Here is a 129,651-nt window from a genome sequence, read left to right on the forward strand (position 1 = left end):
GTTGACAAATGGGGCATCCCTTCGAAACGTCAGAGAGGAAAGATGGATCAAGAAAAACTGGAATATGAGAGATACTTCCACGGAATCCTATAGTTGGGGGAGTGTAATCGTTTGTGAGAGACTTGTGGTGCATCAGCCTTGGAGAGTTGTGGAGGCCTCACTTCAAAATCTGCTGGGAAAGAAAATTTGGCTTTCACCGTTCCAATGCAATAAGGCCTTGTTTGTTTGTCAGAACGAAGAGGAAGCAACAAAAATTGCACAACTTGGAGTTCTAGCCATGAATAAGTTACCAGATGTGGTGCTGTCTGGATGGTGGGACAGTATCAAATCAAACGACAGAAAGGTGGTTAGTTATGGTGGATGGGTTGCTCTGGAAGGTTTACCACCGCATCTTTGGACCAATGATTTTTTCCAAAAGATTGGCGATGCATGCGGTGGTCTGGTAGAAGTTGATCGTAGAACAGCTAACTTTGGTTTTTTGATTGAAGCAAAGTTAAAAATCAAACCCAACAACATTGGCTTTATTCCAGAGTTTGTAAATGTGGTAGATGGAGAATCAGTTTTCAGGGTAAAAATCCGTCAACTTTCGCCTGCAAAGAGACCTAATCTTTCGGCTGCAGATTGTGGAGTAACCACAATAACAAGGGGCTCTTTGAAGACTGAATCGAAGTTACAAAGGATCACCGGAATTATCCCTCCGGCGAAAGCAGATTTTCAACAGACTAACCCTATATCAGGGACACGTGTCTGTTTTCAGATTGGAGATTTTGAATGCCCTGTCACTGTTGGATCTGAAAGAAAGCAAGGAGAAAGCATGCATGTGACAGAGAGTGTGCGGGTTGAGAAGCCTGTAATTAATGACTCTATTTTTTCTGTAAGAAAGCAAGGTGAACAGCAGAGAGTAGGAAAACTGACAGGAGCGGTGGAAATGACAGAAGCGGTGGTTTTCTCAGAAGGAGCAGAAAAGGCAGTTGCAGGGGATTATTTTAATAATTCATTAGAGAAAGGAAGTCAGAAAGAAGTGGTCTTTTCGGATATAGGCAATGGCTTGGAGGTATGTGGGACAGTTGGTGGCGGTGGTATTCCCACCGAAGGAGCACAAAAATCAACGAAGGGGTTTTATTTTAATAGGACAAAAAGGGAGGTTAATCTCAAAAGTGGTCTATTTTGGAATAAAGAAATGGTAGTGGAGGCATGTGGGCCTTCCATTAATAAGGAGAATTCTTTATTTCACTCTGCAAGGATGGTGGGTCTTGACCCACATAATCTTTTTGCGGGGTCATGTGCAGGCCCAATTAATCTAAAATTCAATGGGCCGAGATTTCAACTACAAGAAGGAATGGTTTTGTCAACCATGGATAATATGCAGTCATCCTTGCTGGAGTATTCAACAGTGAACAATTCTCAATGTTCTTCGGCTATGAAAGCTCATCACAAGGGTGCTTCAAGTAAAACTCCAATGTGTTTCAATTTGAATTTCCTTGGGAGATTTGGCGATTCTGATATTTGTGGAAAAAGACTGAAGCTTGTTCTTCCAGATGAGTTCGGATCTTATCTGACTCCTTTCGAGAGGCCTAAACTGAAGGAAATTCAATCTCCCAATCTCACCTTCTTAAATAATGTTTGTGAACAGATGGATGAAAAGGAAAGTGATGTCGATGATGTTCCAATTAGGCCATCGGGCAGGTTGATTGAAGAGGAATCATCTGAACAAAGGATGAGGTTGACAGAGGATCTTGGTCTGGATTATTCACAATTATCAGATTTTGGTGAAGACGAATACATGTCACAATCATCAGTTTCAGAGGAGGAGTTTGGTGATTCTTCACAAGACGAAAAAGAAACCTTCGATGTTTTTGATCGCTGTAACGATGTGTTTCACAATCTCTTCACTGATACAACAATGGAAACAAGGACGACGTTGGATGAGGTACCTTCTCAAACGCATCATATAGCAAATTTAGACAATGTGGAACAAGTTGAATACAAAGATACTGGAAAAAACAAGAAACTGTTAAAGTACAGCAGAAGGAAAAGGTCGGCTAGCGTATCAGTCAAACGTGAAGCACAAACTCGAACTACCAAATTCATGTCAAATATGAAAGTTTCTTTGGTGCCACTGAAAAGGTCTTTATTTCTTGAGAGGAATACTGGGAAAGGCATTGCTAGCAAGCTTGTGGGTGGAAACAAGGCAGAAAAGAAAATTCAAGGGGGCATTGTCAGATTTAATGAAGATAATTAGCTGGAATGTTAGAGGATTGGGAAGTAGGCAGAAGAGGTTGATTTTGAAACAGCAATTCAGGCGATTAAAGCCCGATATTATTATCTTACAAGAAACAAAGAAAGAATCAATTGACAGACCGCTTGTGGCTAGTGTTTGGGGAAGCAGATTTAAAGAGTGGATTTACGCCCCTGCTCAAGGAAGATCTGGGGGTATAGCTGTGATTTGGAACACCAAACACATCTCGGTTATTGAATCTTTGGTTGGAGGTTTCTCTGTCTCCATAAAAATTAAAGCCCTCAATGGGTTGGACTGGTGGTTATCTGGTGTCTATGGTCCCTGCAAAAATAGAGAGCGAAAGGAGTTCTGGGAAGAAATGGCTGGCCTTTACGGTCTTTGCGGACCAAGATGGTGTGTAGGAGGAGATTTTAACGTGGTGAGATTTGTAAATGAGAAATCAAATGGGGGAAGAATGACTACAAGCATGAGGAACTTTAATGATTTCATCCAAGATGCAGAACTCAAGGATTTGGAGTTGCTCAATGCTCAATTTACTTGGTCAAACTTCAGAGAAGAACCTGTGTGTCGGAGGTTAGACAGATTCTTGATCTCGGTAGGTTGTGAAGAGATTTTTCCAGAGGTAAGACAAATGGCTTTGGCAAGGGTCACTTCTGACCATTGTCCAATCCAACTAGATACTAACAAGGTGAAATGGGGGCCAAGTCCTTTCAGATTTGAAAACATGTGGCTACAGCACCCAGATTTCAGGAACAAGTTCAAACAATGGTGGCAATCTGAGCAGGTGGAGGGTTGGGAAGGTTATAAATTTTTGTACAAGTTAAAAGCTATCAAAAGAAAGTTGCAAAGATGGAGTAAGGAAAGTTTTGGTGATGTCGAGAAACAAATTAAAGATGCTGAGGCTAGCATAGAGGATTTAGATAGGAGAGAAGGGTTGGAAGGGCTAGATGTTGCTGCTAAAAGAAAGAAGGAAGAGTTACTTTTCCTTGTGGAAGATCTAGCTTATAAGGAAGAAGTGAAGTGGAGACAGAGAGGTAAAGTGGAATGGGCTAAAGAAGGGGACGGTAATACTAAATTTTTCCATAGAATAACAAGTGGAAGAAGGAAGAGAAACTATATAGAAAGGTTGGAAGTGGATGATAGGGGAGTGGTAGAGGATGCAAAAGAGATAGAAAAACATATCGTTAACTTCTTCAAGTCCCTGTTTAGTAGTAACGAAGAGGTATGTTGGGGCTTGGAAGGCATCAATTGGGCCTCAATAAGTGAATCTGAGGCAGCTTGGCTTGAGAGGCCTTTTGAGGAATCGGAAGTACAAAGAGCAGTCTTTGATTGTGGAAGGGATAAATCGCCAGGACCAGATGGTTATTCCTTGCAAATGTTTCAACACTGTTGGGAATTCCTGAAAGTGGATATTTTGAAGGTCATGGAGGAGTTCTTTGAGGCCGGAATAATAAATGCGGTGACAAATGAAACATTTATTTGTCTAATTCCGAAAAAGTCAGATTCTTTGAAAGTGACGGACTACAGGCCTATAAGCCTAGTTACTGGATTATACAAAATTGTGGCGAAAACCCTAGCTTCAAGATTAAGGGAGGTTATGGGCAGCACAATCTCTCCACATCAAGGAGCTTTTGTTAAAGGCCGACAAATTTTGGATGCTGTCCTTATTGCAAATGAGGTGGTAGAAGAGGTGAGGTAGAAGAAAGAGGAGGGATTGGTGTTTAAAATCGATTTTGAAAAGGCTTATGATCATGTCGAGTGGAGATTTTTAGACGAAGTTTTACAAAGAAAAGGCTTTGGCATTAGATGGAGAAAATGGGTGCAGGGATGTCTAAATTCTGCAAATTTCTCCGTTTTGATCAATGGGAGGCCTAGGGGAAAATTTCATGCTTCAAGAGGTTTGAGACAAGGCGACCCACTGTCACCTTTTCTTTTTACCTTAGTAGTGGACGTCTTGAGTAGATTAATGGAGAAGGCTCAAGAAAATCAGCTGATCAAAGGTTTAGGCATTGGGCAAGAAAGGGTGGAGATCTCTCATCTTCAATTTGCTGATGATAATATTTTCTTCTTGGCGGATGATGAGGAAGTTTGGAACAATTTATTAGAGGTGCTCAATTTATTTTGTACTGTTTCAGGGTTGAAAATCAACAAAGCAAAGTGTTCTTTGGCTGGAATAAACTCAGATTGTGAGAAATTAAAAAGGTTGGCAGATTCTTGGGGTTGTGAGGTGGGTAGTTGGCCAATAAAGTATTTGGGTCTCCCTCTTGGGGGTAGGCCAAGAGCACTTACGTTTTGGGATCCAGTGGTAGAAAAAATGGAAAAAAGACTTCAAAATTGGAAGAAGGCCTTCTTATCCAGAGGAGGCAGATTAACTTTGATTCAATCTGTTTTGGGAAGCTTGCCAATCTACTACATGTCCTTGTTCAAAATTCCTTGCGGGGTGATTGGACGCCTAGAAAAACTAATGAAAGGATTTCTTTGGGAGGGGGTGGAGGAAGGAAAGAAAAATCACCTGGTGAAATGGGAGATAGTTATTAAAAGTAAGGAGGAAGGGGGTTTAGGAGTAGGGAATTTGAGGAATCAGAATGAAGCGTTATTGGCTAAGTGGTTGTGGAGGTTCCCAAAGGAACCAAATTCTCTCTGGCACAAGGTGATAAGAAGCAAGTATGGGCTGCAGGATAATGGGTGGAATGCAAATCCTCCATTGCGGGGTTCAAGTCGAAGCCCCTGGAAAGATATTTCATGTGGTCTCCAATCATTTCTACAATGTTGCAAGTTTGAGGTGGGCAATGGGGAGAGGGTGAGGTGTTGGGAGGATGGTTGGTTGGAAGGGGGACCATTGAAAGAACAATTTCCTAGATTATTCTTGTTATCGAGAATGCACAACTAGAACATTGCAAGTTTTGTGGATCTTTCTATCAATTCTTTGAGCTGGAATTTTGATTTCAGGAGAAATTTGAATGAGGTGGAGATAGAAGAGGCGGCTAGATTATTACAGAAAGTGGAAAATGTTCGATTGTCTCAATCAAGAGCGGATGATAGAAGGTGGAAACTGGAATTATCAGGATTGTTCACTTGCAAATCCTATCGCTCTTTCTTGAGCAACAATGGGATTGTGCAACATTTTCCACCCTCTTCTCAGATTTGGAAATCAAAAGTTCCTCCGAAGGTCAAAGTTCTTGTGTGGCTAGTGGCTATTGGGAGGCTCAACACTTGTGATCAAATTCAAAGGAGAAGTCCTTTTATTTGCATCTCTCCCCATTGGTGCAGTTTGTGTAAAGCAAAGGAGGAAAGTGTTAACCACATTTTTCTTCATTGTTCTTACACGATTCAACTGTGGTGGAAATTGTTTCAGGAGGTTAGAGTAAGTTGGGTCATCCCAAAGGGTTGTTTCGAGCTTCTAACCACTAATTTTGAGGCTCTAGGAATTGGGAGGAAAGCTAAAGCTTTGTGGGGTTGTCTGGTGTCGGCAGTTTTTTGGAACATTTGGTTGGAGCGTAACAAAAGAATTTTTGAGGATTATACTGGTGTGGGGGTAGCAGATCTATGGGGAAGAGTAAGATATTGGGCAGCCTTCTGGGCTTCAGTTTCAAATGAATTTAAGAATTACTCTCTTTCTCACATACTGTGGGATATGTTAGCAGTAGTAAAATGATTTTGGTTGAGGTTGTCCTACTTGTAATCTGATCCTCTGGAGAGTTTTTCTTGTTCTGTTCTTGGTGGATTTCTTATCCACTTCTGTGTATTACACTTTTCTTTTTTAATAAACTGTTATAGTTTCTTCTCAAAAAAAAATATGTTTCGATGTCTCTCTGTAGTAAGATAGGTAGAGCTGGGAAATCAAACTCAAGTTTTAACGCGCATTGACCAGCAACAATTACTATAAAATTGACAATAAAAGTTTATTAAACTATCCGTTCTGCTAGACGTACTGAACCTTATTTTGAAGAATTGTTTGGTTTACTATTAGCAGCGATGCAATTCACAAAGGTTGTCAAACCAAACTATAGTGAACAAGTAAATTAGATAATTTATAGTAATGTCACTCACCAATCTCACTGTTGACTTTCTACCATCTGGAAGTGTTATGCTATGAGGTCCAATCCCATGGCAGCACTCATGGCAAATTGTGTGAGTGAAGAAAGATTCAAAATCTACAAGTTCCTGTTGTTCCTTTGTCATACAAACATCGGCTATAGGCAGAAGAATGTGCTTGAACCTGATTTAGCATAGGTAGTTCTGACATTACCATTCCAACACAACAGATCAAAATTTGGAAAAGCAATAATGGATACTGATATGAGGGAAGGAAATTTTTACTTGGCCTCTGAGATATTCTTAAGCATGACCATTGATGTTCCTCGATCTTTTACAATATGCTCATCATTTGGTAGATTAAAAGCAGCAGTTTGAGGACCCTTGACATCCTGGGGTAAATTTTGAAGTTGTCAATGTCACTTCACCAACCAGATCAATTTGCATATGTATAATATATTATTAAACACAGGTCAAGAAGACTCTGACCTCCATGGACTGACTTTACAACTAAGAAGAAAACTATTTTATTAAAACCCGAGCCACTACTAACTTTACTTGTGATTGGTAGATATATGTGAAACTCAAACCTAAATATGAGACGTATATATTTTCATTTTCTACCCTCCAAACACTTTTTCATTGACTATTTGGCTCAACAGTATAGGGTTAGAAGCAGGGAAAACCATAATCCCAGTCATTGTGCCTCTGTTACAAAAACTTGCATGTTGCCATAGATTAGAACATCTTGAAAGATTTACTAGAGTTCCAAAACTTTGAAAGATTTACTAGAGTTCCAAAACTTACTCCAGCATTGTAAATAAGATCGATGACTCGAATAGGAGCAGATATCACATCTTTGGACTTGTAGACACTGTCCAGTGGCAGATTTTGTTCCAAAACCTTATAAAAATAGTAATAATGGATGGTTAGAAGGAATAACAAAGTTGTCAGGATCTTTATTATTTTGGTAAGATATTGCATCTCTGGTAGAAAATGCTTGTACAACAGTACCTGCAAATTGTCACCGAAAAGCTTTACTTGAGCAGTTGCCTTGTCATCCCGAACTCCAATAAATGCTTCAAAAGTAGCCTGAAATAAAAGGCAGTTCAATAACATCTAAAGGCCGAAAATTACTACCATGCTATATCACTTAAATTCCCATATATGTCCTTTCAGAAAATAAATGCCCAAATGCAAGAAAATGAATAGTATAAAAATCTTAATGAAAAAAAAAATAGAAATCTGAGATCAATATCATTGTATTTGCAGTAAGTCAGTTTGATCACATTTAAAAATACAAAGTGATAAATGCCGAAGCTCAAAACACACGGGTGCTCCACATAAAAAATACCTTGTATCCAAAAAGAGCATCTTCATATGTTTCATATGGACCAATAGTAACATCCAGCTTAGAGTCCTACAACAGAACAGTAGACAAAAACAAAGGCTGGTTCAACAGTTTATGCTCTTAAGAATTTACAGACAATAAGCAAATAACAAGAGGAAAACAAGAAAGCTTCCATGCTTTCACTGTCTCATCTTCATGAGACTATGGTACAGGTTGTTCCGAGAAACAAGGTTGAGTTTGGTGACTTCACAGTTCACCCAGTCTTGTGTATAACTATTTAGTGAGAAACACTGTGCTTGTCGTGGTGGGAAAAAGCTAAAGTTTTATAAAGTTGTAGTCTGTTGGCAATTTTTTGGGTCATTTAAGCAGGAAAGAATGGTCAAATATTTGAAGGCAAGTGCATGGTGAAAATGTATTTCTAGTGGATAGAGCCAAGATATGCTGTTAGCACCTCCACTGGGCCACTGGTTTCGAATTTATTTTATTGCTGTTTAAGTTATACATTAAGAAAGAAAATTGTGATCATTACTGAAAAAATGGTTGTCAGCAGGCAACATAATAGGGGATTCCTTATTACAAGATATAACCCCATTGTTCAGCACAGGAATAGGCACGGGTTGGGCCAGACAATGCAACTGTAGAAAACTAGATATTCTTGTTAAATTAAATAGAAAATAATTAACAATAAGCAATCATATGACCGTCTTCATGTACGCTATAAAACCAATAATAAGACCATATAAACTGCGCGCTAGCAACTTCGACCTATTAATAAAGTAGCTCATGGAAAAATTGTTTATAGGAAGGAACGAATAACCAACAACATATAACTGAATTATAATTCATGATTGTATATCGTATATTAAATACTCTACTAACCAACTCCATCCAGGCTATATCTGAGTCATAGTAGTCATTTGAAAGGAAAGCATCGGCCTTGCTGTGAAAAAATCTCTTCAAACTTCATAGCGAACAAAAGATTAAGTTAATATTTGTACAAAGATAATATTTAGCACGACCACTGTCAAGTTTTGTAGTTGTAATTTTTTCTAACATCAGTATTTAGCACTCTCATTTCCCCTCCCATGTGGACCTCCTCCCATCACTGGAGAGGTCAACATGCAGAATTCACTATAAATTGGGAGATTGCAATTGCAAAGAGTCAAACTTAATCTCTCTCACTCTAACTCACTCTAATTTAACATTAAGAACTTATGGATGATGAGTTAATGTGTTTAAATACAGAGTTTCACTGATAAAAAAGAAAAAGAAAGAACTGTGCTTTATAAGGTACAACAACAGATACAAATGACAGATTCCTTTACATATAGAGGGCAAGTTTTTGTCCCATGATATTTCATTGTGATATACCACTGGATACCAGTCACAAAACAAGCCATACATACAGCCAAATATTAAGGGATAGCTGACATCAAGGGACATAAAAGCCATATATCACAGTAAAATATCAAGGGATTTTTGTTGGACTCTTGTCTGATTTACTTATACATTGTAAAGCTTGAAACCTCTGTAAATTAAACCCACACTGAACCAGTGGAAATTTCATATACAATTATTAACCTCATAATCAGTAATGAAACAACTTAAGAAATGAAAGTCTTCAGACTCATACCTAGGGGAACTGGCCAATTCACCAGCTTTATGCAAGAACTCAGCTGCTTGTGTGAGGAAAGCATTATACTCTTGGGAGAAAGGAACACTATATAGATCATGAGTGGATGTCACTGAATGACTTGTGCTTTCATCTGTACTGCCATACAAGGATGAATCCAGACTTAATTCGCTTTGTCTTTTAATAACTGTGAAAAAGCTTGTTGCAGCTTGTTTTTGGTCCTCTGTTAGACTTTTCTTCCACAATTCAAATTCCTACACCAAAAGAAACTCTTTTGTCTTCACAAACGTAAAAAAATCTTTCCTATAATACAATGAGCTCATTCAATATACCACTTTGTCCATGTCTGGCGGATAGAAGTTTGCACCAGGAGGTTTCAGCATAGGAAACGCAGCTTTGTATTCAAGTCCCTTCCACCCAGTAACCCGTTTTGTTGCTTCAGGAAGCAACTTTATAGCCGAATCTGCAGTTGTCAAAAATGCTTCATTTTCATCAAGGGACGACCTGTTCATAGAAAATGAACTTAATATTTTTATTTTCATTGTTAAAAGGAAACAGGGATTTTACAGAGGGAGAAGCAAAGAAAAAAGGGGGTGAACAAGAAGTCCATCCATTCAAAACAAAGAAACTAAACAAGCAAGCCACATGCAGTACACAACTTCGGTTCTGCCAAGATGAATCACATCACACTAAAGGAGAAATTTCAAAATTTAGTTTTAACAAGCAAGCCACATTCAGTACAAAATGAAAGTAAAGCAACCCAATTTTTCACATAACCAGAAAATTTAACAAACCCTGCAGAATTTTTCCACTGAATCAATTGTACCAAAGCCCAAAGCCAATTTGTGGACATTTACTCAAGTAGTAACTTCCCAAATTACACAAGCATACCCACACCAAAGACACACACAACATGGTATATATCTACGTAAAAATGGCATGTGCATACACCTGAAAGAGCACTGAGTTAAAATATACATACCATGGACTCTTATCAATAACATAGTACATCCATTTCAACTTGCCTAACTGTGATGCATCCGCATGCTTCTTCAACCAATCCCTTAGAACCGGATTACAGCACCAAACCTAAATGAAAATTTAGAAAAATGGAGTGGAAAAAATCAGAAATGGTCAGTTCAACATTGTTTAAGGATTAAAAAAAAAAAAAGGAAAAGAAAAAAATGTGCGTGACAAACTAGCTGCAACACAAGAAAATTACAAGATATTTCATACAGCCTAGCTCATTCGTGCATTTTTACTTTCGTGTGAAAATAGCAAATTATAGTGCAAAATATGTTCCAAACATATGAGTGTGCAGATGCACACGACTGGTGATAGTCAGATGTACCATGAAACAGCATCACACATCATGGTTTTCTTGCATATCAATGATCATTATGCATCAGAGATTCAGAATAGCCTAACAGCACAAATACACAGATCGGAGTGTCTGCTTAGTTATTTAACAATGCATGTATTTCTGTACGAGTCTATACAACCTGAAGGTAAAAGATTTGATCTATAATTGCTGCAGCCTTAATTAGTAACACCAGGGCCTCCCTGTCTGCCTCTGTAAGACCTGTTAACTGCAACAAAGAAACAAAATACGCTGAACTTAACTTCAAGGACCCAACCAACTAAAAGAAGACGGAAGCACACCAACAAATTACAAAATATGGGAAAGTGGGGGAAAGGAACTTCAACATCAAAAGTGTATAATATCCTATATTCTGGACACGAAGTTTAAATAGAAATACGACAAAACAAATTACACCATTTGCTTAAATATCTGTAATAATACTGTTCAGTGTTCACCTTTTAGACAAGAAAGCTTCTTGTACTTTTACTCAACTTTAAAATTGGTTTGCACAGTTTGCATGTACTGGTTGTACAAATTACAGAAAGTGGAAAGAACAGTATGCAGCCCATAAATACTCGCCAAGAAATCATTTGTATCCCCAGAATATTGGATGGAATGAACAAATTCAACAACAGTAAGGTTTACGAAAGGAGCTCAATGCATTTGAAAGTGCTTGCATACCTTTTCTGCAGTATGCACATGAAATAATACCTATAGAATTCATATTTCACATCACCTTGACACAGTGCAACCAAAAAAGTCAAATGCAGATTTTGGCGTAAGCAAATTAATCCCAATCACTAAAACAAAAGATGAAGCTTCTTGGCAACTCAGGATGAAGCAAAAACTTATGATCATTTTGCCCTTCCAACTTCAGACAAAAACTTAAAATCATTGCACCATGACAGAATAGTCTAAATCAAATGAAGTAGAGAAGCAAAAGGAATAAACTAAAGAAATAATTTACAAAAAGAATAACAGATGCAAGAATTGACTACAGGGAACTAACCTCGGCACTGAGGGAAACAGGAGCATAACGTTGGAGCTGCTTTTGTAGTGCTAAACTTCGACCTATAGTGTTCTCCTTGTACCTTTATTAAATTTAATATGAAATAACAGACATAAGAAAGTAGTGAATATCCAAGAAATTTGAACTTGATAGGGAGATATGGCATGTCTTTCTGATTTCACATTTATGAACATACTGATCTACTATTAAGATTTTTCCTGCCAACCAAAGCATAGAATAAAATTGTATTGCCATGGCACAAGGTGAGGAACAATAAAAAGAAAAAAAATCAATATAAATTTTTTGCATCCTTTTTGTCCAAGGAAAAAGTTAGATCTTGACTTTCAAATTGTTAAAGTAAAAAAAAAAAAAAAAAATAGTTCAAAAAAGAAAATTTATTGGAGATGCAACTAATCCAGCCTTACATGCATCAAGACTCGCTACACACAAGTACATTTGTTCCTTGACCAGCTTAACTCTTAAAGAAAGAACCTTTATATAGGCTAGGCATTGGATGGATCATTCCATCTCACAGATAAGAAATCAATTAAAAAAAAATTAACAGCATACCTCCGTGCAATTATGTCAAAAAACTGACCATATTGCCCATTTACGTCATAGGGGACGCAATCAGGGTCTTCTTTAGCAAGTAAGTTTCTATAGTCCTCATAAGAAATATATTTAACAGCAGAGACTTCTGTTTCCTGTCATTAAACAGAAATGCAAATATGTTCAGATACTCGTGAAAATTTCTATGGCTACATAGGCACATAGCAACAAATATCAAAACATCATCATCATAGTTTACTACTTTTCACCCCTAGTCTTTGAACTATTTCTAAGAATGATCAATAATTCTTATGGCCATACTTCCTGCCTTATAGAGAATGCAACTGACAGATCTTCTCACCTGAAGAGTAAATGCTTCGAGAGGGATTGGATTCACAGTTGTTACTAAATATACATCATCGAATTCATTGTTAATGAATTTTCCATCATTTGTCACACTGCATTCAAAATGTAACACAACGTAAGTTAACATATTGATATACAATGTCTTCTATCAATTTGATTTCCATATATACTTTTGTGACACTTGTACCTCCTGTCAATTTTGTCCGGCTTCTCTTATTTATACCTTTACTTTAATATGTCTTTTTTAGATATAAATTTATATATGCATCTAGTGGCGTATGTTGTGTATGCCCATACCACCTAAGCCAGCTTCATGGATCAAATCACCCAGTCCACATTTTGTTGTCAACACTCAACAGTCAAAACAGTTGGCCTATGAGATACATTAAACTGCTTAAGACCTCCACAACTCCAACAACTTCACAAGTATAACATCTCACCCTCCAGAACTAGTTCTTGATTATAATAACAATGAAGATGTCTAGCTACGCACATCAGATTCCAACTTAACACAAAATGGAAAAATTAAACGTGCAGACCTAGTAACAAGTAATAGCAATATTTTAAAGAAAAACTAGTTTATGATAAAATATGTAAGACAAAGAAATATATATATATATATATCCAACAACAGAATAAAGGAATTGACCTACTAACCACTCTTCAAGATAAACGAATAGCATTTCAAATGCATCCCTTGGAAGTACTATGCCCAGCTCTTCTTGAAGCTCCCTCCTGAAACATACATTATTGTGTTTGTGTTTTAGTGACCACGTTCAGAAAGCTCCAAGTTTTAACCCAAAAAAAAACCAACTAAAAAAAACCGTTCGGTTGTATTTGCACCTTTAATAATGCAAATATATTATCAAGCAAAAGTTCATATATAGCAACGGGTGTAAGTACAAGCTATAAGTATGTTACAGGTAGGGGCAATGAAACTTTGTACCGAGCTGTTATAAGTGACGAATCACCCGCGGATATGTGTCCAGCACTTGAGATATCCCACCGTCCCGCCCACGAATCCTTGCAGTCGGAACGCTTTTGGATAAGCAGCTCTTGTGTACTCTCAGCAAAAATCCACACATGAACAGCTCGATGGTAATCCCCGTCTCGATGAACATCTCCCCTACATGAGCATCAATAACATTCATTATACCACAAAACATATACAGTTGAATCTAAAGATTCAGAACTAATGGGTTATCAGCACAAATTTCTTAAAAATCAGAAACACAACATTTACATACATGCACATTAAGAAAACAGAAAACTATTGGTTGGAGTTTATCGAAATTAGTCAATTGAGTTGCTCAATTCACTTGATAATTGTAATTGATTCACTTACTTTGCTTAATCCATATCATTTCCTTCCACAATATATTCCGTTTGTTTTTCCGGAAATTACAAGAAAATAATTAAATCAATTAAAAAAATACTTGCCTGGGCTTGGAAATGCCGGTCTTCTGGCCCGTTTTGGTGAGGACGTCAAAGTACTCTTCTTGTGTATGAACATCACCTTCTGTTACCGCCATTGCGCTAATCGCAACTGTCAGTCAGTCGAATCGCCGCCCCCCCCCCAAGAGACTATTCGGTTCTGATTTCTCAATTGATTGGTCTCGACTGTCTTACTCTGTTTCTCTGCAAAGTGTAGAGTTTGCGTGCTTCCACCGCACTAAAAGCACCTCGAGTATTCTACGTGCTTTCGCGGCACTTAATTTACTAATAATGAATTGAATTGAGGTGGAATTGGTTTGAAGAGAATTAGAATGAGGTTGAACTATAATCAAATTTTTGTTAGAGTTGTTTACTAAAATTATTTGGAATCGGAATAAAAAAATATTGATTTATATAAATTGTTTACTAATTTTTATGAATCGGAATGAAAACTAATATGATTACTAAAATACACTTAGTTGAACTAATTTATTTTTTATGCTAATTATTTTTAACAAAACTTTTAATCTTTCATTTTTTTTTTGATGAAAAACAGGCCAAAACCCATCATTTTTTTATTTTTAGTAGAGAGAACAAATTTCTTTTTTATGTTTTAGTAAAACCTCTCTATTATTCTTCATTTCTCTTTTTCTTTTTTTTTCTTTTTTTGTGTGACCCTCTCTCTCCCTCTCCTCCCCATTTTTCTCCCGACCAACCCCCTTTCTAAAATTTATCCCATCTTTCTCTGCTGCTTACCTACTGCCCGCCCACCCCATTCTAAAATTTCCCCTTTTTTCTCTGCTGCAGATCCACCCTACCTTTGCAAAGAACCTTTCATGCTCCCTCGCTCCATATCCCAGCCTTGATTTTTTTACCCATTTTTCTCAGCCGCAAATCCACCCCACCTTTGTGGTTAAAGAAAACGACAACATACCAACGAGAAAGGAGTCATTTCCAAAAAAATTTCACGAATGCGCAATGCCACATGGGCAAGCTGTTCAGCTTCTTCATCCCGTTCCAAATGGTAGAGTGTAACAGTGAGGTGCAGAGGAAACAAAGTTGCAAGGGTGTTTTGGGATATCAAAAGAAGTACAAGGGCAGTTTGAGAAGAAAAAATTGATTGCTGATGCTCCCTTTCTCCCGGAATTCAATTACCATCTATTTCTTAGTAATCGAATTTCGGGTATATTCAGAATTGAATTCCTCATTTTGGGTGGATCCCATCTTTATTTTGATTCCCCAAATACTAGTAAACACATGAATCCTTTAGAAGGAGTGCAATTCCGTTTCCACTCACCCCATTCATGTTACGTAAACGCGCCATTAAAGCATCTCGAGTATTCCACTTGGAATGAAAAGTGTTAGGTTCCATTATTCTCATCAAATGGGAATGGAACTATATTACACTCTTTCATCTTTAATATAAATCATATAGTTTGTTCAACAAAAATAACAATAATAATTTAGCAGCGTCAAATGTATCGCATATCGAACATGTGTTGTAAAATTATTGGAGTGAATGCCCACATCAGTTTATCATTATATGAAGATTTTAAAAAGGCTACAGGAATAGCTTGTTGTTATCTAAAGATTTCAAAATGGCTACAGCAATAGCTTGTTATTATGTGAAGTTATTTCAAAAGAAGCAATCACTTCACATTTTGTTTTGTCATGAATGTGTCTCTATATAAAGAGCACTCCGTATGTAATTACAACACACAACAGAAAAGAAAGAAGTGAAAGCAATATTATCAGTATCCCTCATTTCCTATTTCCTGCAATCTTTTATGTTATAGTCACAAAAGTAAATAATGTGACATCTAGCACATGCTTCTCTTCTTTACTTAGTAAAGGTTATCTTTCTAACTTTTCTTATTTATAACACGTTATAAGCATGACTCTCTAACCTTCATGTTTCAGAAAAAGAAAATGTCCTTGATGAGACACATGTCCTTGATGAGACATATGTCCCTGAAGAGACAGAAGTACATGAAAGCAAAGAAATCTCCATAAATTATGCATATACTAATGAATTATGGGATCAAAATGATATAATCATGTAGCCACTGAAATCATATTAAGCGATGATATTGAGTCCCGCTCTGTTGATGAATGCAAACAGAGACAAGATTGGCCTAAGTGGAAATATGCAATCCAGGCAGAATTAAATTTCTTAGAAAGGCAAAGTGTTTTTGGACCGGTAGTCCAAACCCCGTTTGGCGTAAACCCCGTGGGTTACAAATGGATATTCATAAGAAAACGTAATGAGAAAAACAAGATTGCAAGATATAAAGCACGACTCGTTGCACAAGGTTTTTCATAAAGACTTGGAATTGATTATGAGGAGACATACTCTCCTGTAATGGACACAATTACGTTCCATTACTTAATAAGTTTGGTGGTTTTAGAAAAACTTGACATGCGACTTAGGCATGTTGTCACCGCATATCTATATGGAAAATTAGATACTGATATATATATATATATATATATATATATATATATATATATATATATATGAAGGTCCCAGAAGGACTTAAGTTGCTTGAAACGACTAACAAACCACAAAGTATGCTCTTAATCAAATTAAGGCGATCATTATATGGGCTGAAATAATTCGGACAAATGTGGTATAATCGTCTCAGTAAGTATTTGATCAAAGAAAGATATACCAACAATGTCATTTGTCCTTGTGTGTTCATCAAGAAATCGCATTATAGATTTGTTATGGTGGCAGTATATGTCGATGATATGAACTTTGTTGGAACCCCTGAATAGCTCAATAAAACTGTTGAATATCTGAAAAGCGAATTTGAAATGAAAGACCTTGAAAAAAATAAAATATTATCTCGGCATACAGATCGAGCACCGTGCTAATGGAATTTTGGTCCGTTAATCAGCTTAAATTGAAAAAATCCTGAAACGATTTAGATGGACAAGGCTTATCTACTCAGCATACCAATGGTCGTTCATTCTCTAGACATCAAGAAAGATCCATTATGTCCAAAAGAAGATGATGAAATGGTCATTGGTCCAGAAGTACCATATCTGAGTGCAATAAGTGCTTTATTGTATTTAGCACAATGTACTAGACCAGATATAACTTTTTCAGTCAACTTATTAACAAGGTATAGCTCTGCTCCAGCAATCCGTCATTGGAAGGGAGTCAAAGATATTTTACCATACCTTTGTAGGACAATAGACATGGGTTTCTTCTACTAAGAGAAATCAATAAATGACCAGATCTTTGTTGGATATGCATATGTCGATTTTCTCTCTCATCCGCATAAAGCCTGCTAACAAACTGGATATGTGTTCACTAATGGAGATATATCAGTCTTATGGGGCTCAACAAAGCAAACATTAGTTGCTACATCTTCCAATCATTCAGAAATACTTCCTTTACATGAAGCAAGTCATGAATGTTCTTGGTTAAGATTAATGATCCATCATATCCGGAATTCATGTGGTCTACCTACAAAGACAGACATTCCAATTGTCATTCATGAAAATAATGCAGCATGTGTTGCCCAAATGAATGAATGATTCATCAAAGGTGATAAGACTAAACATATATCTCCAAAGTTTTTCAATGCAAATAAGCTTCAGAAGGCTAAAGTTATTGAAGTCAGACAAATTCGTTTCAATGAAAATCTAGCAGACCTATTCACCAAATCTCTACCAAAGTGTATGTTTCAGAAGCTAGTGCATTGTATTAGATTACGTCGACTTACCAATCAGTTAAACTTGAAGAATGCGGAATCAGGGGGAAAAACATATCAGGTGGAGCATCCATGATACATATATGTTGTACTTTTTTTCCTTTGACTAGGATTTTTCTCATTGAATTTTTCCTATCAAGGTTTTAACGAGGCAACATAAGCATACTTAACACTATATCAACAATCCAAGCTAAGTTGTACTATTTTTCCTTTGCTACGGTTTTTTTTCCCATTGGGTTTTTTTGAGCAAGGTTTTAACAAGGCAACTAATGTTGACATGTGGGCATCCAAGGGGGAGTGTTGTAAAATTCTTGGAGTGAATGCCCGCAGCAGTTTGTCATTATATGAAGATTTCAAAAAGGCTGCAGGAATTGCTTGTTATTATCTGAAGATTTCAAAAAGGCTACATTAATAGCTTGTTATTATGTGAAGTTTTTTCAAAAGAAGCAATCACTTCACATTTTGTTTTGTCACGGATGTGACTCTATATAAAGAGCATTTTGTGTATAATTACAACACACAACAGAAAAGAAAGAAGTGAAAGCAATATTTATCATTATCCCTCATTTCCTATTTCTTGCAATATTTTATGTTACAGTCACAAAACTAAATAGTGTGATATCTAGCACCCGCTTCTCTCCTGTACCTAGTAAAGGTTATCTCTCTAGTTTTTCTTATTTATAACAACATGAATTTTTTTTCCCGATTTCATGTCTAAAATATCTAAAACCCCATTCAAGCCCACCATATATACTTAATTAAAAATTGTTACAATCAATCGTTAACATATGAGCACACATAAGGAAAAAAAAAACCACGTTTGGACCAAATTCTGTTTAAACATTTGAAAAAAATACTAATACTGCAAAAAAAAAAAAAAAAAAAAAACAAAAAAAAGTTGGTAGAGAAGGGACGGATGAGGTTTTTTTAGTATAATGGTCATCACTTCTTGAGGGAAAGGTAAGTGTCTTGCACGTAACCATTACGTAAGAGCTAATCTCGCTTAATCTTTCTCCATTTAAATAAATAAAAATCAACTTCTATGTTTCCCCATTACAATTTTACCAATATGTATATATGATTCGTAACATTATCTACATACGTACTATTGATCGATCGATCAATCACTAATTTTGTATGTAAACACGATGAGGCAAAAATATATTCCAAATTAATGTTCAGTTCATTATTTTCCTCTTCCAGTAGTAGTAAAGTAGTTGACAAATCTCAGCACCACATTATAACAAGTCTCAACATATCAAGAATTACATGGTAAAAACCGACTAGAACACATCGACTAGTTTTCTCCCATATGGGCAAATGGTGGTGTTATTCCTCACAGTTTTCTTATGCGCCTTGTACAGTAAGAGTGCAGTCTTTTTGTCTTCTTCGCCAGAACTCATCTCCCCTCATGACTGTTATTAGCAAGTTCGGTTCCAACTTGACATGTACATGAACGAAGATAACGCATATTTCATATGTGTCTGTCAACCACAAGCAAACATCATTACGATACTTGTATTCACAACTACATCATGAACTTAACCGCAACAACAAATAGATTCAGTTGTTCATTTATACAATGCAAGGAATATACGATAAATTGGTGATGATGATAGCAAATTATATAGACTAGTATTGAATCTAATATCTATCTACTCTCATAATGTAAAACCGTACTAGAACTCATCCTTAATCGTGCTTGGTTTTGGACAACTTACTATGAATGCAAATTTCTACCATCTTCTCCTTTGACGAAAATGCACCTGCAAAATAATAATGTCTATGATTAAGGCCAAAAGCCTTACGCGCCCATGATAAATTTGGGGGGGGGGGGGTTTGGTTAAGGAATCTCTGATTCCAAAGTTAAAATTCTGAAAAGAATGTGCTTAGGAATTTGTGGGTAGCAAATGACTTACTTTTTTAGTGGAAGAATAGGGGCTATTTATAGGGGAGTGACCGACCCTATTTGGAGAATAGTGGCCAGCCATATATGGTGAATTTGTGTGAATAATTGCAAGATATTATGTGAAATAATATCTTGCAATTAACATGGAAATTAATCCTAATTTAAATAGGAAAATTGGGAGTTACCTTTTGAATAAGGATTTGATGAGGAGTGGTGAGAGGGATTTGAATAAATACCATTTTGATCACATTTGACTCTTTCTTGATTGAGCCGTTATTATATATTGCATGCGAGTGGGAATCCCAGTGTGTCTCAAGGGTAATTTTGTCATTTTAACCCAAAAGTCCACGTGTCACCTCCATAATTTTCTTGATTATTTTTTGCTCCACAAATGCCCCCATACCTGTTGGGCTGCTCGCAAGAAAGGGCGGCAATTGCAAATAATTTCCCTTGCTTTAGGAAACATAAGATTGTTTCCTATTTTGATGTAGATTCTCACATTAATTGGAAATTAGATCCTTCTAGGAAAGGGAAATAAATCACTTCCAAAGTTTATTTAAGTTTACCTTAAGTAGATGATTAGATCAACTTCACAGAGCAATTTATTATACCCTACAAGAGAGAGAAAGCTAAAAGATATTTGTTCCCCTTCCCTTAGCAATCTTCTACCATTGTCTGTGCAAAGGACCATCTTTCGTTGCTTTCTTCATCTTCATGCCGCACCAAGGTAATAAAAACTTAATTTTTTCTTGTCTTCATAATTTTTTGGAGCCTCAGGGCTTGAAATTTGGCTCGACGAGGGTCAAAGATGTGTGAAAAAGTGGCTAGAAAGGTCACAACATTGTTATTGTGGGTGGCTTGCTGCTGTCAGTTTGGTGCAGCAACGGTTGGCTAGGCCAGGTGCGGCTCGGCTTGGGCCGAGCTAATTTGAGCATTAGGGTGCTGGGCTAAACCTGGCACAGGCTAGGCATGTGAGTAACGGGCTAGGCTTTAGGCTTGTCCTGTTCAGGAGGTGTTAAGAATGCGTAGGCCTCCTAATTTGCTGGGCTCGGGCCTGCTTGCAGAGAGAAAGTGTAGGAGGCGAGGGGGCGTCTGCCCCTTTCTAGCTGAATTGGGCCAAGGAAGAAGGGACCAGGTCGTGAGGCCTGGCGTGACTGCTGGGTTCCTGCGGTCTTTAGCCCATAGCTTGTTGGTCATTGGGTCGTGGGGCCTAATGCGTTTGTTGTTGTTGTTATTGTTGTTTTTTTGTTTTTGTTTTTGCAGCCGTTTAATGACTCTTCCTTGCGTCTTTGTAGAATTTCTTCGAGCATGTCTTCTTCAAGCCACAAAAGTGATGATGATGTGCTGTCGTTGTATTGTTAAGGCAGGTTTTTGAGTAAAGTGGGCTATTTCAAGGCTGCTCATTTCAAAATTAGCTCCAACGGCTCATCGCCATTTCGTCTGGGGTGCGTGTGAAGCTTGTCAAGGAGGGTAACAGTTGTGAGCCATGTAGTGGGGCTCGGAAAGCCATCAAGTTTCACCCTTACTACTTCTTGTTGGGATTTACTTTTCCCATGTCACGTTTCTTCCAAAAAGTGCTTTGCTCCATAAAGTGTGCCTCCGTTCAATGTTCTCCAAATGCAATCCGTGTGATGGTGGGATTCCTCAACCTAAGCCAATTCTTTGACTTAGATTTGACCATTAACGAATTCTGGTACTTCTTTGACATATACTATATTGATGGAGTTGGGTAGCTGCGATTCCCTCATAGGCTCTTCGATCATTTGAGAAAGGGAAATCATGACCGGGCCAATGAGACTTTGGAGATAAGTGGAAAGTAGGAGTCTTACTCTTCCCCTGATCTAAGCGTTTTGACAATTTTCATCACCAGTAAGTAGACTGCCTAGTTTCTAGGCTGCTTTGTGCTTTTGCTGAGCTACTCTCTGATTTGTTGATTGTTTTCCCTGCTTATGTAGATTCGGAATTCGGCTCAACTCCCAAGACTTCTCCAAATATGAAGAAGGTGCATGTTGCTTTAGGTATCTTTGTTGAGTACCGTGAATAGCATTGGCTAATTAGCCCTCTTCATCGAGAGAAATGTGGGTTGCCCCCGAGAGGAGGGATAAAGCAGATCAAGACGGAGGCATTAACTTGTCCGATCGCTATATTGGAGCTCGCTGTGAATGAAGGTGGAAAGAATAAATCATCCCCGCTTTCTTAAGAGATGTCGGTTGAGAAGAAGTCGAAGACTTCCTCCGCTGCTCGTGAGAGTTTGCCTGCTATCGATAGGCTTGTGATTAACTTAACTGTTTCCAAGAGGAAGAAAGATGAGGCCATTATATCTGAGTCGATGACGTTTGCCATGTCGAAGGTAACTAGTATTATTGTTGATAGGATTGCTCAACGTAAAGGTTCTGTTATGCCCTTAGTACTGAAATTTGTGCCAAGACATTCGTTGAGAGCTAAGTTTGGTTCACCTTCAGATATGATTGCTACTATAAAGAGCGATAAAGTGGACTCCGCTACTAAAGTGGCACCAAGGCTTGTTCCTCTTGCTACTGAGATTGGTTCGCCTGCTGAGAAAGAGGAGAATGATCACGTGGGCAGTTGTGAAAAATCCACCAAGCCTGTTTCTCGATAGGCTGCTGAGATTTATATGATTTTGAAGCCATATCTGCTTGAAGACATGGACGCATGTGCCAACCAAGTTCCTTTGCGAAACGTATGACCCAATATAGAATGACTGCTTTGCTTACTATGATACAGAAAACGACAATTCTGGCATCCAAGTCTATGCTCCTTGACCAAGAGGATACTAAGGTTACCAAGGAAATGACAAAGACTATGGCAGCTGAAGCTTATTCTTCCACCGAGAAGATCAAGACGTTGGAGTCTGAACTCGTCATTTTGAAAGGGTCAAATATCTCTATCCCCACCTTTCTGCAACTTGAAACCGCTCGTCAGAAGATCGTTAACTTGAAGACTAGCATTGACTCGATCCAAGTTAAATGTGAAAGTGCAATGAAGAAGATTGGATGTTACATACCTTATATTCAAAATCTTGAGCGTGCCATTTCTGAGCTTCGTTATGCTGCTTATGTAAAAGATGAAGAGTTGATTGCTGCTTATAATCAAGTGATCCACTTCAAGAATGTCGTCGATAGGCTTGAACCCCTAGTGTTGGAACTCCAATGTGCACTGAAGATCAATGAAAATATGAAGAAAGAAGTGGATGTGTTGCAATGCGTCCGTGTTGGTCTGCTCGAGAAGAACAAGCAACTGAAGGGTGAGAAGGCTGGGCTCGAGGCTTTGCTTGTTCAGAGTTAGGCCGATTTCTACAAGCTGGGTTATGTAGATCATCTTTTTGGTAAGGCGTCTGACTTTGAGTTTATTAGGAAATACTTCGAGACCTTATCTATTTCTCTAGAATACTTGTTTGCCTTTACTTTCAAGGCTTCCATTGGTGAAGTAGTCGAAGAAGTTGGTGCCCAGACTAGGGCAGCCGGGGGTGAAGCGCTGAATGATGCTGCTGCCGAGAGCGGAGCAGCCGCTAAAAATATGGCGATAGAGTAGTCATGGGATGTCCAAGCTACTGAATAGTAGTCTTCTAGGCAACCTTTAAGATTTTTCGTGTTTTCCTTGTTGCTTTTTACTTTGCTTGAACTCCTTCGGCCTTTGTTATTTGTTTATTAATTTGGCTAGAAAATTTAATAAACTTGCTTCCTTCGCTTTTCTTCATCTTGGCTTCTTTGTTACGCGCAACCTTTAACCTCTAAACCAGCAGCAAGCGTGCTGTTTTTCTATAAGAAAATAGGCCCACGTAGCCTATGCAGCCATAGGTGCTGGAAAAGAGTTACTGTTGGTAAGTTGCGATCCGGGTGATGACCTTCTCGCATCTCTTCTCTACCAAATCTAAGTTTGTGGCCATCTCCTTTTTGTTCTGCTCAATGTTTGGCAGTAGAGTGCTGATACTTGGCATGATGACATTGGGAGGAATGATTGTTTCTAAACCAAATGCCAAAGAGAAATGAGTTTTACCGATTGCTCATCGTTTGCTTGTGCGATACACCCATAGACATCCGGAACGTTCGTCTGACCATTTTCCCTTCTTGTTGGATAGGGATTTCTTGAGGTAGTCGAGAATCATCTTGTTGCATGCTTTGGCATGCCCATTGCCTTGGGGATACCTCGATGTAGACATGTGCTGCTTGATGCCATATTTCTGGAAGAACTTCGCCAAATCTTTGCCTACGAATTATGGGTCGTTGTTTGTGACGATGAATTAAAGGATGGAAAATTGGTAAATGATGTTCCTCCATATGAATCATTTTATGTCCACCTTAGTTGTGGTTGTCATGGGCTCTGCTTCCACCCACTTGGTGAAGTAGTCAGTTGCCACGATCAGCATGTCTTTGCCCCTAGTAACGGGTGGCATTGGCTTTCCCAAGTCGATTACCCACTGCATAAACGTTCAATGACTCGTTTACGGGTGTAGTTGGCAGTGCTGGTATCGACTTGTAGCGTTGGCAGCAGTCGTAGGTCAGTAGTAGTCTGCATTAAGAACCTTCTGTGCTAAGGATCGGCCTCCGAAGTATAAGTTACTCTTGTTACGATACCCGCATTTTTTTTTCCAATGATGCTTCCTCACGTCAAAACCCTTATCTCTAGCATAGTTGCAGTAATAATCGTATGTGCTCTCTTTAGAACTAAACTCCATTCCAAGATCTAGATCTCCCATTATTTCTTTGCTTTTATTCAGATGAGGAGGTCCCAAAGAACCATCATGGCTTTGAGATTGACAAGTAGGTGAAGACTTTGCACCTTGTAAATCATCTTCGTCACTAGGTAATGACTTACTATCTAATCTTGTAGGTTCTTTGTCCTTCATAACCTGCAACATAACATTAATATTGGAGACATGAAATATGTTCTCCATTATTCATTTGCTTTTACTTTGTTGTATCTCAAATATGCTCTCCATTATTCATTTGCTTTTATTCTGTTGCATCTCAATATGGGATGAAACAAAGCCCACTCAATACAAATATTGCAATTTTCAAATTCAAAGCCACAAACTTTGTCAAGAAAAACAACCATCCAAAATTTCAAACGCAAATTCAAATTATACAAAACTGAAAAGCATACCATCAAATACAGCAGAGAATGGATACTCTGGATAGGTGCCTGGGTGGATGGCCGTCGTTGTTGTTGCTCGGAGTTCGCCGTCACTACTCTGGGTGGATGGTGATCTAAGTGAGAAGGAGATGTAGTCTGAGAGAGAAGAGAGGGAGAGGTAGTGTGAGCGGGAGGGAGAAGGACAATTGGAGTCTTACATCATTCGGAGAAGACGCCGTTAACCTTTGGGCTTCTGAGTGTGAACGATGTTTGGTTTTCTTTTTTTGAAAAAAAATTACACGTGTTATATTCTTATTGATCCATGTCATTTGGTCAGTAATTTGGGTACTCAAGTATATGTTGATTTCTGGTGTCACTTTTCAATGACCGTATGTCATCCGTTTAGGTACACTAGTTTCAAGTACATATATGCAATCAACTTTGTCATGTTTCCCAATTGCAATGTTTCCGAATAAGTATTTGTGCTTCGTAACATTGTTTATTTATGTAGTATTGATTGATCGATCGATCTTTAATTTTACTATTTGTGCTTTGTAACATTGTTTACAAAATAAGAAGACAACCACTCCCACTCTCGAGACTCTCGAGTACAGTTCCCTTCCGGAACCGGAAAAATGAAGAGTTTGACTTCTATCTGTGTAAGTTGCAAGTTGGCTTTTCAGCAACTAACGAGTTTATGAGACCATGTCAAGTTCACCAAATCCATCAGCATTACTATATGGACTGTGCACCTGATAAAAAGAGAGACATCACATTTAGATGAGGACCTAGTGAGAAATTTTAACTGGTTGCCTGCTGAGTCTTTGTTTGAAGACTACAATTTCATTGCTAAGTGTAGAAGATATGGATCAGGCCAGTCCTTTGACTTTCTCATCTGTCAGAACTTAACGATTTTATGATTCGAATCATATCAAAATTCTCAACGGAGTAGGTAATTTCTTACAGTTCGAGTCAGAATATATATTAAGATCAAGTTGATCAACTAACTTTTTCGGTATGGAGATTAGAATATTTTACCTTTGGCCGATTTCAATATCTTGAGCCTTAGCTAGGTCGGGCTTTCCAATACCATCACCATCATCATTTTCATTGTTGAAAATAGGTGCAAGTGAGCGAAGACACAACCCTTTTTTGGAATAAGATTCTATATGAAAAACACATAAACGAAATTGTCCAAGAAGTTATGATTCATGTATATAATTCTTAGCCCCTTCAAAAATTGGCACTTGACCGGTGTTTTTCAAAAATTGGGATGAAAAACACATCATACTTCTTCTGAAGCTCCAGCCAGGCACCGAAATATGCATATATATGTATGTATGTATGTATGTATGTATGTATGTATGTATGTATGTATGTATGTATGAATGATATCATATATACATCTGTTTGTGTTTATGTGTGTGTGTGTGTGTGTATCATACACATAGTAACACGAACTCAACGGCGGCAACAAAACCATTTAGTCTGTCAGTTATGTAGCGCAAGGAACATGACATTGGTAGTGATTAGAGTGCGGATAGGAACAGACCGAATCTCTGCAGTTTCATAAGCGCAAACGGATACTACATCTTTTCCTTTTTCGTGTTTGGTTGTGGACAGCATACCATCATGAATTCCTTGCAAACAAAGCCAATACATAAGCTCCACTTTGTCATGCAGCCCCCAACAATAATGAAAACACATCATTCAGTAGTAATCCGGATTAAAGTCGTATTCGCGTCGACACTCATTACTAATACAACTCATAGAATAAAAATCTATTGAATCAATATATATCAATATATATATATATATGCTAGCATAGCAAGCACAAACATAACTTTCCCTGTATTTTTCCCCTTCTTAAACTCACATGTGTCAATGAGCTGTACATTCCTAATTAGTCTAAGTCAACTATTTGATTTTGCAAGATTATAGGCTCATAATTACTTAACTAGAATAGTTTCCTATGCTCTGTATATATAACCTTCCTATTGTTATACATCGTGACATATAAAAAAAAAAAAAGTATAATTTTTTACCCAATTTGAGATGGTATTAGAGCAGTCAGTCATGACTGTCTCTTGACCTAACCCTAGTAATCGCTTCCACAAACAGCAGCCATCAACAAACCTAACACCAGCAAATCACTCAAAGTTCAAACGTTTCCCTTAGTCAAATCAGTTTGTCCACCTTCATCAAATCAGTTTGTCAAACCAACCTATAATCAACAACCATCACGTGTAAGCCAATATCATGGCCAACAATGATGGGTCAGCAAACACCAATCAATCATTGGTGTCAGGAGACTCCAAAACTACCACACAAATCATCATTTTGCAGAGTGACACCTCTAGCTTCTCCGCAGGAATCAAACTGGATGAGAATAATTATTTTCTATGGCATCAAATCATAGAGATGAAGATAGCTGGGCGAGAAAAACATGGCCACTTGACCGGTGATATTGCCCAGCCTGCAAACTCAGATCCCACATTTAATAAATGACGTGCATCGAATTGCCAAGTCAAGAGTTGGTTATTCGACGCCATGCAACCTAATCAGATTAAACGATTTATTCGTTATGACACAACAAAACAGGTTTGGGCTGCAATCAAGCAAACCTATTCAAATAATGCTGATGAAGCCAAGATTTATGACCTTCACAGACGATCATTCATAATGAAGCAGGTTGGTGCATCAGTTACCAAATATTACAGTGAGTTCATTGAGATTTTTCAAGAGCTTGATCAATTAAGTCCAAGCACCATGGAACATCCGACAGACATTGAGACTAGACGCAAGAAGGTTGATCGTCTCCGAGTTTATATATTTCTTGCTGGTTTGGACAATAATTTTGATCAAATCTGAGGATAGATTTTGAGGATGGAGTCGAAGCCCGAACTTGAGGCAGCATATGCACATATTAAAAAAAAGAGTAATCGACAGGGAACTATGTCTGAAGTTGGTGGAACCTCCGAAGCCTTAGCCTTGGCTGCTGCCAGGTCCAAACAATCTCGGTCGAACAACTACAACGTCGACCCAACTCGTAACCGGCCTCCAATGAAGTGTACCAAATGTGGTTTAGATAACCACACAATTAAGGGCTGTTATGAGATCATTGGTTATCTAGACGGATGGGTCCACAAAGGGCGAAAAAAAGGATTCGACCAGAGCCTCATTTGCATCTGCTCAGTCGTCCGAGGAGACTGCATCAGAACCTTCATCAGGTACATCTGGCTCCAAGGCCTTGGCCACCTCAGGTACCTTTTGCACATCTTCACTGACTTGTAATAGATCATGGATTATTGACACTGGCGCTACTGATCATATGACATCTAGTTTTACTACGTTGCACTCTACCAAACCATCAAGCCAAACGCATATTACCAGTGCCAATAGAACCACCTCCCAAGTTATGGGAGAAGGGTCTTTATCTCTTGCATCATCTTTAAGTCTTGATCATGTCTTAGTTGTCCCTTCACTCGACTATGACTTGTTATCTGTTCCTCAAATCATTGATTCCTTTAATTGTACCGTGTGTTTTTAGCCATTGTATTGTCTCTTTCAGGATCTTCTCACCAGAGCCGTGATTGGATGTGGTACTAGGAGGGGAAAGTTGTATTATCTGGACTTGACAGACGACAACAGTAAGAGATTGAGTCACGCACATCATGTGAAAGGAGATGAGTCTATCAGGATGAAGAAAATTTGGCTATGGCATAGACGATTAAGGCTTGCTTCTTTCGGTTATCTGAAACTGTTATTTCCATATTTGTTTTCCCAGTTTGCTGAATCAGACTTTCATTGTGAAACTTGCATTTTGGCAAAAAGTCATTGTATTTCTTATCCATTAAGATTGAATAAAAGTTCTCTGCCCTTCATGATTGTCCATTCTGATGTGTGGGGACCATCACGAGTTCCCACTATTAGTGGTTTTAAGTGGTTTGTGACGTTTATTGATGATTGCACCCTGATGACCTGGGTTTTTCCCTTAAAGCAGAAAAGTGAATTCACCGCCAAATTCAAGTTATTTTATCAATATGTTGCTACTCAGTTTGACAAGAAAATCACTACACTTCGGTCTGATAATGGAGGAACCATGACCTACATAATTTTTTAAGTCAACATGGTATTGTTCATCAAACCATATGTGCCTACACACCACAACAGAATGGTGTCGTAGAGCGTAAGAATTGACATCTCTTGGAAGTTGTTCGTGCCTCTTTATTTGAGGCTCGTATGCCTCATCATTTTTGGGGGGAGGCTCTTTGTTCTGTTGCTTACCTCATTAATAGAACACCATCCAGCACTCTTCAGTATCAAACTCCATTTCAGACATTGACCACTCTCCTCACCATGCCATCCACACCAAATCTCGAACCACGTCTATTTGGCTGTGTTGCTTATTTTTAAGTGTATCCACATCAGCGTGGCAAACTTGATCCATATGCACTACGTTGTGTCTTTGTGGGATATGTTGACACTTAGAAGGGCTATAAATGTTTCCATCCTCCTACTCAGACCATGCATGTTACTGCAAATGTGAGTTTCCACGAGAGTGAGTTCTATTACTCAAGGAGAGTTTCTGAGCATCCTCTGCAGGGGGAGAGCTCTATCTTTGCAATAAATACTCAAATCATCCAAATTCAACAAAATGTTTTAGAGCAGTCAATGTCCAAGCAACCAGCTACAGTGGTGCCACAAGATCAAAAGTTACTGGAAACTCCAGATAATGGTTCAGATAATTTCCTTACTAGGTCCTGAAGATTCCCCGCAGGTAACAGAACATTTAAACTCCAACTTAAGCACTTTACCTGAGTCGAGTCATACAGGAAACATAGGTTATCAGTTACCTCCTCGTACCACTAGAGGGATTCCTAGACAACAATATGACCCGGACCCAAAAACAAACCTATTGCTAATCATGTGTCCCTACATAGGTTGTCTCTATCATGTGCATCATTCGTATGTCAATTATCCACTATTTCTATTCCAAGTAATGTGCATGAAGCTTTGAAAGATCCCAAGTGGACTCAAGCGATGAGTGATGAAATGGAGGCCCTCCAGAAGAATTCCACTTGGGAGATGACTATCCTTCCTAAAGAGAAGAGAACTGTGGGTTGTAGATGGATATATACAGTAAAGTTCAAGGCAGATGGCACTATTGAACGATACAAAGCAAGATTGTTGGCAAAAGGTTATACTCAGACTTATGGGATTGACTATGGGGAGACCTTTGCCCCTGTAGCCAAGATAAACACAATTTGGATACTTCTTTCTCTGGCAGCAAACCTAAATTGGCCATTACACTAGTTTAATGTCAAAATGCCTTCCTGCATGGCGACCTAGAAGAAGAAGTCTATATGGATTCTCCTTCAGGATGCAAGATGGGGCCCAATTCTGGCAACATGGTGTGTAAACTGAGAAAGTCTTTTATAGATTGAAGCAATCACCCAGAGTATGGTTTGGAAAGTTTAGCAAATCAATAAAGGAGTTTGGATACAAGCAAAGTAACTCAGATCATACTCTTTTCTTGAAACATAAGAAAGGTAAAGTCACTGCCCTTATTGTATATGTTGATGACATGGTAGTTACCGGGAATGACCCAGAGGAAAAGGCAGCATTGCAGCACCATTTGGCAAGTGAGTTTGAATTGAAAGATCTTGGTGCTCTAAAGTATTTCTTAGGCATCGAAGTGGCTCGTTCAGAACAAGGAATATTTCTTTCACAACGGAAATATATCCTTGACATTTTGACTGACACTGGAATGTTAACCAGCAAACCAGCAGATACGCCAATGGAGTTGAATCATCAACTTGGTGAATATCCTGATCAGGTACCCACCAACAAAGAAAGATATCAACGCCTCGTGGGTAAGTTAATCTATCTAGGACACACTAGACCTGATATAGCGTATGCCGTAAGTGTGGTGAGTCAGTTCATGCATGCACCAAGTGAAGCCCACATGGATGCGGTAAACCGAATTCTGAGATACTTTAAGTCATTTCCTGGAAGAGGATTGATGTTTGCACGACATGGTCATCTAGATGTTGAGGGTCACACTGATGTAGACTGGGCGGGCTCTGTTACTGACAGGCAATCTACATCTGGATACTTTACCTTTGTGGGAGGCAATCTAGTATCTTGGCGAAGTAAAAAACAGGAAGTAGTGTCAAGATCAAGTGCTGAAGCAGAATATCGAGGTATGGCACACGGAGTATGTGAGCTACTTTGGATAAGGAATTTGTTGGGGGAATTGGGGTTCAAACCCAAACATGCCATGCAACTAAATTGTGACAACAAAGCCGCAATAGACATTGCACATAATCCAGTGCAACATGATAGAACCAAGCATGTTGAAGTTGACAGACATTTCATCAAGGAGAAGCTCGAGGCAAAGATCATTGAGGTATCATTTGTTAAATCCGAAGATCAACTTGCAGATGTCCTCACCAAAGCAGTCACAGCAGAGTATTTCACAGCTCACTTAGCAAGTTGGGCATTGACGACATATATGCTCCAACTTGAGGGGGAGTGTCAATGAGTTGTACATTCCTAATTAGTCTAAGTCAACTATTTGATTCTGCAAGATTATAGGCTCATAATTACTTACCTAGAATAGTTTCCTAGGCTCTGTTTATATAACCTTCCTATTGTTATACATCGTGACATATATAAAAAAAAAAAGTATAATTTTTTACCCAATTTGAGAACATGGACAGATAGAAACTCTACCAACCATAATAGAGCAGAAAATCTCATCATCGAGAGACAAGCACATATAGGGATATTCTAATTCAAAGAGGATTTATACAGTGTAATATATCACGAAATGAAAACTGGAAACTAAAGCACCTAGCTACTTTTCAAAGGTTCTTCGTTTTCTTCCTCCTTCATGGAATGTGCATCAACTCGCTTTATCGAGTAAAACTAGGCTCTCCATGTAATATTCAATACATGAATACCCTGGATTTGTATGAATTCCTAGAAATTCATTTATGTTGTTCTTAGGATCATGAGAGACCAACTTTCCAGTATTCCCTCCATGGCCATACATTTCTAATAGAAACTCGCCATTCTTCCTGCACCCCATAATCTGTATAACTAGGAAATTCGGGGTGATATTTCTATCAACAGAGAATTTCTTTGTCCATGAATCCACCACCCCATACTCTCTCATAATCCAAATACCAAGTATATTTTCCTCATAGTGCTTCACAGCAATAGACTTTCCAGCAGCTGAAATATTGTGAAAGATCGTTATTTGATTTCCTCAGGAAATTTGTGCTTCAGAGCAACTTCAGCCTGAGGAAGGCCCCTACTGCAACTTCCTATTCAATCCCCTCTAATGAACAGTTAATGGACAGTAATTATCTTTTGCATCTTCACTCATAAACTTAATAGTCATGACAATAGGCAATAAAATATTAGTATTTTTTATTTTATAAAAAATAAAAAATAATTTTATTTGTAATTTCGGATAGGATTTTTAATCGGTCTCGTTGTACCACGTGTCATTAAATAAGAAATTACAATTCAAAGTCTTTGAGAAAATATAAAATTGTGGTGTAAGTTGGAAGATAAGGATAGAGAATTGTTATTAGCACTCCAAAAATCTCATTCTACACTCCAAACTTTCTATATTAGGAAAGAAAAATACACTTATGAGGAGTGTATAATGAGATTTTTGGAGTGCCAATAACACTTCCCTAAGCATAACATATTTATAGAAAAAATAAATCAATTTTTTTCTGATTTTTATTAATTTTTTACATTTTTAATTACTATTTTATTTTTATTTTTATTAATTTTAAAACGTGGCTAACGTCATCCTGATGTCTGCCAAGCATCACACAGTCTTGGGCTCTTGGGCCACCAATTTGAACCAGACCTCTCACTCAAATTCCTTCTCAATTCACACGCCCGCATGGGCTGGAGTTTGCAGCTCTGGCTATTGGGTTGGACAAAAGGCCAATTCATCGAGCTACTTCCCCCGCTGGAGTTGCCCTCGTAGTCAACGATGCCTAAACTCCTAGATCTTAAATAATTGTTCAGCAGCTCCTCGGTCAAAGGTGTTTAGTCAGGGCATCATTTTCTTGCCAGTTAATAGAAAGCCTATACAAACTTGGATGCTGATATTGATGTTTATAGTCAGTCTACTCTCTAAGTCAAGTTAATTGGAAATTTCCTTGCAATAACCAACACAAGGGAAGCGCAAAGAAAACAAGTGAAGCACTTTGCTCCCTTTAATGATTTTTTTTTTTTTTTCAATTCTAAAATTATTCCAATTTTTTAATTTGCAAAGTCTAAAATGCCATTACATTTTATAAAATCATCAAAACTGTCATCATCAATTTTTTCTAAGGTTGCACGTTGAAAACCCAAAAGTTTTTTATTTTCTGATTATTTTGGAGGCTTGAGCAGTCCACTTGGTCTTCATCTCTTCCTCTCCATCTTCTCAAATCTCTCTGCATCTTCATAACCTGAAATTTTTGTGGAGGTATGTATGCTATTTCTTATCTTAAATTTGTATATAGTGTGAGAATTTTACTGGTTATATATTATTTTTGACGAAATTGTTGTGAATGGACTCGAAAGCAATAAAATATGGCCTCATAATTGAAACAAAAAGGAGAAAACATAAACCAAACATTCGGCCTCCTGTTGATAGAGAATAAGTGTCCCCTGCATATATGGATCTTTAAAACATCACCCTATTTAAAAGAAAAGAAAGCCATCTTCTTATTATCTATAGCATTATATGAATCTTTAAAATAGTAACGCAATAGACAAAGTCATTCAAACAAGAAGGTTTCATATCCTTTGAGTCGAACATGCATATAGATTATTATTATTATTAGCCCACAGGTCATAACTAATTATTAATTGAACATGCATATAGATTATTACAGCTTCCATGATAATATGAAGATCCCCATCAGGAATCTTGCCCTTGTTAATATCCATGAGCTTAAATCCCTCATGTATGCCAATAACTTCCTCCATCGACAAATGCTCAATATTACCTGTTAATTTAAAATCCCAAAAGAACCAAAAAAAAAAAAAACATTAGTAACCGAGGGCATATACAAATCGAACGTACAATTAAAACAACCTAAAAATCAGTTGCTTGTTAAGGTTACAAATACTACAAGCAGTGGTGTACTGCATTATATAGCAAGTATTAGATTACAAAACATGCATCATTATTTTTAACTTACTTTTGTGTTGTTAGTTAGGATTACGTGCTATGATTTTTTTTTTTTCTTTCTCTTTATAAATATGTCAAAAAAAATATAGTTAAGGATGTACAAGATCCATGTAGGGAAGGTAATGGAAGAAAAGAAAAAAAAAAAAAGCAAGGCAATGCGGGATGATGCAGGTGTTGAGACATTTATAAGCATTTGTGTAGCTGAGATATTAGCCGGAAATCAAATAGGTGGTCATCTTAATAGGATTGGATGGAAAATGTTATTGAGAAATTTAATGACCTTACTCAAGGGTCAAATGTTCATAAACAACTCAAGAACAAATGGACAGCACTATTGAAAGAATGGCAATTGTGGACATCTTTAGTTGATAAAGAGACTGGCTTAGGATGGGATCCTGTGAAGCAAAATATTTTTGCAAGTGATGAGTGGCGGGAGAAAAAAGTGAAGGTGAGAAATTATTATCTCAAATCAATGGAGAATCCAACTGCATATTTATGTTTTTTTTATCACAATTGGTTAATTGTAGTTGGTAATATTTCAGGAGAATCCTGAAGTTGCAAAATATCGAAATAGTGGACTGAAAATGTTGACCAACTGGACATTTTGTTTGAACGATAAGCTGTTACAGGTGTAGGTGCGTGGGCAACCTCACAAGAGTTGATGAGTAATAATGTCTAGAAAGATTCAATAGGTGAACAAAAAGACAGTCAAGATGATTTGGAGAATGAAATAGATAATAATGATGGACTTGATGACATAGCTGATGCTGAGACACCTTCCCCTACTTAACCTTCAACATAAGGAAAGGGAGCAAAAAGAACAAGAGATTCTAAAAGAGTTGGAATTGAGGCCAAGATGACAGAACAATTAGATGGTATTTTAGAAGCTATAAACAACTGTTCTAAAAGCAAAGATAAGCCTGGTTGTAGCATTGAGGAAGTGATGGAAGTTTTGGAAGGAATGCCTGAAGTCGTGAATGATGATGAGCTCTTTATGAAAGCTGCTGATATCCTCACTGAAACAAAAAAATAGAGAAATGTTTGTTGCATTGAAGCAAGATTAATCCTACGATCAATCAATCATGCTTACACAGTTTTATGACAGCTTAGGACACTATTATTCAGACGAGGAAAATGACTTGAGTCGCTCGACTTTATTGCATACCAGACTCGACTCAATCTTCCATTTGGTGCGACATGCGACTTGTCATCCATTTAACCATCTTACATCCATAATGTACCACAAGTAACCAACCAAATAACAAAGTAATCATGTACGCGTCTGTACTCACCCTCATGTTGTGTGTAGGTCAAGTCCGTATATTATCCATGCGTCCCCAAACTCAGAGGAGTTCATAGAGCATAGCAATGAGAATTATCGCACCACTCAACAAGATTACTGCGAGATAAAAAGTCATCGAAGCCTTGTCTGTCTCATGATCTGCAAGTTCACGGTACAAAAATGAGGAGATTGGTTGATACCTGATATATTCAATAGGTAGAGGAAGAATAACAAGATGGGGGATCAAGATATAAAATATTGCATTCTGTCATTAGCTCAGGAATTATGTTGTCATTTACTAGCATCCTTGAAAGATGGTAATGAGACTCACCCATTTGTTGTCTTTGCTCCAATATTTTATCAATTACCGGGAATGTGGGAACTATATCCACGGGGACCTATGCAAATAAGAAAACGTTAGTGACTGCATGACGTTGCCATATGATTCACAGGAACTTAAGGCATCTTTTTGGATTACAGATTTCAGTTTTGAATTTTCCTTTATATGGGATTTCCAAACATTTAAAAAGAACAGAAGGGAGCCGAAAACAAACTACATAATTCAAATCACCGAATATTTCTCAATGCGAAAAGTGCAGCTTGATAAATACGATCACAAACTGTCAACTTGATCAAATGAAAACTGGGAAAATGTCTTCTAGAAATTTCTGTCTAATAAAGCCAGTGATTTTCAAATATCAGCTTAATAATATGCATATAATTGCCATAATTCTTCATATTTGGATCAAGCTTATCAAAGTAGCCTTTCGTACCTGAATTTTCTCTAATTTCTGCAGAGCAACTTTTATTGGGTTCGTCATTATGCAGTATTTCTGAAGCAGTGCATTTGCAGCCTCCTTGTCACCTTTTGCTTGTATGGTGAGTATTGCCCTACTCAGTTTCTCAACTGCACCTTCAACCTTTTACCAAAACAAAGGAGTAGTTATATATATGGCCTTGATGTGTCATCTCAGGGGGCATAAGGAGGAAATTTGGAACTTGAGAAGTAATACCTTGGTAAAGTCAACAGAAAATGTTTCATCAGGATTCAAAATAAAGGCTCCTTCCTCATACAACCAGTTAAATTGCAACGCTTGTCCTTTTCTGCAAATATAAAATATAAGATACTTTGGTGGCCAAACATGCTAGATGCTTACTATAGTATAATTTGCTTGCTGACAAGTGACACAAGTGGACTAGAGGAGGGTGAGTTACTAGCTTACCCATGAGCTTCTTCAAGACCAAACCGTACGGAGCGGAAGCATCCAGCAAGAAAAGAAACATACATAGACTTCAATAAACTCTTTGAGAGCATGTCCTGGAACCAGCAAGACAGAGAAATTTGGAACTTCAAATAGCATAAGCACTAGAACACAGCTTGTATGCCACCACACGATGAAATTATGAATACCAGTGACAATAACACAACTTCTTATGAGAAAGAAAATTTTCATTAATAATTATTAAAATGAAAGGTAAAATGACTCAATCAACAAGAGGTCCAGCATCATCTTGATGATAAAAGAATTTTTTTTGTCAAACGATAGATTTGTTAGATTAGAGAGCCGATGTAAGGGCAACACTCCTCTCCACCAATGTGGTAGAGGGCCACTTGTCTTGATGATAACATAATTAAAACCAATGAAAGATGCAAATGTGTCAACAAAAAAAAAAAAAAAAATTGTAAACCAAACTATCCCACTAATGAGATAAAATGAAGCGAAGCAATCTCAACCAAATTAATCGCCACTCACCTTGTGGATTAGGAACTTCAATGCCCAAAGGCCAACTATATCAGCTTTTGCTTCTTCCAGAGCTGAGTAGAGTTCTTGCAGTTCCTTTATCAAGAGATGAAAGGGACACAGGGCAAATCAGATTTGGCATTAAGAAAACAGTGCACACTTGATATACTTAACCTTCCGAAATTTCCTTCTTTTTTTATTGATTTTTCTTAAAACTGTTTAATATGACAATAGAAACACAATAAGAAGCAAAAGAACTTTGAATATAATAGTAAAAAATTGGTAAAAATTATGAGAATATCTTTTTTTTACCATAAATAATACAACTGATCTAAAAAATGCTTCATAACTAATGAACTCCTCCATCAGTTAAAGAAATTCATTGACGTCTAAAATCCCAAATCAAAAATAAATAAATAAATATGCAACTGGGTTCCTGGGGTCATATAAAAAAGTTGACCAATAGTCATCTATAGGGACTTTCTATACTGACAATGTCAAGAATCACTGATTGGGATCCATTTTCACAAAAACTCGAAACAAAACTTCTAATTTTGATGCAACTAGGCATCATGCTCGTACACCTCAACAACATAGTCATCACATGCCTCGACAATATGAAGACACTGTTTTTACGAAAAGTCAACTAAGGTGGGCATCACTTGCGCCGCCGCCACCACGATTGACTGTAAAAAGCAAACTAAACTTAAGCAACCGAATAGGGTTTTGCAAGGAAACACAAGATTTCAAGGAATTTGCAAGGAAACTGGACTTTAACAAAGTGTTCTTGCTGCAACACTTTAATTCTCAAATATGTTTCAATGTCTCTCTGTAGTAAGACAGGTAGAGCTAGGAAATCAACCTCAAGTTTTAACGTGCATTGACCAGCAACAATTACTATAAAATTGACAATAAAAGTTTATTAAACCATCTGTTCTGCTAGACATACTGAGCCTTATTTTGAAGAATTGTTTGGTTTACTATTAGCAGCGATGCAATTCACAATGGTTGTCAAACCAAACTATAGTGAACAAGTAAATTAGATAATTTATAGTGATGTCCCTCACCAATCTCACTGTTGACTTTCTACCATCTGGAAGTGTTATGCTATGAGGTCCAATCCCATGGCAGCACTCATGGCAAATTGTGTGAGTGAAGAAAGATTCAAAATCTACAAGTTCCCGTTGTTCCTTTGTAATACAAACATCGGCTATAGGCAGAAGAATGTGCTTGAACCTGACATTACCATTCCAACACAACAGATCAAAATTTGGAAAAGCAATAATGGATACTCATCTGAGGGAAGGAAAATTTTACTTGGCCTCTGAGATATTCTTGAGCATGACCAATGATGTTCCTCGATCTTTTACAATACGCTCGTCATTTGGTAGATTAAAAGCAGTAGTTTGAGGACCCTTGACATCCTGGGGTAAATTTTGAAGTTGTCAATGTCACTTCACCAACCAGATCAATTTGCATATATATAATATATTATTAAACAGAGGTCAAGAAGACTCTGACCTCCATGGACTGACCTTACAACTAAGAAGAAAACTATTAATTAAAACCCGAGCCACTACTAACTTTACTTGTGATTGGTAGATTTATGAGAAACTCAAACCTAAATATGACACGTATGTATTTTCATTTTCTACCCTCCAAACATTTTTTTATTGCCTATTTGGCTCAACAGTATAGGGTTAGAAGCAGGGAAAACCATAATCCCAGTCATTGTTCCTCTGTGATGAAAAACTTGCATGTTGCCATAGATTAGAACATCTTGAATGATTTACCAGAGTTCCAAAACTTACTCCGGCATTGTAAATAAGATCGATGACTCGAATAGAAGCACATATCACATCTTTGGACTTGTAGACACTGTCCAGTGGCAGATTTTGTTCCAAAACCTTATAAAAATAATAATAATGGATGGTTAAAAGGAATAACAAAGTTGTCAGGATCTTTATTATTTTGGTAAGATATTGCATCTCTGGTAGAAAATGTTTGTACAACAGTACCTGCAAATTGTCACCAAAAAGCTGTACTTGAGCAGTTGCCTTGTCATCCCGAACTCCAATAAATGCTTCAAAAGTAGCCTGAAATAAAAGGCAGTTCAATAACATCTAAGGGCCGAAAATTACTACCATGCTACATCGCTTGAATTCCCAAATATGTCCTTTCAGAAAATAAATGCCCAAATGCAAGAAAATGAATAGTATAAAAAACTTAATGAAAAAAAAAATAGAAATCTGAGATCAATATCATTGTATTTGCAGTACGTCAGTCTGATCACATTTAAAAATACAAAGTGATAAATGCCGAAGCTCAAAACACAAGGGTGCTCCACATAAAAAATACCTTGTATCCAAAAAGAGCATCTTCATATGTTTCATACGGACCAATAGTAACATCCAGCTTAGAGTCCTACAACAGAACAGTAGCCAAAAACAAAGGCTGGTTCAACAGTTTATGCTCTTAAGCATTTACAGACAATAAGCAAATAACAAGAGGAAAACATGGTTGAGTTTGGTGACTTCACAGTTCACCCAGTCTTGTGTATAACTATTTAGTGAGAAACACTGTGCTTATCGTGGTGGGCAAAAGCTTAAGTTTTGTAAAGTTGTAGTCTGTTGGCAATTTTTTGGGTCATTTAAGCAGGCAAGAATGATCAAATATTTGAAGGCAAGTGCGGGGTGAAAATGTATTTCTAGTGGATAGGGCCAAGATATGCTGTTAGTACCTCCACTGGGCCGCTGGTTTCGAATTTATTTTATTGCTGTTTAGGTTATACATTAAGAAAGAAAATTAGATAATAGGGGATTTTATTACAAGATATAACCCCATTGTTCAGCACAGGAATAGGCACGGATTAGGCTGGGCAATGCAACTAGAAAACTAGATATTCTTGTTAAATTAAATAGAAAATAATTAACAATAAGCAATTATATGACCGTCTTCATGTACGCTGTAAAACCAATAATAAGACCATATAAACTGCGCGCTAGCAACTTCGACATATTAGAAAAATAGCTCATGGAAAAATTGTTTATAGGAAGGAATGAACAACCAACACCATATAACTGAATTATAATTCATGATTGTAAATCGTATATTAAATACTCTACTAACCAACTCCATCCAGGCTACATCTGAGTCATAGTAGTCATTTGAAAGGAAAGCATCGGCCTTGCTGTGAAAAAATCTCTTCAAACTTCATAGCGAACAAAAGATTAAGTTAATATTTGTACAAAGATAATATTTAGCACGACCACTGTCAAGTTTTGTAGTTGTAATTTTTTCTAACATCAGTATTTAGTACTCTCATTTCCCCTCCCATGTGGACCTCCTCCCATCACTGGAGAGGCCAACATGCAGAATTCACTATAAATTGGGAGATTGCAATTGCAAAGAATCAAACTTAATCGCTCTCACTCTAACTCACTCTAATTTAACGTTAAGAACTTATGGATGATGAGTTAATGTGTTTAAATGACAGATTCCTTTACATATAGAGGGCAAGTTTTTGTCCCTTGATATTTCATTGTGATATACCACTGGATACCAGTCATAAAACATACAGCCAAATATTAAGGGATAGCTGACATCGAGGGACATAAAAGCCATATATCACAGTAAAATATCAAGGGATTTTTGTTGGACTCTTGTCTGATTTACTTATACATTGTAAAGCTTGAAACCTCTGTAAATTAAACCCACACTGAACCAGTGAAAATTTCATAAACAATTCTTAACCTCATAATCAGTAATGAAACAACTTACGAAATGAAAGTCTTCAGACTCATACCTAGGGGAACTGGCCAATTCACCAGCTTTATGCAATAACTCAGCTGCTTGTGTGAGGAAAGCATTATACTCTTGGGAGAAAGGAACACTATATAGATCATGAGTGGATGTCACTGAATGACTTGTGCTTTCATCTGTACTGCCATACAAGTATGAATCCAGACTTAATTCGCTTTGTCTTTTAATAACTGTGAAAAAGCTTGTTGCAGCTTGTTTTTGGTCCTCTGTTAGACTTTTCTTCCACAATTCAAATTCCTACACCGAAAGAAACTCTTTTGTCTTCACAAACGTAAAAAAATCATTCCTATAATACAATGAGCTCATTCAATATACCACTTTGTCCATGTCTGGCGGATAGAAGTTTGCACCAGGAGGCTTCAGCATAGGAAACGCAGCTTTGTATTCAAGTCCCTTCCACCCAGTAACCCGTTTTGTTGCTTCAGGAAGCAACTTTATAGCCGAATCTGCAGTTGTCAAAAATGCCTCATTTTCATCAAGGGACGACCTGTTCATAGAAAACGAACTTAATATTTTTATTTTCATTGTTAAAAGGTAACAGGGATTTTACAGAGGGAGAAGCAAAGAAAAAAGGGGGTGAACAAGAAGTCCATCCATTCAAAACAAAGAAACTAAACAAGCAAGCCACATTCAGTACACAACTTTGGTTCTGCCGATATGAATCACATCACACTAAAGGAGAAATTTCAAAATTTAGTTTTAACAAGCAAGCCACATTCAGTACAAAATGAAAGTAAAGCAACCCAATTTTTCACATAACCATAAAATTTAACAAACCCTGCAGAATTTTTCCATTGAATCAATTGTACCAAAGCCCAAAGCCGGACATTTACTCAAGTAGTAACTTCCCAAATTACACAAGCATACCCACACCAAAGACACACACAACATGGTATATATGTACGTAAAACTGGCATGTGCATACACCTGAAAGAGCACTGAGTTAAAAAATACATACCATGGACCCTTATTAATAACATAGTACATCCATTTCAACTTGTCTAACTGTGATGCATCCGCATGCTTCTTCAGCCAATCCCTTAGAACCGGATTACAGCACCAAACCTAAATGTAAATTTAGAAAAATGGAATGGAAAAAATCAGAAATTGTCAGTTCAACATTGTTTAAGGATTTAACAAAAAAAAAAAAAAGGAAAAGAAAAATATGCGCATGACAAACTAGCTGCAACACATGAAAATTACAAGATATTTCATACAGTCTAGCTCATTAGTGCATTTTTACTTTCATGTGAAAATAGCAAATTATAGTGCAAAATATGTTCCAACATATGAGTGTGCAGATGCACACGACTGATGATAGTCAGATGTACCATGAAACAGCATCACACATCATGGTTTTCATGCATATCAATGATCATTATGCATCAGAGATTCAGAATAGCCTAACAGCACAAATACACAGATCGGAGTGTCTGCTTAGTTATTTAACTATGCATGTATTTCTGTACAAGTCTATACAACCTGAAGGTAAAAGATTTGATCTATAATTGCTGCAGCCTTAGTTAGTAACACCAGGGCCTCCCTGTCTGCCTCTGTAAGACCTGTTAACTGCAACAAAGAAACAAAATACGCTGAACTTAACTTCAAGCACCCAACCAACTAAAAGAAGACGGAAGGACACCAACAAATTACAAAATATGGGAAAGTGGGGGAAAGGAACTTCAACATCAAAAGTGTATAATATCCTATATTCTGGACACGAAGTTTAAATAGAAATACGACAAAACAAATTACACCATTCGCTTAAATATCTGTAATAATACTGTTCCGTGTTCACCTTTTAGACAAGAAAGCTTCTTGTACTTTTACTCAACTTTAAAATTTGTTTGCACAGTTTGCATGTACTGGTTGTACAAATTACAGAAAGTGGAAAGAACAGTATGCAGCCCATAAATACTCGCCAAGAAATCATTTGTATCCCCAGAATATTGGATGGAATGAACAAATTCAATAACCACAAGGTTTACAAAAGGAGCTCAATGCCTTTGAAAGCCCTTGCATGCCTTTTCTGCAGTATGCACATGAAATAATACCTATAGAATTCATATTTCACATACCCAGACACAGTGCAACCAAAAAAGTCAAATGCAGATTTTGGCGTAAGCAAATTAATCCCAATCGCTAAAACAAAAGATGAAGCTTCTTGGCAACTCAGGATGAAGCAAAATCTTATGATCATTTTGCCTTTCCAACTTCAGACAAAAACTTATAATCATTGCACCATGACAGAATAGTCTAAATCAAATGAAGTAGAGAAGAAAAAGGAATAAACTAAAGAAATAATTTGCAAAAAGACTAACAGATGCAAGAATTGACTACAGGGAACTAACCTCGGCACTGAGGGTAACAGGAGCATAACGTTGGAGTTGCTTTTGTAGTGTTAAACTTCGACCTATAGTGTTCTCCTTGTACCTTAATATGAAATAACAGACATAAGAAAGTAGTGAATATCCGAGAAATTTGAACTTGATAGGGAGATATGGCATGTCTTTCTGTTTTCACATTTATGAACATATTGATCTACTATTAACAGCATACCTCCGTGCAATTATGTCAAAAAGCTGACCATATTGCCCATTTACGTCGTAGGGGACGAAATCAGGGTCTTCTTTAGCAAGTAAGTTTCTATAGTCCTCATAAGAAATATATTTAACAGCAGAGACTTCCGTTTCCTATCATTAAACAGAAATGCAAAGATGTTCAGATACTCGTGAGCATTTCTATGGCTACATAGGCACATAGCAACGAATATCAAAAAATCATCATCATAGTTTACTACTTTTCACCCCTAGTCTTTGAACTATTTCTAAGAATGATCAATAATTCTTATGGCCATACTTCCTGCCTTAAAGAGAATGTAACTGACAGATCTTCTTCTCACCTGAAGAGTAAATGCTTCGAGAGGGATCGGATTCACAGTGGTTACCAAATATACATCATTGAATTCATTGTTAATGAATTTTCCATCATTTATCACACTGCATTCAAAATGTAACATATTAATATACAATGTCTTCTATCAATTTGATTTCCATATATACTTTTGTGACACTTCTACCTCCTGTCAATTCCAGAACTTGTTCTTGATTACAATAACAACGAAGATGTCTAGCTACGCACATCAGATTCCAACTTAACACAAAATGGAAAAATTAAACGTGCAGACCTAGTAACAAGTAAAGAAATATATATATCCAACAACAGAATAAAGGAATTGACCTACTGACCACTCTTCAAGATAAACGAATAGCATTTCAAATGCATCCTTTGGAAGTACTATACCCAGCTCTTCTTGAAGCTCCCTCCTGAAACATACATTTTTGTGTTTTAGTGTTTTAGCGACCACCGTTCAGAAAGCTCCAAGTTTTAACCCAAAAAAAAAACAACTAAAAAAAACTATTCGGTTGTAAATGCACCTTTAACAATGCGAATATATTATCAAACAACAGTTCATAGATAGCAACGGGTGTAAGTACAAGCTATAAGTATGTTACAGGTAGGGGCAATGAAACTTTGTACCGAGCTGTTGCAAGTGACGAATCACCAGCGTATATGTGTCCAGCACTTGAGATGTCCCACCGTCCCGCCCACGAATCCTTGCAGTAGTAACGGTTTTGGATAAGCAGCTCTTGTGTACTCTCAGCAAAAATCCACACATGAACAGCTCGATGATAATCCCCGTCTCGATGAACATCTCCCCTACATGAGCATCAATAACATTCATTATACCACAAACATATACAGTTGAATCTAAACATTCAGAACTAGTGGGTTATCAGCACAAATTTCTTAAAAATCAGAAACACAACATTTACATACATACACATTAAGAAAACAGAAAACTATTGGTTGGAGTTTATCTAAATTCGTCAATGGAGTTGCTCAATTTATTTGATAATTGTAATTGATTCACTTACTTTTCTTAATCCATATCATTCCCTTCCACAATATTTTCCTTTTGTTTTCCAGAAATTACAAGAAAATAATTAAATCAATTAAAAAAATACTAGCTCTGCTTGCCTGGGCTTGGAAATGCCGGTCTTCTGGCCGGTTTTGGTGAGCACGTCAAAGTACTCTTCTTGTGTATGAACATCACCTTCTGTCACCGCCATTGCGCTAATCGCAACTTTCAGTCGGTCGAATCACCGCCGCCCCCAGAGATTATTCGGTTCTGATTTCTCACTCTACTGTCTTCCTCTGTTTCTCTGCAAAAGGTGGAGTATGCGTGCTTCCACAGCACTTAAAGAACCTCGAGTATTCTGCATGCTTCCGCAGCACTTAAAGCACCTCGAGTATTCTGCATGCTTCCACAGCACTTCAAGCACCTCCAGTATTCTGTCCGCACTTCAAGCACCTCCAGTATTCTGCATGCTTCCACAGCACTTCAAGCACCTCCAGTATGAAAAGACAAGAAAGATACATTTGAAAACAAAGTTAGAGTTTTAAGAAAAACTAAAATAAATTAAATCATGCAAGCCACCATCACTGTTACCATTGCCACCACAACATTCTCAACTGCCATTGCCCATGCAACCATGGCGACCACCACCTCCACCATATCTCACCACCGCTGCCACCATCACATCCATCAATCCCATGGCCACCACTTTTTCACCTCCAATGTCTCACCACTACCACAAGCACCTCCGCCACTACCACCACCACCAGGTCCACCACTAACATCACCAACTCCACCATACCATGGCCACCAGCACCACCACATTTTCCACTACCATCACCCTCAAAACCATTGTTAACACAACCAACGCCTCTGCCACCATCTCCGCCATCATCAAAGAAAAACAGGTGATTGATTGTAAGAATAAGAACGTTAGCAAGGTTGAAACCAAGGCCGAAATTGCCAAGTTCAAAGCTGATGAGATGGCCAAGGGGAATGAGTTCATAAGCTCCACTTTGTCATGCAGCCCCCAACAATAATGAAAACACATCATTCAGTATCCGGATTAAAGTCGTATTCGCGTCGACACTCATTACTAATACAACTCATAGAATAAAAATCTACTGAATCAATATATGTGTATAATATATATAGAATAGCAAGCACAAACATAACTTTCCCCGTGTTTTCCCCCTTCTTAAACTCACATACGGACAGATAGAAACTCTACCAACCATAGTAGAGCAGAAAATCTCATCATCGAGAGACAAGCACATATAGGGATATTCTAATTCAATAAGGATTTATACAGTATAATATAGCACGAAATGAAAACTGAAAACTAAAGCACCTAGCTACTTTTCAACGATTCTTCGTTTTCTTCCTCCTTCGTGGAATGTGCATCAACTCGCTCGATCGAGTAAAATTAGGCTCTCCGTGTAATATTCAATACATGAATAACCTGGATCTGTATGAATTCCTAGAAATTCATTTCTGTTGTTCTTAGGATCATGAGAGACCAACTTTCCAGTCTTCCCTCCATGGTCATACATTTCTAACAGAAACTCGCCATTCTTCCTGCACCCCATAATCTGTATAACTAGGAAATTTGGGGTGACATTTCTATCAATAGAGAATTTCTTTGTCCATGAATCCACCACCCCATACTCTCTCATAATCCAAATACTATGTGTATTTTCCTCATAGTGCTTCACAGCAATAGACTTTCCAGCAGCTGAAATATTGTGAAACTGACGTGGTGAATCTTCTGGCAACTGAATCTCTTTAAAAGTTTCACCACTCACATCAAATGACAAAATCACATTGCGGAGTCCATTTTCTTTTCGATGAGACGCAATCCAATGCACGGCTCCTTTGACAAAAACTTGAGACCAAAATGTCTGAGCGATGACATAATTAGGAGCAGTTGCTGTAATGGTTTTCCAAGACCCTGAATTTAGTGAATAAAGCGAAACTTCAGGGCAAGCTTGGCCTTGATCATGTTGGCGGAGATACACCAGTCTCACTACCTTGTAATCATTTTTCTTCGAATCGAAGCCGAACCCATAAACAGAATTATATGGGGAGGTTGGTTCATGAGGCTTTGGAAGTGAGACGAACTTTCTTATTGAGGGGTTCCATAGAATCAAAGTGTTGGTTACTGCATGGTAATCGTCGGAGAGGAGAAGTAATCCGTTGCACGAGCCCACAATCCGGAAACACTCGATGAAGCTCTGAACTGGAAGCTGTGGCTTTGAGTGTTCTAGGAAGGAGTCATTGTCAAAGTGTAGAGAATAGCGCTCAACTGTGGGGTCCTTGGGGCAGTGCCTGAGAAGAATGGAAGGGGTGTTATTGCTGGTTTTGTTTTGGTTAAGGTTGAGGTGTGCGTTGATGAAGCTAGTGTGTTTAATGATGGAGTTCCAAGATCTGCAGACGGAGGTGAACTGAATCAAAGGTTTGACGGGAAGCCTAAGAAGAATTTGGACTATAATTTCTTCGGGAAGGTATTCTGACATCGTTGTTCGATTTACTCGGGATAATTGTGCTCCATAGTCCACGATGCCTAAACTCCCAGACCTTAAATAATTGTTCAGCAGCTCCTCGGTCAAAGATATTTGGTCAGGGCATCATTTTCTTGCCAGTTAACAGAAAGCCTCTTCAAACTTGGCTGCTGATATTGATGTTTAAAGTCAGTCTACTCTCTAAAGTCATGTTAATCGGAAATTTCCTTGCAATGATAGATTTTTCAATGTGATCAGCACTAGGGGTGGGCACAGGCCCAAAATTGAAGGAACCGGACCAGACCCGTTCGTAAATACAACGGGGCGGGGTGTGGCGAGTTTTGGATTTTTCAAAACAGGATCGGTACCTAACCCAGCCCTTTTGAAACTTGCCGGTTCTTACGGGTCCCCACGGGTCCAAATCTTTCACTCACGCCTCAAGTCTGGTGGTCTTTCCTCTTTGTTCTCCTCATTCGAAGATTCGCTTCTTCGAACAACATCGTTATCGGCAGTTCCATCAAAACAACCACCGCAAGATGTGCACTCTCAAGGCAAATTAGGGATTAAATTAGGGTTTTCACAAAACTCTTTCATACAAACCCACGAATCCAATTTGCCTTCTCATCATAAAAGAAAGGGAATACCTTAGGGTTTCTGAATCTAAGCAATTTCAATCAATTCCCTTGTGATTTCCACTTCCTACTCATCGACCAAAAGGTTCTGCAAATAGGGAAAAAAAAGAAGCATTGATCTATAATTTCAAGTCCTAGATAAAACATAAAATTTCAAGTTCACAAAACCTAAATAATTTCACCTTGTGATTGGGTTGCAAATGCTCTCCAATTCCGTCTTGTCTTCGAACTCATCGGCATCCGATAACTGGTTGTTGTCCAACCACTGGACGGCAGTCTCTTGATTGAGTCCTCAATCTTCTTGTCCTTAATGGAGTTTAGGGATTGTGGGTCTCTTGGGATGGAGAAAAAGAGGGTCTGAGTGGGGGAAAAAAAAGTGAAATGAGTGAAAAAAATAAAACAAAAATAAAGAAAGAAAGAGTGAAAAAAAAAAAAAAAAAAGAGGGGTGAAATGAGTGAAAGAAATAAGTGAAATGTTGTACAAGTACTAGTGTACTGCACAAAACCAACGCAATACTTGGACTTTTGGACCAGAAAATTGAGTGGGCTTGGGAGAAACGGGTCCGGTCAGGGCCCTGTTTCTTAGGCCTTTTGGACCCGCCTCGCCCCGTTCATTTCTTGAACCCGCCCCGGCCCGTCCTGTTTGTGTTTTACAATTTTAAGACCCGCCATGTACCCGCCCTAAGGCTGAACCCCATGTACCTAACTCGCCCTGCAAGTCTAGTACCCGTTTGCCCACCCCTAATCGGCACACGAGGTGGTACATCATATATCATTATACAAATAGTGAGATATGTGTGTTACAAAGTTAATAACTTAAAAAGTAAAATTTCCTACCAGTTACATCAAAACACGTGATGTATCATCCGTGTTCTCGTCATAATAAAAAATTTCTCCCTTGCAATAACCAACAGAAGACGACATGTTTATTAACTAATTTTTTTTAATAAAAAATAATAATTTGGGGAGGTGGGAGTTTCGAACGGAATGCATGCGTAAAAACCCAACAACTTGTCCATTAAGATATTGGACCACGTGCGTTTATTAACTAAAATTCAAACTTACAAATATTCCATCATGTCATTGGACGTTAGTTTGATATTGTTGTGCTTTAAAAATAAAAATAAAAATTGTTTTTGTTGTGCTGTGAGAATAGATATTTGTAAAATAAAATTGTTAAGTGTTTGGTAAATTTTTTTTGTAAAAGTGATTTTGACAAAAAAAAAAAAAAGAAAGAAAGTAAAATACAAACAACTACCTCAATTATTGGTCTCACAACACTTTCATACCTCATCTTTTTAAAATGACAATGTCATACCTCATCTTATGAATTTGTGCCAATGTCATACCTCCGTCAGTTTTTCTATTAATTTCTCAGTTAAATGCTGACGTGGCTTGATTCGGGATCCACTTTCTATTAAAAAATTAATAAAATATTATTAAAAACAAAAAAAAAATCATTTTATATTTTTAAAATATTAAAATAATAAAGAAAAGTAAAAATAAAAAAAATAAAAAAAAACCAAACAAAACTTCCCCTCTGTGCGCCCTCTCTTTTCTCCCACATCTTTATGTCCCTTCCTCTTCTTCCTACCTGCTGCAACCCAGAAAAAAGGAAAAACAAAACAAAACATTGTCCCTTCGCCCCCCCCCCCCCGGGGCTCCCTCTCTCTTCTCCCCCACCTTCATCTTCTTTTCTCTTCTTCACCATATCTGCTGCAACCCAGAAAAAAGAAAAAAATAATAATAACAAAACAAAACTTCCCCCCTTTCCGTGCGCCCTCTCTCTTCTTCCTACCTGCTGCAACCCAGGAAAAAGAAAGAAAAAAAAAATACACAAAACTTTGTCCCTCCCACCCCTTGCACCCATCTCTTCTCCCCCATCTTCATCTTCTTTCTTCTTCTTCCCCCTATCTGTTGCAACCCAGAAAAAAGAAAAGAAAAAAAAAAACCAAATGTCTTCTCCCGCACCCACCCTCCACACCCAACCTCGCACCCACCCTTTTTCCTTCTCAACACACCCCACTCCTTAAATCCACACCCATTACCCCCATTTTCTCCACGCCTAGGTTCTCCACCCGCTGAATCGACCTGGCGAACGGGATCTAAGTTTTTTTTTTTTTTTTTCTTCTTCTTCTTCTTCTTCCTCCTCCTTCTTTTTCTTTCTGGGTTGCAGGGGGTTGGATTTTTTTTGGAGGGGGGGGAGTTGGGGTTTTTTTTTTTTGTTTTTCTTCTTCTTCTTCTTCTTCTTCCTCCTCTTCGGGGGGTTGGGGGTTGGGGGTTGATGGGTTTTTTATTTATTTTTTATTTGAAGATTGAGCAGGGAAGAAGATGAAGATGGGGATAGAGAAGGGGAAATGGGGGGTGGAAGGGACGAAAGGTTTTGTTTTGTTTTTCTAATTTTTCTTTATTATTTTAATATTTAAAAATATTAAATGATTTTTTTTTTTAGTTTTTTTTAATATTTTAATAGAAAGTGGGGTCTGGATCAAGCCACGTCATTTAACTGATAAATTAACGGCAAACTAACGAAAGGTATAACATTAGCACAAATTATTAAGATGAGGTATGACATTGTCAATTTTAAATGATGAGGTATGAAAGTGTCGTGACACCAATAGTTGAGGTAGTTTTTTTGTACTTTACCCAAAAAAAAATGTCTGAGTATTTGGTAAACTTTATATAAATTGATGCAAATATGTTAAATAACTAAAAATGATATGATATATTTTTTTTAATACATTGCTATTTTTACACTAAGGAGAGAGGGAGTTCGGCTAAGCCACAATAGGTATTCTAATTTGGTATCGAATTAGTCATCCATTAGATTTAAATCTAAGACCTCTCACTTCCAATTGAAGAGGAATACCATCAGACTGTAGTATTGAGTGGCAAAATGATATGGTCTTTAATGTGATATAATAATTGTCAAAGAGAATAATGTAAAGACAATGATAGGTGTATATTTGTCACTTGAAATTTTCATTAAATGCGCACTGATTACTATGCTTTGAAATAAAAAGCATTTTTTTTTAAGCATTATAAATCCTACTTCTGTTTTTCTACTGTCGTCGACAACAGTTTTCAAAAATATCACTTTTTTTTTGTTCTTTTACCAAACACATTTGATGTTTCAGATTTTTTAATAAGCTATTTTTTTTTTTTTTTTTTTATAATAAAGCATCACAATCCCAAACTAACCCCAAATGACTAGACTCACCCTAGCCAAGCCAAATTATATTGTAGAGCATTCAAAATCATGTTCAGTAAATTACGAAAACTTCCCTTAAAGTAGAATATCGTTTGGGTAAAAATATATATATATATGTAATAAATCTTAATGGAAAATGTTAAACAGCTCTTATTGCAAAAAGAAATACAAGCTGCAATAATACTCGATGCTTTTTCATGCAAGGAATGCTAGAGAAATCATCTATGTAAACTGTGGTTGTTGATAATTGAATTATTACCTAAGTGTTGATTGATTAACATGCTTATTTTCTTTTGGTGACACATCACATAGTTCGTGAATTTGGTTGAATAGTCTACCTAGCATTAATAAAGACAACCCCAAGCCAACAAGGCTCTGTGCTTTGCAAGGATCAAGGAAGAAGGGGACGTATATCGTACGCAGTCTTACTTTTGCTTTATAAAAATGTTGTTTTCACGACTCGAACCCGTAACCTTTCGATTACAAATGAGCAATATAAGAGCATCTATACAAGTCAAGTTCTAGGCGAATTTTGTATCCACTTTGAGCTTTTAAAGCACGTAGGACTTGCAAATAAATGGAGAGCTTGAATGATCATCCATTTGGTTCAGATTAGGACCAAATTCTAGCTGGTAACGATCACAATTCCATATATATGTTGGATAAATACACAACGATTAAGTGAGAGGTTTTAGATTCGATTTTCATCAAAGGCAAATCTGAACCACATTATTTATAACACATTGTGAGGCTAAGCCAACCCCCTCCTCCTTGACGAACTGGGTTGGGGTTCTTCTTCTTCTTCCTCCTCTTCGGGGGGGGGGGGGGGTGGGGTTGGGGGTTGATGGGTTTTCAAAGTTTTTTTATTTATTTTTATTTGAAGATTAAGCAAGGAAGAAGATGAAGATGGGGAGAGAGAGAATGGGAGATGGGGGGGTGGAAGGGACGAAAGGTTTTGTTATTTTTTTTTTAATTTTTCTTTATTATTTTAATATTTAAAAATATTAAATGATTGTTTTTTTAGTTTTTTTAATATTTTAATAGAAAGTAGGGTCTAGATCAAGCCATGTCATTTAACTGACAAATTAATGGCAAGCTAACGAAAGGTATAACATTAGCACAAATCCGTAAGATGAGGTATGACATTGTCAATTTTAAATGATGAGGTATGAAAGTGTCGTGACATCAATAGTTGAGGTAGTTTTTTGTACTTTACCCAAAAAAAAATGTCTGAGTATTTGGTAAACTTTATATAAATTGATGCGGATATGTTAAATAACTAAAAATGATATGATTTTTTTTTTTAATACATTGCTATTTTTACACTAAGGAGAGAGGGAGTTCGGCTAAGCCATCCATTAGATTTAAATCTAAGACCTCTTACTTCCAATTGAAGAGGAATATTATCAGACTGTAGTATTGAGTGGCAAAATGATATGGTCTTTAATGTGATATAATAATTGTCAAAGAGAATAATGTAAGGACAATGATAGGTGTATATTTGTCATTTGAAATTTTCATTAAATGCGCACTAATTACTATGCTTTGAAATAAAAAGTATTTTTTTTTTTTTGAAGCATTATAAATCCTACTTCTGTTTTTCTATGTTTTTCTACTGTCGTCGACAACAGTTTTAAAAAATATCACTTTTTTTTTGTTGTTTTACCAAACACATTTGATGTTTCAGATTTTTTAATAAGTTGCTTTTTATTTTTGTAATAAAGCATCACAATCCCAAACTAACCCCAAATGACTAGACTCACCCCGGCCAAGCCAAATTATATTGTAGAGCATTCAAAATCATGTTCAGTAAATTAAGAAAACTTCCCTTAAAGTAGAATATCGTTTGGGTAAAAAAATAAATATGTACTAAATCTTAATGGAAAATGTTAAACAGATCTTATTGCAAAAAGAAATACAAGCTGCAATAATACTCGATGCTTTTTCATGCAAGGAATGCTAGAGAAATCATCTATGTAAACTGTGGTTGTTGATAATTGAATTATTACTTAAGTGTTGATTAACATGCTTATTTTCTTTTGGTGACATATCACATAGTTCGCAAATTTGGTTGAATAGTCTACCTAGCATTAATAAAGACAACCCCAAGCCAACAAGGCTCTGTGCTTTGCGAGGATCAAGGGAGAAGGGGACGTATATCGTACGCAGTCTTACTTTTGCTTTATAAAAATATTGTTTTTACGACTCGAACCTGTAACCTTTCGATTACAAATGAGCAATATAAGAAAAAAATACAACACGTAGACATTAAATTCCTTTCTTTTGTTGATATTAATAAAAAGACTGTCAAACTAACAATGAAAAGCATCCGTACAAGTCAAGTTCTAGGCGAATTTTGTATCCACTTTGAGCTTTTAAAGCACGTAGGACTTGCAAATAAATGGAGAGCTTGAGTGATCATCCATTTGGTTCAGATTAGGACCAAATTCTAGCTGGTAACGGTCACAATTCCATATATATGTTGGATAAATACACAACGATTAAGTGAGGTTTTAGATTCGATTTTCATTAAAGGTAAATATGAACCACATTATTTATAACACATTGTGAGGCTAAGCCAACCCCCATCTCCTTAGTGTAAAATATCGTAAAACATTACACAGCAATGAAAGTAGAAGCGACATTACATTTACAATGACCGAGGCTTTATGTATGTTTAATCCAACATGAGATTATTGGTTCAGGTTTTAATTATCCAATTCGTCCGAAGTTGGTCTACTCTGCCAGAAATTAGAAATAGTCAAATATATCTTATGAGCGGGAACGAGCATCTATGTAGGTGATTGTTTCAAACAAAAACGACGTACAATGTGCATGAAGAAAAAAATTTCCTTTTCTGATTCATTTTCATTTATGTAGTCACATATTTGTATACAACAAGGCAAGCTACAAAGCATCCCTAACTAATCCTCTAAACTAATTGTAACTAATGTACAATGCGATCATCCTTTTTGTGCTTGAATAATTATCAGCCCCTAGGAGGCATGATCAAAACACAAGAACTGCAACAGCTACCTGACTTCGGCTTACATATACGTTCGCATTTACTAAGTATGAAGATGAAGACCACTTCAACTAGAGTAAATAGAAATTAGAAATAATATTCATCTGTGATTTGAATGTAGGGAAACTTTAACTCGATCTCATCTTGGTTTTCGAATTATCAGAGGCACTTCGTCTGATGTAATCTACTCCTATGTTAGTTGGCTTTTCAACAACTAACAAGCTAGTTTATGAAACAATGTCAAGTTCACTGAATCCGTCAACATTATACTATAACGGATTGTGCACCTGATTAAGAGAAAAATATTACGCCTAGACAAGAGATCTAATGAGACTTTACTCCTGAGAAATAAGATTAATGAAGATATTAAATAACTATTGTTTGCAGAGGGAAATATAACCAGAGCTAATATGAATATAAACAATGTGTTTTCAACTTTTTTCATGTGGGAGGTATATTAAAACGATACGACGAACAATGCATTTTACTTACAGCACGCACGCACGGAACCTTGTTAATTTGTCACATATTGAGTCAAAACATCACTTTCATCACATCCTGAACTCTAAATCAAGAAAATTATTTCTATATACCGGAGAAATTGAACAAGAGTTAAAATCCTAAAATAACTAAATGTGCATAAAGATTATAAAAAGGAAAAGTAATTAGTAAATGATTCATGACAAAATTCTCTGATGTGATTCTTTCTTTTACGTAGCAAAGACAGGAAAAGTAATTAGTAAATGATTCATTACAAAATTCTCTGATGTGATTCTTTCTTTTACGTAGCAAAGACAACTCTCAAGTTAGGGTTGGTCAGGCTAAGAGCAAAAAACACTTCCCTGTGAATTATCTTAAACCACTACACTGAGTTGCAAGACGTATGGTATAAACTTTCAAAAAGAATTTCGTGCCACAACTATTATCATATATACAAACAATTGCTTAACAAAATGCACCTAATCAATCGCTATTACACAACTAATCGCAATGAGAAACGTCTCCAACTTACTTGCATAAATATCAACATGAGATCAGTGAATTACCATTGCTTAAGGTGAAATACAAGATGGTTCAACTGGCTAGTAATACAACTACACATACTATGTGAAGCACATTCATATATGTAACTCATATGATCAATAACCCAAACCTTAACGAAGAATATTAAATAACTCTTGTTGCAAAAGGAAATGCATCCGATTAATGAATATAACTGAATTGTTCACGTGGGAGGTATACTAAAACGCTACAACAAAAATGGTATTTTCATTACAGCACACAACCCTATTGCCATGCATGTATTGTAGGAAACCGAACCAACAATGAAACACCCAACCCTAGAGACATATCATGAAGCAAAAATAAGACAACCATTTACAAGTCAAATCTTAGGCAGGCAGGGACATAGATTTATTACTCTTAGATGAAGGGAGGGTACTATGGGCCAAATACACATAAAGCTTAAATTTGTCTCAGATACAATTTTTTTTTTTTTTCCACTTTAAGCTTCCAAATAACATAGAATTTGCAAATGAATTGAGAGCCGAGTGGACCAACAACTTGGTTCAGATTAAGAGAATAACCAAGCTGGTAACAGTCACAATTCAAATGGGCGCGCGACATCTTACTTACAATGAAGAAGGCTTTGCTCTGTCTGTTAAGTCGACAACAGAAATTTGTTCAAAGTTCAAAGGGATCTTCACTCGTCTGTTCTCAATCCGTCTATTCTGCGAGCAATTAGAAATGGTATAGACAGATCTTACGAGAGGCACATAATTGTTTCACTTTTCGAACAAAAAAGAGAACAATGTGTATGAACAAAAATTTCCTTCCATTGATCCATTATTAGGTTTACAATCTCACAATTACAGCTCATGCATAACTAATCGTCCTAACTAAACTATAGCCTATAACGACAAATAAAAAATGTTTACAACCATATATATACAATGCCCTCCTCCTATTGAGATGTTTGCTTCTAATCTTCTCTTCAACTGAGATTGTCTCTTGAATGCCTTCTTGTTGTTATCGGATGATTGGGTCGGAAGAGTCCTCTTCAGTCGCATTCCGCCGTTCAGAGCATGCGCTTGCACTTCAGTCTTGAAGGGCTCTGCACTCTACGAGCCTCTCGTCACTGTTGCCATTCTCCCATGCATCAGAAGAGAATTTGGGACGACCCGATTCCCAAAGGATGGTCCAGGGGTTCCACTGAGATCCCAAGGTGTTTGTTGATCAGGACCAGGCCACGCCCTTTGAGGTTTTCATCTGCAATTGCAAAAACATAAAATCATGTAGATGAAATTAACGTATGGAGCTGATCAAGGTCTTAATTAATATATATGAATCATATACTCTCAAAGGGTAATTAGCTAATTTATCACAGGTTTGTCGAAAAATTAAGATGAAGATCAAATTTTAATAAAATCATGGATTCGATTGAAAGAAATATACCTGATCTGGTAAATCATGGATGCGATATGTTAGAACCCTACCAGCACCGCCATCCTCTTCATCTTTGCTTTCAGACCCCTCACAAACTTTCATCTCTCTCTGGATCCCTAAAACCTAATGAGTAATGAGTAATGAGTAATGAGGGTCTCAACGTGGTCAGTTTTATAGGTGGAGAGAAGGTCTGTAAAACGCTGGGCGCATTTCAAATCCAGGGGCTGCTGCTGCTGGTATTAGGGTTTTGAAAGTAGAATTGGATGTTGTCATCAAATTTGGGAAATGCGTTTTCTTTACCTTAACAATATGGGGGTTTTTAACTTTAATTTTTGAAAAAGACTGAAATTTAATAAGAAAAAAATCTAGTGTTAAATTTCATATTGATTATAGTTGTCCTTAATTCAAATTAATTAATGAGTATTTTTGTGACATCCCACATCGCCCAGGGTAGTGATCCTTAAATGTATATTCCCATCTTTACCTAGCACGAGGCCTTTTGGGAGCTCACTGGCTTCGAGTTCCGTAGGAACTCCGAAGTTAAGCGAGAAGGGGGCTAGAGCAATCCCATGATGGGTGACCCACTGTGTAACAACCCGTCCCGGGATTTACGTAAGAAAATGGGTATTTTTGCATATTATTTATTCTTTTATATTTATAAGCCTTATTTATCCCTTGTTTTCAGCATTTGCACTCAATAAATGGCTTTCGTCACCTTCGGGTGTCGGCCAGCACGTGCCTATCCTGGTATTTGGGGAATATCGGGGTCAGGGCGTGTCAGATTGGTATCAGAGCGTGGTTTTGTTCAGAGCATACTTAGGATCTTCTGTTACTGTAGTAGTGTGTCTGCCATGACATCATTTGGATGTCATGACTTCCGGATTTGGTGTCATTCGACATAGTTGTGCAAACCTTTCTTTGTTTGAATTTTCACCTTCTGGTTGAAATACAAGAATTCGTGTCGGGATTGTGCCTCAGTGGTGATGAAGTGGATTGTTGGATGACTTTCGACATCGGATCGATACTCAACATCGTGCATTCCCTGGGAATTTCAGACATAATTGGATTTACCTAGGAGCGTTGGGAAACAGAAAAACCCTAAGTGAGTTGAAATTGGAAGATATGAAGCGGTTTTGTACTCTACGACGTGCATTCTCAGGGAATGGCAAGCACAGTTAGTGTTACTTGGAAGCGACGTGTTCTAGAAATCTTAGTTTGAGGAAGTCTAGTCGAGACCAGTTGTAGATACGAAATGGCGGTGCCACTCTGCAACATGCGTTCCCTAGGAATTGCAGGCAGAGTCGGCTCTACATCGAAATCTCAAGAAACGGAAAAATCTTGACGGTACGAGTTGGTTGAGATCAACTAGAACCCTGAAACGATGACATCACTCTGCGACATGCGTTCCCTAGGAATGGCGGGCAGAGTCATATTGCAGTGGCAACTACTTGAAATATTCGAAGTGTGTTTGAGAAAGCGAGTAAGCGCCGGTGGTGACGACGATTAGTAAGTGGTAGTTAGCGGGAGCAAATCAATGTTCTCAGGCTCATTACCACTGAAGAAACTTGTGTGAATCGGTAGAACGAATCTTCGATGATTGTTCTATCAGTAACCTCATTGCTTACCTCAACGGCGAAGTCAATTCCTTAACCTTTGATCGTTAGCTCTACACCAAATTCTTCGGGCGTTGACTTCATTTAAATTAGATAATTTCTTAAGTGATTCTTCGGTAGCAGACGCTATTCCCACCAATTTTCCAAAAGGAGTTGCAATTCTTTTTGTTGTTGTAGTTTGATTTGGTTGATGAAGATCCATACTTGTTTGGATAAACAGACTTCTTGAACTTCACCTGGGTTTGGCACTAGGCGGTAAATCCTAGCACCTTGTCCACATACTTTCGGTGGAGGTGAACTTAGTCTTTGTAGCCCAACTGACCAGTGCTCTTATCCACTAACTATTCAGCTTTGTAACTTTTCAATGTAATGGCTTGAGACTACCATATTCATCATTGTACGAAGATCGAGCTTTACTTTGAACTTCTCTGGACTCATTGAGCTTTGGTTTGCTCAAGAGCATCACTTTGAGTTAGCCAATCGTGTCACTGCATGCTTACACATACTGCTTTGTATCTTTCTTCTTCGTCAGTCTGTTGGTTCAGAGGTTCTATGTTTAATTTTTGAACTTTGAAACAACTTACAACGTATTGTGAATTTCGAAATGTCTTTGGCCTCGTCAAATTTTATTAATAGTTCTTGACTATTTTTTGAGCTTATACCTATTTCCTTTTTGGCTAAGAAACCAGTCAACCTTACCGTGTTGATTAACCAAATAATCATAAACAGTGATTTCTATTTCTGCATCTTTACCTTCTTTCGCTTGTTTGTTCTTGGCATGATTTCTCACTCATCCAGATAGCTTGTACTCTAGTTTTAATAAACTTGTTTTGATCCTCAAATTATTGAGTGTTCTTTTAGCCTTCTTTACATGGTTTCTCGCTCAATCAGTGACGAATTCACGATCGATCAATTCGGCAGAAGTATGCGCCCAATTCTTATCTTTTTAGACAGAAATGTTGGGAGCATAATCTTTTCACAAGCTTACCCTACTTACCAGAAAGAGTTCCATGTGGGTGTGAGGTTGGAGTCGTCTTGTGGTAGGAGGTTGGTGAAGATTGTGGTGCAGGTGAACAGCAGATTGCATCATTATCTTCACGCTGAATTGAATGGTCACCACTCATTATCTTACTACAATTCATAACCATCAGATCGTACCTTGGTAGACCTTTTCGATGATGTGATGTGTTCGCCTCAACGCAGCTTTCCATTACTTGGCACTAAGATCCTTCGGTTTGTGAGCACGTGAGCGTGATGTTTGTGCGATCTTTTAGTAAGAGTTGGATGAAGGTTTGAGTACAGAAGGTCAGCGGATTGTATCACCATCTTACTATAATTCATAGGCATCACATCGGTTCTTTTCCAATGTTCTGTGCCGTCTCAACTCACTTTTCACTGTTCCGCTTCAAGACTCGTTTGTTGTGAGTAAGTGGTTGTTGAAACACTTCTAGCAAATCTGTTTAGTGCACTCTGGGTTAGCACCCCGGCGTGTCGAGGCGAGAATCGGATGATCTTTACACTTCTCTCGAAAGGTGTGTACTCTCATTTATTATTATTATTATTTTATTTTTTTTTTTTGGGTTGATCACTTGAGAGTCCTTCTTTCCATCAACGTTGACCTTGTTTCACTAGAAATCTGCAACTAAGCAAAAATTGGAGAGGTGGTTTGAGCACTACAACGATTCCCAAGAGATACTGCTTGTTGGGAAAGGTGACTTTTCGTTTTCTGCTTGCTTGGATGGAGCTTTTGGGTCTACTATTAACATGGTAGCCACTTCCTTTAAATCCCAAGGTACAATTTTCAAATGGGTTCTTTGTTGGCAAAACACTGGAGTAGTTGGTCAAATTTGGAAGAATTGAGGAGGTTAGTATTAGGGGTGGGCATAAAAACCGCCAAACCGCAAAACCGCATCGAACCGTAAGAAAAAAAACCGAAAAAAACCGTGTTGACCGGAAAAGTCAACTTTGAGTGAAAAACCGAACCGAACCGTTTAAACCGATTCCGGTTCCGGTTTCGAATGACCAAGAACCGGCCGAACCGAACAGAACCGTTTTATTAATAATAAATAAATAAATTATATATACACACACATGTCATGGTATAATAGGTTGAAAAATAGGTTGAAAAATTGTGTACAGGAGCTGCTGCTTCTTGCTTGCTCTCTGAAGTCTGAAAACTTGCAATTTGTTTCATCATTTTTTTGTTTGTTGACTGATTGACCAGTGCATATGTATTTTAGTTGTCTCTTTTTGTTGACTTGGTGCCACTACCAAAGACATTTGCATTAAAAAAGATGTGTTGTATGCAACTTTATGTAATCAGTTTTAGAAGATGTATTTGAATGCATAATGATTTGGTGTTCAAATAATTTATTATTAGGAACCGTAAACCGGCAAGAACCGAATCGAAACCGGTGTAGACCGAACCGTAAGGTTCTAGTCATAAATTTAAGTGGAACCGCACCGAATCGAACCGTTAATATATTTCAGTTCCGGTTCCAATTTAGGGGTGGAACCGCACCGAACCGCACCGTGCCCACCCCTAGTTAGTATGCTTGATACTGGATAGAGTTTTATGACGACAGTTTCTATTTTGTTCGGTTTGAGTACACCATTTTTGCGACATGGTACGAGAGTTCTACAGGCAATACTGGTTAGCAGAAGAGTATTGTGAACTAGTATTCGAAAGATTGAATTTTCGACGCGTGAAATTGTGCACCCTCAGCAAATTATTGCTTGCTTATCGAGACAACAAATGTGTGATCAATATCACGGGCGCCCGATTGTGGTATTGAAAACTTATTCGTTGGATTCGTTAAGCAAGTGGGCAGGAAGATTCGTCTTCAGCAGTTGGTACGGAGTTGCTATTGTTAGGACTTGACCCAGAGACGCATCTTTTCTCGGAGTACGTGACGTTCGTATGCTTAGGCGAGACCCACTCTTTTTTTTCAGCTTTGAGTTTCAGTTTTGACTTTTCAATGTAAGTATTTTAACTTCCTGTTCTTTAATTATTTGTTCTTGTCGTTACAAATGTTTTGGGGGAAGTTTTTCCATTTTCAGTTTTTAAGTTAAGCGCGAGTTTTCGACCTATATGTTAGTACATAACTATTTTGACTATTTTGACGCTCTAGTATTTTGCGTACTTATTTTTGAACTTACGTCTATATATGTCTTCAACTTTATATATTATTAAAGTATGTTTCTACTTTTACACTGATGAGGAAGAAAGTAAGAGCTTGGAGGCATGATAGAGGATTTGGCAAACTGCTCGCGACGGTGTGGCATATTCTCTTTGATGCACCCACTCTGACTTGAATTCTCTTTATACATATATTCTTCTTCCTATTTTCGAGCATTTCAGTTTAAGTTGTGATTTTAAATTTCGGGACGAAATTCTTTTAAGGGGGGTAGATTGTAACAACCCGTCCCGGGATTTACGTAAGAAAATGGATATTTTTGCATATTATTTATTCTTTTATATTTATAAGCCTTATTTATCCTTTGTTTTCAGCATTTGCACTCAATAAATGGCTTTCGTCACCTTCGGGTGTCGGCCAGCACGTGCCTATCTTGGTATTTGGGGAATATCGGGGTCGGGGCGTGTCACACTGGGAAGTTGCTCGTGAGTTCCCAAAAACAAAACCGGGAGGGAATGGTAAGCCCAAAGCGAACAATATCGTGCTACGGTGGTGGAGCGGGCCCGGGAAATGATCCGTCCTAGGCCGGGATGTGACAATTTTATTCAATGTCCCTCATTAAATATTTGAATTTACTAATATACGCATTTTTATTTTTATTTTTTTTTACCAAAAAACGGTTTTTTTTAATTTATTAATTTTATTTAACATTCTTCATATTTGAAATACTGAAATAATATACCTAAATGTTAGTACCAAAATATATTATATTGAACTAATATTAGTAAATGTTAGTACCGAAATATATGCACTGAAATGTATTATATTGAATTAATGCACCTAAATGTGTATACCGAAATGGATATACTAAAATATATCAAACGAATTAATGTACCTAAATGAAGAAGACAAAATATATTAAAATATAGTATATAACAAAAATTAATTTATCCAAATGTTTACAACAAAATATATTATGATGAATGAAATGACAATAAAAATTATAATGAAATACAATTAAATACATTAAAATTAGGAAGAAAAAGAACAATAATTAAAACATCAAAATATAACTAATAAATGAGGAGATGATTAATGTATTAAGAGACTAAAATTAGATTTTCATCTTACTCATGGTTTTAGTCTAAAAGTATTATAGACAAGATTCCAACTTCCGACTTTCAGGTGCATTGTATTATTCCCAATAGACCACAAGCAGGCCAATAGATCACGAGAATGATCCTAGTGCAGGTCGGTGGAACTGGAAAATCAAATGGAAACCGTATGAGACCTGAGAACATATTCGCAGAGGAACATAAAACAAATTATTCTTCTTAAGTACTAAAACATTCTTGATGAAAGAACCACAAAAATATTTGTTAGAAACCAAGTTTTTCTATGCTGGAGTCTTGGTTTGATTGTTGAATCATGGTGAAGCAGACGTCAATCGAATTACAATCACCAAGTAGGGACGAAACATTGTTTTAAGAACATTGTGGTACGCAAACCTCAATCATTGTTTTTACTTGTTTGATATTAATTTCATTTATTCATAATCTATCAATTGATTGAATTGTATTTATTATTTATTAGCTAGCATGTTCGAATTTATTTCTATATTATTGATCATTTTCTAACATCTACAAACATGATCAAATATTTGAGTTTTCATGAATCACGGCGGGCCATGGCCAATGCAGGCCTTTAACAGTGATCCGCTCCTGAATGCGTCGTCATGTCACTCACTACAAGTGAACAAGGGGCAATAGATCATCATGAAGTACGATCACATGGCAATAATGGTGCATCATAGGAGAAGTACTTGTAGGAACGGGAAGAACCAAGCAAATAATTTCATTATATCCCTTCTAAGTTCGTTCGCATCCAAGGGTATCCCTTCTAAGTTCGTTCGGCATCCAAGTGTCTTGGGCGGTAGTTTATTCTGTAAGGGATGTCAGGTGGTCGAGTCTACTAATGTGATATGATACGCGATCTCAATCTTTGAATCGTGGGATGTAATGTTCGAATGGTGCCGCACTCTGGCAGCAGCAGCTGGCGAACTATTTCACCATGATCATGTTGGATTGTATAGTACTCCAACAGATCCTACCGTTTGGGCATTCATTTTAATACGTCTTGATGCTTGCTTCTTCCATGTGACGTTCATTGTCTAACAATACATTGTTATATGCATTATATATATATATATATATATATATATATATATATATATATATGACAATGTATTATTGAATTAGGATATCACGTAGTGGCTAGTCAAATTAACATTTGAGACATTTGTCTATCTACAATAACAAAAATTTAGTTAGTATTGTTGTAGATGCTTGTGATGCCAATTAGTGCAATTATAAAGAGGATAATCGTTGCTTTCCTCTATGTAAGAAATGCACACATCCTTCCACTTGCAAAAAAAAAAAAATGTATTTTATCGTGTAAATTTCATAATTAGAATAGATTATTTTCTTAATCCTCATTTAAATAAGAGTAATTTATAAGAATTTATTCAAATTGAAAATTATTAAGAAATTAAACGATTGAATTATAAAATTTATACAATAAAATACGTTATTTGCGAATAATGGTGCACTGTCCCATAATAGGAGGCAAGTATTTTCCTTAAAAATGTATAAATGAATAAATATATAAATAAATGCGAAATAAAATAAAAATGAAAAGAACCGTTTCACCCCGTCTGTTCTTCTAATTTGCCATCTCACTCTCCAGAAGCAGAAGCCAGAAGAAGAGGGTTTTAGCTTGAAAACCATCCATTTGTGTCGGCCTCATCCACTTCACTTGCAGCAGGTATTGCAGTGCGCCCCTCTGATATCTGCGCTCACCACCATCAAGGTCAGCGCTTACCCTTCTCTCTCTCTCTCTCTCTCTCTCTCTCTCTCTCTCTCTCTCCCCCCCCTTTAGCTCAATATTTTCCCTTTCATCCTCTTTGCCTGTAAATTTTCATTAGGGATGAATTTAGCAACGCTTTAGCCTCTACTTTTTACCCGAATTTAATATAAAACTGCAATATAATTGAGGAATTCCTTTTTATTTTCGTTTTTAATTTCTGGATGTTCATGTTTTAGCTTTAGCTAGTGTTGTAACTACTGTTGATGCTGAAATATGATATTGATGATGGGCTGTTGCAGTCCATGGCCTTTTGTGTGAATTGGGTAATTGAACTATTTGGTGGAAATCCATGTGCCCTCAGCTTCTGGGAACCGGCTTCAGAGCCGGTGAGCAGAGACTCCCTTTGATCCAGTCAGTCTTGAGCAGACTCCCTACTTGTCCCGGTTTTTGGATTACCAGTTCAAAGTCTCTAGGTCTAGGATGATTGAGAAGTTAATGAGAAATTTGTTTCAGTAAGGTAGGGAGGAGGGTAAGATTAGCAAGGACCCCTTAATTTGTTGGGACCTAGTATGAAGACCAAAATAAAAGTGGTTTAGCTAATGGTCATTTGAGGCAGAGAAATGTTGCCTTGTCGGTGACTGGTTGTGGTGGGAAAGACTCGGTGTGTCAGCAGTCATATGGAGGGGACTCCGTGTAGGGGAAAATGGTTCAATTTGGTGTCCTTGGAAGACATTTCTCGGGGTACCCTATATTTTCTTCTCTATTAAACTTGTGGTGACTCATCGTTCCAGACACTGTTTCCAAACCTGTGCAGATCCTACTTGAACTGCGATTCCACCATTGAGTTCTTGGCTTATCTTTCTTCCTCCCATGTGGTTTATTTGAATCATAGTTTTAGGAGAAATCTAGTGTTAGGAAGTTGGATGAGCATTAGTAACTTTACTTTGCATCCTTCCTGTGCTGACAGGAGTAGTTTATAATTTCAGGGATCTGGAGTCTTCTCCTGTAAGTGCTTTTTGATGTCTTCTTTAGATAACCCGAACCCTCCTCACTTCACTTCTTTTAAGTTTATTTGGAAGATGGGGTGCCTACCAAAGTACTGTTTCTTGGCTGGTTGTCCATGGCAAAGTCAATATCTGTGATTTGCTTCTTTATGGCCTTCTTGTCCATTCTGTTTTGTATTTTCTTTGATCTGTTTTAAATATTTGTTTTTTTATTAAAAAAAATTATGCCTCTCTTATAAACATGCTAAAAGTTGTAAAATTAAGTCCTTGTTCCATTATGGAATAATCATGTGTTTGTTTCTCTCCTGTTCTTGGAAGTTCATTTAGTTTCATGTACTTCACAAGAAAATACGTTAATTTTGATTTATGTTTTTGTCAACAATGTTAAGGACGTCCATTCATATACTAATTTAGTTTCTATGGTCATCAATTATCATTTCAATGTAAAATGCTAGTTCACATTTCTATTTTCTTCCCCAATTTTCTATTGGAATATATACTAAATTAAGCTTGTTGCAGGAGCTAAAGGACATAATCTTTTCATTTCCTGTGGACATCTTCATGGTCTTCCATGTTCAGAAATGCTTTAAAAGCCTTCGCTTCCGACGCAGTACTTCAAAACCTTGCTCCTTTTTCCATACCTCTCCTGAAAATTGCTCATCTGCTCTTTCTTCAATTTTGTCTTCTCCGCTGGGATCGTCACAGTTTGAAGACTCTACAAGACTATCTGACCTTGACATCATCATATCTAAAGCATCTGTTGGAAGCAGTGATGATGAAGTTCTACAGTCTCTTGCACAAGATCAAGCATGTAATAGCATTCAGCTCACGGATAAACTTGTTGATCAACTATTTCATCGGTTTAAGAATGATTGGAAGTCTGCATTGGGTGTATTTAGATGGGTAGAGTTACGCTCCGACTATAAACCCACCCCAGATGCATATGATTTTATAGTTGACATTTTGGGTAAAATGAAGCAAATGGATAAGATAACGGGTTTGTTAGAAAAAATGCGCCAGGATCATCTGGTGACTCTTAACACCGTAGGTAAGGTTATGAGAAGGTTTGCCGGTGCAGGGAAATGGGAGGACTCTGTGAGGATATTTGATGATTTAGGAAGTTTTGGTTTGGAGAAGAACACAGAATCTATGAACTTATTGCTTGACACCCTTTGCAAGGAAAACAAAGTTGAGAAGGCCCGTCAGATCTTCTTAGAGCTGAAATCACATATCTCCCCCAATGCTAATACCTTTAATATTTTCATTCATGGTTGGTGCAAGATCAAACGGGTTGACGAGGCACATTGGACAATCCAGGAGATGAAGGGACATGGCTATCGCCCTTGTGTCATCAGTTACTCGACCATTGTCCTCTTTTATTGCCACCAATACAATTTTGGTAAGGTCTATGAATTGTTTGATGAAATGGAAGCTCAGGGGTGCCCTCCAAATGTCGTCACATATACCTCTGTCATGTGTTTTCTAGCAAAGTCTGAGGAGTTTGAGGAAGCTTTGCAGTTATATGAGAGAATGAAATCTGCTGGATGTGATCCTGATACACTTTTCTACAATTCACTGATCCACACACTAGGAAGAGCTGGCCGAGTCGGGGAGGCTGTTCAGGTCTTCAACGTTGAAATGCCTGAAAAGGGGGTTCCTCCTAATACATCGACTTACAATACAATGATTGCCATGTTTTGCCACCACGGGGAAGAGCAAAAGGCCTTTAATGTCCTCCTGCAGATGGAAAATGCAGGGTTATGTAAACCTGATGTTCAGACGTACTATCCATTGCTTAAAATGTGCTTCAAAACTGGAAAAATAGACGATTGTTTGACTCAATTATTGAATGACATGGTCAACAGACATCATCTCAGTCTCGACCTCTCCAGCTATACCCTTTTGATTCATGGACTATGCAGAGCAAATAGATGCGAGTGGGCTTACCTTCTCTTCAAGGAGATGATTGGTCAAGAGATAAAGCCTAGGTACAAGACATGTCGTTTTCTCTGGGACGAAGTGAAACTGAAGAATATGTTTGCCGCTGCTGATACCATTGAAGATTTCATGAAGAAACTATAGTCGCATGAGAACCATCTCAGGGTACTGTAGTTCATTTGACGTGACACGTGAAGAAATGCATCTTGGCTCATTGTCGTTGCGTTAAGTATGGATTTGTGTATGAAGAGATGGGGGAGAAATACTTCAGGCTATGCACAGTTGTAGGAGTCAGGACACTAAGAACAGTTACAGTTGCAGCGCAGTAGGACTGGATACGTTTACTGCTGGAGATTTCACTTTCGGTTTGGAATGTCTGGCATCAACCATTTTAGGGACTGAGAGGCGTAAAGGTAAAAGATTGAGGTCAAGGAACTGGATGGGGAGGAAAGATCATACTTCTGAAAGTGTTGTCCAGAACTTGTTTTAATCAGATTAAAGGTTCCACCTCCCACCACTCCTGAGCAGAAGGAAATTAACGAGACGATCCTGGCGCTGTTCCGAAAGACTATCTCACATTATTTTTGGTACATTGCATGTCCTTGTTCATTTTTATCAAATGATTCTCCGTTTATTTATTCAATCCAAATGCCAAAATTAAACATGACACGAGCGTGTAGGTGTGCGGAAATCATTTTTTGTAGTAGTTATTATCTATGTCCAAATCTGATTCATTTTTCGGTGTATGGTCCGTTGCATTGTAGAAAAATTACTAGATTTAGGGCTGGTTTGGTATTGCTGTGCTTTGAAATAAAACTACTTCTGCTATGTTGTGAGAACATTTTTGCTGCTTCACGTTTTTAACTTTTTTCATCCAAAATTGTGAAAATAAGCTGTTTTAAAGTGTTCACCAAACATCTTTTTTAGCTCAGCTTTTTTTTATACCCACTTTTTATAAAAGCACCTCAGTACCAAACCAGTACTTTAATCACCTGACGAATAATCTGTGCAATGTTACCCGAAATCTGTCACTCTTTTGATCTTATATTTGGCCGTTCCAGATTGATGTGGATACCTCAGAGAACTTGAGCTCCATGGAGAATGGAGATGGCCTTTTTTGAAGTTTTTGGTTGCCTTCATCAGATAAAACGAAAGTACAGTACATATTTTTGGTTGTCTTCATCGACATCGTTGGAAACCTTCGGTTTTTTTTTTTTTTCGTTCTGAAGAGATGCCGGTTTACAGCAACTGACATTTCTTAAAAAGGATTGGTCTACATCAACAGACCATGTAATCTTGCAAGGAAATTGGTACATGAAAACCAACACTCGAGCATTTTGAGGAAGTTAACTGAACCTTCTCCGTATGTATGTTTGTGTCTAACAAAACAACCCTAAACTCACTTGTATTATAAATTGGTTCCTGTAGGCCATGGTCAACGAAAACTTATAATCGGGGAGCGACAAACTGGAAAAACAGCAAATTCAGCAAGCGATTAACATCTTCATATACATTGAGTGGATGATGCACCACTGAAGTAGGCTGTTGTAGCCTTTAGAGAGCTCTGCACATAATTTTCTTCAATCTGCATATTCAATATCAATCACGGGCGTACGCATAGTGTCCGAAATTCAGATTAATATCACAAAACAAAACTAAAAAACATGATACTATTGATAATTTCCGTGCATAACACATTACTTTGTATGTATCGGACCATACCTCAACTTCTAGAGGAGGAGAAGACAACCAGCAGAGTTCTTCCACTTGGTGTAAGTCTACATTCCGCGGTAAGTACATAATGATGTTGGGCGTTATCGCCTGAGCAGCTTGAAATATTGCGTACCTGTGCTTAATGCATTAATAGTAAAATAAACATACGAAAAGAAAATAGATAACGTAGAACATCAAACTACAACTGTCTACATAAGACTACAACAATAATCACTTCACTTGGTTTTGTTCGAAAACTTCCCGAGGACAAAATTTACCAAACAAGGTTTAAAACTAAAGAGAACATTAATATTCTAGGAAAAACTATTCTAGGGACTCAGATGTGAAAGGTTAGGAACTGATGGCAAGGAACAAGTTGGGGATGATTGTAGGTTTTATAAACATCGTGGTATCTGTAAAAATTTTATGACGTATCGGAAAGAGCAGCATACATCTGCAAGTACCCGCCCAAACTTATTTTTATTTGATAAAAAGAACTATGATACAAAGGCTTCTACCACACCTGATCAACAAGGAGATGGACCTCAAATTGGAAAGAAGTAAAAGACCAGATATGAAACACACTCCTGCGCACCGGTCTATTTCTTTCCCTTGATTCTCCTTTGATTTATTCAGTCCAAAGGACACAAGAAAAAGGATGTGTGGAATCACTTCCCAGGACTAATGGTGAGAGACTGAGTCAAAACTCAGAACTACATCCCATATCCAGAAAAGTAGAAATTCCAAGATATGTCATCAAAGTAGCTATTTATATTATATAAACTACAAAGGATTTAAATCTGGTCCAAGCGAAACTTAGATATACTTTAAATTAATTTTTGGTCAAATCTTCTAATAACTTGCCTCACATCTGTGATTTAGATTAATGCATCGACAAATTTATCATCATCGTTATTTTAGTTCATAGAGCCGACCCCACTTAGAGGATAAGGCTTTGTTGTTGTTTTTGTTGTTGTTGTTGTAGTTCATATATTCAGTAAACTACACCACAACAGTTAACGTTCTCCTTAATTCCCATCATGCAATGTAAAATGAAGACATCTTTACCCATCTTTTGGCTTTAGTAGGTCAAGTGTAAATTTCTTTACCCTTGTGTACGATGGGCCTCCCCAAGGTGGTGAAAGGAACACTACATCCCCCTACGAAATAAAGATACAAAATGTACATTAGTAAACGCAGCTCAAACTATTACAGAAAAATAGTTCTAAAGTTTTATACTAATAAAGCAGATGCAACTACGCAAAGTTTTATCTGTTTAGTTATTCATTCATTTTAATCTCCAGATAATATTGAATCAAATATCAAATCGTATGAGGTCACACAACAAAATTATGAATCATTATACAAAGATACGAAAAAATCTACATATGTCATCAAAAGTTACATACCTCCTCATCATGGGGTTGCTTACGTACAGAATGATTTCATAGATTCTCAGAAATTAATACCGAGAGGAAAGCAGTACCTTCAACGATGGTGCAAGATCAAAAAAGTCTCCAACAATGAAATCAATGTAATCTTCCACTCCATATATTTTTGCATTGTTAATGGCCATATCCACCTTTAGGGGATCAATTTCAATGGCAACAACGTGACAACGCCTAAGAGACCACAGACCAAAGATCAAAGTTATTAAGCTCTTGTAAAACACATACAGAATGAGAATGTAAAAGCTTATCCAACATGCATGAAAATGGTCGTTCGATACGTAACGTCCACCTACTCTTGTCCATCAAAGATGAAACCCCGACAGAATTCAACATCCAAAACCAGACCCTAAATTGAATATTGATCTATCATATAAAATCTCGTATAAACTGAAGCAAATAGCCTACAAAGTACAAACTGTCAAGAATACAAGACATTAGGTCCACCTTTAATACCTCCGTCGCTCCAGTACTCTATTGTATTTTTCAATCAAACGATATCCACAATTTACTGCAATTTATCTGGTCTAGCAGTAAAATTCAACCCTCGGGTTTCGATAAAGTACTCAAACATAAAAAAGCTCTCAGCTTGAATGCATACTTTCTCAGGATTTAACCAAAGTTGAAAGTAGGCACTACATTTCCTGATAAACATATCTTCAAATATCAAGGCCATAAAGCTTAGAGATTGATACAACTGATTGCCAAGTAACTAATAATTTGCATAAAATTACCACCTCATGTGAACGAAGTTTGGGAACTTACAATGAAGCAAACTGAATGGCATTGCCGCCAACGCCCGCGAAGCAATCGATAACAGTTGTTCTTTGGCATCTCTTGGCGTGTCCGATTGCAATCTGTTCAGGCGTGACGGAGTACCAGCCCTGCTCATCCATTCTGATCCCCTCGTCGTATCTCGAGAAGAGATCATATCTCTGAAACCAATACTTCTCAACAAGGGGACTCAACCCTTGTTCAAGTAACTTCCTTCTCCTATAAATCTGACCTGCGAAAACAAGCAAACAAATAAATGGACTATTAAAAATTCAAAAGAAAAGAAACCCAGATTAAATTTTCTTAGGGATTTTTATGAACTAATTTCTCTAGCATTGCAGTTTTCAGCAGGAAGATTTGGAAAAATTAATGTTTCCTTCATTTTCTGGGAAACCAAACAGAATTAGAATACAGAAAGGACTGATTACGTGGGAGGTGTAAGAGCTTGTTGCATTTCTTAGGACGACGAGTGGCTCTTCGCCGCCTTGAAAGCTTCTTCTGCATCCTCTGATATTGGCGGGCTGGAAATTGAATGAGAGCAGGAATTTTGGTTCAGTTCAGTGGTAGTCTCCTCCTTCCTCCTCCTCTCTTGCACCGAGTTTGATGATTCATCTTCTCCTCCGACTTTTTTTTTTTTTTTTTTGTTCAAGCAGCTAATTTCAATAAATAAATAATAAAAACACACACACGTACGCACACAAATAGGCAAGTCCAAAGTCCAAGGACAATTAAACGTTGCCCAAAGTTAAAAAAACTTCTCTCTCCGTGTGAGAGATTTTCTCGAGAGTTATTCTCACTTCGAGGCTTTTAAACCCAAGAAAATCCGGTGGCGTCAATCCTAGCTTCGGCTGAGATCGATTGTCGTTGCCTTCTTTTTTTCTTTATGTTTTATTTTCTTTGTTTCTACTGTTTTTTCTCTCAAATTTCTACTTTGATATGTTATTCTTCTATAGCTGATGATATTACTCTTCCTAGCTCTTCCTTACTCCGATCTTCAGCCATGAATCCTATTGAGATTGTGTGTAGAGTTCCAGTGTATCCACAGGCTCGGGTGTTTCCAATACCACCACTTTCTCCTTATTGTCCGTTGAATCTGGCAGTGTCGTTTGTGGGTTTCTTGATCAGTTGGCTTATTTCATTTAGTTGTTGGCTATCCCTAACTTATGGATATGCTCAGGTCACAAATTGGAGTTAGATATGGCATCTGTTGAGGCGGTGCTCGGCGGTGGACAAGGAATCTGCGGATAGATTGGAACTGGACTGGTGAAGAAAACTATGGAAAGTTGTGGATGCTTCTGGTTTCGAAAGCTTGGTGTTAAGCTTGGGCCTAACTGTTTTTGGGCTAATTTTGTGTTTTCTAGTGTTTTGGGCCTATATTTGTTTGTTATGTAGTCTTTGGGCCTTGGTTTGCTTGTATGTTTGTATGTGGTGTTTAATAAAATATCATTTTACCCAAAAAAAAAAAAAAAAAAAAAAGAAAGAAAAGAGTCCAAAGACACTAATAAAGGAAATAAGCCCCAGAAGTGAGCCCATAACAAAGTCTAAGTTGAAAACCCTAAAACTGGAAATGAGAACTAGCCTCCTCCACCAAAATAGTCGCATTACCATCCCCAAGCCGCCGCCGCCACTGAAAAGAAGAACCAAAGAACCGAACAATGGAAAAGGGGTGGGCAACCAACCCACGCTAAAAGCGCTCCCATAATCCTAGCAAATATTGTGAATTACACGTTAGCAGCCATCGAAACCCAAAGCACGCCTCCAACCAAGTCTATGGAGGAAGAACTCGAGGAGCTAAATAGCCAAATCCGGCAGGCAGAAGCTCACTGCTAGGAACAATAATTTGGATAGAATAAGGCATGAAACTCAGATAGGTGACAAGAATCCGACTTGTTAATTAAAATATTTGAGTTGAAACTCACATAGAAAAAACATAGTTGAAGAAAAAAAAATGCAAAAATTGTATTTTTAAAGTCACTATTAAACAATGACTTTAAATTTTCTGGAAAATAAAAAAATTTTAAAAAAAATTTCAGCCAGAGAGATGATGGTTGGCGATAAATTCTGGCATTATCAACGGTGGCATGTAGGTCATGTGCAATGGTGACAAAATATAAATCTTCATATGCTTGTAAGTGTATTTACCCACAATTTGTGTGTTATCCAAATAGAATGGTAATTGATCAGTGGCGTAGTCAAGAGTTTCAAATAATGGGATCACAATATTAATCAAAAAAGATTTAATTGGCCATTACTTGGTAGGCACCAGCCAGTTCCTACCAATATATACTAATAATAATTATTATTATTATTTGTAGAGGCTTGTTGATGGTGGATACAAGATATTGTGGAGTAATGTTGAAAATTGTCAACTAATGTATTTCATCGAGTATATTGTGCGCACAATAAAATTGCACACAAGAAGAGAGAAAATGAAGACAAATATGATAAGAGAAATACAAAGTAGAAGGATGAGATTGTAACTTAGTTTGCCTTAGCTGTTTATAGAGGTCAAAACAATACACTAACACCACTTAGTAATACAGTCCAGTGGTTTTGCTTCACTTGTAACTGAGAGGTCTTATATTCAATTCTCGCCGAATGTGAATTTGAACTACATTGTATAGCTAAGCCCACCCATTCTCCCTTAGAGCAACTCCAGCGTATCAAATGCCCCCTAGGGCAACTTCCTATTCAATCCCCCTCCAGTGAACAGTAATTGCCTTTTGCATTTCCACCCCTAAATGAATAGCCATGGCAATAGGCAATAAAATATTAGTATTTTTTATTTTATAAAATAATACAAAATAATTTTATTTGTAATTTCGGATAAGATTTTTAATCGTTCTCGTTGCGACACGTGTCATTATTCGAAAAGACAATTTTTGGTGATAGATTTCGATAAGATTTTTATCCAATGTCGTCATGCCACGTGTCATTACCTTTTCAAAATTGTTGAGGATAGATTTCTGATAAGATTTTAACCAATCACGTCGTGTCACGTGTCACAATCTGTTTATAATCTTTGAGGATAAATTTCGATTAGATTTTTAACGAATGACGGTATGCCATGTGGCATTATCTACAACCTAATCCTTTCTTTTTCCTCCTTATAACCCACCATCAATCCTAAGAAATCACAGACCAAAATCAAAATCTCTATCATTATTCATAGTTTCTGCTTCCTTCTTACAATGTCTTCTTCAAGGATGTTGTGGAAAATCGATGAGCAAGAGAAAGAATTGTTTAAGCAAGAGGAAGAAATGTTCAATCTCCAGGTGAGCGAAAATGAGATGGAAGAGGATGAGGATGAGGATGAGAAGCTTAGAAGGAGAGATGACGAATCAAGAAGCTAAAGAGCCTCACATTCCCGTCGAGTCATCCAAGATGTGGCTCAAATCTCCAGGCCCAGCCATTCCGCAAACATTGATAGAAGTAGGCAACGACGAGGTATAGATCTCTTGGACAATTATTTTATCCGTAACAGTGCATTCCCTGATATGTACTTTAGACGTCATTTTAGAATGGAACGACATTTGTTTAACAAAATCATGATTGCTGTTTGCAACCATGATTCTTACCTTGTGCAAAAGAATGATGATTTTGGTGTTATGGGTTTCCTTCCTAAGCAAAAAATTAATGTTGCCTTGCGGATGCTTGCATATAGAGTATTTGTAGACCAAGTGGATGAGATAGCGAGGATAGGGAAATCAACCATTCTTGAGTCCCTGATGAGGTTTTGCTTCGCAATCGAATCTATCTACAACATAGAGTACCTCCGGAGACCTACTGAGGTGGACTTGCAAATGCTTCTAAAGAAGGGCGAGATGCGAGGTTTTGCTGAGATGATTGGAAGAATCGACTGTATTCACTAGACTTGGAAAAACTGTCCAAATGCATGGCAAGGAGCTTATGGGGACAGAAAATGAGCAAAAAGTATCATTTTGGATGCGGTGGCATCATTTGATACATGGATTTGGCACACTTTTTTCGATATTCCAGGAGCTCAAAATGACCTCAATGTCCTTACCTAATCCCCAGTGTTCAACAATGTCCTGCAAGGAATATTGGGTCAACGGACATAAGTACCACAAACCATACTACCTAGCAGGCGACATTTACCCAAAGTGGTCATCGTTTGTCAAAACAGTGCCACATCCGCGAAGTGCAAAGGAAAAACACTTTGCAAACTGTCAAGAGGGTGTAGGAAGGATGAGGAACGTTGTTTTGGTATCCTCCACGCTCATTGGGCGATTGTCAGGGGTGCTGCCAAAATGTTTGATTTAGAGTCACATCGATCCATCATGATGAAGTGCATCATTCTTCACAACATGATTGCGGAAAATAAGTATGATTATGATGCCGTTAATGAATATGAGCCAGACACAGTGAACAATTCCACAACACAAATATATTATGCTCATGAGGCCACCGAAGAACCCGTGCAACAAAAGCCATTACAAAAGGATGAACGTTACAATGAAAAGCTCATTCAATGGTATACTTCACTTCAGGACGAATATATTCACAATGCCCAACAATTTGACTTAATAGAGCACTAGTGGGACTTGAAACAAGCTAAAGAAACTTAAGTTCATTTAGTGTCTTTGTTTTATTTGGTGTGTTTATTTAATTTTATTTGGTGTGTTTTTTAAGTTCATTTTGTGAGTATTCTTTTATTTGGTGTGTTTGTAATTTTATTTGGTATGTTTATGTAATTTTATTTGGTGTGTTTATGTCATTTGAATAAAGATTCTCTTAGTTTAAATAAATTACCAAATTAAATAAATATACTCTTAGTTTAAATAAAGTACTAAGGGTGCGTTTGTTGCACCAGACTGTCTCGGACTAGACTAGCTTCAGGGACTAAGGTGGACTGGCTTAGACTAGACTAAGTTAGACTAACTTAATGAAGCGTTTGATGCAGTATCGGATTAAAAATCAAAATAATTACAAACTTTAATATTACATTATTTAATACATATCTATTAATATTTTAATACATACTTATTAATATTTTATTATTATGCAACATTTTTCATTTTCTTAAGAACTTTCCCTTATCCTAGAAACTTCTCTGCTTTTCTCCCTCTTTGACCCTGTCATATTCTCTTCGTTTCTCCATCTTTTTTCTGCATTTCAGATCCTTCAAAATTATTTTCTTTGCAAAAATTTTCTGCAATTCACACCAAGTATCATATTTCGCTACGTTTTTCATCGATGCGAGAGCCGAGAGTCGTTTTGACGTATCGAAGACGACGACGCACCCGCGCATGCACCGTTTCCAAGGCAGCGGGAACACGCTCTTTCGTTTAGGTTCCTTGGCGCAACACGCTCCGGTGTTCTTTTGTACGCCCGGGAGCGGGCTCCCGGGATAAGGGGACGTCAGCCCCAGACGTTGGAACAGGTTCTCGGGTCGTTTTGCTGCACAGGTTCGACAATGATCCTTCCGCAAGTTCACCTACGAAAACCTTGTTACGACTTCTCCTTCCTTTAAATGATAAGGTTCAATAGACTTCTCGCGACGTCGCGGGCAACGAACCACCCACATGGCCGCGACCCGAACATTTCACCGGACTATTCAATCAATAAGAGCGACTTGCGGTGTGTACAAATGGCAGGGACGTAGCCAACGCGAGCTAATGACTCGCACTTACTAGGAATTCCTCGTTAAAGACCAACAATTGCAATGATTTGTCCCCATCATGATGAAATTTCAAAGATTACCTGGGCATGTCGGCCAAGGCTATAGACTCGGTGAATACATCAGTGTAGCACGCGTGCGGCCTAGAACATCTAAAGGCATTACAGACCTGCTATTGCCTCAAACTTCCTTGGCCTAAGCGGCCATAGTCCCTCTAAGAAGCTAGCCGCAGAGGATGACCTTCGCATAGCTAGTTAGCAGGCTGAGGTCTTGTTCGTTAACGGAATTAACTAGACAAATCGCTCCACCAACTAAGAACAGCCATGCACCACCACCCATAGAATCAAGAAAGAGCTCTCAGTCTGTCAATCCTTACTATGTCTGGACTTGGTAAGTTTCCCCGTGTTGAGTCAAATTAAGCCGCAGGCTCCACTCCTGGTCAAGTTATTACTCCCTAGAAACAAGCTAATGGGTTATTTCTCCCTCTGATCAAGTTATTATTGCCTGGCTTTGTTCTTTCAATTGTTTGCTTTAGTAGCATTTTATCTCTATTTTCAACATATATGAGCTTTAGGAAAACCTATATCTACCCTTGATTTGATTTGCTTCGTCAATTTCTCTTTTCATTTTTTCATGTTTGTAAATTCTTTGAAAGGTTGAGAGGTTTGGTCTACAATCGGAGCATGTGGTTGAGACCGCTATCCTGATTTTGCAGTGTGAGATCGCCGTCTTGCATCTGCAATGCGAGACCGCTATTGATGTTGATGTGCGAATGATGAGATCTATGGGTCTGAAAGCAGAAAAGACAAGATTGACGAAGCTCGTAGAGGATTAGAGGAGCAAACGAAGCTAGTTATAGCAGTCCGGCTATTTTTGGAGAGTCTCGTTAAGACCCTTTAGTGAAGGCTTTAGTGAACACGAGTCTCTCCTAATCCCACTAGCTAATCCCTGATACTGACAAACACAGAATTAGACTAAATGTTAGTCTAGTCCAATCCAGTGAGGGCTAAGAAGGGCAAACAAACACGCCCTAAATTCAATAAATTGGAAACAGCATAAAGTACTATATTCAATAAATAAGAAATTACAACCCAAAGTGATTGGAAAATTATGGGCTCTGATTAAAAACAAATTCCCTAGTCTCTCGTGAATGGAAAATCATCACCTAACCAATTTGTGGTGCTGGACCATCTCCTCTTGCGGTGCTAAGACCATCTCCTCTTGTTCTCGCTTCTCTTGCACGCCTCCTTTGCACCATGTTCGCTTTCTCTGAATTCCAAAAATATTTAGAATTCGGAGAAATCGCCTCTACAGGCTCCTTCATAATGTCATGATCTTGTTGAGCCCTTCTTTGTTCTTTAAGCTCTTCCCTTTCTTGCCTAAGTAGCTCTCTTTCTCTCTCATTAGCTTGAAATAATCCCTAAGCAGCTGCAGCTTTTGCCTCTTTCCTAGCCTTATCATGCTCAAATTTACCCATTTCTCGCGCCAAAGTCAATTCACCTTGGCAAGCAAGTTATTCCATATATTTTGCATAATCATTCTTGAAAGCACTCCCTTTTCTCTTTGAAGCCTTCTTACCTTGAAGCCTAATTAGATAACGGGTCGACCTCGACCCTTGTTCAAGGGTCACTTCCGACACTTGTTCTATGTCGCTTTCATGAACATGTAAGTGATGATTAGGCATAGAGTGTAGAGGGCTGCTATTCATGACAGCTTCTAGACCGACAGACACAACTCTGAATTTAAGACAATCTTTGACAATATTCCAACATTCCCACTGGTTGAATGATTTGTTTTTGTTTTTGGTTTTGGCATTATACCAAGCTTGTGCTTGAAGTGTTTACACAATGCGGGAGAATAAATAATTATAATGAAAGTAGCTAATATAAATTTGGTTATAGTACAAACAAATAAATAATATATTGTTACCTAATCCACGAAATTTTCCCCACTTCGAATATTACTACTAGCTTGTGTCAAGGCATTTCTCCAATAACTAAACGATTGGCTGAGTATTCTCCAACGATTGGACATTGATTCTTTGGTTCTTTTCCCACCAATTTTCTCAAGAAAAATGGTATGAATAAGACTCCACATTTCTCGCAACTGCATCTCATTACTCGTAGTCGGATCATGAGTAACTTCAACCCAGCTAGAACACAATGTAACATCTTCAATAAGTGTCCAATTCGTACTTGCATCATTAGTCATTTTGTTGGAAACCAATTGGATTGAAACTTTGAGAGAAAGATTGGAATGTGGTTGAAAGTATTTGAGAAAATATGAAATTGTGGTGTAAGGTAGAAGATAATGAGAAGGTATTTATAGAAAAGTAAATCAATTTTTTTTTTTATTATTAACTTAATTTTTCAAATTTTTTTCAAATTTTTTTATTAACTTAATTAATTTCTGCCGTTGGATTAAAAAAAAATTGAAATCCAACCCTCCATATTGTGCCACGTGGCGCAACGGTAATATATCTAATTATTTTTCCTTTTTTTATTTTTAAAGGCGAATAACGTGGACCGTTGATTTAAAATCGAACGGATGATATTGTGCCACGTCATCTAGTCGTTGGGGGGGGTGAAGTTTGAATTTTTTTTTACCATTGGAAGTCCAATGATCCAAAAAATTTATCCGTTGAAATCCAACGGAAGAGAATGTGCCACATGCCCCCATAAACGGTAAGGTCATGTCCAACCAAGGGCTAGCCAGAGGGCTCGTTTTAGCCCTCTGACCCTCCAAGATATTAATATTATAATGAACAGTATAGGGCTATATTTGCATCCATCTCCAACCGAGGGCCAAAGGATCATAAGGCTTGTTTTAGCCCTATTACAAAAAACTGTCTCTAATCGAGGGTCAAACATAATTTATTATTTAAAAACTACAACTTAAATTTAAATCCAATGGCTAAGTGACATCAGCCGTTGGATTTGAATTTTTTTTTTTTTTTTTGCTATAAATAGGGTCGATATTGGGCTATAATTCACACAACTTTGAATTCAATCTATTTCAATTCAATCTTTTTCAATTTAAGTTTGCAATGAATTCCAACTTTGGATCCTTTTCGGATTCCAACTGGGGGTCCTCATCCAATTCCAAATTGGAAGCAAAATAAGCGCAAATGAGACAAGAAGATGAGGAGTCTGATGAAGAAGTTCAAGTAAGGCGCAACAAACAAAGCAAAGCAGTAGCCATTGCTGCGGCCATGTGTCTGCCAACTGAGGAACAACCTCAATAAGGTGGCTCTGTTGCTAGTTGCTCTTACAAACCACGAAACAAAACGATGACGCATGCCAATCTGATGATTTCAAATGTCGCTTTCGAATGAACAGTATAGGGCCATATTTCAACCCCACCTCGATGTACACAGAAGAGGATTTCAGACGTCGCTTCCGGATGAGGCGTCATGTCTTCGAGCGTTTACTTCATGATGTCCAGTAGGTCAATCCATACTTTCGATAGAAGCAGGACAGAGCAACCGGCCCTAGTTTCTCACGCCATTAGAAGGTTACTGTTGCACCCCGAATGATGGCCTATGACTCCCTAGCTGATTCAATAGATGAAACCCATGGTATGTCTGAGTCTACATGCCTTAATACTCTTGAACAATTCTGTGACACAATTATTCAGGTTTACAAAGACAAGTACCTCCACGAGCCAAATCAAGAATATCTGAATCAGTTATTTCGCAACGCTGAAGGCCATGGGTTTTCGAGCATGATAGGGTCATTAGACTACATGCATTGAGATTGGAAGAACTGTCCCACCGGATGGCAATGAGGCTTTAGTGGAAGGTCAAGAAAGTCAACTGTTATGTTAGAGGTGGTTGCCTCATATGACACATGGATCTGGCATGCTTTCTTTGGAATCCCTAGATCCCATAATGACATTACAGTTCTTCGGCATTCACCCATCTTCAATAACTTGACGGAAGGTAAAGCACCTCAACTTGACTACTACATCAACAGCCGTCAATACAATATATGGTATTACTTGGCAGATGGCATCTACCCAAAATGGGCGACACTTGTCCAAGTTATTCCAAACCCTAGGAATGACGTAGAAAAGTTGTTTACCTTACACCAAGAGGCATACCGGAAAGATGTTGAAAGAGCTTTCGGTATTCTACAAGCACGGTGGAAGATCATCAGCAAATCGACATGAGGATGGAGTTGAGAAAATTTGGACTCCATCATGATGTCTCGCATCATATTACACAATATAATAGTGGCGGATGAGCGAGATGGGTATATTGATGGAGAGTCCAATGACGACCAAGAAGATCCAAATAGGTCAAGAAGGGTTCGTGCAAAAATATATGATGGGCCTAATTTGCTTTTCAATCCAAGAACTGGTAGTATCTCTATAAATGAGTACATAAGGCGTTATACAATAATATGTTCTCGTGCCACAAACAAGTACCTATGTCACGCCCCGAACCCGGGTCGGTAATAAAAACTCAAACCCAAGTCTGAAACGTGAGTTAAAAGCTAAATAAATAAAAGGAAAATTGACACGGGTTTGAAAATGAACTATTCTTTTTTTTTAAAAAAAAAACTCCAAAATCCTTACAGGGTGTACAAAAGTAATAAAATAAATAATCCTTAAACTTCTCCTCAATCACAACCTCAACTCTTCCAACACATGTCTTGTCAAATAACACATGTCTTGCCAAATAACTCATTTGTAAAATAACAGGTGAGGGGTGAGCAATAATCACTGTCGCTCAGTAAGTAGAATATATAATATGCCAGTCAAGCTTGCCATTTTAATCACACTATAAAATAGGATAATAATATCAAAGTTTTAGCCACATAATTCCATATCACATCATCCTTTTACGTGTTCATTATATCCTTCATAAATTGTAACTCACCACGTGACCCCTAATGGCCATCTGCCCTAATGTCCTCGTATACAGTTTACATTTATCCCTTGGATTAATGCAACACTAAAGTTCTCATGTTCCATGAACATTTCCAAATAATCCACATATCACGATATATAATAACTCCAAAAACATTTCAACAAATCCAACATGTTTGGCTTGAAATAGATAGAGATTTATAAATAGATAAAACCCATAATAGTTCGTGGTTTTCATTTATCGAAAATAAGAATTTTTAAACACATTACATTAATCACTCACCTCGATAATCTAAGCTTTGGCAAGACAACCTAACTAACATCTCCACAAACCTCAAACCCTAGCTCGATATCTCTCTCTATACATATATAATGTATATGCACACATGTACATAAACACACACGTACACACACACAAATACACAGACAAACATGCTTGGCTTCCTAGCAGCCAACATATGTTTCTTAAAGTGGTGAATAAAAGAATGAAATGCAACCTCTATTTATAGTAGAAAAGGTTGGCTCCCTACAATGTAAAATATATTATATGCAAGGATAGAAATGCAACTAACGAATGGTCAGTTGACAAGTGGGTTTCAAGGTGTCGTTGTGGGATGACTTGGGATTAATACATGTGGCTTTGCCAACAATAGTGGAAGCTGGTGGTGTCAATGGAATCCCTCAAAACCTCACACCTCATTGTAAATATAACAGCTGTCAAGAAAATGAAGTGTTGCGTGTTGGACTATGAAGGAAGCCATCTAATTGTTGGACACCTCCAAGCAAAACTGGATAGACTTCAATTGCAAGAGTACACCTTGCTAATTGTAAGAAACTATTGACTAGAAGTTGACAGCAAAATGCAAAAAATAATATGTAATACATGCAATATATATATATATATATGGAAAAGTAGTTTCAAAATACCATTTGTTCTATATTTTAAAAAGTACGGGTACTCACAACCTACAACAGTATCTTGTTGCACATTGTTGGCCCAAAATAAGCATGTAGTAGGCATATAAGTTTTATATTGTTAAATGTTTAAAAATGTTGTTTAAGTTTCATATTGTTAAATGTTTTTTTTATGTTGTATAATTTATATGTTGGTTAATGTTATTTAATGTTGTTTCATATTGTTTAATGTTGTTTCATGTTACTTAATTTAATTTAATGTTGTATAATGACTTAGGAAGTTATAGGAAAAAAAAAATAATTTAAAAAAAATATGAAACAAATTTTGTGAAATAGAAGTTATAGGAAAAAATGGAATTTAAAAAAATTATGAAACAAATTTTGTGAAATAGAAACAAATTTTGTGAAATAGAAGTTATAGGAAAAAATGGAATTTAAAAAATATATATGAAACAAATTTTGTAAAATAAAAGTTATAGGAAAAAAATAGAATTTAAAAAAAATATATGAAAAATAGAAGTTATAGGAAAAAATTTGTAAATAAAAAATAATAATAAAACTGTATTAAAAAAAAAATTGCAAATGCAATGGCTAGCTGACGTCAGCTAGCCATTGCATTTGAATTTTAGTTTAAGCATTCTTGTCGGTTATAATCGACAGGATTAATGTTTTTTCTAGGCAGCCCTGAGCTGACTGGCTGGCTGCATGCCCTCCAGCCCTTTGGCCCTTTCAAATTTCATGGGGCCCTTTCAGATTCCACGAGCCCTCTAACCTAGCCCTTGGTTGAAGATGGTTTTCGGATTATTTTAGGCCTTCTGGCCCTCTGGACCCTTCTGTTGAAGATGGCCTAACATTTCAGACCTTTGGACCGCAGGCCCCACTGACTGAAAAGTTGTCGATGATGCGCCCCCACGTGCACGCGTGCGACACACACTTGACGAAATTTTTTTTTATAATGTGGCTGACGTCAGGTTGACGTCAGCCATGCATCATTTGGCCTCAAGCTCACGGGCCACCGATTCGAGCCCACCCTTTCACTCGCCCCCCCCCCCCCCAAGCCCAATCACCTGCATAGGCTGCAGCTAGGAGAGGGAGGTAATTGGATGAAATTATTGTCGGTCCACCGGGCTATCACCCACAGTGGAGTTGCTCTTAGTGTAGGTATTTTTTTTTAATTATCCCATGGTAGCTCCACCATTGAAAGCAATTGGTAATTTTCTTTAAAATTAGCAATTTTTTTTCTTAAAGCATTTATTAAAATTGGTATTTAATTTGAATTTGCCTTTATTTTGAGCAACAACATCGAACAACATTTAAAATACAAAAACTAAACGATAATGATAGTAACATAGAACTAGGTGTCTTGGGTAATACGCATTCGAGTGGTTGTTGGATGCCATAATTTCATCTTATCTATCGATTCAATATTTCTTCTTTCTTGGCGTATATTTTGGGAGGTCTTTGTCAATAATTGAATCTTCCTACTTATTTTACTCTAATTTGCTCGTCTTGTCCGATGCGTTGCGTTGCTCATCTTGTTTGTTTCGTTACTACTCTTCTCCATGAATTCATCTTCTTTCCTATCACCTATGTTGAACTAATTGCCTAACGATTTGGTTTTGGCAAGACACGAAGGCATGAAGAGAAATGTTAAGGAGATTTTCCGAAAGTGGGACTCTTTATGAACTCTGTCAGCTCATAGTTTAACGTCAATTCACATGCTAATATTATAAAACATTGTGCCATAAATATGAGGTGGCTGATAGTCCATGAAGAGTCCTACTTTGGAGAGTCTCCTTTAGCATTTCTTAGGCATGAAGGCACAAATTGACAAGTGTTTTTTCTTCGGTAACATGAAAGAAAGAAAGAGAAGAAATGCTAAGGAACAATTAGTCTAACTCTAGCAACTCCATAGCAATTATCAAAAAGGGTTTGAACTAAACAGGGAGGAGGCTCCGCAAGCTCTTGAAAAGCCATTTCACTATTTAAACTCAACTTGGCTAACCCGTCAGTTACAAAATTACACTCTCTATGAACATGTTGCAAATTGCAACTCCAATTCTCATGATCAAATTTCTGCACTACGAGACAATACCATAGAGAGGATGATTAAGACTAGAGAACCATGAATGCGAGAAACCACATTTAACTTAAAGGTGCCAGACGGGGGAGGAACCCAAGCCAAAAGAACTTGCACACGATTGCGTTTACTAGAAAGGCTAACATTATTTGAGCCATTCTTTAGAATACTCCAAAATGCTTTTCTTTGGATCAGTAGGTTTAGCAAAATTAGGACAAAATATAGCACAACTTCTCCACCTGCATATGAACCATGAGGCTACAACAAAAACAAGATTCCAAGATAAACCCAAAACAATACGAATCTTTGCATTTTAAATTTGCCTCCACACAAGCAAGAAATGAATCAAATTGGCTCCAATGAAGATGATGACGAAAAGAATCTCTCTTTGTGTCCATATAGCAGCATAACAGCTTGAGAAAACATGCGAAACATTCTCCACAGTAGAATCACAAATCTAACAAAGTGTTGCTAGACATGTGTCTTTTAAAACGTTGCTCTCTAGACAAAAGTGTTTTTGCTTCAAACATTGTCCTTCAATGCTCCCAATCCTTGTTCCACTCCTCCATCCTTCAACCTTTCTTCACTTCTTATATTTTCCCCTTTTATCTCAAAGCAAAATTAAAAAATGAAACAGTTATTAAACGATTAGGTTCTAATAGGAACATAAGCACACATTGAGGATCATGACAACTCTTCAAATACGTTGAAAGAGACCATAAACCCATTTAAGTAAACCACATTATCTGATAACACCATATGACTAATTTTTCTTTCAATCAAAATAATTATTACAATAAAACCGCAGTGTTTCCATACTACAAATATTATGTATATGACCCAATCAATTAGTTCACAAACGCAATAAGATGAACTTCAATCATTTAAGTGTTATTTGAATTTTCAATACACTCTAATGAAATTGTAAAAGCAATATCAATCTACATCCTAAAGAATTTTCAATTTTCCATGGGCAACTGAAGTCTTTGCATGCTCCAAGCTACACAACGCTTTTTGAGTTCCACTCAAACCCGAACATGATGGACTGCCTCCTAATGTGACTGCAAAGTAAAGATAAATGGTGCAGAGGAAAGCCAGGAGTGCTAGGGCTGTTAAGAGGAAGCGGTGTCTCTGAAAGACTGTCGACCAGCTACCCAACTCATTTTGTGAGAATTGCTTTCTAAATGATGCTGACTTCCGAACAGGAGAAGACAAAATGCTCTCAAGAACCATTGTACAGTATGTACGGACCTTCCTCAGACAATCTGAAATTTGCACAAACGTGTGTTCAAGATGACAGCTAAAATAGTGAAGTTTCCATGCTAAGGAGGAAGTTTCAAAGATAAATTGCTATTGCAAACAATGCACTGAAGGGCATGGTACGGTTAAACAATGAGATCAAGAGTATAGAGTTGAAGATACATGACAATACTAAAAGTATGACTGAGCTTAACAAATTTGTCTTCGGTTATAATCAACAACAGTCGCATTATGACTGGATGCAGTGAAAAAATATGAAGAAGATAATCACTATAACTTCCGAGTGAAATTCTACAGCCATTCTTCAGATGAGAAACATGCCAACAAGAAGCATTTTCAACAAACGCAATTAACACCCTCAAACAAGTGAGGGTGTGGGAGAATTATGCTGTACATGATACTGACACGTCATGATACAGAACAATACTGAGAGTTCATTGAGCACGTAATGATAACAATATTTCAGACTACCCTAGGTGTTACTGCCCAATATTCCAGAACTTGACACCATCTTTTACAACCCAAAGGCAGGTGCAGAAGAAGAACCGTAATGAAGCAAGCAGTTCTAATAGCATTGAAATAGACTTGCAAAACAAAGACAATGAGTGCTTTGATTCACCAGATATACATCATGATTAACAACAGCTGACCTTAATTAATAACAGAAAACAAATGATTCCACCTTGTAGTTGAGAATGCGCTTCATATATCAAAAGTTTGTCCTCAAGTTAGTCCTCGTTTTCCATAAATTTCGTTTTCCATAAATTAGTAAGTCGAGAATCCCGCTCATTTACTCGTACTACAAAAGCTACCCCTAACGGTCAAGGGTCATGAACTTTCTCCTGGGCTACAGCAGCCTAACCAGGTCACTAAGGTTAACATAAGATTTCCAAAAAGAAGCATTGAAAGTTGAAACTAATACTAGATCAAATGGCTGACAGTGAATTAAAAGTACACTCGGTATATTATGAAACCAAAAACATTAAACATCTACCAATTAAAGAAATTCAGACCTCACAAGAAAATAAATGCACCCATGTAGGGGTACACAAATAATTAGGGGATGCTATCCACACACCCATTTTTACTTCTCACACACCCCTTGTTAATTACTGTCATTTGATCTTCTTCATTTCATTTGATCCGAGGCCTAAAATTGAGAGGGTATGCGAGAAGTAAAAACGGATTTGTCGATAGCACACCCCATTAACTATTCTCCTTTCATATCCATAAAGCTTGGATCTTGATATGTGCAATAACAACAACACCTATGAAAAACCCACTTGACATTTACAATCGAGAATCTCTAAATCAAACCCACAACCCCAAAATCATGTCATTCTCACAAAACCCACATCCATAAAAACTCTAATTAAAAGAAAAATAACCATAAATTAAAATATAAAATAAAATAAGAAAATAGAAAAAAGCAAAACAAAGAAAACCCAGGTAAGCAGGAGCTCAGATCTGAAGGAAATGAAAAGGAAAAGACGAGGGAGACTTACAGATGACTCGATCACAAATTTTCTTTTATTTATGTTGCCGTGTCTGTTGGGTCTCCTGATTCGTCGTCGTCGTCGTCGTCGTCCTCTTCTTCTTCTCCCTTTTTATTGTGTGAAGGTATTTCGGGGTGGAGGTTAGGGAGAAGAAGAGAGAGATGAGATGCGATGAGAGGTCCCTTTTTCTGCGCTTTGTACGCGCTCAAGGGCCGTTTTAATGTCCCCAGACAGGCGTTAGGCGTTCGTCAGTACTAGATACGGTGCTGTCGTTTTACCTTTTTTATTTATTTATTTTTTCAATGTCGTTTCACCTTATTAATTCTCACAAGTTCCGTCGCACATAGAAACTATTTTCTTTTATTTTTTGGGATGCTTTGGATTTTTTATTTATTTTTGATTGAAAACGGGGCTAAAAGTACGAGCCCAAACAAACCCACTTAATAATAAATCTTGACCAAGGCATCCCAAGTCAATTTTTACGGAACTAATTGAACAAAAATGAGGAGTGTCAAAATAAAAATGACCTAAATCTAAATCAAGACTATAGGTCGCTCAACTGTCTGCTACAAAGTTCTTTTTTTTTGTAGATGTGTCGAAGTTCGCATTGCCAAGATCTTAAAAGCAATTCTCGGCAGCCCAAAACAAGGGGACCTAAAGGATGATTATTGCCAACAGCTTGCAATACCAAGAGAACTGTAATTACTGAGTCTAATTCGACCAGTAATTTATGAATCCGTAATTTTCATGCCAATTGTATGCTCAAGTAAAGACCTCATAGTTCAGCAGTGAGAATCTCACATGTGCCCAAATTGGCACAAAACCTAAAAATTCATTTACCATCAGAATCTCTTAAAACACCATCTACTCCAATAGAATTATTATTTCCCTTCTTGCAACCATCAACATTAAGCTTAAACTAACCCGAAGGAGGAACACCCCAATGGAGAAAAGATTCAACCTATGTGGTTTATCAATCTTGTGAGTATTAGCCTTCAACCATTCACGAAGATAAGTACAACTAGCAATTGTAGGCTCATCAATCATTGCAAATCCTGCTCAAAAATAAATTTATTTTTCTAATACCAAATAAATCAAGAAACAACGGAAAAAACTAACCTCCACTCTAAACCCCCCCAATAAGACAATTTTATTGGTGAGATTAAAATGAAGCCAATCATGAAAATCATTGTGGTCTGACTGTTGATTAAACATTCCCAACCTTTACCAAACTTCTCGTCTTAGCGCAATCTTTAAAAACATGAGCTGCATTCAAAGCCCCAACTATACCTTTGACACTCAGCGTTATCAGTCATACCCCTTTTCAGCCTTTGTTCATTAATGAGGAGCTTATCAAGAGACAGCAACCATAAGAAACTCTAAACTTTTGGAGGAATATGAAGTTTTCAAATGAGATTTCATCGCCAGTTAGGAAAACCACTAGACTTAATGGCCAACATATAAGTAGATTTAACGTTAAGATATAAAGTAAAGGTTTTTAACCACTTTAACTACGAGATCTTTATGTCACTTCTTTGAATGAATGAAAAATATAATGAGAAGAATGAATATTTTTTGTTATAAGAAAAAACCCAAGAGAAGAATTGAACACAAAACCAAGCATGCAAAAACGAATATTATAAATCACTTGAGCTAAATGTCTCGTATTATATAATAGTTTTGAATATACTTAAAAATAGAAGAATTTTGCTATTTTGACACCAAAATTATATATATAATAAGAGGATTTTTTTTTCGCAAGTACCACCTGAACTTGTAAACATGTCAATATTACCACTTGAACGTTCAATTTATATTCTATCACTTAGGCTCTTTTAATTGTTATAATCTACTACCTGCATAACTTTCCATCAACTTTGCCACTAAAACATGTCACGTGTAGGGATATTTTCGTTAATTCACCTCATAGAAATGACTACTGCTTGAGTCAATATGGTGCCAAAATTAGAAGTTTATATAGCCCCAGTTCGGTAATCCCCTCCATAAGTATTTGAAAAATTAACTTTAAATAAATTAATATGAACTAGACACTTACTTGCTGACCTACCAAAAAAATCTTAAACTCACTGTAAATTAAAGATTAGAATTTTGCATGATTTCTACACATGATAGTCATTCCATAAAGCTTAAAAACAACATAAAACACACCAATTTCTACGCCAATCTAACTCAATATCCTTCATCCATCTTCACCTAATGCCAATGTAGATGGGGGCAATCAATTTTCACTTCAATTTTCAACAACTCTTGACAAAATCAAACTCAAAATCAACTTCTCCCTTTTCTTTTCATGACCTGACTCTAACACCTCTACACAAAAAAAAAAAGCATTTTGCCTTCATTACAAATTGACTCCAACAAACCCTAGGAAGTGAGTTGACAAAAATATCCCTCTACATGAAGAGCACGCAACATGTTTTAACAGAAAAATAGATGGAAAGCAATGTAAGGAATAGATTCCAACAGTTAAAAGAATCTAGGTGGTAAAAATTAAAAATTGAAAGTTCAGTTGGTAATCAAATTTAGAAAATCGAAAATGGGAATCAAACTCAGAAAACATAAGTCTCCAAAACCAATCTAAATATGAGCCGAGTTTTGATGAACTAAATGCGAGCCAAAATTTACCGCAAACTCAAACTATGTCCAACTGATTTACTTCTCAATCAGACTTTTGGTACAATGGTCTTCGAACTAAGACCCCACTATTTCTAAAATTCAAACATAAACTTTTTCACTTACAAGTGAAAATGAATGCTACTACACTGTATTACTAAGTTAGGCTTTTTTGTTGTTGTTGAAATACAATGATTTATTTATGCTAAGAGGTTGAAGAATAACTTGATTGCGAACTCGCAACTTATGATATTGAACTTTAAACATCTCTTACTTATACATAAAAAATAAAAAATAAAAAAAATCGCTAAACTGTAGTACTAATAGTTTTCGTTAGATTGCCAATTAGACTTAGAGCATCTCTAAAGGAGATGTAAAAAAATAAATGTCAAATGTTAATTTGATGACTGACGTGGCAATGTCAGATTTTCTTTTTTTTCTAATCGATATTGTTTTGGTTATAAATGATATTTGTATGACTCATTTTATAAAGAAATCAATTAAAATAAATTTTTAATATCTATAATTGTTGCATTAATGAGACCCACATAATAAAATAATTAAAAATTATTTGACATCACCTTTTCTCATATGTCAAATTTGACATATGAAAACGTCAATCCACATAGAATTGACATATCGGTTGGAGCTTGCTTCTACCTTCAAATTTGATTACATAGCGTTCCACTTAGGATTTGACATCTCCTTTGAAGATGATCTTAGGTGTTCGATTTTCGTCAAAGATGAATTTAAATCACATTATTACTAATTCACCATTATCCCTTTTAGTATAGATAATATGGTTTGGTTAAAAAAAAAAAAAAAAATGGCTCCGTTAGACTTATATCACTTGCGGAGAGGGTCAAAATAAAGGGTACCCTAAAATAAAACCTTGGATAATTCCCGAAACCAAAAAGCAGTCTTATTCTTTGTCCGTCTTATTTAGCAGGCTCCGACTTGGAATTATTCATCTTCCCCTTCTTCCCCCTTTGCTCTCGTCCATATTCCGAAAGGTAGGCCCTCACTCCTCGATTGCATTTCTTTACAACCAGAGCTTTATGATTAGGGTTCCTGATCTACTAGATCATCGTTTTGCTAATCTGTATTTGAATCTGTTTTTGATCAATAAATCATATGTTTTGTTTGATGGTTAGGGTTTTCGCATCAATTTATGCTCTCAATCTGATCGAATTTTGTTTCTTTTCTTATTAGATTTCCAGTTTCAAACCATACATGCTTTCATTTTCTTTGTCCAATTTTTGAATTGAGCTGCAATCTAATAAGCTAATGATAGTGACGATTGGCTCGAGGCCTGATATTTATTTGAATTTTTCGAATTTAGCTCAAATTTTCATCAGGGTTTGTTGTTTCTTTATTGAATTTTATACCTTCATGTGACAAGGTCTTGATTTTGTTGATTAGTTTGCTTATTTGAGGTTGAATCAGCGGTCAAGTGTGAAAGAAGAAGATGTGGGCAGCTTCGTGCCTGGCATCATGCTGCGCTGCTTGCGCTTGCGATGCTTGCCGGACAGTGGTGTCAAGTATTAGCCGCCGGTCTGCTAGGATTGCTTACTGTGGGCTCTTTGCGCTTTCTTTGATAGTTTCATGGATTCTCCGTGAGGTTGCGGCTCCTCTCCTCGAAAAGATTCCTTGTAAGCCACTTATTCCATCATTCCAATATTAGTCTCTGGTGTTATGTTATCATCTTGTATTCTGTACAAATGTTTTGAATGTATTGTAATGCTTTATAATAAAATCATAATAATATAGTGTCCTCCAATGAGTGAAGAATTTTAACTTCCCATGGAAGTTTGACTACAACCAATGATGAGAACGATTATATTTCATCGGTCAGTTTTAGGTCAACTTTAAACTTGAGGAAATTAGAAATTACTTGGTTCTTGGTTTTATTGGTATATCATATTTGGTGGTTGGACGTGACGCTAATCTCATCTTGGTTTTTGATGCAGGGATTAATCAGTTTAATGAGACACATAACAGGGAGTGGTTCGAAACAGATGCAGTGCTTCGTGTTAGCTTGGGAAATTTTCTCTTCTTCACTATTTTATCAGTTATGATGGTTGGTGTGAAGAATCAGAAGGATCCCCGTGATAGTTTGCATCATGGTGGATGGATGATGAAAGTTATATGCTGGTGTCTCTTAGTGATCTTCATGTTTTTTGTACCAAATGAGATTGTTAGCTTCTATGGTAAGCAGCATTAACTATCAGGGATTTGTTTTCGTAGTGCATGAAATTTCCACTTTTTCATCTATGAATAGTTCCAAGCACTCTAAATATAAAAACACTAGAAACAGATGAAAACCACTGTTAATTGTACTGTGGAAAATCTTTATGGAGTACCAATGGGTTTTATTAATCTTTATGGAGTACTAATAGCATTTGGATTAATCTGTTAATTCTACTGTGGAAAATCTTTTCGATTGTTTGACGAAATTTTAACAGTGAAATATCATGTTTGCAGAGACAATTTCAAAGTTTGGCTCGGGATTTTTTCTTCTTGTACAAGTTGTACTTCTGTTGGATTTTGTTCATGGATGGAATGACAAATGGGTTGGATATGATGAGAAGTTCTGGTTAGTTTATTATTTTCTTCATTATCTATTATTCAAATTCATATTTCTACATTCTTTGGCTGATTTTAACTTGTATCTTCATCATTATACATAGGTACGTTGCACTTTTTGTTGTTTCTCTTGTTTGTTATCTGGCAACATTTGTCTTCTCTGGACTTCTTTTCCATTGGTTCACACCATCTGGACAAGACTGTGGGCTCAACACCTTCTTTATTGTCATGACTCTCATGTGTGTCTTCGTGTTTCTTATAGTGGCACTGCATCCTGCTGTAAGTTTGTATTTATGCATGTTTTTTATGCTTTCAATTACTCTTGTAGCCAATGATAATTGTTTATCAATAAAGTAACAGGAAAAGAAGAAAACAGCTACCATAATTGTATGATACTTGCATACATAGATGCAATTGAAAAACAAATTAAAAATGATATAATAAAACTTGTATAAGGTTGTGGGATTGTTGCATTATTTGTTACTGTCTTTATGAATGCAGAGAGACTAGTTATAGATTCAGTGATATACCAAAATTACAGAGCACACATAGGCAATTAAATCCAGCCCTTATTTTATTTTATTTGTTTCAGGAGGAAATATGATAAATTGACCCTTATTTAAGACTGTTTGGTAGATAACATGATTAACTGTCTTCTTGGGTTAAAACCACAAGAAATTTCACTTTCCAATTATAGATATGGCAGACTTGGTGATGAGCGAGGTTTTCTTTAACTTGATTCAATTTATTACTCTCTCTGCATTCTGATGATAGCAGCACGTCTCCATTTTAAATCCAGTTAACATAAAGAGTCTACATGTTGCTTGGCTTCTTTGTACTGTAGTAACTTTGGTTATGAATTAACTCTTATATTTACACGCGTAGCCGTGGTATATAGATGTATGGAAGTTCATGCTTGTTAGGGGGACCTTTATGGTTTCTGAATTATAATTTTAATGCTATACAGGTAAATGGCAGCATTTTGCCAGCATCAGTTATATCTATGTACTGCACATACCTCTGCTACAGTGCACTTGCCAGTGAACCTAGGGACTATGAGTGCAATGGTCTTCACAAGCACTCCAAAGCTGTTTCCACTGGGACACTTACCTTCGGTTTGCTAACCACTGTTCTTTCTGTGGTGTATTCTGCTGTTCGTGCTGGATCCTCCACAACACTTCTCTCCCCACCAGGTTCTCCCCGCGCAGGTAATTATCTATGGAACCATTAGAACTCTTGGTTTGTTTCAAGATGTGAAACTTTTCTATACTATATGAGAAAAATGTGTTTAAACTGTCCTTTCCCAGGGTTGGTTATGTTGATTTTGTTTCTTGAACAATTTTATTTGATGTTTGGTTGCATTGAAATGCTATGCGGTTTTGCCATGCAAAAAACTGATACACCTTTTTGTTATTTTTTTTCTTTTCTGGCAAAGGCGCTGGAAAGCCTCTGCTTCCATTAGACAAGGTTGATGAACACGAAGAAAAAGAGAAGTGCAAGCCAGTATCATATTCGTATTCGTTTTTCCACATAATCTTCTCTCTTGCTAGCATGTACTCGGCCATGCTTCTGACGGGGTGGTCAACCTCTGTTGGGGAGAGTGGGAAGTTGGTGGACGTTGGGTGGCCATCTGTGTGGGTGAGGATGGTGACTGGTTGGGCAACTGCAGGTCTGTACATCTGGTCTCTTTTGGCTCCTATTCTGTTCCCCGAGAGGGAATTCTGAAGCCCGACACCACCAAACGAGAGAAAAAGGTTTGCTCATTGACGTCATTAAGTATATGTATTGTGTGTACGCTTCTTCTATTGTACTTAAAAAGTACTATCAACTATGTAAATAGAATGGCTTGTGCTTGACTTTTAGAATAACCAAATCTTGTTGGAAAAACTACATGGTATTGAGCTTGACAATATTATCTTTTGATGTCCCAGAAAATTTCTCTGTTTATTTTCATCTGTGCATGTATATGGTTGGACCTCACTTAGTGGGAGAAGACTTTGTTGTTGTTGTTGTATGCATATGGTTTGTACACAACCCGAATGCCTTTTGTTTAGCGGGATGTTTTGAAAGTGCAAAATTTGATTGCTAGAGTTGCAAAATGCGGTGTCACGAATGTTGCGTTGACTCATCAAGTTATTTGAAGGGATCATCTTTACAAAACCATTTAGTCATCGAACAATAACATACAAAATAGACAAATAACACAATGTTTCTAGCAAAGTGGACGGTCACGATAAGAAAGGTTTTCGGATGCAGGATTTATGCTCTTAACCAATTGAGTTGCAAATTCCTTGCAAGGAACAAAGTTAGGGGTCCCCTGCGAGATGGGTTTTTTCGTCATGAGTGCGACAGAGAGAGAGGTGACCATAGTTTGAGGTTTGCACGAGAGAGATGTAAGAGTGGCAGAAACAATGAAGGAAATGGCGTTGGGTTTCAACGAATACATATCAACACGAAATCTTATACAAAATTGAAAGTTAGAAATCAATTTCAATTGCCATTCATAATAATACCAAAAACTGGAGTACGAAAAGAATGTTACACTTAAAAATCCAATTTGAAAATAAAAAAAATAAATAAAAACAATTACTATTTAATTAAATTCATTTTCTTGCGGACATCAAGTCGCTCCAGACACTCCACGCACCGCCTTCAGCGACAATGATGCGGATTCAAACCAATAAAACCATGAATCCAATGGGTTAAAGTATAACTGGGTGTTTAGAACAATCATTCAGTCCTCGAAATCTCCAGCGTTCTCCAATAGATAGTTGGCTGCCAGTTCCTCGTTGCGATCGCATGCCAGAAAAGCCTCAATGACCAACGCTCTATCAAATCCCATCGCCTCAAGCTGTAACAGGGAATGCCAAACTAATCAATACTTATGAAAAGATTATGTAGCAGTTGTTAGGAACAGAGAGAATACATACTCGTTCAATGGCCTCCTGCTCGGCAGGGGTTACATTGATGGCATGAGGCAAATCTTGGTCAGGACCGTCAGGCTGATCAAATATGTCACTGGAAGATGGGGAAATCTTATAAGAAATACAAGTCATGATATTGACAAGTTCTATAGAAACATAAACCAGTGAAGATACGGTAAGCTTTAACAAGCCCCAATGCAAATCCAAGGGATGGCTAAGAGTCAGAGCCTCGGAAGATAAGTGGGTGGAGAAAAAGTACTTGATGAGCAAGCAATTGTGTAACTGGGCCCATTGTTTATGACTAAAATGTACCAAATTCATATGTCAATACTCACCCTTCAGAACCCTCAACGGGTTCATTTATTAACTGAAGGAACTCAGTATGGTGCTCCTGAATTAATCTTAAAAGCTGGGGGTTTTGCTTTCCGAGCTCCTGCAGCATGGGCTGTAACAAAAGCAACATGAAACTATTTAACACATTATAAGAAACCATCACAATATTTAATGTCAAAGACGTAAAGCAAATGCAGACCTGCAAAATTTGTGGGTTTGATTGCACCATTGAGCGCAGCGCTTGGAACTATGATGGAAACAGGAAAAAGGTAAAGCAAACCTTTCAGGACCGCACATTAATAAGGCAAGCAAACCAAATCAAACTCAAATATAAACCATTAAGATGAGACAGTTTAGCCAAACACGGCTTGCAACTGAGGAAAAATATGTCCTCAACTTCTTTGAAAATCCAAGATTAAATAAGAATAAAGAAAGAGATGGGAACAATTTACAATAATCTACTATCCCCTCACTGCATATGACCCATCTACCCTATCTGCACATTTCTGTGATTCATGAGAACCGAACCAGTTTACACATTATCACAAAATTTCCAAATATTAAAAATGATACTTGTGGTTTTCCATATACGTCAAGTTTAATCCTGTGGTTTCAATTTGTCAGCCTCACCCTTGCGTTTTTGTTTATATTTCTGGTACCAAACATAAACCAAGAAGAGACTGACAAAATTGATACCACATGACTAAATTTGACATATTAGGCCAATTGTTAACATAGTCAAGTAATACTATCATAAAAATGTCTGCAAGTTTAATAATGTTTACGTGATCATTTATAATATCAACATCCAATATACAAAAAGTACACCATAGCTGGGATACAATATAACAAGTAGTTTACCTGGCGATTATTCCTAAGGAAGTCGAGGGATCCAAGGGCCCCAGCGCCAGCACCAGAGAGTGTTTCCTGGAGGATTCCAGTTTTAGATACAATGCCTCAATAAATGTACAAAAACCATCAAACAAGCCTGAGTCTTTACCTGAGGAAACATATTTAAAGGAGCAGAGTTAGGCGCTCCAGAGACGGGGGCAACATCAGTTGCCTGACTTGCAGGGAAATTACCTACAGGAACTGCAACTTCTGTTGTTTCTGGTATACTCTGAAGAACAGTATGTCAGCAGGTACACAATAGATCAACATCATAGCAACAAGTTTAAGAGACATACAGAGTACAAGTAGTCCACTGCTCGCTCCGGATTGTTATAAGCTGCTCGTAATGCACGTGTAACTGTTTCTTTGTCCCAGTTGCCACCACCCATATCCATTATTTGTTGAATAGTCTGCTCAAGATTAGTACCAGCAACTAAAGTTGAAGCAGCTTGACCATAGGTATCACTATGCGCACTGCAGTTGTAACAGAGGGACTTATGATCGTTATGTTATACCATAATACCAATAAAAGTATTCAACTATGGCAAGAGGAACCCAACTCTGTTATTTTGAGTCAAATTATAGAGACAAAAGAAATGAAAAGAGGATAATAAGAGGCTTAAGAGCAGTTTCTTGAAGCAGCCAATGTACCAACAAGGATAGTTCATTCACTAAACCCTAATTCACAATTGAATATATAGTGGCCTCCTAAGTCTTAACGAAACCTACATAAGTATCTGAGTGAGCATGAACAAGGTCTAGACAGCATGGTTCACACACTGAGCTCAGCTCAAGAACTTGACTTTAAGGCTCGTATGTTGTATTGAAAGTTGGGCACCAAATTCAACCTTAGTTTCTAATTACACGTGAATAGGACACACCACCATTCCACACTGCCTTGTTCAAAGGTAACACAATGACTACACATACTCTCTTCTTCATATATAAACTTAAATAAAAGGTTCCAGGGGCTATACAAGTAATACAAGGCAAAAATCATTTAAAAAAAAAAAAAAAAAAAAAAAAAAACCAATGGAGGCTATAAGACGAAAGAGAGACAACTCTAGTTATCCACACGAGTAGGAGTGTCAAAAGATTAGCCCTTAACTCAAACAAACGATTCCCATCAAAAGATGCTGGGTAAAGTCCACTTTAATCGATGTACTTGATTCCTTAGTAACAAATGCAACTTAATGCAAGCATCATATGCAACAATCTAAGGTAATTCAAATTTTAACCATTTACACATACAAGTTATTTGTACAACATATTGTTAAATATAACGTCAGGATAAAGTACAATACCTAGAAGTGTCTGGAGCAGATGTGGTACTCTGCAAGGGTCTGCGGCAGCACAAAAAGTAAAAGTATGAATCTAATTTAATATGAACACAAGTTCAAAAGGTTGTTTGTCATGTAAACTCACGGTTCTTGTATGGGAGCTTCAGTTCTGTTTGTAGAATTTGTGGTTGGTGGAGTTGTAGGAGGATTTGTAGAGGCAGGCTGCAACACAGAGATACAGCATTTACCCTATACAATAATAATATACCCAAAAGTAAATTAACAAATGCCTAGCAACTAATATCGAGAATAATACCTGAGAAGAAGAAGACCCTGCTAAGCCTGAAGTTTTATTCTGTGAAAATTTCCAGAAAGAAAACTTTAGAAAGAATGGTGGGAACAAGAGCATATGCACATTGCAGAGAAAGCAAACAATCTTGGTTAATGTCTTTTCTCCATGTTTCAGAATACGGTTAACCAACATGTTAACTAATCGATTACGATAAATTCAACCAAATTCTGCAGTTTTTTTTAGTATTTTTCCTGTCCCATATTCTACTAATCATGGTGTTAATAATAATCCTGCCCCTCTAATAAGAAACATAGTCTCATTTAAAAAACAGAACAATATAGGGAACAAGTTGACCAATAGTCTAGTTAGAAGATGCTAGCTAAACAATTCAACAAAGACAACAAACTCAACTAAACAACAAAGATACATGGCAGCAGACTAACAAAAAACTAATGTACCGCAACATGCAATATAGCCTGAAAAGAACTATTCCTAAGTTCTGAAAATGCAAATACCAAAAGGGAAGCCAAAACCAAATTGATCCCATTGAAGATCCATCTCCTCGTCCCTTGCTCCCCTAAGAAATTCTTCCATTCCTCTACATCTGAACCACTCAAAGATTTCCATCATTGATATCGACTATGGCTCAGTTTAAAAGGGTCCTCTCTTCCTTAACTAATTTCATTTTTAATATTTTTCCTTCTACTTTTCTTCTCTCAGACCCCATCTCTCCCTCTCACACTCACACACACACCCGCATAGTAGTACTTCTAATATAAATTAAAAGATCTTGACTTTGCCGATTCATCATTTTATTCTCTTAAGAAAAGGCCATAACCCTCTAAAACTGGATTGATTCATGCACCTCATTCAGAAGAAAAGCCAAAAAAAATCTTTATTCGACACATTCATGGAAGCTCCACTAATTATACTGTTGTAATCATGCAGTCCATATCATGACAATTACTTTGAAATCTTACTCACATATGCCACCATGTTACTTTAGTTGCCAGAATAATCACACACATACCTTAAGCATTGTTAGACTAACTACTTTGATTAAATCACAAATAATCCCAACTAATAAAGCATTTCATCTTCCAGAATTAGAGGTGTGGAAACATGTGTATATTGCCCGATTTACTAATCATTCCTCTGATACGAATGTTTAACCATTACTAATCACTCTCATATCCTAAGCATTCGAAATATCATAAATGCCCTTGGTTAATTCCATATCGAAAAGACGACAACTTCATTAAAGATGGATAAACAGTAAAAAAATAGTTTAAACTGAAAAATTACATGAACATGCGAAATCCCAGTAATTTATCCACATGGCCAGTTGAGCTAACCCAACCTTTCTTGTGATTTGCTTTCTTTGATCATTATCTATTCCCTTCTATATAGATATTCACTATAAAAAAGAGCCAAATGACGCGGGCATGAATGCGTGCCAGAAGGCACAGTACTAAAGTCGCACACTAATTATAGTATACACAAGTTTTTAGTAGAATAGTAAGGCATTACCATTTCTGTGTTTCTGAACAACATAAATAGTTTCAAAGGATGGAAAGAAAGAGTAATCAAGATCAGACAAAACACATATGTCGGACTCAAATCTAGTAAAATCTAGATTATTAATGATTCTCTGACTAGAACTTGCCAAATACCCCTAATAATAAACTTATCTACTAATCTTATAACCATGAACTAAGCTTCCAAAGCTGACATGAAATCATACAATTAATTAAGACATCAATCAATAAAAATTGGTTGCCGTATCTGAATAAGAGTTACTTTGATTGCAATAGCATATTGCCTTGGATTTAAAAGAGGATTACCTTGCTAAGCATGACAACAAGAAAACCGTCTTCTGTGACCTTGTTGTCAGCCAATGTAGTTTCGTCTTTCAAGACCTTCCCATTGTGAATCAGTAACTGCTGTCCACATGGGTAATTATCTTTTCCTTGTATATCCTCAATGTTCTTCTTCACAGCCATAACCTGTATTCGAAGTAACATAAGTACATTACGCGAATATTCAATTTCAATTTTCTAATTATATCAAGCTTCTTTATAGGCTATAGCCATTCTTGTATGCAATTATGCTAACGTGATATGCGAATAAACGGACATAAAATTAAAACAAAATTTCCACATATAAAACAAAATTAACATTTCTTCCATTGGACAGGAATGTGGTTCCCAAAAGCGGAAAGAAAAAAGAAATCGGAAGTATTACCCTGCATTGACATTGTGCAATTACTTGACAAGCAATAAGATATAAAAAGTTACAAAATCTCAAATTTCCTCAAGATTTTCTTTCCTTATTTTCTTACCAACCAAACAGACTGAACAGGAGCATGGAATTCAAATTTCAAAAAAAACAGTAAAAAGGGAGAAGAAGAAAGATGCTCACGGCGTCAGTGGGCTGAACCCTAATTTCGAAATGGCTGCCCTTGAGGGTCTTTACAGTGAGCTTCATCTCGGCGGATTGGCAAAGTCCACAAACGACAGCGTCTCGATTGGCTTTAAGAGAGAGAAACAGAAAAACCCTAGAAAGCGAAGGCCGAAGCCTTTAAAGGAAGGCAACCGAGTGCAGGGAAGGAGCAGTGTACTGTGTCCCGTTTTCAACTCCTTCGTAATAAATACTGTAATGCACGAGAGGCGCACGTGACTTTTATGGAAATTGTACATAAGCCATGGGTGTAAAATGAATGGCTTAAATATTAGAATAATCTCCGTGTTTTATCGGTCAATTCAATCCCTATGTTTTTAATTTGGTCAAATTGATTCATGTGTTTACATCTATTAGCCAATTTAAGACATTCTGTTAAAAGAAAGTTAAAATTGACATGTCCTAAACGCATAGTACTCAAGTGAATTGAACGAAGCGTCAATTTTTAAAGATAGGCATCGTATCTGTTTAGTGGGTGTAAATAAAATTACACTGTTGTCCTCTCACTTGCTTGACACATGTCAATTTTAATGATCCTTTAACTGAATATCTTGAATTGGCTAAAGGATGTAAACACATAGACTAAATTGGCTGATAGAATAAAACACAGCGACTATTTTGAGATTTCAACTAAAATCAATATGAGAAATATTAATGAGACTTTTCCAAAAGTGATACTATTCATAAACTTTTATAATATGTGTGGCTCAAAAAAAAAAAATATATATATATTTTTTAACAGAAGCGATAAAGTGTTTCATTATCAAGACCAACAAATATAAGAGGTGTCAGGTGAGTATATTTGCTCTAATGATTAATTTCTTAATTTAGAGATAATTCGCCCAAATCACAAATAATTTTAAGACCCTATACAGCTAACGCAATAGACCAACACAAGCAAGGATCCCAAAGTGAACCTGTAACAAAAAAAGGGCAGAGGTGACAGATCAAGCAACTATGCCCTCACATACATGCATAAAGCCATCATAAACAGCGAAGCCACCACAATCCCCAAAGTAAAACAAAAGCTACTAAGCTAACTCGCTTCAAGCGCTACAAGCAAAATACATATAACAAAAACTAAACTAATTAAAGCCAATAACGTGTCCACAACGAAGCGCGGGAACATGACATAAGGCAAGCGGACATATGGGTCAGGCGTCGGTTGACAACAGACAGAGGCTTGAGCAGTTCTACACCAGAGCTACTGTCGTTGCCGCCACGCCACGAGCCCATAACCTACATAGTTTGTTAGCACTAGAAGTCATCAAAGGTATCATCCATCTGGGAGCAGAATATGAGATTTTAGAACACTAGAGTCGCGTGGGTTACAAGTTGATAAGGACAGCAAATAGTGATAGAAAATAGGGACTCACACCATAGTCATTAACGACACTGCAATGATGTTGTTTCCACAACCACCACATGACTAAAAACCATTGGACCAAGCCATAACCTCCATAGCGAAAGCCAGGGAAGCCTTAGTTACCCGAGAGGGAGTTGCAAAGGCTTTAGATCTACAAGAGAATTGCCACAAACACTCGGACAACCACCTTCATGAAACACGACCAACACACTTAAGTTCAGACCATAAAATTAGGCTAAAATCATTAGGATAAATCATGGTTTGATTAAACCAAACTAGAAAGAGATGTTCGATAAGTTGTTATGAGAAAAGAAAATGGAAGCAAGGTGAGGCATGAGGGCAAGTTGGCAAATGGGTGAGATGGAAAAGAATGAAATAGAGGGTGGATGGGGAGGGGGAGGGAGGACGACAGAAAGAGGAGATGAGGATGTTTTAGGGAAGGAGAAGGTGTTTGCAGCCTACCCCAAGCGGTAGCTAGGTCGTTGGCTGTGAAATTCTTGACCTAGGGCTTTTTCTTGGAGGAGAAGAGAAGGTCACGGCTCGGGCTTAGAGAGAGATTGTGTGGGTAAATATATACTATATAATGGTAAAGTTCATCTTTAATAAGAAAGTGTGTTTAAATAACGGATAGTTTCATTTCTATTTAGGATTATATTCTTCTTAATTTGTAAGTGAGGTTTTAGATTTATCACTCATAGATAGTGAGTTTAATATCAAATCATTATATTGCCTTTTGTGTGGCACCCATAATGCAAATATAATGTTACATAAAACAGAAGAAAAAAAGTTAGCATCACTAGTGCAAGAAACTTGTAACTCAAGTAGTTAAACGCATTATGAATAGTTTATGGACTTAAGAGAAACTAGTGGAAGGTGTACAGAGCCGCTAAGAGGAGCGGCACTTCCATGCAGAAAAAAAGGAGATGATTGTGCGGGTCGACAACAATATTTGTCATAATTAACCCATGAACAATGGCTATGGGGTAATGGGGGTTGATTGGGTGTGTATGATTGAATCCTTGTTGGATTGCCTACATATCTTTAGGAATGGAGAATCAAATCACAATGTAGTTTTAGAGAATGAGTGGTGTGATGCGTGCTACATCATGAACCATCCCTAGTGAATAAGCATACGGCAGAACGTGCAGGAGAGATGAGTCTTCATGGGTATATATACGCATAGACGACATGAAGTAAAGAAATACGATGATTGTAGATAATAGATCCTTAAAGATTTATTTGGTAGATACCCAAACTAGGGTATTTATAGTGGTCTTGAGAGTCATTGTAGGAAAAGTAATCCAATTGTAAACTCGTGGTTGGACTTCCAAATGAGTAACTTTAAAAAGCTGAATGTGTGGCAGAATGTGCCAATTTTTTTTATATTCCTGAAAGGATTTAGATGCCTTAGGAGATAGTTTGCTATTGCATTTTTTGGCTTCTACTTAGTTTAATCTAAAGCAAGGTTCTAAAAAACGCTAGGCGCTAGTCGGGCGGCGGGGTTTAGGCGGGTGCCTAGGCAGCCTAGACGGATTTAGGTAAATTTCTTGTATATCTTATAAATAAGTGCGTATTGACACTTACAAAAAATTAAACATGTATGAAATCCATGGATAAGATAATAAAAGAATAATAAAATGTAAAAAGAGTATCCAACAAGTCCAAAATTTAAAAACACATTAAGCATATATGTCATATAACCATAGTGAAGAGTATTGTAGGGTGACACATGTACAATAAGTTCACAATTTAAAACCACATAAAGTGCAAAATAGGAGGAAAATAAGGAAATATAGTAATGTAGATATAATTATTTATTTATTTTTTAGTTTCAAAAAAAAAAAAAAAAAAAAAAAAGAGAATAAACCTCCTAGCCGCCTAGCCCACCTAGAGCCCAGCTGATTTTTCCAACTGATTCGCAAGAAAACGCCTCGAGCCACCACCGCTCAGCACCTAGGTGGCCGCCTAGGCCGTTTTTTAGAACATTGATCTAAAGTAAATTGAAGTAATCATCCTTTGTTTCCTTTCATGGAATGGGTTTTAGTCAGCCAATCTTTCCAGAGTTAACCAACTTCGAATAATGAAACAAGAAGTCTAACACGAATAAGTTTAGAGGCCAAAGCACTAATCTGACTTTCTTCATAATTTTGCTTAAGAAATTATTACTCCTAAACTTAGTGTTTACAACAATTTTCAATGCGATGTTCAAAGTACCATCTTTATTCGACGACACGCCGAATGCCCATGGTAAATCTCTTTCTTCGAAGCTTGCTTTTGTTGTGGACTAGAGTGGGGTCCACGAGGGCCACATAAGCATATACGGAGGAACTAACAAAAACTGTGATAAATGTATGACATTGAAATGAAAAAGTAAATGTATGAGATTGAAATGTTTTAAAGATATTGTATTGTAACAACCCGTCCCGGAATTTACGGAATGGAAGAGCATTTTCATAATTTCACTTTGGGTTGAAAAATATTTTGAAATGGTTACTATTTGGGTCTTAAATGGTGTGCCCAAGGGGGCCCACTTCTTTTGGCTTTGTCTCCTCACCTCGGCCCACTCTCATTCTCCTTTCTCTTCCTGTGTCTCTCCCCCAAAAACATTCTCAGCTATCTCTCTCCCCCTCCACACAACTCTTGGACCTCTCTCTCTTCTCTTTTTTTCGAGAATCACACTCAGCCGACGACCACCACACATCATCCTCTACGGCGAGCACCACATACCAACCACCCTTCTGTAGCCCTCTTCTACATTCTCGAAATTGGAACGGAGATGCATGAATCACTGAGTTACGATGCGATGGCGCAACTCCGGCAAGTTCCTTGTCTTTTTGAGGATTGGTAAACCTCGGGACACTTGAAATCTCTTCATTTTCGTCCTTGTGGTCTAATTCTAACTTAGATTATGTATTTGGGACGACGAGTTTACACGGAGATACCACGGTACAATCTCAGTGTCAAGGCACTCCTGCATCAGCATCTTCGAGTCATCTCAGTATAGGACCCATCTTTTTGTTCATTCAATTTTATATTATTCCTTTTTAGTGTCTAGGATTAGTTGTATGCTCTGAACATGTTCCATAATCGCATAATCATTGTATTTAGATTTATAAGTATTGTTTATATTTATTATTTCTCATGCATCCTAATATGGCTTTGTCACCTTTGGGTGTCGACCAACAAGTGCCTACCCTGATGTTTGGAGAATATCAGGGTTGGGCGTGTCATGTGTAAAGTTGTAATTAAACACAAATCCGAGAGGTAAAATAGTAAATTACCCTTGGATTATTTATGCTTGCGTCATCCATCACTCTTCCGCACATGCATACTAAAGTAGTCCACAACCCAACAATTGTATCGATGCCATGGTTAATCGACAAAATATGCGTTACTCGTTGTTGTGATGTGTTTTTCGTTGCATATTTTGATTTGCAAGAATTTTCATAAATATTTATATTTATTTTATTGTTCTAAAATTTATTGTAAAAGTTAAAATAATTAGAAGCATGAACAAAAATATATTTTCTTGGAAATTAAGAAGTAAAAACTAGACCAGTATATTCATAGTTTCAGTTAATTATAGACATGATTAAAATTGTTTTTTCCCATGATCAACTAGTATTTTTTTCATACTTGTGTGTATTTTATCATGTTAAAGAAGTCCGGAAAGATGAAAAAGAAAATAGAATTTTTGTGTCAAAAAATTGTTGAAAATTTAGGTTAATTGTAGCCTAGGGCTTCCCCCTCGCCACCAATTTTTGGTGGAGGCCATGGGGCGTCCCCTCCTAGGGCTACTGTAATTGTTGGATAAATTTTAGGGTCCCGGTCTAACAAGAATTCCCATTACTAAATTGGTAAATCCATCTAAATTATGACACAGAAAGAAACTTAATAAAATTAAGATTCTTGAAATTTTATTTGGATTATAATTCCATATTAATCTAAGTATTTAATTCTCAATATTATTGAGAAATATTATCGTCAACACTCATTCATTAGCTACCATGCATTGTTTAAATTAATTAAAATACTATTTGTACCTATTTAAATATAAATTTTGGAACACCTTGTTTTTTAAGAAGATGCATATCTAGAATATCTATTTTTAGAGATAAATATATCGAATACAACTCGTGTAAGATTGAGAACCATTTTAGCAAGATTCATATATATATATATATATATTTATAAAAAAAAAAAAATCTGTTTTACGTTTAAAACAAAAAATATATATATATATATTGAATTTAAGGAAAACTAATGAAAATAGCTTGAAAACTGAGTTTTAACAATAAGGACAAAATAAAGGGTAAAGTGAATAGTACTAGGTTTGACTTTTTAATGTAAAAATATAATTTTTCGTTAAAATGAACAATACCGTGAATTTTTTGTAAAAACTCCTTTGAATTTAAACCTCTATGTTATCATGAGGACCAAAGGCTGCCAAATACATGACAAAACATACAATCCGCAACACAGGAATGCCGCCAAGTGCTTTCCCGCATTACTTTTTCACTTCATGGGGCCCATGAACAACGTAGTCCATTCCTACCAAAGGGGCAATTGTAGCAAACCCTCGAGACTGGTCCATGAATCTTTTCGAGTAAATTGACTAAATTCATTTTGCCATTGAAGAGAGGTTTTGAACAATAAAGAAGTTAGATTCGGGATGACTCTCCATTAAAGATGACCTAAAGCATTGTTAAATCTCGAAGACGACCTTTGTTGCTTGAGTTGTGTAAGTTTGAAATCCAAGAATATTCAAATCGAGGTAACAACTAACCCAGCATGATTCTCTTTGAATTTTTTTGATGAGGATTATAGAGATCCGTGAATCGTGTTCGTTCATCGTATATCATACAGTCAGTTTTTATCCATCGATGTTTGAATTTAGTTGTTAAATAAATATATTTAAATCCGACGAGAATTGGATTCACAACTAACAACCACAAATTTCAATTCGCAAGTTCATATAGAACGTGCACACAACCCCACACCTACCCCCAAACGTCCTAGAGGAGAGAGTTTTGTGCCAAGGAAAGGATTGTCTGCCCTCCTGTTTGGGTGCCCTTTCCATCTTCTCATATTTTATGCGGTCATGATTAAACCACGTTAACATTTTATATTGATTGTTTTATAGAAATTATAAGATAAAAAATAATAAAATATAAAATATTAACGTAACTTAACAAATAGAAAAGAATGAGAAGGACAAGAGGATAGATAATCTACCTCCCGAGGAAGGGAAAGAAACTGCACGTACGGTCGGCTTATATGAAACCGAATAAAAACAAAAAGTCAAAACAAACAAATATGGCTAAGACACGTGGAGGTTAAAAAAGCAAAATGTGGAGAAAAAGGGTAAGAAAAGCAAAATTGAAAGATTGACTGTGCTTAACAAACAAGTGGCGGCCTGGCGGGATTCCTGCATACAAACCCTCTCCTCTCTCTCCCTTTCTCTCTGTTTTCTCCAGTTTTAGCGGCGACCCGGTACCTTCGTGACTTCTTCCATAATTCCCATTTCTTTCTCTCTTCCCAAAAATCATCAAATTTTGAAGGAAAAAAAAAAAAAAAAAAAAAAAATCCTGAGCTCTGCTTTTAATTTTTCTTTTTGTTTCCTCACGAGAAACCGTTTGATTACAGCAACAACAACTCATGTGACCGCCATTAAAGCTCTCTCGGTCGAGATATTTACTAGTCTGCATTCAACCCCCTTCTTCTTCTTCTTCTTCTCTGTACGCCGCACAATGAGCTACTGCGGCTGCTGCGATTTCGTTTGATCCAAACAAACCAGAAAAGGAAGGATTTTTTGGGTGTAATTTTTGGTGTGATTGGGGATGGAGAAGGAGAAGAAGAAGTATCCGATAGGACCGGAGCACTACATTCTGTATGAAGAGGTCGGGCAGGGCGTCAGCGCTTCCGTTCACCGTGCTCTCTGTAAGCCCTTCGAGGAGGTTGTCGCCATCAAGATCCTCGATTTCGAACGCGACAATTGTGATCTGGTACTCCCAATTTTCAATTCTTCATTTTTGTTTGTAATTTTATTTTATTTATTTTTATGTATTAGTCGGTTTCATTTGGTAATTTGATTGGTAAAAAGCCTAAGAAGGCAATGCGGCCAGCTTTTCGTATATTGAATTTTTACAATTCTGTGAAAATTTGCAAAAGGCTATCGAGAACGGATTCAATTTTTACGAATAGCAGCTAATTTCAGCTTCCGTTTTTGGTTTTGGAATTTGAGTTGTATTGGTACTTAGAGAAGTTCATGTGGTGGTGCTACTGTATATAATTTTTGAGAATACGGACATTTAGTTCCGGTTTATTTATATTTTCCATGACCCCATTCGAAATTACTCAAGTTATCATGTGTTTTTTGCTTAGATTGTTGAATCCCATGATTTTTGTTTCCATGGTGGTATTGGTTTTTGAGCATTGTCTTGTGTATTGTTGCTTTCTACAGAACAACATTTATCGGGAATCGCAAACAATGATCCTCGTCGACCATGCTAATGTCCTCAAATCGCATTGTTCCTTTGTTAGTGATCATAATCTGTGGGTTGTCATGCCATTCATGGCTGGGGGTTCTTGTCTTCACATTCTGAAGGCAGCATACCCAGATGGTTTTGAGGAAGTTGTTATAGCCACTATATTACGTGAGATTTTGAAAGGTTTAGAGTATCTTCATCATCATGGCCACATTCATCGAGATGTCAAAGTAAGTATGTTAACATTCAGCATCATTCAATTATTTTTATGTTGCGTCGCAGGCCTAGGTGGACAAATCAGCAAATTGTTTCTTTGTTGTATTGTCTGGAACTTGTTATATCTTTTAGGGTATGGTAACTAGTTTTAATAATACTGTCATTTGACTGTCTGTGTACTGTATTCACTGTTAAAATCTCATATCTGAAGACGGTTGCCCTTTTTTTTTTTTTCCACTTAAATACCCTTCCACTCTGTAAGACTTTTCATCCAAAACTTTTTATGGTCATTTTACAACTGGATCAGTGTTGTCCAAAAGTCACTTACAATAATTTGTAGGTTGCTCGAGTCATGTCAAACAAAGCCTTTCCAATCGAAAACACATTCTTGATCCCTCTTACCCCATATTCAGTAGGGTATTGAGTCTAGTGACAATTCTTATGCATAAATATTTCACTTCTATACATTCTGTGGAATTGCATGTTTGCTATACACCCGAATAGTTGTACTGGCAACCACTATTGTTTTTATTTATTTAGTGCATCTATAATACAGTTGGGCACCTTTAATTCCTTTACTCTTCTTTGTCTTATAAATACTTCTCATAGGCTGGAAATATTCTCATTGACTCACGTGGTGCAATCAAGCTTGGAGACTTTGGTGTTTCTGCTTGCCTTTTTGATTCAGGTGATAGGCAGCGTATGAGAAATACATTTGTGGGAACGCCTTGCTGGTATGCTATTTTTAACATTTAGCTAAGAAAATTAATTTTTACCATCCAAACAGCATAAGCTTGATTCCTCAGTCTTACTTTTCTTATTACTTTGTGTTGTTTAATCAACAGGTTTTATATCTTTGTCTTGTAGGATGGCACCAGAGGTTATGGAGCAATTACATGGTTATGATTTCAAGTGAGTTTGTTTTTTGTAAACTTATTGTTATCTTTTCTGCTTCATTTTGTGAAAACAAAATTCTTAAGCATCATGGAGTTAATTTTTGGTTGTCATATTCGTGCAGGGCGGATATCTGGTCTTTTGGTATAACTGCATTGGAGCTTGCCCATGGTCATGCTCCTTTCTCAAAGTATCCTCCAATGAAGGTGTAAATCAAATGACACTGTATCCTTTTGTGAGCAACTTTTCGATCATTATCAGATCATTGAACAAAATGCAAATCTTATATGTTTATAGGTACTGCTGATGACCTTGCAAAATGCACCACCTGGTCTTGATTATGAAAGGGATAGGAAGTTTTCTAAGGTATGACAATACTTTGTATTGAGTTTTCCTCCGATATTGTAGTTTTCACACCTCCGATATTGTAGTTTTCACAAGCACATGTCTTTTTCTTAAGTCCTTTAAGCAGATGATTGCTAGTTGCTTGGTAAAGGATCCTTCAAAACGACCTTCTGCTAAGAAGTTGTTGAAGCATTCCTTCTTCAAGCAAGCTCGGTCGAATGATTATATCTCACGAACACTTCTGGAGGGCCTGCCTGCTCTTGGTGATCGCATCAAGGAATTAAAGGTAGCAATTCATATCCGACTCTCAACACTTATTCATTTTCATGCTATAGTTATGGGTTTTATGTACTTAACATCACATGTTTATCCTATGATAGCGAAAGGAAGAGTATATGCTTGCACAAAAGAAGATGCCAGATGGACAAATGGAGGAACTATCACAGGCAGGAATCTTCTCTCTTTAATCAATAAGAATGTTGCTGATATTTTGATAAAAAAAAACTGGTACTGTGATTATTCTGTTTTGTTTTGCTTGCTTTTATTAAGATAAGATACTTAACGAAGGTCACTTAAAATCATGCATTCAATAAATTTTTATTACTGCAAGTAAATTGGTTTGCAGTTTAAAGTCAGTAAAATTTTTCGTTACTTAGATTTACATTTGAGGTTAGATACCATTAGAACATACCATTTCGTTCTAAACAGAATCTTAGGAAAAATTAGGCATTTGTCAGCTGAAAATTGTAGGAAGTATCTGATAGGGTGTGGAGGAGCGATTAAGAGAAGCTACCCTCATCAGATACTCATTGGTTGCCATGGGAAATGTAACGAAGGATACACAACCCATAGCCAGCATTGCCTTCGTCATAATCTTTGCATTGCCTCATTAATCTAGTCACGTGGTGAATCACTGATGGCATCCCTTCTTCCGTATTCTTTTTAATTCACAAAATCTTTTCATTATTTTATCTGAACCTGGATGAAATTTCCTGTTCTGTCTCTACCGACAAATGGAATGGAGACATAAGATACAATATGATCTTCCTATCATAGGGGCTAGTTTCACCCCATAATGGCAATGTGAAGGTGCAACTCTCCCCCTAAATTGGTGTTCGATTTTACCCTCCCCCAATATTGATTCTCGAATAAACATTCATATGGTAAATGTATATTTCATTTAGTAGTAACTGTAACTGTTAACAGATGCTAATTTCCTTTCTGACATATTTATATTCCTAAACAGCTTCTATAATTAAATCTTGTACACACAAATCCAGTTTGCTCTGTAATTTTCTATTGTTTTGTGGTAATGGGTTCCAGTTGATCCTGCTTTTTGTTCCCTTTTTGTTTCTTTTTGGCTCTTAAATCTATTAAATCTACTGATTTAAACCTGCAAAAGGATCAATGGAGTTAGGATTTTTGATATTTAATAATCCTTAGTTTTTTACTTATTAATTAGTTCTCATTTTAAAAAGTTATATTGCAGAATGAATATAAAAGAGGAATTAGTGGTTGGAACTTCAACCTTGACGACATGAAGGCTCAAGCTTCCCTGGTAATTGTCCATCTTGATTCGTCACATATTTTTATTTATATGATTCCTAAAAAAATATAATGATGAAATCTAATGATGGTCTAAAATATGCTATTTTTCATTTTATTGTCAGAAGCAACAAAAATTCATTTCTTTCTCAGTTTACGTTTTCTTTCTATCAGATTCAGGATGTTGATGACCCTGTACCTGATAACAATCAGACAGGGAGTTCGACTTCTCTGTCTGCTCTTGATGCGCAACAAAAGCCATCACTCTGTCGAAACTTAGAACCAGTTGCAGATATGGTATTTATCAAATTGGCTGGACATTTATGGTAGTTTGAAGCACATGCATACATATCATAATAGCTGTTTCTGGTTACTCATGGATTAATGTTTCACAGGAAGACAATGATGTGACTCGGAACCAACAAGCTACTGCATACGTTAACACAGCTTTATATGATGCCAAGTATTTCATCTGTGATATCTGTTTTTAATATGTTTTGCTAATATTTAGCTCTACTTTTTCAAGTCTTGATTCCCAAAACACAAAAAAGGTGTTGTATAAATGATTAATACCTGTAGATCCATATTTTGATTATTTATGTTGTAGCACTTTTTATCTACCAGGTTTAGAAGTGACAAATCTGATGATGATTCTAGCATTGCCAGTCCTAGCCATGAACTACATACTTCACCTTGTCATGATGATCGTACTGAACGGGGTGAAAATCCCAATGGAGATAATATCGGGAAACTTATGGAGGCGACAGCTTTGAATTCTCAACATAAAAGGCAGTGCTCATCAGGCAGCAGTGGTTTACCAGAAGTTAGTGATCCTCTTGTTAAAGGAGACAGGTATGCCATTTAATTGACACTATAATGTCTCTGACTGAATCAGTTAGCCTTTAAACTTGTGATTAGCATATCATGATTCCAACAAGATAGTTCCAGGGAGAAAAATAACTTGTCAACACTCCATTCTTTTTTTCCGGATTCCTGGTGAAATTGGTCTGACATGGCCGTTCAGTGGACATTTACATGTGGCAAACGTGAGAATTATCCTGATAAACTAGACACATGAATAAATCAGAAATTCAATAAAAAATGGAGGTCATCAAGTGGAACAAAGTGATATGAAATGTATGCATGGAAGGTCTCTGTAAACTTCCAAATGTTACAATATTTCACAAGTTCTCTATAGAACTATATTGCTTTACTTTCCCTTGAAATCCAAACTCCATTTGAAGTTTCCCCTATGGTTTTGGAGTTGTAGCAGATTGGTTAAGCCGTCTTCAGACTAAATTTCCAAGATGAACATGATTGTTGATATGAACGCCAGTTTTAATTGATTGTTTAGCTTGCATTTCTGATCAAAGTGTCATATCGTCTGATGTGCCACTTATAATTTAGAATCTCACGGCTTGATATCTGTTCACAGAAGAAGAATGCTAATGTAACTTAAGACCATCGTTTTCTTGTGTGAATTGTGATGTTTGATAGAGTTCTGTTAATAATAAACCGGAAAGTAATGGAGGGAATTACAAAAAAAACTTAGAGGAACTATTGAGATAAAAGATGTGTTTTTTTTTTCCTCTTTGTGTGACGAAGTTCTTACTAATGATGCAACGCAAGAAAGTTCTGTTTTCTTTGATTTTTCCAGAGAATGGTCCAGAATCCAGATTATTGGTAAGTGGGTTTTAGGTCCAGAATCCAGGTTCTTGGTATGTGGAAAAAATAAATTTGTTAGCATGCGGATATGATATTTGGGTTTCCAATCTCTGCTGTCTTACTAGGTAACTGTCTTAGGGGGGAAAGTTCTCCTAAGAAAAAAAGTACTCTTCAATTGCATACATGATGAAAACTCATCTATTATTTAACTAGCAGCAGTAGCTCATTCTTCATATCTGTTTGTCTGCTTAGTGTTTGTTTCAGACTGAAGTTATGATTATTCTTGATGAACTTCACTTTGAATTTTCAATTTTCCATGGTATTTCTTTTTGTTTTTTATTCTTTTTGTCTTTGCCGAAGTTAACTTGAAATACTGGAATCTCCAGTGATAAATTGCAAAATCATCAGCCCCAAAGTAATTCAAAGGGAAATGCGGCGGTAGTTCCACAACTAGCAGATGACGTGCTTACTGAAGTTCCTCCTAAAGCATCTAAGTCACCAGGCATGTTCTGATATTATAGCTATCCCTGGATTTATTGATTGTTGTCTCCATGAAAAACAATTTCTCCTTTTTTTTTTTTTTTTTGGAATTCATCTATGTGTGTGTGCGCGCGCGCATATTGTGGTCAAGTAATTGATGCTCAGTTTATAGGTCAGATATGGGTGAAGACGCATAGTGGATGAGCTGCATCTTGGTCCAATAATTAAGAATAAGTCCAAAATTTTATCAAGATATAATGAATTTGAGGGAAATGATTTTAGAGGAAATTCCTTTCTGAAACAGAAAGAGAGTTTCTTGGGAGATGGAGGGGGAGGGAGATAGAAATGACATAAAGCAGGATTGGGGCCTAGGGGATGGAAGGCTTGTTGAGGGAAACTTAATTGGGTTGGAGGTGATAGGTTTTGTTATTTTTCGTTCTTGAGAGGATGCATTTAAGTGGAGGTTTTGAAGGCCTATTGGCTTGGTGGCCAATAGATTTTTTGTTGTTGAGAAACTTGACTTGGTTCTTTAACCTGTGAGGAATCCCTTTTCAGTCTCTTGAGTAGGAGTGATTGCTTATATGTTGTAAGGTATTGCCAGGGCCTGATTGTCCTATGGTTTCCTTTTGCAATATGATGAAGGAAGGTTCTCTTTTTGTGATATGATGGAGAAAGGTGTTATGGTGTGAGGAACTTTGTAATAAATTGGTGGTAAATGTAGATTAGTGAAGGTTAGTGATAACAACCTTCCAGTTTGGTTTCAGGTATTTCTAAAGTATTAGTTTATAATCTGTCGTATCCATGGTGAGAGGTTTTGGTGATTAAGTTTCGATGCTCTTGTAACTACATTGAGAGGGAGACGTGCTTCTTGTGGCCAATAAAGTGGTGGAAGATTATAGAAGGTCAGAGAATGTGGGACTGCATTAGATTGTGTTGAGGAAAAGGCCTTAAGAATGTTAAGCATTTAATTAAAGATCATAGACAAGAACCATGTTTTTTTCTGATCTCAGGTGAACTCTGCCTTATTAACTGATGAAGTTATTCATGCAGCTCACAGTGGTGAACTCGATGAGAAAGCAAAGGCACCAGTTGTACAGCAGAAAGGACGTTTTAAAGTCACATCTGAGAATCATGACTCAGAAAAGGTGGGTTTTATAATGCTGGGTTTAGTGTTTTCTTCATGTGAACTTTGTGGATAACTTATCTTTTCTTTCAGGTGGTTCCGGCTCCTATTCTGCAAAAGAGTCACAGCTTGCAGGTTTGTAGTTCTGAGGTTAGCACAATTGTGCCAAAGTGCCTATTTAATTTTTTCTGCTAGCCTCTTGTCTGAGAGTTCAATTACCTTACCTGCATTAGTAGATATAAGAAATTTGAGAAAACTTCACATGACACATCTATCAAGGTGTCATTTTTGTAAGTCCTTTGTTTAGTGTCTTTATGGTGCATTAGTAGTGTTTTAAGTAGTAGCATTCTTGTGCTCGAGTCGTTCATTGGTACTTTGAAAGTCCCTTGTTTATTGTCCTTGACTCCTTGTATTACATTTTTAACAATTGAGTCTAATGTTCCTTGGTATTTTGAAATTCCTTATCCAAACATAGGGTTAGTGAAAGTTCCTAGTCATTCAGAAAACCCTTGGTGGCTAGAAGTGGGAAGACAAAGCTTTCTGAAAATATTATTAGTGATAAATCGATCATACTGACCGTTTTGATCATAGAATGCTAGGCATGCCTCAACTACTCAGTTTTCTAGATATTGTTTCGATTTATTAAAAGCATCATCACGCTTATAATCTCACTTGTCAAATGACTTGATGGTAATTGCAAAAAACCTTTGATAAACGATTAAAAGACATAAGCTTGTTTTCACATGAATGTAATTCTCTAATGGTTTACTCTGTCAAGAATCAAATATTAACATTCCATAAAAGAACAAAAACTATAAAACGGTACCTTGGACCGAATTTTTTGGTCTGAAGATTTCATGAATTGATTGCATGTTTCTCTGAGTCTCTGTTTTCCTTTGTGAGACAATACTTAATTTTTTTTAGTATGATTGTCACGTAATGTCGGCCTTCACAACACTTTAGGAAATAATCTGCAGTATCAGTTTTTTGACTATCATGATTATTTCGGACCTAGGTCCAGCCAGGAATTCTTTAGAGATATGTACAGAAACTTATGGCATGTTTACTTACATGGAATGGGTATTGGAATTATTACCAATTCTTGATTTAATGGAGTTTACTAAAACATGGGCGTTGGAATCATTGAAATTCCTGATTTCACCACGTGTTACTAACACACATGGAATTAAAAGATGGTTTCCTTATTAATATCCATAATCCAATACCTGAAAAACCAAGAATCCTATCATGTCTGGGTGCTTGTTGATCCCATTCCCATTCCTTCTTTCCCTTCCTTGATGCTTGGTGACCTGTACGGCTATGAAAACATCTTGTCTGATATATTGTGAATTTATATCCTAAGCGCATAAGATTATATTTATTAACTTTTACTGAATGTCTTACAGAACTTTTACCGGTTATGTAGGTGATTAGCTTCAATCCTGCAAATCCTCTACAATCAGCTCTTCCATCACCCCTACCATCACCTCTAACATCACCTTCTGATGCTACCGCACCAGCTCTTTCTGGCTACTCTCTTTTTCCAATGTTAAACTCTATTTTGCAGACAAATATTATTCAGAGGGTATGTGTTAGCAAATACTTTTGGCTTATTTATGTTTCATATATGATAGAAATTTATTCGTCATTTCTTCTTAACAGGAGAGTATTTTAGGTTTAATGAAGCAAGTTGCTAATGGCGATTTCACAGGTTCAAGCAATTATTGCTCTTTCAGTTTTAGAATTTTATTCAATTTAGATGATCCTAACGTATTGTTGTCAAACCTTACTCCAGCCAACCGTGCAAGTGATGTAGGATCCACCCAGGCTACTAATGGTTCGGAGAAATCATTGGTATGTTATAAAGAGTTTCGTTTCTATGCTATGCCTTCCAAACAAACTATTCCGGCTCCAAATTTAGTTGCTATTTATCAAGTTTCCATCTATTCTTAGGATAAGTTGCCAATAGATTCATAGAATACAAAATTACATATATCTTGTATGTGTCCAGAAATGATCTTCTAGTAAAACCAATAAGATAAATTTATATGGCTTATTCTTATTCTTTTAAGGTGACATAAGGAAAATGAGCAAGTACGAATGCCAAGAATGAGTTGAACTAGAACTAGTTCAATGATATGACATAGCACTAAAAATTCGAAATGCTGATGGTCTCGCTCTGTAGAGTGCTATTTGTTTTGTTATGTTGGGGCAATGGGGTCAATGAACTTTCACAATTACATTTGAAAGTTAGCAAAAATGTTTCAGGTTCTAAAATGTATTATAATTATGTCAAAAGTTCACCCTCTGTAAGTTCAACTTTCTCATTCTTAGATACCACAGATAGCTTAGAATCTTCAGCTTTGTGTTTGCTCCATGCCTCTGAAATGTTGCTAGCTATGGAATTGCGAGTCCACGCAGGATTCTTTAGTTGTTGGCAGTATGATAAAGATACTAGTGAAAAATTTGCGTTCGAATGAGAAACCTTCTGCTTAGGCTGATATGCCGTTGCTATTAGTCTTTTATGAGTTTACTTTTAAAGCGTTGGGTGATTTTTTTTTCATAAACATAAAGTGACATGTCTGTTCTTGCAGCCTCAAGCAGCGCGAGAGAGGGAAACCGAGTTACTCAATGAAATAACTGAGCTGCAGAGGAGGTCAAAATAGCAACCAACACACGCCGTGCCTAATTATTATGTTTATTTTGCTAGTAATCTTAGACTTTTTTTGTGCATATGTAGGCTCATGTCTGCGCAAGATGAGCTTCAAAAGTTGAAAGTAGATACCGCTTAAAACTCAGGTTATTATCTGATATCCTGTTGCTCAAAAGTTTTCGTTACGGATATCAGATTCTAACATACCAGTTTCAGGTGTGATTTCATTATCCAACCGGCGCTTGGATGATGTACGGAAGTTCTTCGAACGCAACAATACTGACAAATCTACGAAGAAGGAAAAAAAAAAAAATTGACTGACAGTGTATCGTTAAAGATAAGAAGCTAAGTTTACTTGTTAAGGTGATGATAAAATTATTTTTATAGGTTTCCAACTAATCCAGCTTCAGTAATAAGTTAGTCATGTTATTTTCTTCATGCTCTGCTTGTAATTTGTATATATAGATTTAGTTGTCTGCCATATTTCTGCTCAACTATGTTGCATTTGTTTTTCCCTTATTATTTATTTAATTTATTTTTATTGAAGTTAATCCTGCATCTTCTACCTAACTGCCGTTGTGCTTCATCTGTTATAAGTATTTTCTACCTCGACCTCATAAAGTAATTGTTCATCGTCGTTCGACTCGACTTCTGAAAGTAACCGTTCATCTTCTCTCGCTATGCGCGAGGATTAAATTGACCCAAAAACATGTTTGATTTTGTGAATTAATGTATCGAGTACTTTGATTGTGAGCTAGTGTATTGTTTTAGGTACTTTAGGGAATAGAAAGATGCATGTAATGTATTGTTTAGGGTTTAAGGAGGGAGACAACATTGCAACGGATTTAGTTGTCAAGGGTTTTGGATTTGAGTAATTTTTTTAAACCACCGAAATATTTTGCAAAGTTAGCCTCATAAGGGCTCCTCTCTTTTTAAGTGATTTAAAATTAAAAATTTAAAACAACATTCTTTCCTAGTAAGAAAAGGAGACATTTTTTTAAAACAAATTACGGTAATTACCTTTCCTGTTTAGGAACCTTTCCTAATTAACAAAAGACAAACCAGAGACTCCACAGGAAACCTTTTCCTAATACTACAAGCAGTTGTTAACCTCGGCTTATAAATATCACAACCCCTACGTGCTTTGCTCTCTCTACTATTCTCCAATCTGCAATCCAATCTCAACTGCTCTCTCTACGTTGTGTGTTCCTTAGTCTCCGCTGTCACGATGCTCGCGGATAAACCAGAATGTTCTGACAGTAAGGGAATGACGAGGGACTTCAGTACGGCGTTACTTGAGCGCAAGAAGGCTGACAACCGGCTTCTTGTGGATGACGCTGTCCACGACAACAACTCAGTCGTAGCGCTGCACCGGGACACTATGGAAAAGCTCCGGCTCTTTTCCGGCGACACAGTCTTGATCAAGGGAAAGAAAAGGAGGGACAATCTGCGTTGTTGCTGATGACACATGCAACGAACCAAAGATAAGGATCAACAAGGTTGTCAGGAGCAACCTGAGGGTTATGCTTGGGGACGTTGTTTTGGTTCATCAATGCGCTGATATAAAGTATGGAAGGTGCGTCCACATTCTTCCTGTGGACGACAGTATTGAAGGGGTCACTGGAAATCTGTTTGATGCATATTTGAAACCTTATTTCTTCGAGGCCTTCCGCCCGGTGAGGAAGGGTGATCTCTTCCTTGTGAGAGGAGGAATGAGGACTGTAGAGTTCAAGGTTGTTGAAACCGACCCTCCTGAGTACTGTGTGGTTGCTCCCGACACTGAAATCTTCTGTGAAGGGGAACCTCTGAGAAGGGAGGATGGGGAAAGAATGTTAAATGAGGTTGGCTATGATGACGTCGGTGGAGTGAGGAAACAGATGGCTCAGATTCGCGAATTGGTGGAGCTGGCACTGAGGCATCCTCAACTGTTTAAATCAATTGGTGTGAAGCTGCCAAAGGGCATTCTGCTATATGGATCTCCTGGCACCGGCAAGACTCTAATTGCCCGAGCTGTGGCTAATGAAACTGGGGCATTTTTTTTTTCTGCGTCAATGGACCAGAAATCATGTTGAAGATGGCGGGGGAGAGTGAAAGCAACCTCAGGAAAGCTTTTGAGGAAGCAGAGAAGAATGCACCATCCATTATCTTTATTGATGAGATTGACTCAATTGCTCCCAACAGAGAGAAGGCACATGGAGAAGTTGAGAGGAGGATTGTTTCCCAGCTCTTGACACTCATGGATGGACTCAAATCCCGTGCACATGTAATTGTTATGGGGGCTACAAATCGTCCAAATAGCATTGATCCGGCTCTTAGAAGGTTTGGAAGATTTGATAAGGAAATTGATATTGGTGTGCCCGATGAAGTTGGACGTCTTGAGGTTCTGCACATTCATACCAAGAACATGAAGCTCGCTGAAGATGTTGATTTGGATAAGACAGCTAAGGACACGCATGGCTATGTTGGTGCTGATCTAGCTGCCTTGTGTACTGAGGGTGCGCTTCAATGCATCAGAGAAAAGATGGATGTGATTGACTTAGAAGATGAGGAAATAAATGCCGAGATTCTTAATTCAATTGCAGTTATAAACCAGCACCTGCAGACTGCTCTTAGCACCAGCAACCCTGCTGCTCTTCGCGAAACAGTTGTTGAAGTGCCGAATGTTAGTTGAGAAGATATTGGAGGTCTCGAGACTGTTAAGAAAGAACTTCAAGAGACGGTTCAATATCCTGTGAAGCATTCTGAGAAATTTGGAATGTCCCCCCTCAAAAGGAGTTCTTTTCTATGGCCCTCCGGGATGTGGCAAATCGCTTCTCGCCAAAGCTATTGCCAACGAGTGTCAAGTAAACTTTATCAGTATCAAGGGACCTGAATTGCTTACGATGTGGTTTGGAGAGAGTGAGGCCAATGTACATGAAATCTTTGACAAGGCCCGCGGATCTGCTACTTGTATCCTGTTCTGTGACGAACTTGATTCCATTGCAACTCAGAGAGGGAGTAGTGTAGGTGATGCTGGGGGTGCTGCCGATAGGGTTTTGAATCAACTCCTTACAGAAATGGATGGGATATCGGCAAAGAAAACTGTTTTCATCATTGGGGCCACCAACAGACCTGACATTATAGACCCTGCACTTTTGCGTCCAGGCCGCCTGGATCAGTTGATTTACATCCCTCTCCCTAATGAGGAATCTCGCTATCAAATATTCAAGTCTTGCTTGAGGAAGTCCCCAGTTTCTAAAGATGTGGACATCAGAGCCCTTGCCGAGTACACCAAAGGATTTAGTGGTGCGGATGTAACAAAAATATGCCAGCGTGCTTGCAAATATGCAATAAGAGAGAATATTGTGAAGGATATTGAGAGGGAGAGGATGAGAAATGAGAATCCTGAGGCAATGGAGGTGGATGCTGATGATGAAGTAGCAAAGATCAAGGCAGCTCATTTTGAGGAATCGATGAAGCATGCTCGTAGGAGTGTTAGTAATGCTGATATCCGCAAGTACCAAGCATTTGCGCAGACATTGCAGCAGTCAATAGCGTTTGGAACGGAGTTCAGGTTCACAGGCAGTGCTTCTGGGGGAGGCGCTGCATACGACTCTTGCAACAGCTGCTTCAGGGGCTCATGAAGATGACCTTTACAATCAGTATAGTTTCATGAATTACGTGTCTTTTTCGAGTTTGAATTCTAGCTCTGCGTTTCGTATTATATCCATATGTGTTGGAAGTTAGAACCGTGGAAGTGTCCTGTGTTTACCAAGTGTTGTACCCAAAATAACGATCATATATCTCAGAGATAAATTTGGAAGTGGTTTACAGCATAAAATGTGATTTTCTTTCTTTTCATTTCGTAAATTTGCTACAAATATTACTTGCTTGGATAAATCTCTGTGGTTTTTAATACACATCTAAGTGATTTTCCTTTAATCGCCTATCATGAATGTTGTGCCTTGGCCCGTTCGTTAGTGCGGAACCGAGATTCAGATTACAACCTCACCAAAATCACACACAGTTGAACAAAATAAAATACAAGAAATAAAGACACAGAGAAATTTGCGAGGTTCGGCAAAAAACTGCCTACGTCCCCGGAGAGATATTGCTCTTCACTATGAGAATAACAGTACAAGTATACATGAGTTAAATCGACATAACCCAATCCCATATCCCTTGTACACCCACTCACAGAATTTTCCCAATAGCCTCACTCTACCCCAAGAGTTCTTTCACTAGAATACTTTTCACTCTAGCTCTCTTGATTTTCTCTCAACCCATGTTCAACCTTTTCCATGGGAGAGCCGAATGCTCTCCCCCTTGGATGCTCTCTTTCACACTTCACCAAGGCATAACCAAATGCCTTAATATAAACAAAAGGCCCCGCCTCCTCTCTCTCCTCTTCTCTCTTTCGGCTCATCACACAAGGCCAATTCTTTGCCTTTGTAAAAGCCACAAATCAAGGGCTAGACATCATAATGATGTCCCCCTTTTTCTTTGTCTCTTTCTTTAGCCGAAAGTAGCTAGCACTCCACATGGTTGAGATGAAATTGTTGCCAACTCATAATATGAGCCAATCACAACAATGAACACTAATAGGACAGGACACCCGCAACATAGAAAGCATACAAATATCCAGTATTATACACTTCAAAGGATTATTTGCATTAGCTTTTCTACACGCAAAAGACTTTTTTTACATCCTAGCCCGCTACGCATGGTGTACAAAGTTGTTGTTTTTTTTTTTTTTTTTTTTTTTTCCTTTTCCTTTTTACATTCGAGCATTGCTTAAAGACATTTTTATGAAATCATAGTCTTCAAGGTCCTTTCATAGCTGCCTTTTCTTCTACTACCTTGCCTTTCTTCGGTGGAAGCTTGCAAATGTCTAAAACCATAGAAGCAATAACATTTTGAGACAACTTGCTGGTTACATTCTTGCAACAGTTTCACCACCAGATTTGAGATTTTGCCTTCCCAAAGTGATGTTAAGCCAGTCGTTAACTTTGCAAATGATGGCTTGTGTGAGAACCTCCGGAGAGGATTGGGGAGAAATACAAGTATATATCTGCAGGGTTGTGTCTGCAGATTTGCACAAATAAATAAATTCAATGTTGATGATGTGCTTACACTAACTAAAATTTTAAAATATTTATAGGAAATAACAGGTGAAGAAATATACGCTGCAGCCATGAGCCATGGTAGAGAAGCTAGCTCGATGATCCTCTTTCTATTCCCCTTGTCCTCCGATTTCTCCCATGCCACCCATTTTTACTGTAAAACAAGGTTCTTAACTGATGTAAATTGGACTGTCTCAGTTTACCTCTCGCTTTTCCCTTTTCCCTGCTACTTTTCCTCCACTTCTTCCTCCTCTCTCCTAAATAGAAGTACCGATTCTCTAGTTCTAAATTGGTAATCATCATCATAGGAAGAAACTATGAACAATGTATGAGCACCTTCGTGCATTCCACAAGGAGGTATTTATAGAATACTTTGCCGATAAAACCGATGTTGGGCCGTTGATGTTAAAGAAATCAACCCCATCTCATTAAAGGACCTACACAAATCTAGAATAAAGAATTCTAGAACATTCACTAAGGTTGGTTAGCTAGATTATCCAAGTTAAAGCAGTACTTTGTAGAAATGACTAGAATGTTGTTTCTTAAGTTGGTGGAAGAGTCTAGAAGAATGGTGAGGTTTCCACCAACATGCAAGATTAGTGTAGATAATTCTAGCTTAGGAAGTTAGTGGAATTATCTAGATATCTCTAGCATGGTGTGTCCATACTTCTCCAAGGTTCCATCCATGCCTATAAAAGGAGAAGGCATCCACACCATTTGTATCAACAAAACAACAAATCAACAAACCAACCAAGCAAGCTTGTAAGCAAGCAAGCAAGTGAGAGTGAGAAGAAAGAGTAGTCTTGTAAGAGTGTGAGTGGTCTAGAGTTTGTCTCTAGAAAGTGAGTGAGTGTCATAACTTCTCAAGAGTGTCTTTGATAGTTTGTGTTGTAATATTTTGTTTGTGTAATACAAGTAATTTATTTACTTGTATTGTCTCTCCAACACTTGTGCTAGAGTTGTGTACTCTAAGTTTTTCCCCAACAGTTGATTGGTCAACTATAAAGTCAAATTATTCACTTGTTTCACATGAAGTCGCACAAACTAATCGAAACAACTCATGACACATTTTTCAATATTTATGTCTTTTCATGTGACCGAATAATTCAAATAATTTTTTTATTACAAAAAAAAAAAAAAAAAAAAAGAAACCAAGAAATAGAAAATTCTAGTGAAATAATAAATGAGCGGCAAAACCGATCAGTTTCCCACGTTAAAAATTGTTTTGACTTGTAGTATACTACCTTTGTATTGGCTTTTTATTATATTTCTTAGTATTATGCTTGAATTGTGAATTTTCATATGTATCAATGAAAGTTTTTGTTCTTTAAATAAATTTTTTTTATTTTTATTTTCTTTGTATGAAGTGTCCCCTTGGTTTAGATTTCTGGGTTCGCTTCTCTAAAGCACCATATCGTATACCTAATTAGTATATACTTTCCATTGAAGTTTTTTGGGTTTTTTAGAGAAAGGCCCTTGAAACTCCCATTTTTCAAACAAAAACCCATATAATATATTAAACAATCAAATAAAACCCGAAATTCAAATAGAATACCATGTAGACAAATATATAATCAATTATTACAACATATTTACAACTTATGCCACAAAACCCTAATTACTCTTAAATGTTCATTTACTATTATGCCCCTGTTAATATAGTAGATGTGTTCAGCGTGGTTTGAGTTAACTATTTAACTGACGTACATATCTATTTTTATAAGTTGAGTGCATGCCGGCGAATACATTGTCAAATGGGAAGGACTTAATTTCCTACAAATTAAGGTTGAAATCAAATCAACGCGACCAAGACCATCCATCTGTTCGTTCATTTTCAACCAAACAAAAACATTTTCCTGCAAATTTGGCGGCACGAAGACTTACTCTTCCTCAAACACATATAAATAAGTAGCCCTTGAATCCACTCAAAGGCACCTCAATCGATTTCATCATTGTCTGTTAATTATCTTTGTTAATTCTGTAAGTCTCGATCGACATCGATCAATTGATCAAAATGTATTTGCTCGGAAGGTTCAAGTTTAGCACACCCATCACGTATCTCTTGCTCTCTTTCTTTTTCCTTTTCTTCTCTGCATTGTCGGCTTACAACATAACTGACGTTCTAAGCAAGTACCCCGACTTCAGCACCTTCAACGACTACCTCACCAAAACCCGAATCTGTAACCAGATCAATGAACACAGAATTCTGACCGTCCTCGCTGTCAATAATGCAGCCATGTCCTCTCTAGATGGAAAATCAGTGGACGTGATCAACAAGGTGATACGCATCCACGTCTTTCTGGACTACTTAACATTGAATAAGTTCAAGAGCTTGCCTACTTCACTGACCACCCAAGTGACCACGCTGCTTGAATCTCCTGACCAACAACGCTACTTGAACATCACAAATGGGGACTCCGTCTCAATTGTTTCCGCTGCTGGTTCTGCTGAAGTAGAGGTAGTTCGAGATATTTCTCCAGATGAAATTTATATGACATCCGTGGTGCAAGTCAGCAATGTTATTATGCCCTCAAGCTTAAGCATTTCTCCCTCGCCATCGCCATCATCACCTTCACCTTCTCCTTCGCCATCACCATCACCTTTGTCGTCACCTTCTCCATCCCCTTCCCCTTCATCTGCACCATCCCCATCCCCATCCCCTCCTCCTTCATCGTCATCCGGTCCTTATGACATCACCAATGTTCTAAATGACAACTCAGATTTCAACCTCTTCAGCACCTACCTGACTCAAACCCAAGTCGCTAACCAGATCAATGAACGCAAAACCATGACAATCTTTGCAGTGAACAACGGTGCCATGGCCTCTTTAGTCGACAAACCAATGGAGATTAAGAAAAAGGTGCTGAGCCTTCACGTTCTCATGGACTACTACACCGTCCAGAGTTTCCACAACTTGCCTAGTGCGCAGTCCATTCGAATAAACACGCTGTTCCAAGTTACCGACAACCCAAGTGGCCAACTAGGCTTCGTGAACGTCACAAACGGGAACTCAATCTCGGTTGTTGCAGCTGCCGGTTCTGACCAAGCAACGGTAGTTCGAGACGTTTCTAACTACAAAACTAATTACATATCCGTGGTGCAGATCAGTAACCTACTACTACCTTCAGAATTAACTGCATCTTCTTCCAACCCAGGCAAGTCACGATCTGCCACGCCTGTCAAGGCTCCGTCTAGCAGTATTGCAGCCGCACCAAAGCTAGGCGACGCTCCAGCGCAGAGTCCAACTGCAGCTGCTCCAGCCCCGCATTCATCTGCACGTGCTTCCACTAATTCTCTGTTAACTATAATCTTTCTGTCCGCTTTGTCTCTGACTTCCGTGATGCTCATTTGAGTTGAAGTATTTCTTAATTTCCTCAAATAATGTCATCAAGTCTCAAAAATTAATGAAGCCCTCGATCAACAATTTTGAGTTTGTTTTCAAATATTTCTAGCAGAGGTATTTTTCTAATTGTAAAATTAAGAAGAAGAAGAAGAAGAAGAAGAAGAAGAAGAGAGAGAGAGAGAGAGAGAGAGAGAGTAAAGTCATGATGATTAAAATAGCCTAACTTGCTAATTACAAATGGTTGTGTGAAGACCTATGAAGAAATTTCCCAAATTTTAATCTTGCAAAACCAACATCTACATGATTACTGATTTTCACGAAATGTAGACTTTGGAGACCCAGTGAAACCTTTCTCAATTAAAATAAGTGAAAAGGTAGATGGATTGAGGAACCCAAACCCAAGTGATAAAAATCTCAATTAAATTTCAGACGAGGTAGGATTGAAATATGATTTCAATCCTACTACGTAACAGTGAAGAACTAAAACAAATATGCAGACAAAAGGAACAAATGGTAAAACCCACACACAATGAGGAAAATCGATGAATACAACCGGTTAAAGAATTCACTGAGGAATAAATACTTTTGAAGACTTACCAAGATAAACAATTACCACCCTTGAACTTCTCTCTTGTACTTATGTTCTTGTAGCACGCTGTCCTTCCTTTGCTTTCTTTAAGATGAACATTGTGGATGTAACTTTCGTACACGGTTGGATTGACGAAATTTCACCAGTAAGAGAACAAACACCATTAGTCTAATTAATGAACACCACGAAAAAGGGGAGGGTGCCAGCTAAAGGGCATCTGATGCCTAAGTTAGAAAAATAGTCGAGAGAAAAGAGAACTTGAGAGAGTTATGAGTAGTAAGTGGTGATTACTGTTTCATCTATTTTACCTGGCTATTTATAAAGAAAAACCCTAGACAACTGGGAGGGGAGGCTACACAGCATACTAGGCAATTCTCGATAATGTAGGTAGTCTCCACAGTCTTGCTAGCTAGTAGTCTTGAAGGTCCATGTTGGTAAGTGCATAGTTGAGCGAACCACCCAATGGGAGACTCTTCAGAATCGGTGCCTTACCACCATTGGACCAGGTATGGCTGAATACAAGACGTATTATAGATGGGTCGAAGATCCGATGATCCGCGCCCTGGACAACTTGGAGAGCCCATGGACCGTTAATGGCATGAAAGACCAATTACCTTAGGGCACACTACGTCTTATTCTCTTGGAGTAGTTATGTGGTCTACTCACGACGTCAAGAGTAAAACCGCCATATTGAGAATAATGTCCACGTATCCTTTTATCAGATGTGGTTAATTTATGTCTCCACAAACATGACGCACACAACAGGCCCTTCTCACGAGCAAAAAGTTTGCACACAGCTTCTTCTAACAAATGATTGTGTTATGAATGAATGTGATAATTAAATTTCTAAAGCCTCATAAAGATTTACGATGAAACTCACTTTTGCTCTCAAATGCAATATGAAACTCAAGGGTTCTGCAAGCCATTTTTTAGCGATGTACCCGGTTATTTAAAGGGACTCACAACCCTAAGAAATAGGACTACATAATTTTATTAAACACATAATTATCTTTCCCTTAAATAACTAATTAATTATTCCTATTAAAGAAATAGATTAGCAAAGTATCATAATCCTATAAAACTTAATTACTCAATTGTGATCCCTAAATGAATGCATATGAATCTTACCATGGGATATCCACGAAATCTGCTCTTTTATTAATGAATTGTCGTGCACCCAAAGTCTTTGACACCTATACCTCAGACTTAAGACTAGTATGAAATTAGGGACTAACTAGTTAAAAATTTTAGACAATGAATACAAAGATTAGTTCATCTTTGACCTCTCTTAAGTCTTTAGGTCTCTATTGTGGTCACACGTCAGGAGAGAGGAGAGGTGGATAGTGCAAACCGGCTTACAGCCACGTTTGCTAAAGCCTAGAGCAATCTTCCTTCTTGTAGTTTCGATTAATTTAGTGTAGATTAAAGCATCTCGAAATAATTAGGCAAAATAGATTTGCATGCAAGTCAAATGTGGCTCCAAAGGACTAGCAAATGCCTAGGAAAATGGATTTACTACGCCACGAAAGTAAAATGCGCCCTGTAATTTCAATTATCCTATTGTTTTTCACAAACAAACAAAAAAGAGATGGACAGTGAAATATTTGCACCTCCAAATCTCTCCCAATTTTGCACAGGCAAATTCTAATATTTAAATTGTGCTAAATCAAGACCCATGACTATGCAAAGTGATTGCTCAATCGAGACTAGGGTCACTTTGGAGTAAAGACTTAACAATGTACAAATTTTAAAAGCTTTTGAATCACTAAGAGCATGTTTACTTGTACCAGGAATCGATATGAAACGTATTGAGTATTTTGTCTAATTCTGACATCTATGAGTTTGCTAACGCAAACGGAATGAAAAAGTAAGTGGGTCTGTCCTTGAAAATTGTGAATGTAACACCTAAACAGACAAGTATTGCATCACCAAGAAGGGTCGTTAAATCACACCTAAACAATCAGGTAATATTCGTATATCTCACTCATGATCCTCTCATATAAACATGTCCTCGTATGATTTGGGATCTTTGACTTGATTTTTTTTTTTGTCTTGGTATCATCTATATCGAGGTTCTCTTTATTTCAACAAGTTTTTTAATTTTCTGGTGATCACACGTCTTCTTATGTATGACAAATTTTCAAGTCAAATACGTGATATGGAGCACGTGTAGCACACATGGTACAACCTGCTCTCATACCATGAAGAAGTTGGGGTTCCATTAGCTACATGGGGATTCACCCAACCTCTTGTAAGTCTTTACAAAGTTTCTCCTTTCATCGATATGAGACTCTTTTACTTTCACATTTTCATAGTGAAAATATGTCAAAAGTTGTTTCAATTATTAGATGACGCTTTGCGCAATGGAGGAAAACAATAATATCTATGCACTTGGGCCTGATGCTGGTTCGATCCTCACCCATCATCCTTCTTCCTAACATTTAACAATTTAATCTACTACCGCTATTGTCTGTTAAAAAAAAAAAAGAAAAAAGTTGTTTCAATTAGTTTTAGATTTTTGGAACTACATGTCTAGTTTTTGTAACTTCACGTGAAACTAATGAACAATTTGTCTGTACGTATTTAAACAAGCTTCGACCCACCATCGGTTTTATCGACCAAGTTTTCTATAAATACCTCTTTTTCAAATCCACGAATATATCTCATACTATTTAGTGGTTTCTTTCTTTGATGATGCTCACTGATTCAGTACTTGGGACCTCGTTTTTGGGTTTTAGAGTGAGGAGCAAGAAGTGGGGGAAGAGGGGCAGGGAAAATGGAAAGCTAATGGTATACTTGAGCCGGTTCAATTTACATCAATTAATAACATTATATCGTTGTAGAAATGGGTGGCATGGGAGAAATTGTGGACAGAGTGGAAAACAAGGCTCGTGGTTGCGAGGTAAATTTATTCACTTGTTATTTGTTTGTTTGTTTGTTTGTTTGTTTTTTATTTTTATTTTTTCAATCACTACATGAATTTTCATTACTTGGTAACATGCGCTGAAGTGTATGTTGATAATCAATGTCAATTGTAGGTGAAGTAGGTGGATGTTGTAGGTGAAGTAAGTGTGTGGTGTAGCTTTCATTTGGTTTGCTATAAATACCCAAGTCCTCAAGCATTGTATATCATCCAAGGAGAAACAAAGCCTAGAGCTAAATAAGAAAAGCTTTGCTAATTAGTTTGTT

At 37.2% G+C, this 129,651-nt stretch overlaps 11 protein-coding genes, 1 long non-coding RNA gene and 2 pseudogenes across 17 annotated transcripts in view; 6 read left to right on the plus strand and 8 right to left on the minus strand.

The window, feature by feature from the left end:
- LOC148689654 (uncharacterized) overlaps positions 1-2,368 on the plus strand; it is a 2,909-nt gene extending 541 nt beyond the window's left edge. Inside the window, exon 1 of the mRNA XM_088689416.1 lies at positions 1-2,368. This exon is cut by the window's left edge and continues 541 nt beyond it. Within this exon, the coding sequence (XP_088545542.1) occupies positions 1-2,242 (2,242 nt within the window). The 3' untranslated portion in view covers positions 2,243-2,368.
- Positions 1-14,214, minus strand: part of LOC137709365 (nudix hydrolase 3) — an 18,512-nt gene extending 4,298 nt beyond the window's left edge. Inside the window, exons 1-16 of the mRNA XM_068448458.2 lie at positions 13,986-14,214; positions 13,492-13,671; positions 13,203-13,280; positions 12,541-12,637; positions 12,201-12,334; positions 11,631-11,712; positions 10,761-10,847; positions 10,241-10,347; positions 9,591-9,762; positions 9,259-9,512; positions 8,505-8,586; positions 7,629-7,694; positions 7,289-7,366; positions 7,082-7,177; positions 6,560-6,666; positions 6,290-6,458 (exon numbers count right to left, since the gene is read on the minus strand). Of these exons, the coding sequence (XP_068304559.2) occupies positions 6,290-6,458; positions 6,560-6,666; positions 7,082-7,177; positions 7,289-7,366; positions 7,629-7,694; positions 8,505-8,586; positions 9,259-9,512; positions 9,591-9,762; positions 10,241-10,347; positions 10,761-10,847; positions 11,631-11,712; positions 12,201-12,334; positions 12,541-12,637; positions 13,203-13,280; positions 13,492-13,671; positions 13,986-14,077 (1,881 nt within the window). The 5' untranslated portion in view covers positions 14,078-14,214. The remainder of the gene's footprint in view (positions 1-6,289; positions 6,459-6,559; positions 6,667-7,081; positions 7,178-7,288; positions 7,367-7,628; positions 7,695-8,504; positions 8,587-9,258; positions 9,513-9,590; positions 9,763-10,240; positions 10,348-10,760; positions 10,848-11,630; positions 11,713-12,200; positions 12,335-12,540; positions 12,638-13,202; positions 13,281-13,491; positions 13,672-13,985) is intronic.
- A 19,210-nt stretch (positions 14,215-33,424) lies between these two features.
- On the minus strand, positions 33,425-45,786 carry LOC137709363 (nudix hydrolase 3-like). Of its 3 annotated transcripts, none has more exons than XR_015958594.1 (23): positions 44,806-45,786; positions 44,305-44,484; positions 44,013-44,090; positions 43,667-43,763; positions 43,324-43,457; positions 43,116-43,197; positions 42,247-42,333; positions 41,723-41,829; positions 41,080-41,251; positions 40,748-41,001; positions 40,072-40,153; positions 39,301-39,366; positions 38,961-39,038; positions 38,754-38,849; positions 38,260-38,366; positions 38,010-38,178; positions 36,955-37,038; positions 36,424-36,518; positions 36,214-36,304; positions 35,974-36,120; positions 35,532-35,598; positions 35,211-35,359; positions 33,425-33,733 (listed from the first exon to the last, which is right to left on the minus strand). XR_015958594.1 is itself a non-coding variant. In XM_088689417.1 (22 exons), the coding sequence occupies exons 1-22, from the start codon at positions 44,895-44,897 to the stop codon at positions 35,262-35,264; spliced, it is 2,463 nt and encodes an 820-aa protein (XP_088545543.1). In that variant the 5' UTR covers positions 44,898-45,786; the 3' UTR covers positions 34,949-35,261. The 3 variants fall into 3 exon arrangements, 1 of the variants encoding a protein (XP_088545543.1); XR_015958595.1 differs by lacking the exon at positions 33,425-33,733 and adding an exon at positions 34,623-34,934; XM_088689417.1 differs by lacking the exon at positions 33,425-33,733 and having other exon boundaries at positions 34,949-35,359.
- Positions 45,787-45,808: 22 nt separating this feature from the next.
- On the minus strand, positions 45,809-47,199 carry LOC137709364 (F-box protein At3g07870). Its single transcript, XM_068448457.2, has one exon. The coding sequence runs from the start codon at positions 47,197-47,199 to the stop codon at positions 46,087-46,089; it is 1,113 nt and encodes a 370-aa protein (XP_068304558.2). The 3' UTR covers positions 45,809-46,086.
- An 8,670-nt stretch (positions 47,200-55,869) lies between these two features.
- LOC148689655 (uncharacterized) lies at positions 55,870-56,748 on the minus strand. The gene is made up of 2 exons (XR_015958198.1): positions 56,507-56,748; positions 55,870-56,320 (listed from the first exon to the last, which is right to left on the minus strand). It is a non-coding gene; the product is annotated as an uncharacterized LOC148689655 (long non-coding RNA).
- A 7,196-nt stretch (positions 56,749-63,944) lies between these two features.
- On the plus strand, positions 63,945-67,792 carry LOC137708666 (Tetratricopeptide repeat (TPR)-like superfamily protein). Its single transcript, XM_068447788.2, has 2 exons — positions 63,945-64,115; positions 65,636-67,792. Exon 2 carries the CDS (start codon positions 65,678-65,680, stop codon positions 67,196-67,198), a length of 1,521 nt encoding a protein of 506 aa, XP_068303889.2. The 5' UTR covers positions 63,945-64,115; positions 65,636-65,677; the 3' UTR covers positions 67,199-67,792.
- Positions 67,793-68,361: 569 nt separating this feature from the next.
- LOC137708863 (uncharacterized) lies at positions 68,362-71,797 on the minus strand. Its single transcript, XM_068448022.2, has 6 exons — positions 71,418-71,797; positions 70,981-71,221; positions 70,254-70,389; positions 69,836-69,927; positions 68,777-68,900; positions 68,362-68,639 (listed from the first exon to the last, which is right to left on the minus strand). Exons 1-6 carry the CDS (start codon positions 71,491-71,493, stop codon positions 68,559-68,561), a joined length of 750 nt encoding a protein of 249 aa, XP_068304123.2. The 5' UTR covers positions 71,494-71,797; the 3' UTR covers positions 68,362-68,558.
- Positions 71,798-76,432: 4,635 nt separating this feature from the next.
- On the minus strand, positions 76,433-77,114 carry LOC148689656 (18S ribosomal RNA; annotated as a pseudogene; the record flags this gene model as incomplete).
- Positions 77,115-85,239: 8,125 nt separating this feature from the next.
- LOC137708674 (ephrin-A3 protein) lies at positions 85,240-87,488 on the minus strand. The gene is made up of 2 exons (XM_068447798.2): positions 87,263-87,488; positions 85,240-85,762 (listed from the first exon to the last, which is right to left on the minus strand). The coding sequence occupies exon 2, from the start codon at positions 85,728-85,730 to the stop codon at positions 85,446-85,448; it is 285 nt and encodes a 94-aa protein (XP_068303899.2). The 5' UTR covers positions 85,731-85,762; positions 87,263-87,488; the 3' UTR covers positions 85,240-85,445.
- A 3,268-nt stretch (positions 87,489-90,756) lies between these two features.
- Positions 90,757-94,408, plus strand: LOC137707496 (uncharacterized). 3 transcript variants are annotated; one of them, XM_068446373.2, is made up of 7 exons: positions 90,757-90,900; positions 91,310-91,539; positions 91,858-92,097; positions 92,372-92,483; positions 92,578-92,752; positions 93,441-93,681; positions 93,909-94,408. In XM_068446373.2, the coding sequence occupies exons 2-7, from the start codon at positions 91,356-91,358 to the stop codon at positions 94,196-94,198; spliced, it is 1,242 nt and encodes a 413-aa protein (XP_068302474.1). In that variant the 5' UTR covers positions 90,757-90,900; positions 91,310-91,355; the 3' UTR covers positions 94,199-94,408. The 3 variants fall into 3 exon arrangements, with proteins under 3 accessions (XP_068302474.1, XP_088544849.1, XP_068302475.1); XM_088688723.1 differs by having other exon boundaries at positions 90,760-90,900; positions 91,334-91,539; XM_068446374.2 differs by having other exon boundaries at positions 90,764-90,900; positions 91,324-91,539.
- Positions 94,409-94,950: 542 nt separating this feature from the next.
- Positions 94,951-100,850, minus strand: LOC137707608 (ubiquitin receptor RAD23b). Its single transcript, XM_068446515.2, has 12 exons — positions 100,615-100,850; positions 100,038-100,199; positions 98,218-98,256; positions 98,047-98,123; positions 97,926-97,964; positions 96,918-97,095; positions 96,731-96,850; positions 96,592-96,657; positions 95,930-95,977; positions 95,733-95,842; positions 95,404-95,491; positions 94,951-95,324 (listed from the first exon to the last, which is right to left on the minus strand). Exons 1-12 carry the CDS (start codon positions 100,678-100,680, stop codon positions 95,208-95,210), a joined length of 1,110 nt encoding a protein of 369 aa, XP_068302616.1. The 5' UTR covers positions 100,681-100,850; the 3' UTR covers positions 94,951-95,207.
- Positions 100,851-107,449: 6,599 nt separating this feature from the next.
- On the plus strand, positions 107,450-117,979 carry LOC137708922 (Protein kinase superfamily protein). Of its 2 annotated transcripts, none has more exons than XM_068448082.2 (21): positions 107,450-108,024; positions 108,483-108,737; positions 109,333-109,457; positions 109,591-109,635; positions 109,742-109,823; positions 109,915-109,983; positions 110,078-110,248; positions 110,343-110,408; positions 111,452-111,520; positions 111,682-111,804; positions 111,903-111,970; positions 112,132-112,359; positions 113,559-113,674; positions 114,703-114,797; positions 114,869-114,925; positions 116,202-116,360; positions 116,438-116,486; positions 116,571-116,629; positions 117,370-117,431; positions 117,516-117,574; positions 117,645-117,979. In XM_068448082.2, exons 1-20 carry the CDS (start codon positions 107,860-107,862, stop codon positions 117,565-117,567), a joined length of 2,115 nt encoding a protein of 704 aa, XP_068304183.2. In that variant the 5' UTR covers positions 107,450-107,859; the 3' UTR covers positions 117,568-117,574; positions 117,645-117,979. The 2 variants fall into 2 exon arrangements, with proteins under 2 accessions (XP_068304183.2, XP_088545798.1); XM_088689672.1 differs by having other exon boundaries at positions 114,869-114,910.
- Positions 117,980-118,656: 677 nt separating this feature from the next.
- Positions 118,657-121,154, plus strand: LOC137708921 (cell division cycle protein 48 homolog pseudogene; annotated as a pseudogene).
- A 3,390-nt stretch (positions 121,155-124,544) lies between these two features.
- On the plus strand, positions 124,545-125,882 carry LOC137708919 (fasciclin-like arabinogalactan protein 4). The gene has a single exon (XM_068448081.2). It carries the CDS (start codon positions 124,545-124,547, stop codon positions 125,880-125,882), a length of 1,338 nt encoding a protein of 445 aa, XP_068304182.2.
- Positions 125,883-129,651: the final 3,769 nt, after the last annotated feature.

The sequence above is a fragment of the Pyrus communis genome, chromosome 17 (genome assembly GCF_041283825.1).
Source record: "Pyrus communis isolate YQ-2024b chromosome 17, ASM4128382v1, whole genome shotgun sequence".
NCBI classification, from domain to species: Eukaryota; Viridiplantae; Streptophyta; class Magnoliopsida; order Rosales; family Rosaceae; genus Pyrus; species Pyrus communis.

What these genes read in the sequence shown, in the direction of transcription:
- LOC137707608 (XM_068446515.2), bottom strand. Translation starts at nt 100,680, where the DNA reads ATGAAGCTCACTGTAAAGACCCTCAAGGGCAGCCATTTCGAAATTAGG. An exon ending in GGGTTCAGCCCACTGACGCC is followed by an intron (nt 100,200 to 100,614) that starts GTGAGCATCTTT and finishes CTTCGAATACAG; the next exon opens with GTTATGGCTGTGAAGAAGAA. An exon ending in CAGTGGACTACTTGTACTCT is followed by an intron (nt 96,851 to 96,917) that starts GTATGTCTCTTA and finishes ACTGTTCTTCAG; the next exon opens with AGTATACCAGAAACAACAGA.
- LOC137708674 (XM_068447798.2), bottom strand. Translation starts at nt 85,730, where the DNA reads ATGGTTCTTGAGAGCATTTTGTCTTCTCCTGTTCGGAAGTCAGCATCA.
- LOC137709363 (XM_088689417.1), bottom strand. Translation starts at nt 44,897, where the DNA reads ATGGCGGTGACAGAAGGTGATGTTCATACACAAGAAGAGTACTTTGAC. An exon ending in TTTGACATAATTGCACGGAG is followed by an intron (nt 43,198 to 43,323) that starts GTATGCTGTTAA and finishes TTTCATATTAAG; the next exon opens with GTACAAGGAGAACACTATAG. An exon ending in TTTTTGGTGACAATTTGCAG is followed by an intron (nt 38,850 to 38,960) that starts GTACTGTTGTAC and finishes TATTTTTATAAG; the next exon opens with GTTTTGGAACAAAATCTGCC.
- LOC137708863 (XM_068448022.2), bottom strand. Translation starts at nt 71,493, where the DNA reads ATGCAGAAGAAGCTTTCAAGGCGGCGAAGAGCCACTCGTCGTCCTAAG. An exon ending in CAAGCTCTTACACCTCCCAC is followed by an intron (nt 71,222 to 71,417) that starts GTAATCAGTCCT and finishes TTGTTTTCGCAG; the next exon opens with GTCAGATTTATAGGAGAAGG. An exon ending in GCCATTCAGTTTGCTTCATT is followed by an intron (nt 70,390 to 70,980) that starts GTAAGTTCCCAA and finishes GTGGTCTCTTAG; the next exon opens with GCGTTGTCACGTTGTTGCCA.
- LOC137707496 (XM_068446373.2), top strand. Translation starts at nt 91,356, where the DNA reads ATGTGGGCAGCTTCGTGCCTGGCATCATGCTGCGCTGCTTGCGCTTGC. An exon ending in TGAGATTGTTAGCTTCTATG is followed by an intron (nt 92,098 to 92,371) that starts GTAAGCAGCATT and finishes TCATGTTTGCAG; the next exon opens with AGACAATTTCAAAGTTTGGC. An exon ending in TAGTGGCACTGCATCCTGCT is followed by an intron (nt 92,753 to 93,440) that starts GTAAGTTTGTAT and finishes AATGCTATACAG; the next exon opens with GTAAATGGCAGCATTTTGCC.
- LOC137709364 (XM_068448457.2), bottom strand. Translation starts at nt 47,199, where the DNA reads ATGTCAGAATACCTTCCCGAAGAAATTATAGTCCAAATTCTTCTTAGG.
- LOC137708666 (XM_068447788.2), top strand. Translation starts at nt 65,678, where the DNA reads ATGGTCTTCCATGTTCAGAAATGCTTTAAAAGCCTTCGCTTCCGACGC.
- LOC137708919 (XM_068448081.2), top strand. Translation starts at nt 124,545, where the DNA reads ATGTATTTGCTCGGAAGGTTCAAGTTTAGCACACCCATCACGTATCTC.
- LOC137708922 (XM_068448082.2), top strand. Translation starts at nt 107,860, where the DNA reads ATGGAGAAGGAGAAGAAGAAGTATCCGATAGGACCGGAGCACTACATT. An exon ending in ACATTCATCGAGATGTCAAA is followed by an intron (nt 108,738 to 109,332) that starts GTAAGTATGTTA and finishes TACTTCTCATAG; the next exon opens with GCTGGAAATATTCTCATTGA. An exon ending in TAAAGCATCTAAGTCACCAG is followed by an intron (nt 113,675 to 114,702) that starts GCATGTTCTGAT and finishes TTATTCATGCAG; the next exon opens with CTCACAGTGGTGAACTCGAT.